Source organism: Glycine max, chromosome 18 (genome assembly GCF_000004515.6).
Source record: "Glycine max cultivar Williams 82 chromosome 18, Glycine_max_v4.0, whole genome shotgun sequence".
Classification (NCBI taxonomy): domain Eukaryota; kingdom Viridiplantae; phylum Streptophyta; class Magnoliopsida; order Fabales; family Fabaceae; genus Glycine; species Glycine max.
The window spans coordinates 9,750,696-9,859,584 of record NC_038254.2 but is presented as its reverse complement, the minus strand read 5'-3'; the positions used below and the strand labels follow the sequence as shown (position 1 = coordinate 9,859,584).

The window sequence follows — 108,889 nt, the reverse complement described above, 5'->3', positions numbered from 1 at the left end:
CTATAAATATCAATCAATGCATAATTTTTTTTCTCACAAGAGTTTAATACCTATACTTGTATATTGTTATTTTGGGCCAAAAAATTGCTCCAACAACCCTTTTTTAAGTTCTTTTAAAATAAAGATGTGTGATTAATATTCTAATAAAAATTAACTAAAAGTGGATAAATTAACAAGCCTTACCACGTTGAAGCTTGCACAGGATAGAAATCATATTGACTAAACAAATTCATTTATAAATAACACAACATACAATTAATATTATTCTTTTCCTGAATAAATTCAATAATATTGGACCTTGCATTTGTGTGGTTTGGAATGGCTAATTCAACTATCAATATTTTCAACATAATTGTGTTCTTGTCCTCATTTCTCAAGGTGATGTTTTCTCCTAATGTATGAAACATGAAATTTTTATAATTATTTGTTGTTCATAACTTCTCATGCTTCATGATGATGTTAGGATGCTTCCAATGCTCCTTGAAGGATCTTCATGTAGGCCAATTTTCATCGGGATAATAGTAAATGGAAAGCAAGAATGGACTATGCTCATCTTCAATTGGTGTCGATGTGTTCAAATGAATGTAATGTTGAATTACCGGATTTCAATCCATCGAACCAATAAATCCAACACTTTTGAAGTTTCAACAATTGCAAGGTGTTTGTCTTGTTAATGCTGGAAAATCTATTGGAGAAGATGTTTTGGTATGTTTTGGTATTCTACTATGCTTGATACAATCCATTTCCATTTAGTCTCATTTCCTCGAATATTTCTTGTTCTTAAACGTAAAACCAATGGATTTTTGCTATAGCTACTAGGTCGACAAAGCTTGGTAATTCTTCAATAAAACATTATTTTAAGTACGTTGAGTTTGCTTCTCAATTCATTTATGTTATTTTAAATAGGTTAAAATATATTTTTCGTCACATAAATATAAAAATGTTCAAATTTAATCTATGTAAAATTTCTAATAGACTTGTTGTCTTTCTAAAATTAAAATATATTATTATTTGGCTTAGATACTGTAGGTTCGGAGGATTAAAAGACTAAGCGGTCAATTTAAAAAATTAAAATTCACTTAATAAACATATAAATCTTAAATTTTACATAAATATTTATAGTTGTGTGTGTGTTTTTTAAAATCAAGAGCATATAATGAGAATATATTGACATAAAAGATAAGCTAAACATCTTTTTATGAAAGACTAAAAATTTCCAATGTCAATTGTGAATTTCGCATGTCATTAATAACTATTAATTCATAATAAAAATTGATATATATGCTAATAATAAATTTTAACAAAAATATCCTATTTATTATGTTATAAAACATTTGAACTAAAATGAATTATGTTACTCACCTTATTACTTTTAAAATAATATTAGTTTTTTTATAGCTAAAATAATAATAGTTACCTATTAAAAAAGAATTTGATATCAAATTGAAGTAAGAAAAAAAATAATGTTTTGTTATGATAATGGCCATTATGCTGAGAGAAAGAAGCTCTTCAGAAATCAGAGCCTATAAAACAATGACAATAAATAAAGATGAGAGAAAAAAAGAACAAAAGGAGATTATAAGAATAATAATAACACAAAGAGATAATATTTGTTGACATGCATCAAAGTTAATTAAGTTGCCGATCTCTTGTATAACGTTGGTAAGTTTGCCTCATTTGCAAATGTTAATAATAAATAATTTTTTAATTCTCAAATAATTGTAACTAATTTTTTTAGGTGAGTATAATTGCAATGAAATTAATATAAAGGAAAAACTAATAAAGTCTTTTGATTACAAATGTAATTATTCATAAACTTTATTTTGGTACATAATCTTAACTATATTTTTGTTCATATAATTTAGTGTTTTTTTTTTCATTTTCATCCCTATAAATTTTTTTCTTCATTTTAGTTTTTACAAAACATGTTTATTTTTTATTTTTCGTCCTTAAAACACTTTAAATAGTAAAAAAAAAGTATTTTGAATAGGAAATTTTTTTTATCTAAAGATAAAAAATAAAAAACACATTTTACAAAGTCTAAAATAGAAAAAAATTACAAGGAAAAAATGAAAAAAATACTAAATTACAGGAACGAAAAATGATTTTAAATCTTATTTTAAACCTTTAAAATTACAACAAATAATTATAAAAGAAAAAATATAAAAAATAAATAGATTATACTTAAATATTTTATCTAATAAAAGAGATGCAATTATCTCCATAATAAAGATCATAAAAGAGGAAATAAATATTTATATTAAAAAACAAATATCAATATCTCCATAATAAATATTATAAATAAGAAGAAAATATTTTATCAAAAAATTTAAATAAAGACAAATATAACTTAAAAGTTTTACAGTAAAAATGTCGAATATAAATAATTATCCTAATTACTTTAATACTAAAATTATAATATTCATTAGAAAAAAATTAATTACAAAAACGCTTAAGGTAGTTCCGCCCCCGGCTAAATCCAAAACTATATTTTTAATTTAAATTTTAAAAAAAATGATTTTGGAGATTAAAAATTATCACTAATTTTCAAACCCCACTTCTTCAGCTTCTTTCAAACTCCATTAAACCACATCCCTAACAAACTCCAAAAATGAAATCACAAATCCATTACCAGATTTAAACCATGACAAGTGTCACGTCCTATGAAATATAGGTTTGAAATATAGTTTTTTTAGTCAGTTTTCTTATTATATTTTCTTTTTTTACATCTGAAATAAAAATAAATTTTAATTTTAAGTATTAAACTAGTAATTTTTGTGGAAATTATTATTTATTAAATATTTCTAAAATAAATATTTAAATAATTTTTTTTTAAAAAATAGTTCCCTTCAATAGATTTCCGGATCTGTCCCAAATTAAAATTACAATTATCATCGGACACAAAGAATACATGTGATCTCTAATATAAAAATGGGGTTTTGAAATACTTATTCATTCTTTTGTTTCCAACATTTGGAGAATAAGAAACGCATTAACGTTATTTGATGGTATTTTGGAACAGAATAACTAGAAAAAATTAATTTATTATTTTAAGCTTTAAGTAAAGTACTTGAAATATTTATTACACCCTTCTATTTATGTTTACGTACATTTGGAGAATGAAGAAAAATACATATCAATACTAAGTTCATTAATAAATTAAACTTCAAAAAGAGTTCAATAAATATGCAATGCAAATTTTTATAAACTGAAAATCAAATTAAAAATTATTTTTATAAATTTTTAAATAATTGTTATAAAAATCAATAACTTTATCGCAAAGAGGGGTAATTTGAGATTGTGTGATAATATAAAAATTTGGTAACATTGTCAAATGCATATATGATTTATTATTTATATTTATTCTTTTAAAAATATCACATGACAATTTATTTCAAAACTATATTATATAATAGATAACAGAAAAAAAGAGATTATTAACAAAGAATAACCCTAGAATAGTAGGTTATTATATGCGCAATTTTTTCTTTGAAAATGTAAACCGATATCTCCGACTACAATTCAACTGCAAACTCATAAATCTGGAACATAAATTCTACACATGGGGCATGATCTTCGTTGGACTAGCCATTTGTCTATGCAGACTAAGTGAAAAAAGTGGCCACATTTTGGAAGTGTCCTCACAAATTCTTCATCCTCAAAATCCTGCAGAATATAATTTTAAGACAATGGGGTTAATGTCATTGTGTATGGCAAGGTAATGATAAACTAATGAACAGAAATACCTGACCTTAAAATGAAGGAAGATTATACACTATATATGTGGGCATCTGTATGTTAAATTCAGAGTCTAGTAACATTTTGATTTTTTTAACTGCTTTTGGTTCTTGAACTCATGAATTTTTCACAGGCTCAGAAAAAAAAATCCTCACCTGGAAGCATATTGAGCAGCAAGAGTCATTGTATAATTTGAACATTTTACTGGAATTGAATTGTTGAACAGGAGGCTTTTGAATGATATTCCAAGCCACCCCTTCGACTGTGATTTCCCTGACAATATTGTCATTGTAAATATCTGATTCTTCTCTGTAAGTTGTTGCATGTGCACTGATCTGAAAAAGTAATTTCATCAAAGATTTGATATCATATCGAGAACTCTAATGGGGGCTACTGATTTGACATTTATATAAGTTTTGTATACTTATCCTTACATGACAATGATAGGCTTGTGCAACAGCTGGACATATCCATTCCATAAATAGCTTTCCATTTAATAAACTCCTCAATAGGGCTACCTGCATATCAACATCAAATTTAAGAGTTCAGAAATGGGAGAATGTTATTGCTAGTTGGCTTAAGCCTAAAACATTGATTCTATCATACATATTTTTAGGACTTTTTTGTAAGTTGTTATTTTTAGAATTGGGAGAAAACCTTTTTTATTATCTTCATTTCATGTTTCACTGTACACTAAAATGCTACTTTTTATAAAAGAAATTACACAATTATTGTGATATTTAAAACATATCTTCAAATCAAATATTTGCTTAAACAAACAAAATATGTAACTGTAACTTTACCTCAGACCTAACTATTGAATCAGTAATATGTAGAAAGTAGAACCAACAAGAAAAGGAACTCAGAGAGCCCTTGGACTTAGACTAGTGAGTGACCAACAGCACAAATTTAAAGTGTGTCTAGCTACTAGCCATTGATGAAATAATATGATTATATGAATCTATCCAATTGCCAAACCATGGAACTTGAAGTATTACACCTTAGACAGTGGCTCATCATAAGCAGCAATATTTAGCAATTCTAGTGCTGCAATGGCCCCTGTGACAGCTCCTTTGCAAGCTCCATCAAGAAAACCAGCTCCTCTGGTATGGCCTTTGATAGCTCCAGCAATTATCCCCACTATGGACCCTCCTGTACCAAAGATCAAATATTACTTATAATACCATAAAAGGGATTATTTTCTGATGTTTCTATGTTAAAGGTTGCATGGAGTTGGAGGAGATCAGGAATGACATTAGAGGAAATCAGTTAAGGAGAATCTCACGATAAATAATATCTCTGACGATTTAGTCTTTAATCGAGTCCAATAACGTTGTGTGGTTCATATAACCGACTTTCACTTAATGAGATAAGACATTTTGTTGTTGTTGTTTTAATAAAGGATGCAAGGTTTAATGCTTAGCACTAATTATTATCTTAACATTGGCTGGCCGATAAAAGAAAAACCTTATAAAGCAAGGCTGTAAGAATGATATACTGAATGCTTGATTTAGACCTCAACTTATGCCTAATTGATGAAATGTGCAACATAATATAACAATGTGTTTGTTAGCCACTGTGCTCTGAATCAGTAATTTCTCAGGAGTCAGGACAAAGGCAACGGTAGCTAGCAATTCAACAATTACCTAGTGCCAGAATGCAAGTAAATTCAGCAATGACAACTTTTATGAAAAGATCAACTGCATAACCGCCACTGCCAGCCAAAACCCTCATAGAAAAAACTTCCTTACACCATGTTGTTGCTCCCATTATCCCATAAAACCACTTGGTCATAGTTGAAGAAAGGATGAGATTGAGAATACACACTTCAAATAGAAAAGATAAGAGCATGCTAGAGGTATTGCCTTAAAAATAATGAAGCTACACGGTGGCATTTAAAGGGTGAGAGAAGCCACGTTGATTAGCTTTCTAAAAGTACATATTTGCTGCCAGGATCTGAGGACTATATATATAGTATGTAACGGCAAAGTATTGATTACATTTATGCCCCTTAATGAGTAGATGGAACATCCACATGGTTTTTGAGAAAAAGAAAAAAGTTTCTGCAGGGAGCACTACAAAGTGATCTAGTTGAGCTTTTGTATTCAAAGGCCCACATGCTCCTCAGTGAATAGGGTGAGAATGTTAGTCCGATGAGTTGGTGAAAATGGTGATATTTATAAAGACACTCCAAAAGCAATATATGCAAAAAGTTTGAGATAATGTGCAAGTGTCTTCTTTCTTGCATGGCTCAAATGAGAGAGAGTAACAGTCTTGACACCAACCATGCAATAGTCTCTGTGTGGATGAGTTTAAATATTCTAGAACTCATGTGAGATTAGTGAGTTAATGACTTAAGCTATGTTTTTGTTTTTCTAATTGTGGCAGCATGAATTCCCATGTGTTTCACAGCATAAGTAACACATGAGATGCTTCCCAAAACGATGGTGGGAGCCAACACATCTGTGAAACAAACATGCACTTAGATTTTCTACTTTTTTTGGGTACAGGAAATCTTGTGTGCATGGTGCAAAGATCTAGTGATGTATTAGATTTCCTACGTGTTTGAATTTCCATTGGATTATCTAAAATTAGGTACGTGATTTAAAATAAACATGTTTATGTGTTTGGTTTTATTTTGAAAAATTAATTCTCACTCCAAAAATTAATTTTGAGTTAAAAATTATTGAAAATATTTCAAGTCCCACGTTAAAAGTAATCTCATATTAGAATATATAAGTGAGGGATAACCCTCACCCCTTAAACTAATTTTTTGGGTTGAGTTAGACTTCTCACATTATATATTCTAAGATGGTATCGGAGTTCTGATCCGTTATTAACACATTAAAGCCCTAAAATATATACAAAGAAAAATTAGTATTGATAAAACAACTTGAGAACAAGTCAAAAGAATAAGGTGAATCCAAGTCTAAAAAGATCAAGTTAACAAGATCAAGTCAAAATAAAATATCTATTCTTTTATAAGCTCTATATTAATTTAAAACAACTTTTATATTTAATTAAATAGAAATATTAAGCTTATAAAATATTCACTTAAAATATACAACAATTCCCTATATATTTTATACCAATGAACCAAACTTACACTAATAGGACATAACACATAATTAGTCCCTCAACTCAAATAGGAAACTGGGCCGTTTGAACTTTCTTGGGCTTGCCAAGTTGTGGGCTTGCTGGGTGCTGGCCTGAACACAGAAAGATAAGGGATCTCTATATAATAATTGTTTTTCACTATTAACATGAATTCTAAGTCACTATGTGGAATGAAGTTTTGTCAATTAAACCATGTGTTACTTCAGTGGACTCCCCAATTTCTCAGTGGACTAATCGGGATTCAAAGTTCAAACCTGCTACATTGATTTTGGCGTGATTCTGTTGTTGTCAATCAATACCAGTTCTAGCTTATCAAGTGTCATCACATGGAGAAATTCAGCAATGCCTGGTTGGAATTGGCTCATTTACTTTTTCCAAGTGACATTTTATTGTCATTCCTTGTAATATTGGAAACTATGGATGGATTTTCAATGGCTTATTAATTAGTCAGTTTCAACACTTAGGACACTAAAGAGAAACAGGATGACAAAACAAGGTGCTGGAAAGGTGGTTCCTGTAGATCAATAAAGGATGAGTGATTAAATTGCATTAAATGATGGGTAGATCCGTAGATATATATAGCTTTATACTTTTTAGCCTAATAACGTGTGTTTCATTCAACTGTAATTTGTCTCGGTTTATCTACTCTCAATTTATTTGATTTGCTAAAAATATCTTCTCTCAGTTTACCTACTCTCAATTTATTTGATTTGCAAAAAATACCAATGCAGACAAGTGTTAGGTCTAAGGCTATTTTTTTCTTACCAAAATGGATTAAAAAAAATTAATTGTCATGAATGGTTAGGCAATAAAGTATTTATCAAAATAAGTAATTTTTATCACGTTGGAATGTAAGAAGCATCACCCTAAACAACATTTTATACTCTTTATTGGTCTTGTAGTGAGAGACATCACCCAATTATGTTTCATTTATTTAGTGTCTTTATATTATTGGATTTTATGCACATTTTTACATAATTTAATGTCAAGCTGACGCAAAGTACAAGAAAATTAAAATATTAATTATATATAGCAGTGCTTTAATTATTGTTTAACCTTTCACTATATAATTGTATTTCATTGTAAATTTTATAATTATAATATATTCTTATTTTTTTACTTATATTTTATAATTTTAACTAAAAATTAACAAAGTACATAGAAATGAAAACATAAGGGTAAGTTTATTTAAACTTATTAAAAAATTATTATTTTTAATAAAATATGCAGTTTTCTATTTTTCTAATTTATAATTTAAAATAGGTATTTTGGATCGGCTTGATCAATGTTAAATTGAGTAAAAATACGTCATGGAATCTATACATTAAACGAGTATTTAAAGTGATTGACGTTAAATAGGATGAAACATATCAGAATGACATCTCTTGTTACAAGACAAACAAAAAATATAAGGTGTCACTTAAGATGTCTCCTACATTCTTATATGATAAAGATTACTCATTCTAATAAATACTTTATTGACTAATTCATTATGGTAATTAGTTTTAATTTTTAATCCATTTTAATAAAAAAAAACATCAAATGTCAATAAATGAAACAACACTTTTTAGTTTTTACTCCCTCTAATTTGAATAGTGTGTGAGATTTTGACATCTCAAAGTTTATTTACACAAACTAGAAAAATTTAATAAATAAAAGATTATAATAATTTTATGAAATTAAACTTATTATTGATCCTCTTGCCTAGAAAGTAGAAATAATGCAACACCACAATAGTATTTTAAAAATTATTACAAGGAATATAAATAAAAATAATAATTAATATTACATTAAAAAATTAAAACTTTACATTTTTTCTTTTAACATAACAATTATAATGGATAAAGGAATTATTATGAAAGTGACATTTAAAATGTTTTTTAATTGATTAATAATTTTAGAATATTTACATTGACAAAATATTAAAATTAAACTTTTTTTGAAAGCTACCTTAGTTAACTCCATTATTTCATTAACAATGTGTTGGGTTCGGTGCATCATGAGAGCAAGGAACCATAAAAGTTAGAAAACAAATACCGCTATTTCAAATTCTTTTCATATGTTTGGTTTATTGAATAAAGTGAGAGGATGAACGACAAAGAGTGAGACTACATCCAATTCGTCCAAAAGTAGATGGAAAAGTAAAGGAATAGAAGGTGTTTTGATTTTTGTAAAAAGATCAAATCTTTAATTTTTCATACTTCTTTTCTTTCTCGGGGTTTTTAAATCATTATCCATCTTATATATTAGTACATGCTTTTTCTTTTGTTTTACTTTTTTTATAAAATCAAACAAAATAAAATAAATTTTTTAATCTTCATTCTTTTCATTTTTTCTATTAAATAACTTAAAAAATCATTTCACTTTTTTTTTTTTTATTTCTTACTCGCTCATTTCCTACTACTTCGTCTTTAAACCAAACATATCCTAAGTCAACACAATATTTTTACTACTTATATCTATGCTTTAACATACTTTTTTTGGTTTTAAAACTATTGATATTTTACTTGTAAAAGAAACAATTGATATTTTATAAATCTATTTTTCTTTTACTTATATCCATTTTTAACAATTACTTTATAATAGTAATTGATCACAAGTAACGAGATGTTAAATAAGGGTGTTTTAGTCAAAAACAACATCAACATGTCACTGGTTAGTGGTGGATCCATAGTTTTTTTTAGTGGGAGGAAAAAATAGCCTATAATATTTTTCCATAACAAAAATATTATAAACTTTTAGAGAAATCAGGAGTGGTTAAAATAAAAAAGGTAAAATCGATAAATTAGTATCAATTTATTTTTTCGTGGGTGAAGTTAGTATCAATTTATTTTTTCTGTGAGTTAAATTAGTACTAACTTATTTTATCTTTTATAATTTCTTACATTCATTTTTTAAAATAATTATCTTATGGGACATATTTTTTTTATGGGGTAAAAAAATATACTTGGCATATTAAGTAAAAAAAAAAAAAAATACCTTGTACGGACAATGGCCTCCATTTCCCTCATCGTGGATTTGTTACTGTCACTGGTATAAGTGTTTGAGCAGCCTTTTAGGTTCAAGTGGATGGAAAAATATTACTAGAAGAGGAGATCAAACTAAAGATGCTCAGATAGATTTTTGGATAGAAATGAGTAATTAATAATGTCAATAAATAATTTACAACTATAATGTGGTTTGAAGAAAAAGGTCCAAAAATAATAATATATTACTTTCCTTAAATATTTCTTATTATATGTACACATGATTCTTAAATTTGAATAAATATGGAATGAAGGTAGTATTAGGGGTATAAGAGGTTCAGGTTGGGTTGGGTTTTTTTTTTCAACCCAATCAAATTTTAATTGAATTAGGTTGAACTAAGTCATCCGGTTGAATCATTAAAAAATTATCACCTCTTTTATTCTATTTTCTTTTTACAAAATATCTCAAACTCAAAAACAATCAAGGATATTTTCAAAATCAGTATTTTCAAGAATTTGTTTTTATAACTATCCTTTGAAATGAGAGACTTTTTTATTTACTAAACAAAGTGATTTCGTAAAATTATATACCGAAGTAAATGGTTTTGATAAGTGCTTACCAAATATAGATGATTTTGATTTTTAACATTGATTGTAATTATAATCAATGTAAAAAAAATAGCTTTCTGAATCGATTGTCACTTTTCTACATCAATTATAATTACAACTTATATCAAAAGTCAAAATCGCATATGTTTGATTAATAATTTTTAAAATCACTTAATTTGATATATAAACAATGTCAAGAGAGGAAGTCAAACCCAATCTCCTGCTAGGACATTGACATTTACTGGTATTAACATTTGTGGTAAAATATATACTTACAATATTCACAAAATATTATGTATTTATAAGATGGATTATAAAGTTGTTTGAGTAATTCATTCATAATGATAAAACATATATAGATATGTAACCAGCTTAATCACTCACATTATTCATAAAATCACATATTGGTATTTTTTTATATGTTTAGGGTAGATTTGGGTGAATTCAGTTAGATCCTTAATTCTAAACTCCTTATCTAATCCAATTTTAATTATTTGTTAAAATAAATTCAACCCAATCCAATTACCCAACTCAATTCATAAAAATGTAATTAGATTGTGTTAGGTTAGACAAATTTGCGGGTTGGAGATGACCTGTTTATACCGCTAGGTAGTATTACTTAAGAATAACATCGTTACAAATTAAAAAATGGATTATACAATAAACTTAGAAGACAAATTAAAAACTAAAAAAATAAAATAAGTTAGAGGAATTACTTTATAAGGAATTACTAACCAAAATATTATGGGATATTATGGGTTTTGATTAGAACGTCATAAAAAATTTATTATAAAAATATAATTATTTTTACCAATTTCATAAAAGGATTTTTTTTAAAAAAAAATTATTTGACTTAAATATATATTTTCTCTTTAATAAACAATTGAATTTTTGTTTTGGTCCCAATAAATTTTATTGGTTCTAATAAATTTTTCTTTTTTAATTCCAAATTTATTTAAATAGCACTTAAAAAAGTAATTTAGATAACACTTTGAGGACAGAAAAATAAAATAATTTTTTATTATGGGCCAAAAATTTATTAGGAATTAAAATAAAAATCCAATCCTATATAAGAGACAAAAGTATATTTTAATGTAATTATTTCTAAAAACAAATGTTTACCAAACATACACTGAGCTCTTAATAATACATTCCCTTGTAATAATATCTACACCTCTATATGTGGGTTCACTCTTAGATAGGCAAACTTAAATGTGAGACTGAATCATAGCTTAAAAAAACAAAAAAAGCTTTTATCATTGATTGCACAATGACAGACAGAAAATATCAATCAATTATGGCAATGAAAGTGAATACTATCAGAAATTTGATTCGAGAGAAGAACCTGAAGACTAATTATAGTCTTTTTCTTCACATTTGTTACAAAGTGTTACTATCTGACAGCTCCAATATCTCCTTTAACAATTGGAGCCAACGATGAAAACATGATGGATGAAGAGGGCACGTTCTCATATATATGCAGTGTTTTGAAGAAGGGAAAGAATTTTAAAGGAGATGTAGGAAAGACGACTATGTTTGGTAGGAGAAGAGAAAAAGTAAAATACTACAAATTATTACTAGGTCATTAGTTATTAAGGTGGACCACCTTGATAGTGTAAGTCATAATTTATGATCATTAGATTAATCTTAGTATTGTAAGTCATCTCACACCAAATTCCTCACCTCCCACCAGCAAGCACCATTTGCTGTCGCAAAAAATTACTTCTAATGACGATATTTTTTATTTGCCACCTCTATCTTCTTCTTTGATGACACATAGAGTAAGAGAACAACTTCTTCTTCATTGACAATGTAATGATTAGGTCAATATGATTAATGTCATCCTCAATATGTAAGCTTTAATATGAAATTGATAAAAATATCATTTCATATTAATTTTAGTTTTATTTTTATTATAATTTTAATTTTTATTATGTTTCTTCAATATGTTGATATATCACAGAATTGAAAATTTAATCAATATGAATCTATAATTGTAAAACATTAGGAAAATTTATTAAAAGAGTGACACTTTTTAATAGCATGAGACATTTTAATTTGAATAAAAAAGGAGGCCTAAAATAAATAATAACTTTGATTTATTTATAAAAACAATATAGAATAATATAAAAAATATTACAAAGTTATAATTTTTTTTAAAAAAAAATTAGATCCCTTTTAGTTATGAACCCAGTGTCATGGCACTCAGGCTGGCCTTGCCACCATGAGCCGCAGCCGGAAGAAATTTTCAACGGCGACATTTCATTTTTTCCCCCTCTTTTCTTCTCCACTAACCACAATATAACCAAGTGACCCATCCATCTTTGTAGCAAGATACAGGAACCCACCGCTACAGAAAATCCCATCCTTCTTCTGAACTCGTCCTTTAAAAAAAACTATGAAGGTCGTTCGATTCAATGAGATACAATGAATAAAATCCAATAAAAAACATTTTTTCGTTGGTTTGCTTCAAAGAGAGATACATGATTTGTAGATCGGTCCCCAAGTTGGCTCCATAAACTTTTTTTTTTTTTTCTTTCCAAAAAGTAATAATAATAACAAGAACATAGCATTGTGTGGTGTATTTTGGGACGCTTAAAAAGCTCCATCCTTTTATGATTGCAAGCACCAAGGCTACGACGAACGACGATTACTAAGAAGAGTGGGGGTTTGGGATGAGATGATCTACAATACTAAAATTGATTTAATGGTCAAGAATTATGATTCATAATAAACCATCTATCAAGGTGGTCCATCCTAAAATTGGCTTCATTACTATATATGTTTTAGAATATACAAATTTAATTACGTTAATAACAGTTTAGTCTAAGTAATATAAAAAATCAACTTGTACATGTTAACAGTGTAATTTCTTTATTATATAATATAATACCACTATTTTAGTAAGTTTATTGATTTTTATAATAGTTATCTTAAAACATACACTAAAATTGATTCTTATTGGTTGTTTGTGAAAAAAATTACACTAATTATATATATAACAATTAAATTCTAAAAAAAAAAAACTCTTGTATCATTTATATCTCTCAATTTTAGGCGAAATATAATTAAATGAGGATAAATATTAGTTTTCTCCATTCCAAAATTTTAAACTAATTTGATACACTAAAAAGTTCTACATTGCATAGAAATCAAGACCAACAATATACTTTACAAATACCTTATTTCTTTAACCCACTAAAGCACATTTTAAGGACAAAACCATGAGGTGTACATAATGTCAAAACAGACTATATTTTTATAATTTGAGTTTGGACTTAATTCAATTTCATAAGTTATCTCAAGAAGTAAGGGTTGTCTCTCACTTACACTATTTTGATTATATCTCTAGTCAATATGGGATTTCTAGCACATCCCTTCCGAAGATTGAACATCTCAAGTGTAAAGTTTATAAAACTAAACATTTATAAGTGGTTTGATAACAACTCGATAACTAGTAATCCAAATTATTATAATAGGCTCTAAGTAATATCATTTTAGAATTTGAATTTGGAGTACCTAACTCTACTCCAAAAGCAAACTCAAGAGATGAGGATTGCCTGATAACTTACATCATTTTGGTCATTTCTCTAGCCAATTCATGTGGGATCTCAAACAAGTAGCATGTGATAATCTTAACTAAGGGTGACAAAATGGGTTAGACTTGTGAGGTCGACTAGTTTAATTAACCTATCATTTCTTGGGAGTTGGATTTAAGATTTTTGTGTATTTTGCATTGATGTTGTGGTGACTTAACTAAAGATGACAAAATGGACTAAATATGTAAGGCCAACCTATTTAACTCATAATTGTTTTGTGGGCTGGGTATAAAGAATCCAACCCACTAACGTGTCCCATTGTAGCCCCTCTTTAAATGAGTTAATGGCAAGACAAACTAGCTCATCAAGCTAAGATAACATTTTATTTTTTTTATTTATAATTCATGTTTAAGATTTCACATCATCAAAGAGTCTTTTGAGCAACCATTTATATTTTTTGTATATTGGTAAACTATATTTTTCATCCATCATTTGTTTAGACCAATTGACATGTGTCTACCATAATATCAGTTAAGATCAATGTTACTTGATAATAAACACTAAAAATTAATTAAAACAAAGATTAGGGACCAAAAGATTAAATCCTATTATATATTAGATTTAAATATATTTTTGGGCTCTTAAATTTGAGTCACTTTTATTTATGTTTCTTCAAATTAAATTTTTTTCTTTCAATTTTAAAAAACAGTCTTTTTAATTTCTCTCCATAAAAAAAATATTGATTTTGGGGTGTTTGAGATTATTTATTTTGTATAAAGGAACTAAAAATATCATTTTTAAAATTGTGGCACTAAAATATGTAAATTTAAATTTGGTGGACCAAAAATAGAAGTGATATAAATTTGAGTTACCAAAAATATATGTAAACCTATATATTAATTGTGTATTTAATATACTTAATGTTAATATTATGCATGCACTCACAAATTGTGTATAATGGTTTAATTTTATATGAGGAGGAATATTCATGAAGTTACTCCATGAGTAACTTTGAAATAGTTATTCATCTTGATTTATTTTTTTATCTAATTATTCTAACAAGTAACACACCTTTCACATGAAAAAAAGTATATGATGGAGAATAATTTTTTTAAAGTTATTCTTGAAACAACTTCATCTTTCTTATTTTATATTACATATTATATACTTAATATAGTTAACAAAAATTTACTATAGATAAGAACGAATGATTTTATATATATATATATATATATATATAATTTCCCTTTATTCATTTTTTTTCAGGTCAATGCTCATACATTTAAAGCATATTAGCTCGTTTTGACCCATTTTTAGTGGGCTGATCCATAGGATAGCAAGGTGGACTACAACAAGCTAAACTACCCGTTTTGTCATCCTAACCTTAATAATGCAATGAATTAGTGATTTTGGGGTAGGAACATTGGTGCTAGAAGGAGGAGGTCACACATGCATATGGGCTGCAACACCCTCTAGTCCCTTAGCCTTATTAAGTAGTTATTATTTTGATGAATAAAAAAGTTTCAGATTATAGAAATCGAGACCAAAGATAATTACGAATATTTTTATTCTTTTAATCTATCAGTTAAGACGTCTTTTAATGCTAAAATTGTGAAACTCACATGAGTATTAAAGTTTAAAGCGAACAATATTAGAATGCTAATGAAGCCCGTAAACTTGAGGCTGGATAGGAAGATAAACGAAGCTAATAAGTTTAGGAGGTCTTCCCCTTCTCACCTTTCTTACATCTTCATCCAACTATTCAGTATGTTAGCAAGCTTTGTCTTGTGAAATTTACTACTGGGCTTTCAGAGCTAATTGTGTATATTGGGGCGTATCCTGTCACGGATGGTCCAGTTTGGTGTTGTTTTTAATTTTATGATATAGTTATTCAAATGTTCCTATCATCATATTTTTCCTTGTCGTTGTGTTTTTTTTTTGGTCAACTATGACGAGATCACGTCGCACCATCATGTCACCGTTATCATTGTCGTGATTCTGTGGTGGCCTCACACCTGGTGGTGTCAGGGGTCGCCCCTCCTCTATGGAGGTGTCTCCCGTCAAAGTACTGTTAATGCACGTAGGATTTTATAATAAAATTTAATTATATTATTTTATTCATACATAAATATATCAAATAAAATATAACACAATTATTTATATTATGTATCGACCATCAAACAACATATAATATAAAAAATTGTCATGTGATTCAGTTATTTGTCTAGTAATATTCTGCATATGTTAATGTAAGTCATACCAACCATTGGAACTATTAGAACAGTTTCACTATCTCATTTCTGCTAATTTGTTTGTTGGTAATTGGATCTCACTGTATGAATCTATTCTTATATATGCACAATAAGTCCCAATGACGACATGGACACATTAATTAATTGAATATGGCATATATTCATGCTTGACTAGTATATATGAATGCACCACTTCCCACACTATGAGGTCCGGTTCGTGGGTTATGGTGTTACACTATGTGGGAGCATCAAGTTAGGTATAGTCAAGATTCATCATTAATATATATGAGATAGACCCTTTATCTATGCATAAGATTAGACCACTTTGGTGTACATGTTTTAGCATGTAGTAGTAGTAGTTGATCAGCAGAAAGTGATTTAGGGGAGCGCTGGTGAATTATTAGCAGCTACAAATAAAGTAGTTGCATTGGCAAGGGCATTAATTGATTGTTTTGGATCATCCCTTCTGAACAAAAATCATTAATGTTGCTATTATTTTAAGAACATATGTAACCACGGCACTAACAAGGGATATAATATAGTAATATGCATAATAGCATGCATCATATCACATGGTAGATGAAATGCACTTGGACTAAATTAATAAGTTGAAAAATTATATTATCCTAAAAACCTATCTAGCTACTTAATTTGGGTGTACATAATGAAAGTTAGGGAATTATAGGTATAAATTAAGCTAGCTGATTGAACATTTGTTTATGTTGATAACTGTAAAACTGTGATATGGAGACTTTCTACAACTTACCAAAATGGAAATGCATGTTATATCATCAAGCATAGCATGTGCAAGTGTGTATGGCTATAAATAACATAATGAAATAATATAAAGAAATGTAGAAGATTTTCAAACGACACTAAGGTCAACGGGAATGCAGGTAGACAATTTAGTCAGATTTCCACTCCTAATTAATTAACAAACATGCTCATCTGGGTTTTGGAATAAATAATTAAAATAACAAATAAATTCATGTATTTATTAACATTCCTGGTTAGGCCGCGTTACTTTTTGCCTGATTTATTTTTTTGGTATAAAGTTTTTGCCTGATTGTAATTAAGTAAGTACAACACAACAATCACTTGTGTGAAAAAAAAAAACGTACAACAACCAGTTTTGCTAATTCATTTTCAAACATTCAATTAACCCTCCAAAAAAATAGACACCATACAAAAATGCCGTCTTCACAAAAGGATAATATACAAAGTTGCTTTAGAACCTTAGTGGAGTCGAAAAAGTTCATCATGACTTGAAAGGGTAAATTTTCTCCTTTGGGGCACTTTTACAAATAATTTTTCAAAATGGGTTATTTTGTAAGTAATTCTGGCATGGGTCTGTTTTACACGTAAAGCGCATTAGCAAACCGTCAGTGGAATTGACGAGTTTGTTGTCCGTGATGGACTCGCCATCCCCATTGACAATTTTGCCATGCATGGGGAACCGCCAGTCAAACTGGTGAGTTCCAGCACAGGAGGCACATGAGGTGTAGGCTCAACTTTTTCAGTTGGTAGGTGCTTTGGCAGGCTAAAGGGAAGTCGCCACTGCCATTGGCGAGTTAGCCTAAACTGGAAGGGTATATTATTTTGAATTTATTATGATTAATTATTTAAAATATTGTTTTTGTGGGTACATCATGAATTCGGTTATAACTGTGTTATATTTCAATGGAAGGGTATATGAAGAGAATGATGGTGTAATATTTGAAGGCAGTAAAAAAACGATTCAGATTAAACGTGAAATTAGTTTCAATGCTTTGAAGAAAAAAATTGGAGATAAGGTAAAGTTAGAAAATAATGAAATTATTTGTGCTATCAGTTGTAGATTTTTAGTGTCTGGAAAATATGTTGCGTTACAAATTTGTGATGACGAAGATGTTGAAACCATTCTCGAAAGTTTTCAACAACAAGATCAAATGTCAGTTCTGGAATTGTACATAAAAAAGGATGTGGCTGGTGGTTCTATGTTATATTCTGCAAATTCTCTTACATCATGTGGAAATAATTTATCTAATAATGAGGCGCAACCACCAAGAAATGTGAGCAATTTACATGGTGGTGATGATGATGATGATGATGATGATGATGATGATGATTATCTTGTGTCTAACTCATACGTGGAAGAGTCTTTAGACGAAGGCGATAGTATTAACAATATATTTGCTACAGACAATGAAGTCATCGACATGATTCAACTAGTAAGAATTGTTCACCCAACAAAATGTATAATTTCCTTTAAAAAAAAGTAGGTGAATACATTTATCATTTGATGACAATTGTATTTAATGCTAAATAAGTATGATTTGAATTTTTTTTTGGACTATTAGGTGTACAAGGAATTCAAAATCCATTTTGGAATGATGCTTTGCATTATAATAATATCAGCTGGAGTCATCTTGATGAGGAGGACATTTGTGGTTGCCATCGAGTTTTAATGTTGACCAAGAATTATATGTTGGCATGGATTTTGATAGTAAAGATGCGGTCAAGAATGCAGTCAAACAATATGTTATGAAGGTGCATCAAAGTTTCAAAGTTGTTGAAAGCAAATCAAACAAGTATGTCGTTTGCTGCTTGAATAAAAGCGCAGAGTGTCCTTGCCCTTTCTATATGAGGGCAATTTTATCTAAAAAAATTGATTCATGGAAAGTCACACAATGGGGTGGACCACACACATGTCTCAATATGACCATGACACAAGATCACGAGAAGCTTGATTCAGATTTAATTGCCACTTGCGTAGTAGGTACGTATTTTATGTTCATATTATGTTATTGTTGTGTTAATTGTCATTTAAATTTTGATATTGTATTGACAGACATGATCAGAGAAAATCCATCAATAAAAGTTTCTTTGATTCAAGAGAGGATTAATAGTGAATTTGCCTACAAGGTGTCGTACAAGAAAGCTTGGTTGGCGAAACAAAAAGCCATTGCAATAGAATATGGCTATTGGGAACAGTCATATGCGAAACTGTCGTCGTGGCTAACACACATGCAAAATCATTCTCTTGGATCATATTTTCAAATACTACATGACGATTTTATTATTGGGAATACGGTTAGTCGCGAACACCGTCAGTTTCATAGAGTGTTTTGGACTTTTGGTCAATGTAAAGAGGCTTTCAAGTATCGTAAGCCAATCATACAAGTTGACGGCACACATTTGTACGGCAAATATCGAGGGACCCTGTTAATGGCCACATCACAAGATGGAAATGGTGGTGTCCTTCCTTTAGTGTTCGTCGTGGTCGAAGATGAGACGTTAACAGCATGGTCATGATTTTTGGCACACTTGCGTGAACACGTCACAGATAAAAATGGTATTTGTCTCATATTTGATCGTCACGCGAGTATAAAGTCTGCTGTGGCTAACGAAGCACTTGGTAGGCAACCTCCCCACGGTTATCATGTTTACTGCGTCTGACACATAGCAAACAATTTCAATCGCAAATTCAATAATGCCAAACAAAAAGAAATACTGAAGAAATTGGGTAAGATTTCATTTATGATGGTCACGTTAATTTAAGTTTCATATATACTTAAAATTGTTGTTCCTAACTAATTTTATGCAGGCTACACTCCTTGCAAGCACATTTTTTTTTATCAAAATTTAGAAAAATCTCGTCAACTGAGTCCAGCAACAACAACATGGATTGATCGCATTTCAAAGAAAAAATGGACGATGTCTTATGATAGAGAAGGACGTCGATATGGTCACATGACAACCAACCTCTCAGAATGTATCAATAAGGTTTTGAAGGATTGTTGCAACATACCCATAACAGCGTTGGTCAAATCAACATACAGTAGATGTCGAAAGTACTTTGTTGGTCATGGCCGCCAAGCCTGTTGGACCTTGTGGCCTCAATAATCTTAAGAGGGACAGGCTTAGAATACAGAAGAAGCAACAACAATCAATTTAACAATGTTCTTTAAACATGCAAGACATAATTGATTGCAACAAAATAAATAAGATAAGGGAAGAGAGAATGCAAACACAGTTTTATACTGGTTCGGCCACAACCCGTGCCTATGTCCAGTACTCAAGCAACCCACTTGAGATTTGCACTATCTTTGTAAAATCCTTTACAAAGTCTGAACCACACAGGGACAACCCATCCCTTGTGTTCAGATGCTTTACAACAAGAGACTCACAGTCTCTTAACCAATCTCATTGAATAAGAAGAATGAAAGAAGAATTTTCTCTTTAAGAGAAGAATATTACAATGAAGATCATGTAAGAATCCTTATAGATTTTGCAAGTGTTTGATCAAGGATTTCTTGAGAGAGCATTTGACAATAAAGTTCTTTTGGAATCTCTCCATTGTCTTTTGAGAGGATAAGACATTTTTGCCAAGCAAAACTCTCTGCATAAAATTCGTGCCCAAGTCACCTATTTATAAGCCTTTGATGGCCATTCACAAATCTAATGAAAAGATGTGACTGTTGGCAAATTTTCTGAAAACTTTCCACTGGTAATCGATTACAATGTTTGTGTAATCGATTACACAGTTATAATTTGAAGGGTTATGACTTTTGAATTTGAATTTCCCAAGTTCCGTTGCTGGTAATCGATTACAAACATATGGTAATCGATTACATGTTGAAAATTCAAATTCAAAACCTTTTTCAACAGCTATTTCTCAACCCTGTCTTCTGGTAATCGATTACACTTCCTGGTAATCGATTACCAGAGCCTTGCATGTCTTGAAAGCACTTTGTTTTAAGGCAAGGCTTGGTCTTTAGTGAATCTTGAAACAAGGCTTTGTTTGTTGAAGCAATCTTCAATTATTCTTGAAGCAAATGCTTATCATTTGAAGCAGCCTTGTTAGATTCTTCTTTGACATCATCAAAATCATGTATACATACATTCACAAAGCCCAAAGACAGTTAAATGAAGGACAAGTATATTGTTCTAAGCTTGTTAAAAAAATTATAAAAATCAAGAACAAGCTTGTTCGCACATCGTTCGCGTGTATGATATACACTCCACAAGGTTTGAAGTAGAGGAAACCTTCAACCCTATAAGGCAACGTGGCGGACAAAAGTGGGCAGTTAACTTGAATGGTCATCATTGTCAATGTAGAAGGTATTCTGCGCTTCACTATCCATGTTCACACATTATTACAGCTTGTGGTTACGTGAGCATGAACTACTACCAATATATAGATGTTGTTTACACAAATGAGCACATCTTAAAAGCTTACTCCGCAAAATGGTGGCCTCTAGGGAATGAAGCGGCTATTCCTCCTTCTGATGACGCATGGACACTTATCCCTGACCCAACTACAATTCGTGCGAAAGGTAGGCCAAAATCAACAAGGATAAGGAATGAGATAGATTGGCTTGAACCATCTGAGCACCGACAAAAATGTAGTAGATGTGGAGCAAAAGGGCATAACAGGCGTTGATGCCCAATGCAATTTGAGTGTGGGAGTTGTTCATTTAATTGATTTATGTATGCTACACGAGTGACTTGTATTGGTTTAAGTTGTCTTGAATGTATTTACTTTGTGGTCTTCAATGAAATCGTTAGTTAGAAATATTACTTATTTTGGTTTGTGTAGTTTAGTTATTTCTTTAACATTACTTATTTTGGAATGTACTAGTCTCCTAATAGCTTCTGTAGTTCAACCCTAAGCCCTACGCAGAAAACACTAAACACCAACCCTAAACACTAAATGATAACTCATAAACCCTAAATCCTAAACCATGAACCCTAAACCCTTACATTAACCTCTAAACCCTAAACCCTTACATAACCCCTAAACCCCTAACCCTAACCCTCACACTAAACCCTAAATCATAAACCATAAACTCCAAACCCTAAATCCCAAACCCATACACTAAACCCTAACCCCTAAATCCTACCCCTAACCCTTACACTAAATCCTAAACCCTAACCCTTACAGTAGACCCTAAACCCTAAACCCTAAACCCCAAACCCTAAACCCTTACACTAAACCATAAGCCTAACCCCTAAACCATAACCCTTACACTAAACCCAACCCCTAACCCTAAACCCTAACCTTTACACTAAACCCTAACCCTAATCCTTACACTAAACCCTAAACCCTATCCCTTAAACCCTAAACATGTAACCCCTAAATTGTAAACGATAACCCTTGAAATCTATGCAGCTTCTGATGATGAACCTTATAATTTGAGCAAATAGGTAGGTGGAAAAAGTCCAGACTGATGCATGTAATGAAATAAAATTACATTTAGAAGTTGAAATTGGTTTTCATCGTTAGTTAGTACCATTACTTATTTTTGTTTGTCTACTTTAGTTTTTTTTAAACTTTATTTATTATTCTAGTTTGATGCGCGACATGAACTATATCCATTAGTAAGGCTTAATAAATGAGATACGATAAATTAAGTGTCAAATTCAAATTACAAACATACAACAACAAATTTAAACAGAGACATCAAAATCATTCATTATGGTGACTCGTGACACAAATCAACACCTAATTAGTCACCCATATCAGGTATTGCTCCAGGTACATTCCATTGCGGAGCTAATGAGGCGTTAGGTGTTGCCATTGGGGCATCATGTTGCTGTGAATGGATCATAGTCAGCCATGAAAAATGAGGATGTGTTTCCGCAACACCACCAAACAAATGTTCGCTTGTAGACATATCAGTGTCATGACCTTCGAAAGGATACTGAGAAAATGTTGGTGGTGTGTAATACATTCCATGGCCACGCTGCTCCATTTGTTGGGAAAATTATTCTGCTTCAACAACCTCCCTTCGTCTTCCAAAACCCCGAGTTTCAACACTTGACTGAAGCATGTAAAACTCTTGTGGTGGAAATCGACGCTCTAATACTGGACCATGTGCCACAGGCTCAGTGATCTTTTCTTGCTCTTTGGATAAAATCATTATCTTCTCCACATAAGGCACGAGATCATCAGCTGTCCATGTGTTCCTCCCTTGTGGTGACACCATATACTGTAATGTCTCCGCAACTCCAGCCTGCAATTATTGGGGTCAGGAAATTAATGCTGATGCTTTAAAAAATAAATTGAAGTTAAATATTAAAAAAGAAATAAATACCAATGTAGCTGTGTTTGCATTCTTTGGGTCGTCAAACATCTTTGTTTTTCACCTATACCAAACCATGTAGTCAGAGTTAAAACTCAATAGGCCCTCCTGTCGAGGATAAACGTCGACCCTAAACTCAGGTCGATTGTTCCATTGACTGATCATTGGGGCCAATAACTGGAACCAATTTTCATCTTGTTTGCCTTTCAGTGTTAGGCCATGGATATTCAATGGTTGCAAAGGACACTCGGGAATAGGTTGTTGCATTCCAAATTGTCGTAACACTCTATCGGATTGGTGCCGCTCAACAACATGGAAACAAATGAGTGGCACCACCGCACACCATGCTACACTACCAACCAAACAAATTGGAGGTAACACTGACATAACAGTTGCTGTGTAAGGCTCTTACAGAAACTGCATACAATAATACAGTTGTTAATTTTCACTTAAGCAGGACATTTTATTTATTATTTAACGAATACATTACGATCTTCTTACCTCATGTCATTTCATGATATCCAATTTGTGACGAAAAACTATCAGATCATCATTGTCAATATGTTGATTTCCACATCGCAGTCACCTACAAAAAAATATGAAATCATCAGTGGCGACGCGTTACATTATTAATTATTTTCAAATGAAATCTTATTTTTTAAACAACTAATCTGTGTCCGAGAGATTTATTTTCTATTACAGGAGGAGTCCTCTTTGGAGCCAAAGTCGTGCATCGTTCCCATGCCCACATTTGGATTAAGATGCACATACCTCCGATCGATTTTATTTTGTAATCGGTGGCGCTGCACATCGCTCTATATAAAAAAGCAAACACGGCAGGTCCCCATGCATACGTGCTGCACTGTTCAAAGTCACGTAAAAATTGCAGGTACCTTAGGGATACTTTGCTGCTGCTTTTATCAACAAATAGGACGCCTCCTATGAATCTAAGGATCCATGCACGTGTAAACCTTTGTAGTTGTACTACGTTACCGTCATGGTTATTTATTTGTGAAAAATGGTGAGTCAACCAACTTAATTTAACCATACTGCCTTGAAGTTCACCTTCCCGTGGTCTGACTCCCAATAATTCTTCACATAATTCAGCCCAATCAAGATTAGTTTGACCAATTAATGGTGCTCCATCAACATGCAGACCTAATAATACAGAGACATCTTGAAGAGTAATCGTACACTCTCTGCATCTCATGTGAAACGTATGTGTTTTGAGCCTCCATCTTTCAATCAAGACAGCAATTAATGACGAATTTATTTTTAGGTAGGTCATCTTCATTATCCAATAAAAACTAGATTGTCGAAGCAGAGGAATAATTTCCTCTAGTATTTCTTCTTGACCTTGATAAATGAGGACAACTTGTCTGATGTGTAATTTTATGTATGCTTCCCCATTCCAAACATGTTCTGAAACATGTTTAGGTTGCATCCATAAAACGTCTTCATCTATTGGACCAGACTTAATTTGTATACTTGATGAACAGGACGACGAAGATACCATTGATACTGTAAAATAAAATATAATACAACAAAATTGACAACAAAAATTTAACATTAAAAAAATTAAGTACACTTACAACAAATTAATTAAAATATGAATAAATAACAAAATACATAAATTTGAACAACAAAATATATGATACAAATAATAAAATTTAAATATACTATCCTAATAAATTAAAATACATGCTAAACTTAAAATACTAACTAAAATACTATACAAATAAAAAAATTAAAAATTAAAATACATACATAAATTTAAATAAATTACCAATTTTTTTTCCAATCAATAAAATTTAAATTAAATAACATATATTATACAAATAAATTAAAATAAATCAAAAAATTACTATGGAAACACAAATTTAAACAATATATATATATATATATATATATATATATATATATATATATATATATATATATATATAATTAACAACATATCATATATTCCAATAAAAAATTAAAATAAGTAAACTAAATAATATTAACATTCTAACTAAACCTAACATACCATATATATAACATAAATAATACCATACAAACCTTAAAAATCTAAACCAAATAATAATAACATACCAACTAAAATTATCGTAAACATATATATAACACAAATAACAACATACAAATTTGAAAAACCTCAAAAAATCATATTAACAAATCAACTAAAACTAACATACCGTATAGCACAAATAATTAGATACCAACTAAAATTATAACATATATATATATATATAACACAAATAATTTTAATATTTTAAGTTACTACTTAAAATTTAAAATTACCACCTAAGCTAAACAAACGTAACATATGTAAAACAAATAATACCATACTAATTTACAAAATCTAAACCAAATAATATTATCAAAAACTAACTGAAAGCACAACTAATACTAACTTAACATATGTATGCTAACCTAACTAATATTCTAAAATAATATTTACAAATCAACTAAAACTAACCTAACATATGTATATAACACAACTAATAACTTACAACTTACAAAAACTAACCTAAATAATATTAATTTAACAAATATATATATATATATATATATATATATATATATATATATATATATATATATATATATATATATATATAACACAAAAAAAATTTAAAGTTACTTAGTTAAGAAAATACTTACCAAGAACACAAAACCCGTAGTAGGAAGAGAAGGAATGCACTGCAAAGAGGGATAAAAAGAGGAATGCACTGCAAAGAGGGATCAAAAGGAATGCACAAGAGGGAGTAAGGGAGCATCTCCCTGTGGTCGTGCTTTATAAGGGTAATTTTTTTTCAACAGGCAAATCGCCAATGGTAATGGCGAGTTCCTCCTGCAACCCGCCAGCGCGAATGGTGCTTCCCTGTGTGCAGACTGCCCCTGCACCCTGCCCCTGTGAAGCCTGCCAACCCCTACTGCAACCTAGCCCTAGCCTCTGCACCCTTCTGCTTCGAACTCGCCAGTTTGACTGGCGGTTCCCCATGCATGGCAAAATCGCCAATGGGGATGGCGAGTCCATCATTGACAGCAAACTCGCCAGTTCCACTGGCGGTTTGCTTTGTGCATGCATGCGTTTTACGTGTAAAATAGACCCATGCTGAAATTACTTACAAAACAACCCCATTTCGGGAAATTGTTTGTAAAAGTGCCCCAAAGGGGGCAATTTACCACTTGAAAGCTATGTTCTTCTATAGTCTCTAAGGTATAAGCATTTCATAGACGCAAAAAGAGTTTGACAAAGCAAGAACTTTTGTCTAATTAAGCCAGTAAAGAGACCAATTCACCCAAACCACAAGCGAGAGAGGATTGAGTAACAAACACTATCATCCCAGATCCCAATAGATTTGTCCTAATATGTTATATGTTACATGAATATTAATATAAATTAACACAACATAAATAAAATATATAATAATTTAATAAATGTAATTTTTATACTTTTATTTTTTTAAAACATGAATATTTTGATGTAAAAAAAATATAAGTATCATTTATAAAAAAAATTATACACATTAAATTTAAATATAAATATTTAAGAGTTCTTTGATGTAAAAAAACAATTATTTTTGAAGAACAATTCTCATAAATGTGTTTGTACTATTATAAATACATATTCAATGAATAAATATAAATATAAATTAATGTATAAATAGAATATATAATAATAGTTTTTTATACATATTTTTATATACACATACGATGGATGAATATAAAGATATCTTCTATTATATTTTCAAATAGTTTAGAAAAACACATTGTAACACTCAATTGTTTTTACTTGAAATATAAATTTAAAATCATTTATATAGTAAATATTGTAAAATACGGGTCATTAAATTTTTAGTTTCTATTTTTTAGTTGACAAAACATCTTAATATTTTTTCTTTTGAAAAAAAGAAAAAACACGTATATCTATATATTTATTGTACTTGATTAAAACACATTTATATAATTAAATGTTCATGAAGAAAAGATACCATCAAAATGCAAAGTAATAAACATTTTGAAAGTATCTTTTATTCCTAAACATTTAATTATATGTATACGTTTTAATCAAGTGTAGTAAATATATAAATATATGTGTTTCTTTTTTTTCCAAAAGAAAAAAATATTGAGATGTTTTGTCAACTTTAAAATAGAAACTAAAAAAATTAATAACACGTATTCTGCAATATTTATTATATAAACGATTTTAAAGCTATATTTCAAGTAAAAGAAATTGAGGTGTTATAATAGTGATATCAGAGTCGTTTGTCCTATCGACTTGTCCATTGTTTGTGTTGTGTGCTCTTGTATTCTTGTGAAAGCTAGGATACAATGAGATGAATGCTTGTTTGTGTGACTTGGTATTCCAAGTAGGGATTGTGTGAATTGATTGTTTTGTGATGTGTATGTTTGAAACTAATAGGAGTAGTTGCACGCGCAAGGCTATGATTCTTTGAAAAACTAACACAAGGACTCCAGGGAATCATGGGTGGGAGACCTAACAACACTATTGGTCAACTTCTAACTCGTACGACCCAAGTGTTAGAGACCTTAGTGCAAGATTGTAATATTGTGTGATGTTTTTTTTTTTTTTTGGGGGGGGGGGGGGGGGGAAGGGGGGGATGATTATCTATTTCTTGTTACAGTTGTAATAATTTCAGTACACTTATGTTAAAACCTTAAGGTTGACTGAGACTGATGTTTATTATTTCTTCCAATTCTTTTCATCATTTAATTTTGTACAAGTTCTTTCCTTATACTTTGTGCTAAATTATAACTTTATGCGTTACATAAGGACAGAAGAAAAATCACAACTTTCAAAATGTTTATTTTTTTCTTGCACATTTTGATAGTACCTTTTATTATTCATGAGCATTTAATTATATGTATACTTTTTAATCAAGTACAATATATATACGTGTTCCTTCGTTTAAAAAAAATATATTAAAATATTTTGTCAACTTAAAAATATTTATTATATAAACAATTTTAAAACTATATTTCAAGAAAAAAAAGACGTTACACACATAATTATAAATATTAATATAAAATTGAAACTTACGCATCTATATAAATTCTTATAAATGAGAAGCCGTTGGAAATGACTATTATGCCCATGTTCCATTTGTTGACACTTGTCCCATTTATTTGTTTTTCAGGCATTTCCGTGTGAGATTTTGTGCCTCTATTGGTTGCTCCACCTGTCTTCTTCTAAAGCTTGATGTGGTCATTTTCTCACCAACTGCAGACCTACTTTCTCATCAGCACCTCTGTTGGTTGCTCCACCTGTCTTCTTCTAAAGTCTCATGTGGTCATTTTCTCACCAACTTCAAACCTGCTTTCTCATCAACATGGTGCTATTGTGTGATTTCCTCACCGGTTTCCTTCCTCTGTTTGCTTTCTTTCTTTTTTGTTCCTGCGTGAGGTTTTGTTTTTGTTTCCGGTTGAGGGTTTGCCATATGAGGTTTTGCTTTTGTTTCCTTCATGCTTAAATACTTAAAGTTTTCTTGCTTCTTACATTTCCCATTTGTGTTTCGTTACTATTTTTATGCATTTTACTTAGAGTTTTTCAGTCTTTGTTTCTTTCTGTTGATTTCTTCAGCTGCAGAGGAGTTTTTGTTTCATACATGGTTACTTTGGTTCACAACAAATGTTGTTTCGTTTTGGAAACCTGGAATATTGTTTGATTTTCTGCATGTTTGGTTGCTTATGGATGCTTTTTGGTGGTGTTGTTCATTTGTTGTTCACAGTAAGCTATAATGACCATGCGTGTTATGTTTTGTAATATCTACGCATTTTTGGTTGTTAACTATTTTTTTCCATCCCTGTGTTGCCTAATGTTATTTGGTGTATGTCTGGTGTATTTGTTGTTCACAATAAGCTATAATGACCATGTGTGTTATGTTTTGTAATATCTACGCATTTTTGGTTGTTAACTATTGTTTTCTTATATCTATGCATGTTTGGTTGTTAACTATTTTTCTCCCTCCCTGCCTTGCCTAATGTTATTTCATGTATGTGTTGGTTGCCATTTAAACAGGGCCAAGAAAATCGCAAAATAGACAAGTTATGGCCATGCCTGGAATGTTTTGTAACATCTATACATGTTTGGTTGTTAACTATTATTTTGCCTCCCTGGCTTGCCTAATGTTATTTGGTGTATGTGTTGGTTGTCATTTAAGCAGGGTCAAGAAAATCGCAAAATAGGTAAGCAAGGTCAAGAAAATTGCAAAATAGGTAAGGTGTGGCCATTCCTAGGATTTGGGATTTTTCTAATATTTGTGCATGTTTGGTTGTTAACTATTTTTTTACCTCCCTGGATTGCCTAATGTTATTTGGTGTATGTGTTGGTTGTCATTTAAGCAGGGTCAAGAAAATTGAAAATAGGTAAGGTGTTATTCCCACACTTAAATTTTACTTCATATTTATGCATGTTTGGTTATTGACTGTTTTTTTTCATTCTTGATTTGTCTAATGTTATTCAGCTTGGCTGAAATGTTTTGTGCCTGATGAATACCATATATTATTCTTCCTTTTCGGTGTTGGTGTTGGTTGTGATTTAGTCAGGGCCAAAAAAAGTTAGAATCAAGTCAGCTAAACTGTTGTTTGTACCTCAGTCATCTTATTTTTTGTTTTCTAATATAAATTATCATTGGTTTTTTTCATAATTAACATGGTGTTTGTTGTTGTTGTCATATTATGTAGTTGTTTTGTGGTTTCAATGTTGTGTTGTTGTTAAAGTTTTTGTTCACACTAATGGAACGTATTCCTGACAAGATCAAGACCATTGATGGATTAAAAGAAACTCTTAAACTTGCTATCAGGATTAAGGAAGGGCAGGGTATACCGTCATATAGAGTTTTTTGGTTTTTCTGTTTATCACATCCAGCTGATGATTCTGTTTCTGACTGGTGTAGGATCCTATCCATCATCAGTTAGCAATTCTTTCAAGTCAATTATCGTCAAAGGATGCATTTTTTTCAAAAGCTGAGTCCAAGACCATTTCTGACATTAACTACATTTCTGAGGTAAACATGTTGTTTATGTTTCTTATTTGTTTAGTGCAATGGAAAATCCAATCAAAACTGTTGGCAACTAAACTCTATTAAGTCTAATCAAAGTGCTGTTATTTATTGAATTCCTCCACTAGTTGGCCTGAAATATGATCCCTATGTTTTTGGCCAGGAAATAGTTTGTGTTACTATTGAAACCATTGATAAAATTCTTATGGATACCCATTCATTGTGTTATCCAGGTTGCATTCAATGCCAGAAAAAAACTGATGTTGAGACAGCCGCATTCACATGCGCATGTGGCAAATGTAATTATCAACCTGGGCTGTGGTTATTGCACTCCTGCTCAATTGCTGTGCCTTTCATTTATCACTCTTTCTTACACTCTTATATACATTTTCAGGTATAGACTTGAAGTGATGGTCAACCACAACGAGGAAAACACTTAATTTTTAATCTTTTAATAATATTTTATTAGTTTGTTATCCAATCTGACTACAGATATTAATTATTAAATCTTTTTTCTTTGCGCAAGGATGGTGATGTTGATTTAAATGTTTCTCCTTAAGCACTTGATAAGTTGCTGGGTTATTTCCTTGCACTTAAAGTCAAGGTTCAACCAAATTTCAAGAATGTTGTTGTTCTTAGATGCTCAAATGACTTACATTTGATCAGTGTTGTGATGGACATGTTGCCTGATGCTGAGGTGATGTTTTGTAAAGTATGTTGAAGCTGTTATTATGATATCTGTTACTCACAACTTATATCTCATGCAGGCATATTCCGAGATCCATATTCCTATGCTTGAATCCAATGATTCTTCCCAAGTTGAATCTGTAAGTTGACATTGTGATAGTGTTTTCCAAATCTAATATGTATTGCGAGAATCTCATTGAAAAGTTGCACTAATTATAATTTTAAATTTATGCAGCAATCTGTGTCTGTGACAACTGATCATGATCCACTTCCGGGTCTTCCATTAACACCAACAAAGTGGATGACATCTGATGAATGTGAAATATTATTAAAAGTAGGGTGGATCTGTTCAAACATCTACAAGTTGTGGAATTGTTCAAACATTCAATTTCTTTTCCTATATTGTCCCTATCTAACATTTTGTCGGCATAGACATATGCTATGCATTCTAATCTGGAAACAAAAGTTAACTTTTTGTTGTTCAAACACATTGTGTCTTACTATTGTGCAATTTCAATTATATTTACAATCAGTTCAAAAACCAATTACAAAACCATTATTACTGAACTACAATTTATCTCATCATAACCAAAATTCAAAATAACTAACACAATTCAATCAGACAAATTAATTAATACACGTTTTCCTTTAAATAATGGACCTTTTGCCTAATATGGTAGCCTCTTAGCAGTGAAATCTTTCATGTGTTTGTAGGGTCAACTCAAATGTTTTTTTCCAACATTATTTTATGTACTGATATTGTACAACTTAAACTACATTTTCAATCACCTATAAAAGAAATAAGACCACCTATTGGAGCAATACCACATGATACCATAAAACCAGAATGACCACAATTAAATCAGCTGGATCAATTCAGAAATCTAATTGTTTCAATAAATTAACAAAGTATACAGATACAGAATCAATACTAAGGAGTAGATACAAATTATGAAGGTTTGTTAAACACATTAACAGACTAATTATGAATTTCATCTGTTTAATTTGTTTTAAATATACAAATTGGACTACTACTTTATTCATTATCATATTATTAATGCAATTACAAATTAACCGATAAATAACCAATACTACTGCCAATATTTCAACCTTTTGAATGGTGTCTGCTTGATTAAGTCACATAAACTTTATACATGTCTAACACTGGCAATACTTTAAATTGTTAAGCTTTAGCTAATTCAACTTTTTTTTAAATCAAATATGTATTTTCTCTAATCGAAAAATATCAGATATGCATTTCCTTTCATATGTTATTAAATTTTGTTCCATGCTTTATACAAATTTGCTTCTATTTAACATATGCTTTTTACAAAAACATTAAGCTTTCAATCAATAACTTTTGAATTTTCGGTTTGCCTTTCTATCAATATGAATTAACCACAACAATCCAGCATGCATTTCAATTTATTCAAATTAACATCTTCTGCTACTGCTATAATGCCAATCATTCACGCCTGCATGACACTGGCCTTGAATATACCAAGCCATGTCCATTAGTATTACCGATTCTGATTTTTTATGCTTTTCTGTATCTTTTTTTCCTTTTTGAATTTTTTTTCCTATTCAATGGTCATGGTTATTGACAAAAAAACTTATTGAACCCATTGTTGGCCAAATAGTCACTACAAAGTCTATCCTGCTGCTCAGCCTAGACCCTGCTTCATTGCAACTGTATGAGTAACACATTAGATTCTAGATAGAATTGCCATAATCCTGCTTGGTGATAATATCTGATCTAATCTATATATATATATATGTGCTCTACATCCATCTCTGGCAAAACTTAAAATTAGTTTTAAAAAAATTGACTTCAAATATCATATGATTTTTATCCAATGATCATGCATGAGTTCAAACTCCAATTACATTTCTTCCTATGCAAAATTTAAAATTATCTTATCCTCTATTATGCATTTAAAAAAAAAATACTCAATATAAGGCCAACTTCATTAAATTAGAAGTCAAGTCACAAACCTTAATCTGCATTGTTTAATCATGTTCCTGGCCCAATTGTCAAATCCAATTGATACACAACAACTCCAACATTAAAAGCATTCATGATATAATAATTCACTACATTTTATTATTAGTTTGATATTCCACAGTGCAACTTATAAAAAGAGTTAAAACATTCCACGTGCACAAATAACCCTTCAGTTGCTTGCACAATTATGTACCTTGGCAATCATTCAAACTCCCCTGCAACATTAACTCTTCAGAAGCACCAATTAAGACTGCACAATTGCCAAACAACTCAATCTGTCGTTAGTTACAACTTTGGGAAAATGCAACAATTTAATGCCTGCAATATGCTACTTCAGCTTCTTGCAACACACTAAAGGAGAGCTTATCTTGCAAATTTCATTTCAGTTTTTCTGCAAAGAACCATCAACTTCACGCCATCCTTAAAATGAACATAACATCGTCAACAACGTCAAGTAGGGTAAGCCACCTAAATACCTTTCATTTACTTAGCTTTTGTTTTCAATAAACTGTTTCTCTTCACACCAAATCTTATTTTTCTCCAAACACTTCTACGCCTGAAATTATCATGCCCGCGTTATTGCAGATAAGTAATCCAATTATGAAGCGACCCTTCATCCTACAATTTATTGCCGCCTTCCACAACAATAGAGTGATATTAAAAAACTCTTTAATTCACATTGTTTCTTTGACTCATTCTTCTCATCCAATATATAACACCTAACTTTAACACATTTTTTGGCAGGATTATATACTAATATCAGCCTTCTACCATGAACAGTGGGCACCAGACTACCCGGACTTTGCCTTCTTTAGCTATGACGGAGCGATGTACAAAATACAAATTAGACAACACCAAGGGAAATTCTTCTTTGTTGATGGCTTGAAAACCTTCAGAAAAGACTTAGGGATCTACAAGTCCACCACCATCAATTTTTGGGCTTGTGAACAAAAATGGATATTCAACCTCCACTTCACTCCTACACTGGACCAGCAATCATGCGGCAGACCCCTACTAACATCCAGAATGCATGTCTGGATTGTTGAACTCACCCAAGGCCTGCTTGGTGCCCCTGATCCCCTGGTAACTGACATTAACTACATTTATGTTATTATACAAATTCTTTCCAAACATTAATTTCAATTTACTTTTATGTGTAGAGACTTCCACCTATTGCAACAATACATCTTCCTTCCTACGGTCTCCATATGATGATTTTAAGGAGGTTCGACCCTCCATTGCAATGGACTGTCGTCACGCTTGATGTTGGCATTGGTGACAAGTACGTCGTCCAACCATGGTACCAATTTCTCGCAGAAGTTGATTTTAGTCATGAAAACGAACTCTCATTCTACCACAGTCCTCATGACAAAATTTGGGAAATTGTTATTAGAAGACAAAAAAATTGGGGCGACAACGATAGTGACTGAATTTTAATTTGTATTTTCTGGGTTTTAAAATGATGGTTTGTTAATTTACATGTTGAACAATCATTTAGTTTTAAATATTCAGCCTTTTAGCTTCGCTAATTTTGTTGTTTTCACCATTATTTAGTTATTAACATCCAGTTTTTTATGCTTCAACATTGAATTGCATTTTATAACTATATTGGAAATTCAAAATAACTCATGGAATCGCTTAACAAATAACCTGTGCATACACACAAGCTTCTGGAACCCTTGCCTATCCGAAAAATCAAACCATAGAAAAGCAGACCAAGACAAAAAAAAAGAACACTAACCAAAATTGCAAACAAATAGGATGAATATGACAAGATGACCATATAAAAAACAGAAAATGCAACACGGGGACAGACTTCTGAAACCTTTGAGATGAGGCGAGAGGAAAAATCTCGTTCTCTGGCTGCCACGTGTCAACAAATCTGCCATGTGTCAACAAAGTAAGCAAGAACAAAATTACCAAAAAAACCTTAAAAAATGCCACATGTCAAACTCTCAAGCATGGACATTTTAAGGATTTAATAAGGCTTTTCATTTATAGGACTTTATTATATTATATTATTATATTATATAGATCATTATTATTATTATTATTATTATCACCATCATTATTATTATTTATTATTATTATTTAGGTTCTAGTTGAATGTCCCTTTTTATGTTATGATGACAACAATTAACGTCGATATTTCCTATCTGTATTTTTTTTTTGCTGTCATGCATGTTTGCTTCGGTCCTAATTGTTTTCATTTGCAAGACATGTATATTTTTTCCTGAGACTGATGTTGACGGAAATGGGTCAATTGACTGTCTTGAATTCATTCCGGCTACAATGCATAGGCACAGGTTTGAACATGATAACCATCTTTGCAAAACATTACAATATTTTGATAAGCATAACAGTGGTCAAGTTTTACAAAACTGGTATTTTGGTGTCAATAATAGAAGTGCAGACAAAAAATAATAATAAAGTTTTATATTTTATAGTAATCAATTACTGTCAGATATTTACTTCAAGGGAAACAAAAGTGCACTAAAAAGAAAAATAAAAAAATGAATTATCTGAAAGTTGCTCTACGTGGAGACACTTTCCTTTCTAAAAGGTAATTTATAGTAACTAAGGTTATTTTAATTTATAGTAAACCACCTTTTTGAGAGGTAATTTGATATGAAGGAAAGAATCCAAAAAATATTTTCTGGGCTTCAAACTGCAAATGATTTCAAGTTACCCAAATAATAATAATAATAATAATAATAATAATAATAATAATAAATATAATAAAAATTATAATGATAATAATAATAAAAACAACAAGAAAACACACATTACCAATTATCATAGTCATATGTATAAACACACCTATGCTGCAAACCTTTCAAAATAATTATAATTACAAACCCCTTTACATTAAGCTATAGACATTGACAACCACTTCATTCACTACGAAGAATAAAACCAAAAACATATCTATCCAAGGCTATGCATAGCTGACGAGGTTTAACCAAAATATTATTATAAATATTCAATTCTCTTATCCGTGGGTATGCATAGCTAACGACTTTGAACATCAAACTTATCATCAATATTAAATCTATTTTAAGTTTCACACTACCTCCATTTTTCTTCTGCCTTGCAAAATAAATAAGCATGCATGCTAAACAAATTGTGAACGACCCGTGCGTAGGCACAGGTTATAGACTAGTTTATAAATGAACTTTAATTTTTATAGTTGATCCCTCCTGTCATTTAGGTCTAACTTTGATCGTCCCTAGTTTGTATCATTAGTTCTTCACAAACAAATTTGAAACTTACTTTAATTTATATATAAAAAAGTATCAAACAAAATTGCATCAATCATTCATCACATTATTATACAGTAAAAAGTGAAAAAAAATTCCTTTCACTTTTTGAGAAATAACAATTATTATTATCACAATTATTGTTTTTTTATATTAATAATAATATTGAAACTAAGAGGATAAACATTAAAGAGATTTATTGTCACACACCACCTTTTCATGGCCACGGGACACACTACCTGACAGTTATGCATGGACTCACCCGCCAAAAAGACTTTCAATACAAGGGATTCACATCTTCATGGATCCACCGCCAATCTATCTTACTAGTCTGAGTCAGTCCGATGGGGGTAATCATCAGTGATATTTTACACCAATGGACCATAAACAACCATATAAGTGAATTTAACACAACATCTCAATCCAAAACCTCAAAACTCATGTTTATGGGTTTTTTCCTCACTTATATAGTACTCAACCTTCTCATTCTTACTTGGCCTCCATGCATGGACTCACCTACCAAGTAAATTGAGCACCATATTATTAAGAAAAAGACCCATAAACTTGAGTCTTGAGATTTTGGATTAAAATGTAGTGTCAAATTCAATTGTGTTGTTTGCTCTTGACCATTTGTGAAATTTTCTGAAGTGTTTATCCCCTCAAATTGTATAATTGGTATTAGAGCTGATGATTCAAAATGATGATCAGCTCGGGCGAGTAAAATGGAGTTGACGATGGATCCATGGATATGGAGATCCCTTAAATCAAAAGTCTTCTCGGCGAATGAGTCCATGCATAGAAGTCAAATAGCATGTGTCATGACCGTGGAACGGTGGAGCACGGTAGTGCAAAGTACTAGAGCATGTTGACAACAATGGCTAGACAAGTTAGTGCAACCACACTCAAACTCTAAGGACCACCATTGGATACTCATGGATTGAAAATGACTTTTGTTCAAAGGGAAACTCTCATGTAGAAGAGACTCACACATAAGGAAGAGATTATTGAAGTACAAATGTAAGGTGAAGTCTCACATATAAGTGACGAAAAAACCCATAAACCTAAGTCTTAAAGTTTTTGGTTGAAGTATAGTGTCCAATTCACTTATGTGATTACTCATGACCTATTGTTGTAAAATCTCTTCGGTGTATATCTCCCTTGAACGGACTCGGACGAATAAGATAGACTAGATCTTTCTTTGATGTTTATTCTCTCGACTTCACAACCATTATTATTATTAAGGAAAGAGAGACACTTCGTGCCTCTCTAAATTCTTTAAATAAAAAAAATAGAAGTTAAATACAACTAATAAAAAATGATAGAATTAAAAAAATCAATAATAAAATAGTGGAAAGTTAATGTAAATTAAAAGAAAATTTTAAAATTAAAGAAATGGTTTAAAGGTAAAATTCTCTAATAAAATTGAAGATTGGTTACTTAATTTTGATTAATGGATTAGTTTTAATCTATGTAATTATTATTAATTGTTGTTATTTTAATATTATTAAGAATAAAGATAAAATCATCTAAAATTTACGAAGAACAAAAACACAAGGTAATATCTCCTCTATATTAATAAGTATTATTTTGAATAACAAATTATAATTATTTACATGCTATGTAAGCCTCGGGTGCACGTACAGTTTTCCCAAAAGAAAATGTGATTGTTTATTTCAGGTATTTGAACACAAAATTTAAGGAGAAAAATAACAAAAAATGGCCGGCGTATAGTTCAATACAAAAGAATGAAATTCCAACGAAAAGCGCGTAAATGCCCATTGTTGTTTGTTGATGTTAAAGAGCACAGACAACACTTGTTGAACAAACGAGGTGCTCGTGTACACGCTTTCTCTTTGGGTCCCACATTTTTTATCCTATTCCTATGGCTCTCTGAACGCACACTTCACATTTCGGTTTGATGATCCAAATTTAACTTCATCTTAACAATTTTTGTTTTGACCACTCCGTCACATGTTTTTCCCTGTGCCCTGACATGGCGATGATCAAGCAAATCTTGATTTGTTTCTGAGTGAATCAATTACACTCATAAACAATTGACTTGTTCAAGTTACGACGAGTACTCAGAATTCTCAAATAAAATTATTTATTGATATTTTATAATTTTCTTTTATAAACTGGGTAAGTAGGAAAAAATTGCTCACGACTTTTTGAAATTGAGAAAGTTTAACTGATATTATGCTGAATACATTTTGCGTGATAATTAATATGTAGGGTATATATGCCTTATCCATGATCCATTCCCTCTGGCATTGAATAATTTCTTTTTCTCAAATTTATCATATATAGAAAAGAAATTTTCTCAAATTTTAAATGCCTGACTGTTTGTTCCCGTTGGGCTAAGCCTAAATTAATAGGCATTATATTTATTCTTCAGTTCCAGAATATACGACGGTTTAAAGTTTTTCATAAGTATTAAGAAATGTAATTAATTTATTAAATTTAAAAAAAAAATAACTTTTTAATATATTCTTTATCTTTTCAATTAATGACTTATTTACTCTTTTTATATGTTACTTTCATTAAATATTTATTAAGAATAGTATTTGTAAAATATATTTAATATAACATTGATTTTTGTAAAATGAAATATATTTTAAAATATTTTTTTTAAAACATCATATATTTTAGAATGAAAAGGGTATCATTCAATAGATATAAGGGGGAAGGGATCTAACTCAGATAATAAAAGTAGCGTACATAAGCAACAGTAAACTCTCTTATCTTTGATTTCTACTAATAAAAAAATCATCCATGACAAAAATAACTATTTGATTTATACAATATGTACAAAAATTTAGTATGAAAATCAAATGATCCCAAAATTAAAACCTTGCTTATGGAAAAGGCTAAAATCTAAATGCTCATCATTTCTTTATTAAAATTGTTCATGTTTTTCTCTTTGCTCAAACTTAATTATGAGTGGGGGTGAAGATCTGATCTAACTTGGAAAAATATGACAATCTTATTACTACTTTTTCTGATTGTTTTTCTTGTTTAAATGTATTTTATGCATTAATTAGCTGCATGGGTTAAGCAAGAGAATAGTGTGTCATTGATGCATCTCTATTTTTTTTAGTTTGATATATATATATATATATATATATATATATATATATATATATATATATATATATATATATATATATATATATATATATTCTTTTGGAAGCAATCCTAATTGAGATTAGTCAAACATTAAATATGAATATCTCTCACATTAATTCAAATATTAATTCATCATATTACCAAAGATTAATCACTTCTAAACTTATAAAGTTGATCTAGTAACATAAGATGTTATTATATTTACATGTGAAAAATAATTTATTTATTGAGAGAATATATATTTGATTTTTTTTAATAAAATTAATCTTTGATTCAATGAGAGATACTTGAACCCTGTTGGTAATATTTGAATATGATGCTGTCTTTCATTCACTCATTAGCAGCTGCCTAGGAAATTTCTCTATCTCTCTTGTGACCAGCGGCTTCCTTGTGAAACCAAAGACTTCCAACTTTTCGGTCATTAACATATATGAAACAGTTGACCAATTATATACCTTTTTTGTTGTTTATTTCCACTAAAATTTTTGTCACATTTATTTTCCATTAATATATCTTACCAATAAAGTTTCTCCAAAATAGGTATAGGTATCATCTCAAACGTCATCATTCAGTTTATTTTTCTTTTATATTTACCAACATTAATCTTCCACAATCATCCTTGCATATAAACTATGTGAATGAACTCCACCTTATGTACAACTAGCATTTATCCCATTTTTTTAATACATTCTTTCTCTTTCACCCTCTTTCAAGGCTCCACTTTTATAATTCCTTGTACATTTCTTCATCAAAGTATCAAACTTGTCTTGTATCTCTCTTTTCACTCCCTCTGCATATATGATATATTCTTCCATAATTCTCATGTAAGGGTTAATTTTGTTCCTAGCAAGTTTTGTTATTATTATTATTTTTTAAAATTTCAGAATGATTTACTTACAGGTTTCTGATCCAAGGTTTAAGACGTTATAGTTTCCTTGAATTCTCGTCTGGGTTCAACCTGTTTGATGTTTAGACTGAATCAGTTTGAATTAGTGGAGAATATCTGATACCGAAAAAAAGATTCAGCTCTTTTTCTTGTTTCTTTGTCACAATACTTGGATTTTTGAGAATCTGGAGACATGGGTTGTTGTGTAAGTAAAGATTCAGAGCCACAACACAATGGTTACAGACATGGTGGAACTGGTGGAGTGCACAACCAGAAGACTCATGAACCTTTAGTCAACCAATCAAGAGCACCTGCAAATCAACCTTATCATTTACCTGAAAAGCATGCTGCATCCACTGCTCAGACAGTGCCTCAGAATATGCCATGGAAGCCTTCTGGTCCGGCCCTTAGTCCTAAACCTGTTGTTAGTGTTAGGCAAGACACAATTCTTGGGAAGCAGTTTGAGGATGTGAAGCAGTTCTACACACTCGGGAAGGAATTGGGTAGAGGGCAATTTGGGGTGACATATCTTTGCACTGAGAATTCAACTGGGTTGCAGTATGCCTGCAAGTCCATTTCCAAGAGGAAACTTGTGAAGAAATCTGATAAGGAGGACATAAAGAGGGAGATTCAGATTATGCAGCATTTGAGTGGTCAACCCAACATTGTTGAGTTCAAAGGGGCTTATGAGGATAGGAACTCAGTTCATGTTGTGATGGAGCTGTGTGCAGGTGGGGAACTTTTTGATAGGATTATTGCCAAGGGGCATTACAGTGAGAGGGCAGCTGCTTCAATATGCAGACAAATTGTAAATGTTGTTCATATCTGCCATTTCATGGGTGTGATGCATAGGGATCTGAAGCCAGAGAATTTCTTGTTGTCTAGTAGGGATGAAAGTGCACTTCTCAAGGCAACTGATTTTGGCCTGTCGGTCTTCATTGAAGAAGGTAAAATTTGATTCATTCAATGGTCATTAGTTCTAATTCCTCCTGCATCTTAATGTTGTGGGATTCCAGTTTAACCAATAGATGGAGTCTTTGTTGGAAATATGCTAGTTTTATTTTTTAGGATTGAAATATTAATGAATATGCTGCTAAGTTTTAGTGAAGTTTTAAACGTTTCTATCTCAAACTTTATCTTTGGAATATGCTTTTTAGAAGTGTTTTCGCAAATTCATGAAATTTTCAAATCAGAATTTTAGCTGTATTGGTTCCAGTGTTTTACATACAACAACTAATAGGTAGGGGGGTAGGTGAGGGAGCCTTAGTACAAAGAATCTTTATTGTCGTTGCTGTTGGCAGCCCTGTTTTGTCAAAACCTGGGCTAGAAAGTTTGAGAACCATAGCATTTGCTTTACAGAACAATTTTCTTAAAAGATGTAGGTTGGAATTAACTTCCATCGTTTAATTTAACTAAAGCTTCGTATCGCTGTTCTTTTTTCTCCATTTGTATGTAGTTATGCATTTGGTTTATAGCATTTCATCACTATGCTTGTTTGTGGTGTCTTTGATATCCAGTTTGGTCCATGATCCATCAGATAACTTTGTTTATACCCAAAATTTACAAGCATGCAGACTTTGTATTTGCAGACAGAGATTTTCATTTCATATTTCACTTAATTTGTGTTTCTGAAAACTCCTTGTGACTCTTTGTTTGTTTGTTGTAATCCCATGAATATCTTTTGCTAGCCTCCAAACCCATATAAAGAAATATAAAGTTTGACAGACAGAAAATCACTTACACTGTTCATCCTAATTATTCAGCCTTCAAAAGCAGTGAGCTAACATGTTTGATCAGCGGTCAAGAATCTAGCAATTTCATTTACTTCGCTCATTACACTTCTTGAGTTCTTGTGTTTCATGAAAGTCCTGAACTCTGAGTAGTGATGAAATGTTAATGACTGAAAGTTTTATTCATTCCTCAATTTGAGATGTTATGTCAAACTTTAGGAAAAAAAGTTATTGCTTGTTAATAAATTTTACTTCCGTCATTAGCTTTGAAGGGCTTCATACATGCATAAAGGCACACACATTTGTAATCACATCATTCATGGGCAATAATATGTGCACTTTAATATCTATGGAAACTACTTATCATTCAATCAGATGATTCATCGAAATAAAATAAAAGCAAGATCATCTTCCTTTTGGAATGTGTACTTAAATTTCTCTGATTAATTCTTTCCAGGAAAGTTATATCGGGATATAGTTGGCAGTGCTTACTATGTTGCTCCTGAAGTTCTGCGGCGCAGATGTGGGAAGGAAATAGATATATGGAGTGCAGGAGTCATATTGTATATCTTACTGAGTGGAGTCCCTCCATTTTGGGCCGGTAAACACGGAGACTTTGATCTTCTAATAGAATGGAGGAATTATCAACTTATACTAAAAACTTAAAACATACATTTTCTTTTTGTTTTCTATTCCCTTTTACTTGTTAGACATGTCTAACTTGTTTTTTCAAATATGTTCTGTAGAGACTGAGAAGGGAATATTTGATGCCATATTGGAAGGTCACATTGATTTTGAAAGTCAACCATGGCCTAACATTTCAAACAATGCCAAGGATCTTGTTCGTAAGATGCTTATACAGGATCCAAAGAAACGCATTACCTCTGCTCAAGTTCTTGGTATATAACTTTTCATGTGTTTTCTCCTTAATCTTATTCAATACTTAAAGTTTATTAAACTGTGTCCCGAACCCCTATAGTATCTAAATGCTAACATGGTCAATTTCATGTTGTACTGGTAGTGTAAGATTGAGAAGATAAATTATTAGAGTTTATGAGCTATTGTAATAAGTACAAATAATTATGGCTAATTGTAATGCATGAAAAAACTGAACTCAATAGCTTGTAGATTTCAAAGGCTACTTTCATATCTGTATACTATTCTATATCTATACAGCTATGACAACATACCCTGCAAGTGAACATACTAGTTGTTAAGACTGGAGATTTGTCGGACAAGATATATTACATTACAAAACTGTATTCTCAGTTTATCACAAATGTACAAGTCCTTCTGTTATCTTGAAGGATGTAAATTATTTATTGGGTATTTGTTTGATGAATGATAATATGTGTGCGTATGCTTGTGGGAACATAATAACAATGTTAAGATGTAATCAGCATATGCTTCTCTTTGCAACTGTATCCGACTTATCACCTGGGTTGAGCATCCTTATGAATTTTCTTGGTTCATGGATTTTATTCTCTCTTGTAACTGATTTTTATATTGTATGAATGATTAGAGCACCCATGGATTAAAGATGGAAATGCTTCAGACAGGCCAATAGACAGTGCAGTCCTTTCCAGAATGAAGCAATTTAGAGCAATGAACAAGCTAAAGAAACTTGCCTTGAAGGTAGGTCCATCCACAATCTGCATGAAGAGATACCAAAGTGCTCTTTAATGCTTGTTTCCCTAGATAGAATATTCGGTACCTCTGTCTATGGATTTCTAAAAATTATCGAAGGTTAATTTTAAACCATGACTTCTTTAAAATGTCTATTAAGGTAGTTACAACATTGAGATGTGGAAAATTTCATTCTAGTGTTCTTGTTATGACTGAATTAGACCAATCTATGTAACTTTATAGTGAAGGCTTATCTAGGTCTTGCAATCCAAAAAACTGACTGGATTTTGAGCATTCTTTTAGGTCATTGCTGAGAATATGTCTGCAGAAGAGATCCAAGGTTTGAAGGCAATGTTTACAAACATGGACACTGACAAGAGTGGTGCAATCACCTATGAAGAACTAAAGGCAGGATTGCATAGACTTGGCTCAAAGCTTACAGAGGCTGAAGTGAAGCAGCTTATGGAAGCTGTAAGCTGTTCTTTTGTCCTCTATATATATTTTGTTTGGGGAGAAATAAAATGGATTGGGAGGAAATAAGGAGGGAGATAAGTAGAAATATTAAATTTTCAGTTTGTTTGAGAGGGGAAATAGGAACTAGGAACTAGGAAGGAGGGGGGGAATTATTTCTGTGAGATGCACTATAAAACACCCCCCCAAAAAAGGAATGAAATGGGAGGAAAATGATCTCTCTCTTCCATTTTTATGGTTTAATTTTTTTTTAAAATAGTATAATTTAAAAAAAAATAAGAAATAATGTTAAGAAAAAACAAGTATATTAAAATTAATTTTTTTATATAATTCATTTACATCCTTCCACTCTCTTTTTAACCCATCCAAATAAACAGATAAATTTTTCCGCTTCCTTCCTATTTCTATTTATCCAAACAATTTATCTCTGTTATTCTATTATTCCTCTATTTCTATCATTCTTCTTTCTTTTCTCTCTATTTCACCCAAACAAAGCATAAGGTTTTCCAAACTCATATTTCTCGGCTCAAAATTATAGGCTGATGTAGATGGAAATGGCTCAATTGACTACATAGAATTCATCACTGCTACAATGCATAGACACAAATTAGAAAGAGATGACCAACTTTTCAAGGCCTTCCAATATTTTGATAAAGACAACAGTGGGTAAGTCCTTCATCATCATGATTTCTTGTGTCTTTTCCTCCAATTGCATTCGACTTTGCATTATTGCATTCATATGAATCGTTAAACTATTGAGTTCGATGTCTTAAGTTCCTTGTCAATGTCATGCTTAGTGTCATGCATATTGTTTGAGTTTTTTATAATAAAAAAACACTGGTGAGTAACATCATTAAGCGTGTGGTTTGGTAACATCGGCAAATTGATTTTTTAAATGAAATTGATTTTTCAAAATTGATTATACTTAAAATTGTTTCAACTCAAAAATCAATTATGGACCTAAAATTAATTCCTCAACGTGCAAGCAAGCCTGTGAACATTTATCTAAAATCAAGTTAACTAGTTTTTCAATGTGATTCTCAAAAACTCGACATAAAACCAAACATGCACTTAAAAAATCATCAATTGATAAATAGCATTACTTGGATAGGGAAGTCAGGAGCAATGACATATCTTCTCTGGTTTTCTTTGATTTCATTACAGGTTTATTACAAGAGATGAACTAGAAACAGCCATGAAAGAATATGGTATGGGTGATGATGCCACAATCAAGGAAATCATATCTGAAGTTGATACAATTATATCTGAAGTGGACACAGATCATGTAAGCCGATTTTGTATTATGTGATTTGCTACAAGTTTCTATTCTAGTTCCATAGTTAAATACTCAATGTTGTGGTTTCACAGGATGGTAGAATCAACTATGAAGAATTCTCTGCGATGATGAAGAGTGGAAACCAACAACAAGGCAAGTTATTCTAAATCACACCATCTAACCAGTCTGAGTGTCTGGCATCCAAGACCCCCCTAGGGAAAAGGTTTATACCTCTGAGAAGTACTTCCAAAAAGTTTGTACCACTCATAGGCATGTAAAGCTTCTGTTTAGAATGTGAGTTACTATGCTCCACATGACTGTTAGTCAACTTTCTTGTTTCATTTTTGGTTTCCTTTTTAGCTTTTCACTGAGAATCTATTTCTGAGTCCTCTTTGAATTTGTTTTGGACACTAAAATATAAAATCACATAGAAAAAGGTGATATCTCAATAAGATTATACAAGTTTGTTTTTGCACTTGAAATTTGTTTAAGGTTTACATGCTACAGGGAGAGTGGTTTGGTGGTCAAACCAAACCTTGTTTAGTTCAACCACGTTAGCTGATGACAACCACATTTATGCCACAGCAAGACTGGTTGATTGGATTCTGGCAATGTCAATGCCATTCATTTTCATTGTATGAAACATTGTAAGTGAGATTGTGCTTGCATAATGCATAGTACATCTAAGTGACAATAAACCTGGAAAAGACAACAGTAGGCCAATATAACCAATACCTATTCAATCCGTAGTGATTCAGCAAGAAAGAAAACAATTTTTTTCATGTACATCCATGTCAAATTGTCAATTTAGATAGTTTTGTCCTTTTTTTCTTAATTTATTTAATTGAAGATATCTTTTCCTTTACGGAATATTTCAAAGTCATATTTTAAAAATAATCGAACGTTTGAGCTGAATTGTTCTTTTAAATTATAAATTTCTATTCTTAATTCAGGTTTTAAAATTTGGACCAGTATCTCTCTTCAATTTGAATTTTCATTTTATTTAATGGGTTTTGGTTTAAATGATTCTAGGTTGGGCATGGCAGAATACGTCTATCAGCCTTCATAAGATTTATTTTCCATGATTAAATCAAATTCAAATCACTCGAATTCTTTTGTTCTAGTCATGGGTGGGGTTGAAAATTTTTCGAGTCTAATTTTTCACACAAATTATATGAAAAAAAGAAGTAAAAGAAACAAAGTCAAATAGTTGAATCAATGTAACTAAAATGCATTAATATGAATGTTGTTATTATACTATCATCCAATAACATATTATACCATTGTTGAATTTTGTAATAATTAGTTTACAAATCATATCTAGAATGATTTATAATGGATTAAAAGCAGCATAATCCTATCACGTATCAAATTTAATCTATAGCTCAATTACGACAGCCATGAATTTCACGTTTCTTTCTCATCTAAAACATCATGAATTTGGTTCATGATCTTCTCAAACTGTAATTCCCGAACTGAATTAAAAAAGAACTAAAGAAGCAATAAAATGTCAACGGGCTTGAAAAACATCCCTTCAGTGGAAAACCTTGCATCGTATGCGAATCTAATTTAATTCATCCACCCCATCTATAATTTGCAAAAGTTTTACTCCACACACTACTCTTGTTTTATATGTTATGCTATTTAAGCAACTCTTCACTTCATTTGTACAACTCTAAAATCAAAGTCTACTAAATGATTATATATATATATATATATATATATATATATAGTTTACCAAATGAGTCCACGAATATTTTACATCTTCATGTCATTAATATTTTGTTTTTATTTCAACTTGAAAATATTATCTCCTTTATATTAAATTTTATTGCAACAAAAGCATAATATATTAAAATATAAAAATATTTTAACTAAGTTTTTCATGAAATGTATTTTAAGAAATAGAAAGAAATAAAAACATCAGACTCGAGCTATAGTAATAGGTGAAGTAAACATGGGTTGGTCAATGCAAGTTGAGATAAAAATCAGCCCCAAACGTTTATTGTCGCAAACTATACAGTTGAGCCTATTTCACTTGGTTAGCAACATTGCCTAAATAAGAAGAAATTAATGATTCCTGGACAAAAATAAAAAATAAAAATGAAATGGTTCTTGAAATTTGGCTGGCACGTCACACTATTCCAATGGTGATACTTCAATGTGGTACTGTTAAAAAGAACAATGACATATAAATTTTAGAGAGAATGCTCTTTTTCTTAATCTTCAAAAATACAACTACTGCAGTTACAAAGTTACAATATATAGACTACTGCAGTTACAATATATTTAAAATGACTCCACATAACTACTCCATATAACTACTTCACATAACTCCTATTTACAAGAAACTACCACTAACTTCTTAACTTTTATTAACTTCTATTCACATCAACATTCTCTCCCTTAAACTAAAAAGAAAAACAAACATTTAGTTTATAACTGACGCATCAACCATTCCCAGCATACTCCGTAATTTCAAGAATTGTTCTAACTTGAGAGGTTTTGTCATTATGTCTGCAACTTGTTCTTGAGAATTACAGTAACTCAACTCCACAATTTTGTCTCTGGTCAAATCTTTAAGAAAATGAAACCTTATATCAATATGTTTGCTTCTGCCATGAAAAACAGAATTCTTTGATAGCTGTATAGTAGAATTATTGTCACATTGAATCAAAGTACTATTTTCCTCCTTATGACCAAGTTTCTCTAAAACTCTTCTCAACCAAATACATTGACTGGCACAAAACGCAGCAGCTATGTACTCAGCCTCAGTAGTAGACAATGTCACTATAGGCTGTTTTTTAGAAGACCATGAAACTGCTCCAGAACCAAGTAAGAATGCAAAGCCAGAAGTGCTCCTACGATCATCTAAATCACCAGCAAAATCACTGTCGGTGTAAGCCACCAAATTTGTGTAACCATTCTTTTTGTAGAAAATTCCAAGCTCAGTTGTACCTTTCAAATACCTTAATATTCTTTTTGCTGCAAGCCAATGAGATTCAGTTGGGCAAGACATGAATCTACTAATAAGACTCACTCCATACATCAAATCAGGTCGAGTTGCAGTCAAGTACATCAGACTGCCAACCACCTGTTTGAACAAAGTTTCATCAACTTTGGTTCCTGCTTCATCCTTTGACAATTTCGTGCCTGGAACAATAGGATTCTTCACTGGATTGCTTTTATCCATTCCAAACCTTCCTAGAATTTCATGAGCATACTTTCTTTGACACACAAAAATCCCATCTAAACTTTGTATTACTTCAATCCCGAGAAAATATCTCATCCTCCCCAAATCAGTCATGTCAAATTCCAACATCATGGAATTCTTAAAATCATCATACATACTTTTATCATTTCCAGTATATATTAAATCATCAACATAAAGACTTACTATTAAAATTTTACCTACTTCCTTCGACTTTGTGAACAGTGTGTGTTCACATAAACACCTTTCAAAGCCTTCTCGAACAAAGTAAGCCTCTATCTTGCTATACCACGCCCTTGGTGCTTGCTTCAAGCCATACAATGCCTTTCTTAGCTTGTAAACTTTGCCTTCTTCACCTTTCTTCTCATATCCCAATGGTTGTTGCACAAATATTTCTTCATTGAGTTCACCGTGAAGAAATGCACTCTTTACATCTAGTTGAAAAACATCCCAATTGTTTTGTGCTGCCAAAGCAAGTATTAATCGAATGGTGTCAAGTCTAGCAACTGGAGCAAAAACTTCAGTATAATTAACTCCATATTGTTGTGCATACCCCTTCGCCACTAGCCTTGCTTTGTACTTGTCTACCTCTCCTTTCTCATTAAGTTTGGTTTTGAAAACCCACTTAACTCCAATTGGCTTCACCCCTTTCGGTAGAATAGTTAACTCCCAAGTCTTGTTCTTTTCTATTGACTCTATCTCTGCCATCATTGCATCCCTCCACTTCTTACTCTTGACAGTTTGTTCAAATGTAAGTGGGTCATCTTCAGTGAGCATTATCATAGCATTCAGACCATCTTCATCTGACAAACCTTCACCTGTTACATAGTCTATTGCCCAAGATGGTGGTCCTCTTACCCTCCCTTCATTCAAAATTGGTGAATCATTTTCAGATGATTCACTAGAAGAAACACCAGTTTCACTTGAGTTTCTTGTATCAACATCACTGCCTTCTCCTTCAATGTTACCTTCTTCTTCATTGTTTTCTATTCCTTCTTCCATGTTATTCTCATCACCATCATCGTTCCACTTTACAACATCTGATCTGCATTCTTCATTGCTTTTGCCCCAATTCCAGCATTCATCTTCTTGAAAAATCACATCCTTGCTAATGATGATTTTCTTGGAAACTGTATCATATAATCTGTATGCCTTTGATTCATCACTTACTCCCAAGAAAACACACTTCTTACTTTTTTCATCTAATTTACTTCTTTTCTGGTCTGGGACATGTGCATGAGCTACACACCCAAAAACTCGAAAATAATCAACCATTGGCTTCACATTGCTCCATGCCTCTTCTGGAGTTTTGTTCTGCACAGCCACAGTAGGACATCTATTGAGGATATGCACACTCCATTTTACAGCTTCGGGCCAAAACATTTTAGGAACCTGCTTCTCCGCTAACATAGAACGCACCATGTTCATTATCGTTCTATTTTTCCTCTTTGCAACTCCGTTTTGTTGAGGAGTATAGGCTGCAGTCAATTGTCTACTAATGCCTTGATTTTTGCAAAATTCTACAAACTCATTTGAGGTAAATTCACCACCTCTATCTGTTCTCAAAGAAGCAATATATGCACCAATCTCCTTTTCAACATGAGCTTTAAAATTTCTAAACATGGAAAAAGCTTCTGATTTTTCATGTAAGAAATAAATCCAAGTTTTATGAGTGAAATCATCAATAAAACTTAGGATGTACCTCTTGTTGCTATTTGATTCTGGTTTAATAGGCCCGCATATGTCTGCATGCACAAGTTGTAACTTGTTTGATGCTCTCCATAAACTCTTCTTAGGCATAGAGTTTCTGTGTTGCTTTCCAGTTAAACATTCTATGCATATCTTCTTTGGAATCTTGACTGAAGGCAACCCAATTACCATCTTCTTATCAAAAAGTGTCCTCAATCCGTTATAGCCTAAGTGACCAAAGCGGCAATGCCAAAGATGAGATTCATTTTCTGATACAATTTGGAAACACGAGGAAGCTTTTGGTATCATGGTAGCCAACACAGAAAACATTCTATTTCCACTCATATCTGACTGCATAATTAATCCTTTCTCAGAATGATATACCCTACACTTCCCATGTTGAATCAAAATAGTTAAGCCTTTTTCTTGAAGTTGCCCTATGCTCAATAGATTATTCTTAAGTTCAGGAACATAATAGACACCAGAAATTGCCTGAGTAAATCCATTCACTTGCATACGAATGATACCTTTTCCCACAACAGCCATTCTGGTATTATTGCCAAGTTTTACAGTTTGGCTAAAGCTTTCATCCAGTTCTGAGAACCACTCCTTGTTTCCAGTCATATGATTGCTGCAACCGGAGTCAAGGAACCACATTTCTTCCATTTTGTCTTGCTCCAATTCAACATAAGACATTAATAACAATTCTTCATCTTTTTCCTTCTCTAATTCAACATAATTGGCATTTTTCTCCCAATCAAGACATTCATATTGATAGTGTCCTAACTTGTGACATTTGAAACATTCAATAACAGCTTTATTGAATGATTGTCTTCCCCTTCCTCGACCTCCTCTGAATGAACCATTACCTCTACCTCTACCTCTACTTGCTTTGTCTTCATGGGAGATCTTCAGAACCTGCTCTTCTTCTCCACGACTTCTCATCCTCTGCTCATGAACAAGAAGACTACTTTGCAACTCATCAATAGTCATCACGTCTAAGTTGTTGGATTCTTCAATTGAGCATACCACATAATCAAATTTTGAGATCATTGATCTCAAAATCTTTGCAGTAATGACTGTTTCACTCATACTTTCACCATGAGCCTTCATTTTGTTGGCTATGGTTAAAGTACGAGAAAAATATGCATTCACTGTTTCTCCTTCCTTCATTTGAAGAATCTCAAAATCTTTGCGTAAAGCTTGCAGTTGAGCCCTTTTGACCCTGGTTGAACCTTGGAATTTTTGCTTCATTGAATCCCATATATTTTTTGCCGTGTCCCTCTTGAGGATTGTTTCAAGGACTTCACGATCTATTGCCTGGAAAAGGTAATTCTTTACCTTTAAGTCCTTTAACTTCTGCTCCTCGATCAATTTGCATTGTGCCTCCGTAGGCTCTATTCCATCTGCCACCATCAATATCCCATTCTCAATGAGATCCCAATATTCTTTGGAGAGGAGAAAATTCTCCATCAACATTGCCCAATGATCATAATGACCATTAAACCTTGGAATTGCAGGCTGCACGAAACTGCTACTCCCACCTTCTGCCATTCTTCTCAACTTGTTCTACTCGAAAGAAAGAAAAACTGCAGTTTCTTTCTTGACTCACACTCACTGTTTTCCTCACACACTCACTGTTTTCCTCACATGCACTCAATATCAGGCCCCTACAATGGAGCTCTGATACCAATTGTTAAAAAGAACAATGACATATAAGTTTTAGAGAGAATGCTCTTTTTCTTAATCTTCAAAAATACAACTACTGCAGTTACAAAGTTACAATATATAGACTACTGCAGTTACAATATATTTAAAATGACTCCACATAACTACTCCATATAACTACTTCACATAACTCCTATTTACAAGAAACTACCACTAACTTCTTAACTTCTATTAACTTCTATTCACATCAACAAGTACTACACTATTTGGCAAATTCCCCAAACTGGGGTTCTTTTAAAAACTTATTCCCCAAATGGGGTTGTTTCTAAAGATATTCCTGAGGGGTGCTCCTTTTCGACGTAACCTCCATGTATGGCGCCACCACCAGTGACGCTTTCGCTAGGGACGTGCCACGTGGCGCTAGTGTCGCCATTCCCACCAGCGTTGTGCCTTTTGTCTACGTGGCGTTGGAAACGCCAACACTAATGGCGAGTTGGTCATGGCTCAGTCAAATGCGAGGCCCTAGGGTTGCAGCGTTGCAGAGAGCAGCAGGTCAGGGTTGCAGCGACGCAGGGGCAGTAGGTCAGGGGTGAGGGACGCGCCATTGGGTATTGCGAGTTGCATGAAGGAGGTGCCATTCCCTCCAACGATTTGCTTTAAAAAAATTTGCTTTAAATTTGCTTCTCCTCTCCATGCTCCGTCACTCCTCACCCCTCATACTTCCACTCTCATCTTCTTATTCAGAAAGCTTGGTTCGTTTGGTTCGTAGTGCTTCCTTGGTTCATTGTTGTTACTTGGATTTCTTGGTAAGTATTTTTTAACTGATAATAAATTTTAGGTGTGTTTAGATTAGGTGTTATATGTTACGTATGTTTAGGTTAGATTTTGTTTTATATGTTATATCTTATGTATGTTTAGGTGGTAGTTATAAATTTTAAGTAGTAATTTGAAATATTAATATTATTTGTGTTATATGTATATGTTATAATTTTAGTTAGTATGTTATTATTTGTACTATAGGATATATTAGATTTAGTTGATTTGTTAATATTATTAGTTTGAGTTCTTAATTTTATATAGTAGATTAGATTTAGTTTAAATTTTTTATATGGTAGATTAGGAATAGTTTTAGATAATGTAAGTTATTAATGTTATATGGTAGATTAGGAATAGTTTAAATTTTTATATGGTAGATTAGGTTTAGTTAAAAAAATTTATATAGTAGATTAAAAATAGTTTTAGGTTCCGTAACTTATTAATTTTAGATTAGGTTTAGTTTAAATTTTTTATATGGTACATTACATTTAGTTTAAATATTTGATATGATAAATTATAAATAATTTAAATTTTTAAATGGTAGATTATGTTTAGTTAAAAAAATTTATATAGAAGATTAAAAATAGTTTTAGGTTTCGAACTTATTAATTTTAGATTAGGTTTAGTTTAAATTTTTTATATGGTACATTACATTTACTTTAAATATTTGATATGATAAATTAGGAATAGTTTAAATTTTTATATGGTAGATTATGTTTAGTTAAAAAAATTTATATAGTAGATTAAAAATAGTTTTAGGTTCCGTAACTTATTAATTTTAGATTAGGTTTAGTTTAAATCTTTTATATGATACATTACATTTAGTTTAAATATTTGATATGATAAATTAGGAATAGTTTTAGGCATTGTAAATTATAAATTTTAAATTAGGTAACAATTAAATTATTTATATTACGTTAGTTTTAGTTATTATTAGTTTCATATAGTATGTTTAAATTAGAATAGTTTAACGTAATTTAAATAATTAATTTTGTATGCTAAATTATTTTACTCGTAAGTATTTTAAGTTATTAATTTTGTGTGTATATATATATATATATTGTTTTAATTTTGTTACAAATATAAAAATTATGTTATATATTTAAATTTATATTTGTATGTAATTTAATTTATTTGTAGAATATATATGAATTAGGTTATTTGTATAATATATTTTGTTATTAAAATTTTAAAAAATAATTTGTTATTTATGTAAAGTTGTGTTTGGATGTGATTTAATTTGGAGAGTAGGTTTAAATTTTATCATTCATTTTATTGTATTATATTTTATTTTGCAGGATCAATGACATCTTCATCGTCATGCTCATCAAGTATACAAACTAGGTCTGGTCCAATTGATGGTGACGTTTTGTGGATGCAACCCAAGCATGTTTCAAAACATGTTTAGAATGGGGAACCAGACTGAAAATTACACATCAGACGAGCACTCCCGACGTATCAAGGTGAAGAACAAATACCAGAGGAAATTGTTCCTCTGCTTCGAAAATCTGGGTTTTATTGGATAATGAAGATGGGATACCTAAAGATAAATGCGGTCTTAATTAGTGTGTTCATTGAAAGATGGAGGCCGGAAACACACACGTTTCACTTGAGATGCGGAGAGGCTACCATTACTCTTCAAGATGTGTCAGTTTTATTAGGTCTTCGTATTGACGGGACACCATTAATTGGTTTAACAAATCTTGATTGGACCGATATATGTGAAGAATTATTAGGAGTCAGACCACAGGAAGGCGAACTTGAAGGCAGTGTGGTAAAATTAAGTTGGCTGGCTCACCATTTTTCTCACATAAATATTGATGACGGTAACGTTGAACAATTACAAAGGTTTACCCGTGCATGGATCATTCGATTCATAAGAGGTGTCCTCTTTGTTAACAAAAGCAGTAGCAGAGTTTCCTTAAGGTACCTATAATTTTTACGTGACTTTGAACAGTGCAGCATGTATGCGTGGGACCTGTTGTGCTTGCGTATTTACATAGAGAGATGTGCAGCGCCATCGATTACAAAGTTAAATCAATCGGAGGTATGTGCATCTTAATCCAAATGTGGGCATAGGAACGATGCACGACTTTGGCTCCAAAGAGGACGCCTCCCGTAATAGAAAATAAATCACTCGGACACAGGTTTGTCGTTTAAAAAATTAGATTTGAATTGAAAATAATTAATGATGGAACGTGTTGACAATGATGATTTCATTATTTTTGTAGGTGGCTGCGACGTGGAAATCAACATATTGGCAATGATGATCTTAGAGTTTTTCGTCGCAAATTGGATCTCATGAAACAACATGAGGTAAGAAGATCGTAATATGTTATAACCAAATTCATCGTGTACCTACAAAAACAATATTTTAACACGTCAAATAAATTATAAAATGGGTATCACAAAAAGTCATTACTGGAACTTCAAAATAAAACTTTATTTTAAAAAAAATTAACTTCAAATCAATTTCACATTAAGACACTTTAAAAAAAATAACGATTTCAATGTAGTAATTTTAAACTAATCAAGATGTAATCAAAATTATTAACTTTAAATAAATTTCACATCAACACACTTAAATAACACGAACGATTTTATTAAACTTTAAATCCAAACTAATAAAATGTAATCACAAAAGGTTCCTTTATTGGAACTTCACATTCAATTTCTCTTTTAAAAAAATTTAATTAACTTCAAATTAATTTCATGGGACACACTTAAAAAAAAATGAACAATTTCAAGATAGTCATTTTTAACACAAAATAAAATAATTCATGAATGAAGTTAGTAGTATAAATAATTAATCTTAACATTAATAACTTTAAAATGGAAAAAGGTAATTACAAAATTACTACTAGTAAAATATTTGTAGTACGAGAAAAAACAAAGCATCAAATAACACTTTCAAGTTCAACGTTTATAAATTTTTAACACACCAACAAACCAACCTAATCTAATTAAAAAAATACTACAACTTCATATTAAAAAAAAATCGTACTCAAAATACTTACTTCAAATAAATATGATCTACAAATTTTTTTTGTTCAAACGTTCATCAATTTTTAACATACTAATAAATCATCAACACCAACCTAATTTAATTAAAAAAAATAATACAAATTTCATATTTAAAATATTTTATTTTGACTGAAAATATTTTCTTCAAATAAACATTCTTACACAATTTTTCTTTTATTTTTGACATTTAAACACACATTAACAAGCCTATCAAACATAAAAGCTAATTTAATTTTTTAAAAAATAAATACTTCATACCACAGAAATTTCCAAAGCCACGAAAACGAAAGCAAAAATCAAGTTGAAAGGGAAAGCGCTAAAAAAATGAAGAAGGGGATGGGGTATTTAAACACCCTAAAACTCCAATGCGGGTGACGTTTTCAGGTATTCTCGTGGAAACTACACCTACGTAAGCCGCAGAAACGAATGGCGCCTCCCTCTTGTAAATCGCAACCCCCAATGGCACGTCCCTGATCACTCTGCAATGCTGCCCCTGTCCAACACTGCAACCTAGGGCTTTGCGTTTAACTGCCCATGCTCAACTCGCCATTGTTGTTGGCGCTTCCAAAGCCACGTCAACAAAAGGGGAGGCGCTGATGGGAATGGCGACACCAGCACCATGTGCCACGTCCCTTCGAAGGCGCTAGTGATGGTAGCGCCATGCATGACATCTACATAAAAAACAACACCTTAGGGAATAAGTTTAAAAACAGTCCTAGATTGGGAAATACTTTGTAAAAGAGCCCCAAACTGAAAAATTTGGCACACTATTGCCTAATTGAACAAGAGTGTTCGATTTTTCTTTGACTATGTAAACAAAAATAATAATTACTTTTTTTTAGTAGAAGTATATCCTAACCTACAACCAAACTGACAAATTTAATTGATCTTCATCGAGTTAGTTGGAAAAAATATGATGAAATACAGAGAACATTTTCTTCTCTAACACTAATGGGGGTTGCAAATTGCAATACGTGCTATTTCATCAGACATGAGTCATGTAAGGACTATGTGATTACTCGTTAACTTGGTTGGCGTCAAGCTGCACGAGATTGATCCTACAATATATTCTTGAAAAGAAATTATAAGTTTTAAATATGACTTGAATTTCAAATTAAAAATTATCAAACTAAAAAATAATCTCATAGTAACCAAAATTTATAGAAATACCTTAAAAAAATCAAAATTCCAAAATTTATAAAAATACCTTCTAAATAAATCAGAAGTCCTAATTAGGACGTAGTTAAAATAAAAAGAGCCAGGAAGAATTTGTACTAGATAATCTCACGAAAGTATATTTATTTGCTACAAATTGTTAACAACTTGCGGACACAATAAGGAATAATTTATGAGTTTAATTTGTACGTATTGTCGTTATTATGATCAACCAATCAAAATCTATTAATATAATTTGTAGGATAATTATTATAAAAGTCTATCATATTAGCATACATGACGGTTTACTATTGTATAATGTTAAAAAAAATACTTATTTTGAAGGTGATAAAATATTTTAGTCAACTACTAGCCGAGATAACCGAACTAATTTTGTAGTATGACCAGTGGGTTTAAAAATAACTCAAAAGGTTTTGTTATACTTTCACGCCAAGAGACAATTACAATATATACAAAAAAGAAAGTATAAACTTCTACCTCAAGTTAACTTTAGAACCAAAACGAACACATCTCTAATCCAGTTATCATTTTTTTGAAGTATTTAAAATTCCCCTTATCTTAATTCCAAAGTATTTTCAAGGTATGCATATGAGAATGTGAATTGTTATATAAAAAGAATGTGCATACAAAAATAAAAATATATACAAGAATATCTAATACAGTATTCAACATCTATGAAACCCAATCATTAAAAATTGGAACACCAAACCAAACCGAATTCCAAACACCATTCATCAAACAGAAAAATCAAAACTTCAGGACTCACCCCAGATACAACATAAAAAAGATCGGTGAGTTGTTTTCTATTGTAGTTACCGTTTTGATGGTTGATTGGTTATCTACTCTAGCCTCTCACAATGCCAACCATTGAGAAATTGAATTTGAAACTTATGCAGCAAAATCAGCTAAAGTAAAAAACATTGTAGACACTGTAGAATCCACCATCTTCTGAAAACCGAATTATCATTTATTAACTGTAACTTGCTTTGGAACAATTCAAGTTCACTAACAACATCCATGAAATCCAATCATTAAAAATTGGAAAACCAAACCAAACCAAACCAAACCAAACTTATTGCAACACCACTCATCAAACAGAAAAACAATCCAAACTTTCAAAACTCACAAACTCAAGAACAACTTGAAATTACTACTAACAAAAACAAGACCAATTGGTCAAAAACCATGAATCTTGATCTGGTCCTTCCTGACAAGGCCAGCCTGAACGAGGAAGTGGGAGACGTTCTTACGCTGGTCGCCTTGGAGTTGGATGATCTTGCCAAGCTCCTTGTCCTGCACCACGGTTCCGTTGCAGCAGAACTCCTTCTTGAGGTCCTTGAGGATCTTCTCGTAGCTGAACTCCTTCTTCAGCCCTTGCACTGTGGTCAGACTCTTCTTCCCATTCCTCTGCTGAATTCGAATATGCACATACTCCTTTGCTCCGGGGGCATCCGATTCTCTCGCCTCGGCAAACGGGTCGAATGGGGTGGGGACCTGGATTTCCAAATCAACCATGTACTTTGCTTGTTGGAGACTTAGTAACACCAAACACAGATAGCTTCTGCAAAGGAACAAACCACCAAAATTCCATGTCAATTTTACAATACAAGAAGAAATCAAGAGTTCATAAATTGGCTATAGTCATCCACCATATTGGGGAACCAATGAATCATGCATCAAACTTGAAACACATGAACAAAACTAAGAAACAATTCTTCAAGTATTGTTCTCTGATCAGAATTAGAGTTTCAACTCGGTATCAAAATTAATTTTGCAACCCTAATTATCTAGATTACCAGTGTGTGAACACCAATTATGATTGAAAAAACAGTACCAAAAAAGCACCTAAGAATATAAACGGTATCTAAGTTCATCATATTTATAATCAAATCCACAAATTATAATACCTAATGAAGGCCAATCATCAAACTCCCGGAATCAGGAATCAATAGGAAGGTGCTAAACAAAAAATCATAACAAAACAGAACAAAAGTTACAAAAAAAGCCAATTTCATTCAAGAAAAGAGAAAGCTTTTATTTTATCATGATAAAATCCCCAACAAAACCCCATAATTTTTTATATCTAAGAAATAAATCATAAGCAAATTCACGATCTACGAACTTACAAGACTATGATTTAAAATAAACAAGACACAACAACGTAGTAAAACATCGTTCGTCAAACGTGTTTCAAGCTACTCAAAACACACGACCACCGTTATACACAAACACACACATAAAATCACCGAAGAAACAAGAACGAGGAGGAGAGAGAAACGAACCTAGAAGAGAGAGAAAGAGGCTTCGAGAGACTTGAGAAGCAAACAAAGAATGATATGTTTGAAGAACGTGAAAGAGGATTTACTCATATATATAGTAGTGCGTGGGGAGAGGCGGTGCAAGTGTGTGAGGGCCACAAGTTTTTGAACGGCCGAGATGGCTTGGCGAGCACACGTGGAAGGCGATTAAGTGGTTTGCGGTGACGTGCGGAAAATCAGGAGGTGCTTTTGACTGAGAAGATAAGAGGATCCTGTTCTTATTCCGGATAAGAATAAGACACCTGCAAGTGTGCGTACATTGAACGCGGAGCATGGTGGAGCCAACTTGAAAGAGTGAGTGGGTGATTCGGTGAATTATAAGGGAAAGTGCATCCAAACAGGTAATAATATTTCCAGGGCGGAAAGTGGGGCCCACGGAGCGAAGGGGAATGCAAGATAAAGATACGGAAGAATCCAGAACGTGAAAAATGACATCATCTATAGTTTGTTGAACGGGCTGGTTAGGGCAAAATTCTAAGTCTATAAGACGTGTTTGGAGTCCGTGCCTGTGTGTTCGGTTGATGTGAATGAAAAAGCAATGAAAATGAATAATAAGAGTGAAAAATGCATTTGTTGGATAGAAATAAAAAAACATGAAAATAAATAAAAAGTTTGAATTACGGTGATTTAGTAAATAATAAAATAAAAAATAAAACTTAAGTACTTTTATAATTTCAATTTTATTTATGTATTTATTCTTTTTAGATTTTTTTTATTTTTTTTACTTTTACGATTATATGCTAGTCTTCGATTCTAAATAAAGGAATGTATATAATCAGTTATGTGAAAATGCATGCATAATTGAGTATGTCCTTGCAAGATGCCATAGGTGTTGTGTTATAGAGGAGAAAAAAAAGGTATTCAATCATGCTTTGAGTAGCATATTCAATTATATGGAAGAAAGAATATTTGATTATACTTAGCGTAATTAAATATACATGCAGCATAATTGATTTTTTATTTTCTAAGGTGGCTGCAAAACAGGTTTTCATTGGCATTGGTTAGGATACATCAATCAATTTCATGTCAGGAGATAAAAGGGTAATTTTAAAAACAGATGAAATCACAAGATTCATGTTGGCTTTCATTGTATTTCATGTTATATTTAGAGTGCAATTAAAATGTGTGGGCCCTCCTTTTTTCGAGAACTGATTCGCTCATTTCACTCATATTGAATGTATGACAGTCTGACTTCCTACTTATTTCTTTGCGTTACACCCCTCACTTTCATCTTCTATTTTCACTTGTAGCAAACATAGCGTTAATATAATTAAATCGTTAAAATATTCAATTAAAAGTTATGGAATACTACATTGTTTTTTAACAAAATTATATTAATGTTTTCTTTATAGGAAAAGTAATACATCAATTAAAATATACGAGTATCCAATTCTACAACAGTATGCTAACAAAAAAAAGAGAGAGAGAATAGGAAATGTGTTTGAAATTTCTATCACTACCAACAATTTCTAAGCTAACTAACTTAGCTAATCTATCTATAACCCCATCAGCTTCTCTAAAGATATGTCTTTGAATTAGTTGTTTTCCTTTATTATTTAGTCATGCATTCTTTCTCATTTCTCTTCTTAAATCATCCAATCCAAACCTAATGTAAAAATTATTTAATATTATTTGGATTTACACATATAGAACAAATATTGCAATATTATATATATTTGTTATAGCTTCTTTCTTTTTTGGATTTCTTGTTTAATGTTTTCTGTAAAATATACATATATATAATAGAAGTGGTGAAAGTAGATATATTACAAATTGTTTTTTTTCTAAATAGAGTCTAAATACTTTATTTTATTGTTTCAATCAAGCCAACCATAAATTATGCATAATTTCGAGTAATAATCTGGATACCCCTCTAAAAATCAAAAAATCTATAGAATTGTACTTTATTATACTTCATGCTTCAAATTTTTTTATGAATCAACCATTCTTCTTTTGGGGTGAAAGAGAGGATATCTCAATTAGGGGACAAAAAATATCTTGAAATTCAAATCAAATTTTTCAATTCATTTTCATTTTTAGATAAGAATTCAGATTCTATTTGTTTGTTTTGTTGCAAATTCATTCCTTTGAAATTGAGTATAAAATTTTATTTTATTTATTCCTCTTTTTATAATAGGTATTTCATACATCGGATTTGGTAAAATTTCATGTAATTCAGTATTAAAGAACAAAATTCCAGTATTGCTAAATTAATTCATGTGATTTGATGAAGAATGACAATAAATTAGTGGAATATTTTTTAATAAAATTCACGAGAAAATTAAAAATACTTGGGAATGGAGATGAAGTAATATCTACACTACCTGGATTGAATCAAATACAATTGGAAGGGTTTTGTAGGTTCGTTGATCAGGGCTTACCAGAATGGCTTTTTAAGTTTCCAAACATTGAGGATATAGATCAAGAAATTGAATTTCAATTATTTGTAGAAACATATCAATTATTAGAATCCTTGATAAATGAAAAAAAAAATCCTTGATAAACTAAAAAGATGTTTTACATGAATTGCTTACATATTTTGCTGAATTATATGTATCTCAGGAATAATTTGAAAAAGTAGTAGGAACATGCAATATAAACAAATTTTATACTAAAAATATATCACAAATAAACTCATAAAAAATTGCATTATTAATTGATTAAATAATACTTCGGGTATGAATTATTAAAAAGGTTGTGTTAATATTATAAATTTATAAATATTATATATTTATTTAATATTTCTTAATATATTACATTAAAAGTTAATTATTTTATTAAATTATTACTATTTCAATTACAATTAAACTACTTAATCTTGAATCATTGTCTTCAGAGTTTAATCGCCGACCAATTTTAAAACCCTTTTTTCTATATAAAGGGGGAGGGCAACTAGCGTGGGACACATTCTAATTCATTTTGTTCTCATATCGACATTTCTTTGTAAGATAGTATTAAGTCACAAATTAAATTAATTGAATAAGATAAATATTATATAATTAATAGAAATTAAAAATCCTTTTTAAAAAATGGCCAATTAATATTTTGCTCTTTCTCTCAAAATTATTAATATAAATATAAAAAAAAGAATATCTTTTGACCATTTACTAAAGTTAGTCAATCTAACTTTCTAAAACTCCTCAATCATGAAGTAGGCATCCCACCACACAACATGCATCTTCGATGACACATCGCCAAAGGTAATAATCAAAAAGCTTCTCATGTAATTTATTAAATAATTAACTTTAAAATTTGAAGCATCAAGCGCAGTTTCCATCTTCAAAATTCAATAATTCATTTTGTTTCCTTCAATTTGTCTTCATCTTCTATTATATTCTCACAGTTTCCTCCACCTCTCTTTTTAAACTCCTCTCACTTTCTCATCTTAAATCAGCTTTCACCTAAACCACTTTACACAATAATGAAGGACAAAGGTGACAAACACAAACTATAACTACAACAAACAAACATGCAACAACTACGAACAAACTTCAACAGCTCTAAACTGATGATGAATAAGGAAGCGACAGATATTTCATTCTACAGTTTTCTCTCTCTCACACACAAAGAAAATAAAGTGATTCTCTTAGTGCATGTTTACTTGTACATTCATCCACCGTATTTGCGTCATTCAGAAATTGAGTATTAGAACCTACGCATACAAAAATACTTTGATTAAATACAAAAGAATAAAGACCCCAATACTATTTGAGATCTTAAACTAGCAGAAATAGCTGACTTTGAAGTTTCCTTTTTCTCCTCTATCAGGTATGGTAATGCAAAGTAGTCCAAAATATTTAAAAAAGATCACAGATTGAAGGTTACATGTCTTTATCAGTCATTAGGGACATGATGAATGTTAGGTTAAGAGAAGGGTGATGCCTTTAATACCATTTACAAAAAGAATTCAAACCAAGATAAGGAGACAAAGCATAAAACTTCTATGTGTTGGGTTTATCTGGCAAACGTTTCAAATCCATTTCAACTTGGTGGATTGTCCACTGCATGTTCTCCAATTTCTGCACAATATCAACATATAAAACTTGAAAAAGATAAACACACGTCGGAAATTGAAATGATAAATATGTGCCTTTTCCTTGAAGTTCAAAGAGTTTCACATTTATTAAACTAGTATATTTTTTATATCCTCAAATTCCTTCATCATTTTTGTCATCCCAAATGAAGAAAGTTTCAGGGCAAACAGAATAGAAATATTTGAGAACGGATGTTGATATCTTTATATAAAAATATTTGGTACGAAAGAGGTAAATATATTTTTGCAAAACTGGTGTCACCTGCACAATGTCATGGTACTGCCTTGCAATGTTGTCAAAGTGAGGATCAACACCCTGGTACTCACGCAAGCGGGTAACCTGGCACAAGGGTCAAAATATAACTAACACAAACATGATGAATGATTGAAGTAATGGAGGAAAGGACATCATAATGAGAACAATCATAAATTTAAGCTCTATTTGGATAAATTTCTCCACAAGTACAACCATCAAGAGTATATTTGGATAAATATTTATTATTCAATCAAAACAGTAACAATAATGTAGGGACTTGGAGAATATGTCAATAAAAAACAATAAGATATTTAAGATATGAATTTGAAGAAATGTGCTATTATGAGTTCATTAAAAGTTCTATGATCATCCATATCTATTGAGGTGGGGGAACACTAGAAAAGAAAATGACTATGCATCAATCCATTATCTTCAATGCATAAGAAATGACACAATGCTCTCAAAAGGGATGGCATATTCCGAATCTGAGCTAATGTAAGAAAGTGGGTTTGAGCTTAACTCAACCCTATAAAATCGATTTGTAAGGTGAGGATTGGTCCCTACTTATATACTCTATCTCGACACTATCTTTAGTCAATGTGGGACTTCAACATGTCCCCCTTTTGCCCACAGCTCCAACACTTTCCCTCACGCTCAAGGCTATCCGCTTGTAGCGTGAGAAACATAGGAGGCCAATCAATTGGTCTAGAATAGGCTCTGATACCGGGTTAGAAAGTGATTTTGGCCTAACTCAATCCTACAAAACTGACTTGTAAGGTGAGGATTGTTCTCTACTTATATACTCTATCTCAGTACTATCTTTAGTCAATGTAAGACTTCAACATGTTCCTCTTTTGCCCACGGCTACCCACCACAATGTGGGACTTTAGCACACCCCTTTACCTTGGGGTGACCACAACTAAGGTGGTTTTCCAACAGCTAATTTCACAAAGTTACCTCTTGTTTCATAACATTAACATTTTTTTTCTGGTGAAGAACTCAAACCATGGAGAAAAACAACATAGAACTAAAGTCAAAGACCACTAAATTTCTTAAGTACTAAAACATGCATGAGGACACAGGAACGTACCGCTTTGTTATATGCAATAGAAGCTTCTTCTGTTGCCTCAACAAGATATTTCCTAAAATTAAAAACAGAAAAATGGTTTATTAACACTAAAGAAGAAAGTGCTTACAGACTTACAAAGGTTTTGTCATTCATACCTTATCTTATGAAGGGCAGGTATAGAGTCCTTAGTGTAAGTTTCTAGCAAGAGAACGTGTTCTAGAACACTGGCATGCAATGGAAAATATCACAATTATAATAGAACCTGGAAAAATTAACAAGTTGTGGCGAATATAGCAGAAAATAAATGCCATGTAACTATGTATGAGTTAAACCAGCTAATATCTAGACTTATAATCTGAGTATCTGACTACCGTTTTGGACAACAAATCATGCTTCCGTCTGCTTCAAGGTGGAGGTACAAAAATGTTGCAAATCATAAATGAAAACAGTTGACAATAAAAGAAACTTAGGGTTAGAAACTTAGAATATAAATCCTGCCTTCTTAATTTAGGACAAATTAGTTTCAAGAATTATGCCCTGAGTTTCAGATTCAACCCCCTCTGTTTAGGCTCAACACCACCCAATTCTTTTGGCACTTCCCCCTTTGTCCTCAATAAAATATAACGAAGGTCCATTTGGATCAATGATTCTATTGTAGAATGTAGACTGTCTCTCACTCTCTCAGGGATTCTAGAAACTGGTCTCTCCCTACCACTCATTAACCAACTAATTGCCTCACCCCACCTCCTCCGCCTTTATTTATAACAACGTAACTAAATAACTACTCTATCAAATCACAAGGCCTACCCTCCGCTGACAAGGCTAACTAACAGTGGCTGCCTACATGATTTCTAGGGCCAATCCTCAGGTCTCCTGCTGTAAACCTTCCTAACTAGGTAGGGGTTGGGTGCTAACAATGTGTCACAACAACAAAACTATGCTCAAGCCAGTCTTACATCGTCTAGATGTTATATAATACAAAATTTAATTTAATTTTATCTATTATCTTAACCCATAGGTAGAAGCAATGTTTTGTATCCAACATGTGTACAAGAAAACATCTATTTTGAAATTTAAAACACAACCTATTAAAAAAGAAAAGCAAAGTTCATTTGAGATTTTCTATTCTCAGTTATTCAATTTATCATCTCATCTCTTATTATTTCAAATTTCAAAACCTCTACAGTGTATTTATAGTGAAGCACAATGAAAGTATATAGCAGATAAGAAACAAACCTCAATTTCGCACTCATGGTCTCACACCTTTTACAGAGCCAAGTCTTCTGCGTCTCATCCTACAAATACATGGGCTAAGTGAAGGTATGTCCTTAGCTATCAACATAGTGGAAATTATTAAATAATAAATACTGACATATTTATGTTGATGCTCCAACTTCAAATCTTTGACAAGTTTAATAAGCACTGCAAGTATCTGCTCCAAGACCTATTTAAACATCACGACATTCAGTATCTACATGCCACCATGTGAACATGTTACCAAAACAGAAATACAACTTGTAATGCATGATACATCACACATGCAAACTCTCTCTCTCTCACAGACACACACACACACACACAACACACAGATTCAGCGTTTGGAAATTGGAATAGCTTCACGGTGAGAAAAAATAAATTAGTGGTGAAGCAACAAATAGTTGCTTCTACTTTTTCATGATATCATGATTTTGTAGGGCTGAAATCAATTGTGTTATCCAAACACACTATCAGTGTGGGAGTTTCAGAAAATGTCTGTGTCCATAAGAAAGATGGTTATTGTACTAAATGCTTGTCAAATACATTGTAATATTCAGCAAACTTTCTATCTGCAGAATAAAGGTCATCCCGCAGTGCTGTTTCTTCCCTTTCAATCTCCTCAATCAGCAATTTCACCCTGGTAAAGTAACAGTATGAAAAGTAAGTAACTTTAGTCTACAGATATATTTCCAAGTGCAATTTTTTTTTTATCATAGGATAAAAGCAATGCAAAATATAAGATAGGACCTCACCTAGAATTCAAAATAAAAAGATATTACTTTTGAAAGTAAAAATTTCCTCCATCTTGTGGATCTAAAGAAACCAGAAATCAAATAAACCTTGACCCATGTTACTCAGATCACCAAAAATAAAAGCAAACTTTTAGCCTATTAGTCATATCAGTAACATTTGTCATTTTCATCATTACATTGATCTAAAATTGTACAAATACAGATCTGACTCATCCAAGAACTTTCACAAAAAATATAGACGTGATTTTGAGGGTCATTAAATTTTAGTAGTTTACTATATGTACAAAAATTCACATGCCTCATCTCCTGAGAGTTGAGACAAAAAATTGAAACTGGGTATTAGCCTTTTTGGCCTTAACCTCTCATGTAGAAGTCTAGGTTGCATACTTCAACACAAACACAATCTCGAGGATTATTATGTTATAACTTACAAGTGAATATATTGCCAAAAACTTAAAAGAATTAGGCTACCCAAATGAACATAAACCTTTCTGGAAACCGAGAACTTGAACTATGACTTCCAGATGATGAAGAATCTGAAACAAGAAACAAAGGAAATGAGAAATCAGCTAGCGCATAACATCGAAATGGTAACCAAAGAAAATCAACAATTCTCCATCACAATGCCATATTATATAAGTAATAAGCAGTTCACACTTACCATTGTCATCCAATACAAAGGCTTCTGATAATTTTTCACATTTCATTTTCAAGCGAGCCTCTACCTCCCGTGAAACAGCCAAGCGATATTCAGTCATATCCTAAAGATATTGTTAATGTGTCAATAATTAAAAAACATAACAGTTAATCACATAACAAAAATCCACCACAGAAAAAGCATTCTTAGAAGCCGACTTTCATATGTTGTTACACATAGTATACCACGGATAATGGTGCTTTTTGATGCTGAGTTTGCCACAAATAAGAAGGAGTAATTCCCAAAAAACGATTGGGAACACCACCAACTCCGAGTTCCACTGGATCTGAAGCAGCAAGAGCAGAATTAGCCCCACTAACAGAGCTGTTCGGAGTGTTATAGTTAGAAGAATTAGCCCCACTAACAGTACTGTCAAGGGAGCTTCGAGACACTACACTTAGCTTTTCAATGTCTTCATCATGAACTTCCCCGTCTTTGGAGATAAGAGGTAGCCTCAATCGTTGAGCTGCTTCAGCAACAACCATTTGATGCTCTAAAGTCTGATAAACCTGACATTATGTATACATGTAAGTTTTGTATAAATCAGCGTAGACCAATGTGCCAAAGAAAAAAGCATATGAGCACATAATGTGCAGACTCAAATTTTCTAAGACCAAAATCAACAGAATTTTCAGTCATATCTGTTCATTAATCAAACTAACTTTCCACTTTCCAGTAATAATAATTCAAAACCTGAGGAGAGGTCCTCAACCCAAGCTGTGGATAAAGATTGCCAGTATCTCTGATTCCACCGAGGTTGGACACAGAAATGGCTTGCTGATACTCTTCCACCATTGCAATAGCCTCAGAATATATAGCCTGCAACCATACCCCAATATGAGAAATACAAATCACTAAGTACAAAGAAAGTCACTCAAAACACCAGTAAGGAGAATAGATCACATGATTTTTAATCCTATGAAAAGTGGAAGAGGGAGACCAAGAAAGACAGCAGAGGAAGTTGTTAAGAGGAATCTTATAGTAGTAAACAATATGTCAAGGGGGTTTAACTCAGTTGGTTAAACAGGGCGAGTGAGTTATTGTAAATCCCCAGACACTGTCTTTGATTCTCACAGATAAAAAAAAAATAATAGTAAACAATATTTCTGAAGTTTTGGTCTTTAACTGAGCCAAATGATAGCATATGATCCATGTAACAAACCTCACCTAGTAGGACATAGTATTTTTTTTTGTCATTGTTGTTGTTATAAGCAAACAATTACACTAACTTAACCTACACATAGGACACATAAGGTTGGTTGGATGGTTAAAAAGGAGGGGAAGGAGGGAAAGATGCTGAGTTCGATCCCTCCTGCTAACATAAACTAACAAACTAACAATTAACATTTGTCCAGAAAAAAAAAAAAAAAAAACTTAAACCAACACATTCCAGCAATACCAAAAACTAAACACTCACTCCCAGATCACAATTCTCAATCCAAATATCACACGACATAAAAAAAAATTCTATTTCTACAAACACTTATTATTGTATAGATATAAGCCTTTACCATGGCTTCCAGGTAACGCAGTCTTTCCCTGCACATTTCCTCTCTGGCCTGCAAACCAACACACGAAATCAACACCCAACTCGTTTTTATTCAATTTTTTGGGAATTTGCCAAAATGGGTCAGAGAAAGTTCAAATTTTTAAAACAAAACGGAGGACCCATTTGAAAATTGTGGTGGAAAATTTCACAAACACATTGGAATCAAAATGGTGCGTGTGAGAGAGAGAAAGAGACAAGCTGGAGATCGTTGAAGAGAGGCCTGGAGATGAGAGATCCATCGGGAGCGAAGCAGTGGCGCTCCAGCTGATCAACCACCTGCGCCACGTCGGCAGGGAGGTTCTGCCCGTGCAACCCCTTCACCATCGGTCAAAACGGTGTCGTTTCGGTGACTGTTGTTGTGTGTGTATGTGTTTGTTGCCTTCGACTTGAAGAAGCGGCAAGTTCAAGTGGAAGTTGAACATCTCAATTTCTCAAACCATCCAATCCAATCATACAAATTTGAAAAGCAAGATAATCACAACCGTTGGATCCACACTCAATGATGGTTAATATAAATTTGAATGGGATACTTTAAACTTTAAAGTGTTTTAATTAATGTTGGAATTTTATTTAGTAATTTTTGATATAAAGTTTTAATTTAACTGTTGTAATTTATTTTATATAATTGAAATTTATAATAAATAATTTTTTAATATATAAGTTTTGTTGTGATTAAAATTCATAATAAATAAATATCTTTAAATGCATAATTATGTTTAGGATTTATGATGAATAATTTAAATCATGATATAAAATTGTTTAGTTAATGACAAGTTTTAAAAAATAATGTTGAAGTTCAATTTAGATATGAAACTAAAAGAATGTTAACATTTTAAATAGATCTTTATATTACATGAGATTTGTCCTTAATACTTATATTTGATGGAATTTCTTAGAATAAGATGCATTTTTAAAGCAAAACCAAACAAACCTAATAGGTGCAGCCCAATTAACAGTACATGCTGAATTTGTGTAAAAGGATCTAAATTTAATTCCCATAGAATACATTTTAGAAAAAGATGCGAGAAGTTTTTAAGTGTGAATATGAGATTAATCTAAACTTCGAATTGAAAATTAATTTTATAGCTGACTAAAATGATCGAAATTTATGGAAATACCTCATATCCCACTAGAAAATTAAAGACCCAAATTATATTTTTTACCATAAAAAAACAAAATCAAACACATTGTAACTTCTTAAGTCATTTTCATAATTTTTACAAGAACATTTATTTTATCCCCCAAGTAGGTTAATTACATGGATTAGGCCACACCATTCAATTTGATTAAAAACTAAATTTTTAAATATATTATTTAACATTACATCACCATCGACTATTTCCAATATGATTCTTGGTCTCTTTCTCTCCCTTTTCACATAATAAAAAACCATATAATTTACTCTTCTTAATAATTGGATAACCTACTTTGATCATCATTGTAAATTGTCGCCACTACATTAAATTTTGTATGAGTGGATTCTTGCTACCCAAGATGTATACTAGATATAAGTTCATGTTGTATCTTTGATTGAAAGAATGAAAATAGAAAAAATTTCTTAAAATTAAAGTTGAATGTAGAAGGTATATAATCCACACAATTTATTTTCTATTTCTTTCCTCCTCCACTACGGAGCCACAATATGAAGCACCACACAAAAATGTAAACAACTTAATTTTAGTGTTTAAGAATTCATATCTTTGCCACATGCGGCACCATCTTTATCAAATTCAAAGATCATGTGTACTTGTCTATAGCAACATTTAATCTGCAACAAATAGACATTGATGAATTTTAAAAGAATTTTCTAATGGTGAAAATGAAGTTCATTTGATAAATGACATCGTCAACGACCCCTATTTACAGTAGGCGACTATCAAAGTTAAACCATGTCATTAAGCATTTATGTTTTTGCCAACAAAAGCACCACATTTTGGTATGTAGATTAGTACTATGTAAGTACCGCATTAGCACTTAACATACCACACCAAAAAACTTCGTTATAGATATTTGACACACACGAACACTAAGAACCAAATTAAATATCGATTGACAAATAGATAATATTAAGGACTAAATTTACTTTTTGTAATGTCAGGACCAACTTGATAAATGATGCTGATTTCAGAAATCAAATTGATATTTTACTCTTTTAAAATCTATTTAATTAATTCCACTGCAAGACTATCTTGTGTCCCCCATCAAGTGAATGTGCAATGACAAACAATAAATAGACAATACATGCAGCAGAAAATGGTTCAAGCAACGAATATCACTAGCATCATTCACGTGTCAAGAATCAAAATCCTACTATAAATCTGAAATACATTGCTTCCCATTTTCATCACAATCAGAACTTTCTACCACCATCCAGAAACATTAACACAAAAAGGCTTCCATTTAACTGAATAGTTAAATGCATGTCTATTATTACTCTTGAATCTGAACAAAAAAATATTAGATCTCTTTTCATGTACAAACAGCACAGAGACTGGTCCCATCTCAATGACTAGGTGAAGAATACTAAGATAAAGAGGAAGATGAACAGGGCCAACAAACCCAATATCATCATGATCTGACCCTTTGCACTAGCCTTTTTCATAACCATCGCCACTTTTTTCTGCAAGCATAACATAAGAGCAACATTTAACCTCTTCAAGATTTAGTATCACAATCATTACACTATTTTTTCCTTTAAATATTATTAATCAATAACAGCAATCCTAGAGGTAAATTTTTTGTCTTTCAAATAATAAAATTTTCTAAAGATAAAATCAAACTAGAAGATTTGAAGGAGAAATGAAAAATAGACGCAGAAACTTACTTGGACAAAATCAAGACGATTTGTTGTACTGTCCATCTCGGAACCAAGTTCATCTAGAATCTTTTCCTGAAGCATCAAGATTTTGACAATGTAAGAATCACAAATTTCAGACAAATAAAATTGATCAAGTTAGAGGCAAATAAAAAAACAGAAAATGAAAAATACTGTTATTCAAGAAAATTGAAGGAAACACATAAAAAACCGAAGTGCTACCCAGTCATCAACGTTTTGAAGCAAAATAGCAAGAATCATGGAGGTAAAACCTCTCAAACCATTACCTGTGCAGTGAGTTCATCATGTATTGTAAGTCCAACACCTCCGATTCTTCGTACACTTTCACTAAGCTCATCCAATTCCTCATCCTGTCTCCTATCACCACAATAGATATAATATTAAATCAAACAAAAATAGCAACCAGAGGCAGATTGTATTTCCAGAAAGGATAACCATGGGAATAAGGTTTTCTAATTTCTTGAGCATTTCATGATTTTGCCTTTGTTAAGAAAGAAAAAAGAAATCAACCTTTATTCCTTTGTTTCTGTTTTCTTTTTTGTTCCACAAGAAAGAAAAAAGAAACCAACCATTTCAGTAATGAATTAGTCTAAGTAAATACCAAGAGTAGATCCAAACATCACTCTAGTTATAAAAAATGATAATTAGAAAATTTCTTCACAAAAGAAAAATCACAATGATGACTGATGAGAGTAGAAAATTTGCATGCAATCACACAGACACAGAATAATCACTTAAATTTAACATCACAGTTTATTCTATAGGGGTAGCCCAAAAAAAGAAATACTTCTGTACAAGTTTCATGCAAATAGAAAGCAATTCACTCATGTCTTAGAAAGCATGTGGGAGGACTGACAAATATAACTCAATCCACTTAAGAGGTCTCAACCAAACAAACTAGATATTCTTTTCCACCAAATATTGAAGAAAAATGGCTATGATTAGAGCATAATCTCACAAAGATATGCGAAAGTCAATTAAAAAACATAGTGTTCTGCCATAGTGGAACAAAAGACATGCAAAATCCAGCTCTAAAAGCATGAGAGAGAGAGGGAGAGGAGGGAAAGTACTTTATAAGAAGTGTTTGTCTATCTGATTCTGATAGTATGAAATCATCATTATCTCGGGCAGCATACTGGTTAGAGCTATCAGTTTGATGAGAATTTGGTAGCCTCATTAGTTCTCGGCGCATCCCATTAACACTAGCATGGCTTGTGGTACTTGAGCCCTTGCCAGATTCCACTGCTTTCTTCATTGTGCCAACCTAATAATGCAACAAAGGAATCTTTTACACATGATGTTAATAAGGAAATGATAATAACAGCAGCTGTATGTTTGGATTCAAAAAAATCACTGTCTTCCCTACTTAAAACTTTTGGATACCTGAGAACGAGTGTTACTTGTCCATCTCCTTCGGCTTTCGACCTCAGCTTCATCTATCCCATACCAAGAAGGATCTCTAGATGCTATAGCAATTGCCTTATCCAATTCATCCACCTTTCTATCAAAAAATCAGACTTCAGCAATTGTATATAGGTTAGGTTGCAGAAGAAAAGACCATAAACAACATGTTTTTTTTACTTAAAACAGTTTTTTTAATGAGGAATAATAGACTAAGTCACTAAGAGTATTTTTGCTGAGCTGAAACAAAGCAGGTAAAATTTGGATTAAAAATCCCTTTAAACCAGCTTAGTACTACAAAAAAAAAAAAAAAAATAGTTGAAAAATCATTTTTGCTCCACTCTCACAATTATGGGACTTTTGTATAGCATAAAAAATGCTGAACGTGACTTTTTATCCATTTTCCACTCCTTACCAAGCATAAATGTGTGAAAATCAAAATCTTCCCATCCAACTCTATTTAAGGGGATTTCTTTTTGCACCCCTTTTTTTTCTATTCATACCCTTAATCTTTTTGTATTTTCCCCAATAATTCCCTTTATTGGCAGGTGTAGTTTCATTGTTCTAGAATTTAAATTCCAGAACACTAAAAAAATGACTACCGGAATTTAAATTCTGGAACTAAGTAAAAAAAATCATAGTTCCAGAATTTAAATTTTGGAAGTTAATATTTTTATACATTCTGAAAATAAGTTTCTGGAACACAATTTGTTCTCTCCGGCATGGATTATGCTCTCCACCTCAATACAATCTGTTCTCTCTCCCGCATTTATTGTTTATAAAGGCCAAGGAAAAGAAGACTTAAATGAAATTAATTTATTAATTAATTACAATAAACTTTTACAAACTTAATATTCATTAACAGTCAAATATATTAACCTTATAAGATTATAGTATTCAAAAAATGATAATTAGATTAAATCTAGAAACATTTCCAAGTACATGCATATTCATTAACAAGATATTGGTGCACCAAAAGCCACCTAAAAGCATGTCTAAAGTCTAATAATTCTGAATTCATGCAACTTATGGCAAGAAAATGTTCGAAGAATGAAAAAGCTCATGCAATAATCCCAAAAAAACATCCATTCTGTCATTGATTCTTTATATGCATGCAATAGATCTACCTGCCACTCTATGCTTTCGCATCCAGCAAGAACCTCCTTTGTAAGATGTCCTTGTTCCGCAGCACCGGACTTGCTTTCCCATTGGTGAAAAGTAGATTGCAGCTTATCAATCTTCAAGAAATTAACAAATAATCAGACAATCAAATAAACACATTCCCACTTTAAAAAAACAACTGAATACTGATCCCATCAAAACACAAATCCTAACACCATAACAATTCATCAATTCACATTTCTGTTTAGCATAATATCCTGTTTCAGTTACAGATCCGACTTTAAATTTTAATCAAAATCCCAAATCCACACATAGTAATTTTTTTTTCAGTGCTCTCAGCTCCAATCACATATACGCCCACAAGAAATCGTGCCAGTGTATACACTACAAAGCCACAGATCGCAATTGGGTTTCCTTCAAAACTAACAAATTTACGTAGGAAAAAGTCTAATCAGATTAATAACCTAAGATAGAAGAAAATGAAATCAAAACAACTATAAGACCATTAAATCAAAAAATAAAAATAATAACATTCAATCACTCGAATATACAGCACAAATTATTCAAGGAAAAATGGAAGTTCTTATCCGAATTAGGCTGAGAGTGAACCCCAGGTAAATTGAGAGAGCAAAAAATAAGAAAAAGAAAGTTACAGAATCTTGAATCTCGGCCTTGACAACGTAAAATGGATCCTGGGCAGAGGGCATGTTATGAGAGAGAAGAACAGTTCCACGGTGAACACACTACTGCCTTTGGTTTTGCTTCTTCTTTTTGCCTTTGATTATTCAACTCATCAGTTCTGCATGCTAAGAACATAGATAGATTTTATAAAATACAAAAATATAATAAAAATATTATATTATATCAATAGTTTTAAAATTAGCGATTAATTTTGATTTACTGAAATTAAAAAAAAAATCATAAATTTAAAAATAATTATTAAAAAATCTATTTAAACAGTTTAAATTGTAATATAAGTTTTTTAAAGTTAAATTAATTTACAACTCTTAAATATTTGATAATTCTTAGTTTAGTTTTTATATTTTTTTCAATTAAATCCTTAAATTTCTATTTATTTTTTAATTTGGTCTTTATTGTCAAACGACATATACCTAATTAAAAAATAAATACAGATTTAATAAGCTAATTAAAAATATTATTTAAGAACTTAATTATTATTTTTTAAATTGTTCAAGACCCTGCAAATTATTTTAAGCTTTTTTTTAACTAAATATATTTTTTATCACCCATATATATTTGACTTTTATATTTGATCCTTAATAAATTTTTCATTTTATTGATATTTTAAAAAATTTATTTTAGATCTTTGTCGTCAATTAAGCAATAACGTGTCTATTAAATAATGTTTGATGATGTAATTTGTGATAACTCAAAAATAATATATATTTATTTTAAAATCAAATTTAAATTTTTTGGGAATTAAAAATTACAAGAATCAATTAAAGTAAAAAATTTAAATTTAACTATCAACATTTGATTAGCTAAATTTAATATTCCAAAGGTGAGCAAACAGCATTGTTTGTTCTATTGACAACAGAATTTGAAGCTTAGACTTCATGCAAACCAAGCTTTGTTTGTGATTTAGTTCAACACGGAAATCAAATAAACCAAACTATTTTTTTAGTTTGGTATATGATATTCTAAAATTTAAATTAGACTCATTTAAGACTACTAAACTAAAATATTTCTTTGTTCTGAACTCAAAATCATTGTTCTGACTGAAACCGAACCGAATTATTTATAAAATATCTTTAAATTCACTAGAAAAACAAAATGTGCAACATTATTATAAACTAGTCTGCAACCCGTGCACGGGTCGCTTGGTTAGTAAAATTGCAATAGTATAATTGAAGATTAGATAGATATATATTTATAATGTTGATAAAAAGAAGATTGTTCAGAGGAAATAAAGAAAATATAATTAAAATGTTGGAACTAATAAATGTCCCAATAAACATGATCAGAAAATGCATAACTTGTAACCAATAAATATCCTAATGAACATGATTAGAAAATACATAATTGTGAGCACCAAAAATTCATAAATTCATATATAAATTCACAATGGGAAAACATATGTCAAAAGAGGATTTCATATATAAATTCATAGTGCTCGAATATCAGTGTTATTTAAAAAAGAAACTATACACATACAAATAAACAATTCTAAATACAAATCTATTAAAATGCTGGAATGAAAATATATCTCATATCAAAAATAAATAATTTTTAAAGTGCCACAAATTTAAAATTACTCATTATTAATTTTTAAAGTGTCAAATAGATAATTTTTTATATAATTACTCACTATTGTATATGTCTGATTTAAAAAATAAAACATCAAAAAGGATATATAATAAGTTGAAAACACACTTGCTAAAGTTAAATCAACAACACATAATAATAATAATAATAATAATAATAATAATAATAATAATAATAATAATAAAATAAAATAATTAATTGAATACAAAAAGAGAAAGTAAGGAAAATTTTTAATTTTCATTGACGTGATTTGTCTCCCGTGTGAATCTCAACATTAAAGTTGATAGAGTATTTTTAAGTACAATAAATAAGAAATTCAGAATATAATTTGTTTTCACTCATAGATATAAAGAGAAATAATTAAAATACACAGAAAATCAGAAATATATTATGTAAATAAAAATGCAGGATTCAATCAGCAAGATGAAAATAGAAACATTATTAATTAACTGAAAAAGAAAAAGGTGATTTAAAAAATAAAACATCAAAAAGGATATATAATAAGTTGAAAAATTAATAAGATAAAAAATAAACACACTTGCTAAAGTTAAATCAACAACACATAATAATAATAATAATAATTTTTAGAGAATGGCAAATATATATATATATATATATAAATTGTCCCACAACAACACCTTTTTTTTCCACTTTTTCCTTTTGTTTTTCTTTTCTCACTTTAAATTTTGTAAAAATCGTGCAAAGCATAGGTCCCACACCTAATTTTTTATTATAAAATTAACAAAAATAGAAATAATGATATTTTCTTATACGTATATTTTTGGATTCTAATGATATTGTGTATTTAATTATATAAATAAAATAAAGAAGACATGCACAATTCTTTTAATGTAACAGGAATTACTGATTTATCAAGTCTATTTTTGTTATGTTTAGTCTGTTAACAATTACCATAAGCAATTACTGATTTTACTCCTTATGATATTGTGTGTATATGTAAATTTGTTTGGGCCCCTTGGGTGGAGTATCCTCAGGTATAGTTATGAATAATCTTATGACAGAAACTTGATGTAATGTGTAGGATCCAAGTGCCACAAATACAAAGAAATTTCTAGTCATTTCCCGAAAGTTGATGTCCAATTCCAAGCTCTGGATTTAATAGTAACTATAATAGAATCCAGATTACATCTCTCGTGATTGAAAATAGTTGCATTTTTATCCATTTCCAATCAACTTGTTGGTTACTCATGTTTAAAGATAGAAATAAAGAGAAGTAACCCCGCAAAGTAAATAATTCTGCTATAAGATTATATAGTTTTTTTATCAGCGCTATAGGATTATATATAATTTGTAGTATAATCAAATTTTAGTGTTAATTTCATTGCCATAACAGATTTGTAATTCCTTTTGGGCTATTGAATAACTATTCAAAGGTGTAGTATAAGATACTAGCAAAATGTGTTTCAACCATAAAGTTAAAATAACAATCACATTTCAGATCATGCTTCTATTGAGAAAATAATCAAGATATTTCAATTCTGATCATAAGGTTCAAATGACATGTTCATGTTCAATTATTCCCTAATAAGTCCCCTGGCTAGCAGCAAATAACTCCAAAAATTAAAATTATATAGCAGTTAATTAGTTAGAATCAACTAAGCAAATGCCTCTTTAACATGATCTCATTCTAATTCTTGCTTAATGGAATAGGTGTGGTAGTCCTCTGCGGGGTCAAACCAAAGCATGTGCCTCATCTTACGCCCACGAGTTCCATTCTTGTATACATTAGTCTGAATCAAATAAGGCTCTCCTGTTTTGTTCCCCAAAAACTCAAAATCAAGTTCATATCTTTCTGGCCCCGCACCATTTTCTGAGCACATCTGCAACAATTCCCCACTCATCACAATGGAATCATAGAAACATAGAGGGAAACTCATAAAAAAATAAACAATGTATAAGTGGACAAAACATAGAAGCATTCTCAAAAAAGAAAAAGGCCCTAAATAATAAATAAATTGAAGCAAGCAGTTTATCCTTGTACCATGTAAATATACTAATCATTCAAAATTAATATACATTCTCAAAGTTAATAGCAACACACAAAATAGTAAAAAGTTATTCATATTCACAAAACTTATCCATAAAACTCGAGCCCTAAAGACAAAAATGATCATTTTTTCAAGAACATTACACATATCACAACCAATATCAGTAATCTTGTTACTAAAAAATGTGTTCCACCACAAACGTTCGAGACAAAAATGATGCAGAAGAAAGCCACAGTAAAGAAGCGGAATCACACAGAAGAAAGACAAATAATAATAATAATAATAATAATAATAATAATAATAATAGAGAAAAGGCATCATGAACCTGAAAGAGGGATTCTGCATAATCATTGATATTGTTCATTGCTCTGTGTTTCGCTTGCACCCTTCTAAACCTTCTCGAGGTATGGTTGCTCCCTCTCTACAATTAAACCATTCTCAGCAATAAAACATGTAAACAACACTTTTCACGTAACCAAATTACATCGAACCCCCACATCTTCTCATTAATTCAATAAAAATAATATTGTTGGGTTACACAAAAATGATGCAGAAGAAAGCCATAGCAAAGAAGCGGAATCGCAGAGAAGAAAGACAAATAATAATAATAATAATAGTAATAATAATAATTAATAATTAATCAAAACAAAAAATAACAAAAATTAAGAAAGAGTACAAAGAAGACAGGTGTTTGTCCTAAACTTCATTTTTTTTGCCCCACTAAACAAAGATAAAAGAAAATACAACAATAAAGCTACCATTAAAAAATAGAACAGTAAAAGTACCATGAACAGAGAAAAACGATAAGCTAACATGCATGTAAGAAAGGATGCATGAAAACAGCACCGGAAGAGAAGCCAAACCTCGTCCAACACAAACAAAATGAAAACTAACATGCATGTAAGAACGCATGCATGAAAACAACACTACTCTTGCTTTAAAAAAAATGAGATTTAAGGGTAAAAATGTTGAATCTCAAGTATACATGAATTTATTTGCAGTTTTTTTTTGCTTGTCGCAAAAAAATTGAAACTTTAGGGGTAAAAATGTTGAATCTCAAGGACCAAAAGAAAAAAGGTTTTCTAATATAAAATCTTAAATATAAGATTATATACTTTTTCCTCTTAAATTAGGCATGACTCAATGTTAGGTTATTCTTTCTACAATAAATAGGAAAATTCTCATAAGAGAACGAATGAATTGTGGCTTTTCAACCTTAGAAGAGAACCAATGGAATGCACAAACTTGTTTACCCCAAAAAAAGTCATGTCCTTTGAAGTTGCAGAAAATCTGATATGCATATGTATGAGGCATCACATTCCTATTTTCCTTTGTTAACTAATTGTTCACTTTGTTTCTCAACTTTTGACTAAGAGAACAAAAAGAGCCTAATTATTAAATGCTGAAAAGAGACAAAATCAGATAGTGCATCAACAAAGGCAAAAAAACAAAAATGCACATGGCAAAACAATTTATGAGTAGCTTGATATGGCATTTAAAGGAAAGGAATGTAACTTAAAATGCATGCCCCTTGCTGCATGCTTTAGGGGAGTACCCAAAATAAATATAAATTGCAGAAGATTGAAAGATGTCGCAAGCCATGAAGGACCAAAAAGAGAAGGCGAATACAATTTGCAACTCACATGTCATCTCCAAGTATGCCTCCATGATCGTTGTTGAGAAAACCATGTCAAAACCTCACTCCCTCTCTTTGATCATCAAGCAGTCTATAGTTTATAGATATAGGAACCTGAAACAGCGCATAATGATTCACAACAACATTCAATCTTGTTTCCAATGAAACTGGATCATCAATTATTATGGTTATTAATAAATATCCTATAAAAACTGCTTCATTGTGCACAAAACTTATGCCGTCAAGTAATTTTGATAGCCTATCCATCCTATCCTGTACATCAGTAGCATTTTCAGTATGATTAGGAAAACCTTCAAGGCCTGGAAACATTTTCTTTGTCCTGTGTTTTAAAGACAATATATTAGAAGAGAGTGGTAACCAATGTCATTGATACCTAAAGTTTCATGCGGTAAATCTTAAAATACTCTTGCATTTTCGATTTCTAGGTAATGGAAGTTTCCAAAGCCAGGAAATTCCCTTCATGTATTGCCACTGCAGAAGAAACTCCACCTTAAACCAATATACATGTGGTTCCCTCCTCTCCAAATGCCAAACCTATCAACATGTGGACACATTGCAATGGGCTTAATTTTTAACAATTGAAAATAAAAGCCTCCGAGAAATATTTTTTGGAAAAATGTAACATTTTGAAACAATAATGCACGGTAACCTGAAGTGTCTTCTCCACGATTTCTAAGTGCTTAATGAATTGCACCACACAAAATTATTTAAAAAAATAGTTGATTACACGAATGCTCATTGGTAAACCCAGAAAGAAAACAAACCAACACAATACAAATAGAAAACACTCACCAATAGTCGTTTCTCTCGCTAAACCCCCTATGAATATTTTTCTGCAATCAATGGGTCCAAGGTAATTAGATAGAAACAAATCTAAGAAATTTGGAGAAAGGGAGCGAAAACAAAGTTGAAAAATCAGTAAGAAAAAATAACTATTATTAAGATAAAAACATGCATAACAACAAACAAAATTAAAACCTTGCAAATAGAAACAAATAGTAATGAAACAAACATGCATAACAGCAAAAGGGAAAAAAGTTGTCTGGTGGATGCTTCTTCGCGATAGCCCGGGAAAATAAAAAGGAACAAAAAACAGAGTTGTAAAAATCAGTAAGAAAAAATAACTATTATTAAGAAGGAAACATGCATAACAACAAACAAAATTAAAACATTGCAAATAGAGACAAATAGTACCAAAACAAACATGCATAACAACAAAAGGGAAAAAAACTTGTCTGGATGATGCTTTTTTGTTGATAGCCCCGGAAAATAAAAAGAAACAAAAAACAGAGTTATAAAATCAGTAAGAAAAAATAACTATTATTAAGAAAAAAAATGCATAACAACAAACAAAATTAAAACCTTCCAAATAGAAACAACTTGCCTGCTGAATGCTTCTTCGTCGATAGCCCAAGACAATAAAAAGAACCAAAAACACAGTTGAAAAATCAGTAACTATTATTAAGAAGGAAACATGCATAACAACAAACAAAATTAAAACATTGCAAATAGAGACAAATAGTACCAAAACAAACATGCATAACAACAAAAGGAAAAAAACTTGTCTGCATGATGCTTTTTCGTCGATAGCCCGAGAAAATAAAAAGAAACCAAAAACAGAGTTATACAATCAGTAAGAAAAAATAATTATTATTAAGAAAAAAACATGCATAACAACAAACAAAATTAAAACCTTCCAAATAGAAACAACTTGCCTGCTGAATGCTTCTTCGTCGATAGCCCGGGAAAATAAAAAGGAACCAAAAACACAGTTGAAAAATCAGTAACAAAAAATAAATAGAGACAAATAACAACCCCAAAAAAGGGGGAAAATAGTTCAAAATGACACCTTTATTATTCAACATTGTCCTGACCTTCAGCACCACCGTTGTTATTGTAGTCTGTCCCAAAAATCAAACCACAAAAAATCAGACCAAAGAATAAAATGAAGATGAGAAGAGAATCATATTAAAAACAGAAAATGCAACATGCACAACACAAAGAAAATGACTTTCTTGCGGCTGGTTGTGTTCGAATCGGAAGAGAAAAGAAGAAAATAGAAGAAGAAAGAAAGGAAGGAAGGAAGAGAAAGAAAGGAGGGAAGAGACAACCAACTCTACGGGAGAAATAGAGAGAGAAATGCAATTGGGCTAAAAAAAATAGAATGAAGATGAGAAGAGAAGCAAAAACAGAAAATGCTCTAACTTTGTGTAAAGAAGAAAAGAGATGAAGAGAGAAGAAACATCTCAGCGTGGCAGAAAAAAGGCAACACAACAGGCAGGTGGCATAAAACAAAGCAACAGGTGGCACAAAACCAAAGCAAAGCTGGAGGGCTATAAAATGATCAAAAAAACAAAAAATTAGACAGGTGTCAAGCTCTCAGCTATGGGTATTTTGACCAAAAAACCAAAATTTTGGACAACTGTCAACCTCTCAGCCATGGGTATTTCAGTATTTTCAATTTCCTTCTCTTTTATTATATAGATATTGATGACTACCCGAACCCCCCACTACCAGTGGATAATTTACAACCCCCCCCCCCAACAACTTCAGCCTCCTCGTTGGTCCGCCTCGAACACAACCGCAGCTTCCAGCAACGCCGCCACAAGCCCTTTCGTACCGAACATCGAAGAGCACGGTTTGGTCGAGTCCATCATCGGCGACACGCTCCACAGCGAATTCTTGAAACCGCCACCCCTCAAGGCCTACTGTGGCTTCGACCCCACCACAGAGTCCCTTCACCTCGGCAACCTCCTCGGCCTCTTCGTTCTCTCTTGGTTCTGCCATTGTGCTATTGTGCTCATATGTGGTGCCACTGCGCGTTGGCGACCCCTCTAGGAAATCCCTCGAAAGACTCAAACTTAATGCCAAAACCTTGGGGAGGAACCAATTGGGTATCTCAAACACCATTCATTAGATTCTGGGTCGCGCTCAAAATTCAAACTTGGTCGGTCCTAATTCTAATTCTAATTCCTTTGTTGTGATTTTCAACAACTATGATTGGTGGAAGGGGTTGGGTGGGGTGTTGGTGTTTTGCTTAGATCTGGACTTGTAGGTGCTATTTAGGTGGGTTAAGGTGGTGGCGATGGGGTTATGAAGGTCGGAGGTGTTGCGGATCAGATCTGGTCGCTTATGGTGGTTTGGTGGTGGTGGAGGGTCGACACACAGTGGGTCTTGATTGGAGGTTGCGCGCACGGGGAAGACAAGGAAGTCGACATGTTTTTTTTTTTATTCTGGATGTTTTTTTTAATTTTTTAATATATTTTTTAAATCAAACATTAAAGACTGGCGAAGCGAAAAAAAATTTAGAGATTTAAAATAAAACATTTTAAATATCAGGAAAGAAAAATTTATCAGCAATTAAATATATATAAATATATATGAAGATAAAAAATAGACAATAAAAATTTGCATATCCATCCATATGCTAGTTTTATACAGGGACTACAAAATTTCTAGCTAAATATTAGTAATACTAATCTTTAATTCATCCATTAACTTTTTTTTACTGATATATCTAATGGTTAGGAATGGTGGTCCACCCATGGACCACTTCATGATCCATAGTATAAATACCTCATAAAACATATTTAATCTTAAAAGTTATTAAAATTCAATTAAAAAATACAGATAAAGACAATAGATTAATATAGATAGAATATTAAAAGTATGGATATGCATATTCTGATTACAATAAGACTTACCAAAATGCATTTGGGTTTGAGAAAAGAATCTCTCAAATTTGGATAGTTGTTGTTAGATCTAAAAAAATATTATATAAAATTGGCAAAAAAAATAATACAAAAAGGACTATAATAGCAGCATATAAAATGTCAGAAAACAAAAAATCAAAAATTGCTTGATTTTTATTTCTCTAAAATGATCAATTTTATAAGATTGAATCGACTTATACAAACTCAATTCATTATCTCGAGATAATGATTCAAATCAAAGGAAGAAGATCTACAAGATTTGTAGATTTTTTTTACACTTTTTTTTTCACTCCAGAAGGAAAAAATGATATGCTTCAACCTCAAATCTATTTAAATGCTGTTAATAACATTGGAGTACATGAACTAATGTGTATTTAAATTCTACGATTAGTAATTTACAATATCTTTATAATGATAGCGTCGTTGTCTTTTTAACATGATTTTAAATTATAAAATGAGATGTTAACACAAGGTGGAAATAAATTTAGATTGACATTCTATATAAATGTATTATGTTGTCTCCCTCACTTAGGTTTGAACCCTAGCACCTCTCTATGGATGCACAAGACATTAAGCGAGAGACATGGACATGGATACTAAGTGATGAAGGGAAAAGGTATGCTAGTGTAGGATTCCCTTAATAAGAATTTTAGCTGTTGGAGAAACTTATATCATTTTTTCTCCTCTAAGTACTTATTGAGAAATTTATCCAAATAGACTCTAGTAATTAGTGCATAGTAGAGGATGAAGCGTGAAGAAACGGCCTGAACCCAACCACTTCAATCCCAAAGTTAAAAACTAATCCATGAAATACCCAATCAAGATACAGAATTCATAGACATTGCAGGAATTTCCACTGCGTCATGCTACACATCCTCAAAAGAAACATCTTAATAAAAACCTTAATGTCTTAAAATCCTAGGATTCAATTGACAGAACAAATAGATGAAGACCCTTTACCAGCCTTGTCTCTCAAAAGACTGAAGCAAGAGTCAAGTACACACCAGCACAAAAGCAACAAGCTGCTCTCTATATACATCATTCACACATACTGTACCCATAAAGAAACTAGGGACAATGATCGAACATGTAGGATCATCCTCAATATTCATATCTTCATTTGTTGATTGTAACAAAAATTTATTTTATTAGTCAAAATCACAATAGACCATTTCCCATGGATAGGATTAGTGACGTTGACCACTTGTTGAGCTTGTGATGAGATGCTAAGCAACTAACATAAATGGCTCGTTTATGTACTCCATTGGTGTGCTCAACCCAATTGCAACCAAATATAGGCACTCAAAAATGTTATATATGCATATATGTGAGGATTCTTTCTGTCTTTGGTACTTGAGATATCCATATTGATATGATCCAACAAAGATCCAATCACTTTAAATATCTTTTACAATGGATGAAAGATCCAATAACTAAAGTAAGATAAAAAAGAATTAAGAAGTCTTTTCAAAGCTTAGTCATGCAAGTATCCAAACTAACAATTGTCTTATTTTTACAACTTGAAAATAAATTTAACAAATTTAAAGATAATAATCTATACAATGAACCCAAGAGTTTATACTCAAGATGCAACTATGGACTGGATTTTATTTGGATGGGTTACATAATTTTTTACCTAAGAACTAATTAAGACCCATTTTCTAATTTTCCTTTAATTTTCATGTAATAAGTTCAGATGGTTGTTGACATCTTCTAAGTTAGTTTTTATGTTTTTAAGCTTCCCAAGTTATTATAGTGGTTAATGAAATTTTATTGGTAGTAGATATTTAATGTTAGTGGGAATTTAATTCTAAATCAGAATTAATTTCTAGTGAGATGTTTAAAAGGAAGCCTAACTTATAAATAGTAAAATTTTGTAGCTTTGAGGAGATTTGACTCTTGGACAAAGAACTGAATTTGATCTTATGAAGGAAATTTATGATAATCAAATCTATAATTTATCACTCACTTTTTTACGTATTTCTTGAGTGTGAGATCAATATTTTTCTCTAAAAAAAAACTAAATCAATACTTAAATTATAGGATGGTGAAAGAGAGAGGGTGAATTTGGTTGAGGAGCGTGAATTTAAGATGAACCACTGCAGTTTTATAATTGAGAATAAATATTGGTTCTTTTGTTGGAGATTAAGTGAGAGGGTATTTTTGGTTTCACTCAAAAACAATAAGACAGTTTGGTCTTTCAACATTAAATTAAAACCATTACTTGACGAAGTTAATGAAAGAGGTGCTAAAATAATGTTAAAAATCAAAGGGGTTCGTAATATGAGTAAAACATAGAATGTAAGTATAATTTGATCTAATAAATATAATAACAAAACACCTTTATCTTAATGAGCTGAAAGGTTAACAAAACTGATATTTGAGGGCATGCCACACAATAGATTCATAATGCATCCAAACCCAGAGATTATTTGGGAAGAACTAAGTTACTCAGTACAACAAGCAGACGCATTGCAAATGCATAAAGCAGGATGTCTTATTGGCCATATTCTTTAAGCAAAGGTTTATCAATGAATTAAAATTTCTAGAAACTTGATAACACATGAATTATATCAAAATTCTTGAGGGAGAAATATATCTCAGATGGATTTTCGAAACAGCGCATGGCTAATACAAGCTCGGCAAGGCCCTTGGTTGTAATGAAAGATCAAGTTGGAGGTTGCCAAGTTCCTGGTCTAAAAGATGCACCAGATCCAGTTGGCTCTGAAGACCTGAAAACAAAATTATATGAACAGATATCAGGGTTGAAAACTAGGGGAATGGTATTTCTGATAAAACCATTTAACAATTTTGAAACAATTGTAATTTACCTCCAGGTTTATGGGTAAGAACATAGATTTTGTTTCATCAACTAAAATTAAGATTAATAGAAGCTTTGCTCAATTATAATGTTCATTGACTGAAGAGTATACACATTTGGACTTACTCAGACTCATCTTTTTCTTTCTCAGCTAAGCTCTCCTGAGGATTCCTGCAGAAAGATCACATAACTACTGTTAAGTTGAATAACTACACCTAAACAAGTTTTTGCAAAAGAAAAAAAATATGGTTTCACTGCAAATAGAAGATATTAACAACAGTTGCAGGTTAAGGAACATCTAAACAGGACAGGGCAAAAAATATGGACTTCAAGACCATGACAATGAAGATCAAAATCGTTCAATCAAAGGAAGTCATTTCCAGCGTACACAATCAGAAATGAATTGTTTTTACTGTATATCCTAAGAGTTCGTATATAGTCTCACTGGATCTACTCTCTAATTAGATTTTATTCCTTAAGTTATGTTTGGAAGTTTGTTAAAAAATACGTCATCGTGAATAATATAGCCTTGAGAATTTGGTTTTTAACTGAGTCCAATGGCCTAATACAATTCATGTAGCTGACTTCACCTAGTGAGATAAGACTACCAAAATGTTGTGACAGGAATAAACAGAAGACAGCCAAACAACTTCCTAACAATATTTTAATAAAAGGATGAGAAGAAAAAGATAAAAACTAAATCACCATCAAATTCTGGTAACTGAATTAGACATAAGAAAAGAATGAAAATTATTATGCAGGCCAGAGACAGTAACACAGTAAGGGCCACAAAGGCCATGCATTAAAAACAATATATTTAGGTAAAAAGAACAGTCAATTTCAAAAGACTCACCTTAAGCCACCCATTGCGCTAGGTGGTTCTTCAACCTCTTTACCTTGAGTAGAGAAAATGTCAAAAACTTTATTCAAAGGATAGGTAATATATAGATGTATAGCAAGAATCCCCTGTTTCTGGAAGGCATTATCTCTTCTTTTACAAGGGCTAGGATAAAAAATCTCAGAATGCTATTTATGAACAAGCAAAAGTAAACATAATCATTTTCATGGAATAATAAAAATTCTATTTGTTTTATTTTGCTTAGAGGAGTAGGGGAACATTTTACTCCCTCAAAATCAAGATAACCTCTTTATATGCTTAATTTCAGTTTATCCAAATATTTTTTGTTTCAAAAAGAAAACAAAAAGAACTCAATATTTCTGTCAAAAAGAACATAATAGTAAGATGACCTTCTGAAGAAACTGGGAGTTGCTGAATAAAACTTTTCAAGTCTGGACCACTGACTTTTCCTGCAGGGAAATTATAAACTAATCAATAACTCCCAAGAGTAAGTGACGAAGAACATTGCAAAACAATAAAATTTTATGCATCTGACCAGTGCTGACACGTTTGCCTTTGCTTCCTTCTTTGGTTATTCTTTCTTCTTCTTCTTTCTTGAGAACTTTGGGAAAAAAAAAAGTTTGTGTTAAGATCTCTGTATAGAACTAAACTTGGCCAATAATGTTGTTTCATTATATTTAGAACTATCACATGAAATGCTGAGGACAAGGTTAAGTGAGGAATACAATTAAATCAGAGCAAAGTATTCAGTTCAAATTCAAACAAACTGATTTGTAAAGGTGGAAGTATAATTGGCACATACGAGCAACATTCTGTCTAACACGTTCACGTCTTGCTTCCAATTCCATCATTTCCTGAAGGGGAAAGTATTGTCAAGTAATACTGAAATAGCATACTTAATTTGTAAAAGTGCCTCTTTACAAAAAAAATCACTTTGCAGGAAAAACATCCATAAAACATTACAACTTACAACGGTTAGGCTAATAGTTTGGTATCCCATTGCAAATAGGGGTTAACAATCCTTGAATATGTTTTGCATATAAGAATTGATGCAAAACTAATCAATTAAATAACTAAATTTAAATATAACCCAATTTACCCCCCACCCCACCAGCACCAAAAAGTAACCCAAATCAAGAATAGTGGGGAAAATATGACAGGATGCAAAGACAGTTCAGCAGAAGAAGGGCAAGGGATAATTCAACTACTACAATAAATTAATCAGAGCTAGATTCACTTCAAAGTTCAAAGAAATGAAATATTATAATATTCCCAAATGATTATAAAGAGAAAGAAAAAACAATATAACAGTCACTAAATAACAGAGGTCTTTAAGTTTAAACTACCTTTTTCTACATTCAATGTCCACGAGGCACCATTTTCAGAACTCTTCATAGCAGAGTAAGTTAATTTGTTTACAATAATTAAGGTGAAGAAGTTAGTTTAGGGTCACCGGTGCTATACAAATATTATTATCTTAGAAGCAATTTGATAAACAATGGACATATAGTTTAAATCAACTTGCCTATGTTGTTTTTAAAGTGACAGCACTGAATGTAAGGAATTTACAATAACGGAATGTTTTGAGTGCATTGTCTTATCTGATTACCTTATTCTTGCGACCTTGCCCTATTAAGGAAAACTTCATCGCAGAACTACAAAACCTGCGATGTTGTATGGGACTAAGATTTGGGCAGTGAAAAGCCAATGAGAGAATAAACTCAATGTTGCAGAGATGAAATGTTGCATTAGATGAGTGGACATATAAGACAAAATAGGATTAGGAATGAATCCATTATTCTATATTTGTATTAGAGAGAAAGCTACAATAGCACCTACTACAGAAAAAAAATGGTACAATCTAACCTTTTGTTTTTTTTAAAGGCATAAACTCTCACCTTTTGTGATTTGGGTATGTGTGGAAAAAACCTATAGAAGCCCATGTAAGGAGAATAAACTACAGGAGGATATCTCTATTGATAGAGGGAGGCTGAAAAAAAATATAGGTGAAACCATTAAGAAGGATTTAGAGGTCAATGGTTTGTTTATAGACATGATTCACAGTAGAACATTATGGCCTCTTTTGATTCATGTAACTATCCCTGCCTAGTGAGAAAGGGTTTGGTTGGTTGTTGTTGAAAGAAGAGTCAGAGAGTTTTGACAATAGATGGATAGATAACAGAATACTTAATCATTGCAAATCAATCCTTGAAGATAAACAAAAACTTTAAATGAAAACCATTGTAGGCATCATCATGTTATCTAGCCTAGCCATGAACTGAAAACGTAAAGAAACATCAATAGCTTTGTCAGTGGATAACTTTATGGTAATAGCAAGAGGATATACATAGATGTATTGCAATTTACCTCTGGAGTTGGAGCCTTTTTACGCTGCCCATTCAGCCAACATATCCATTCAACTAAAATAATCAAACAGTAATTATCTATTAAGAAATAAGAATGGGAAATAGGATAAAGAATCATACATTTTTTCTGAATAAATTCAATGTATAAAATAATTGGATTCATGCCTGAATCAAAATGTAATAATAGACATACTAATTTAGCAGTTGAATGATGGCCAATGTAAAATATATACCTGGGATAGAGGTAGGATCCTCCTCTCCTTTAAATATCACCCATCTTTTCTCTTTCACTAGTAAACCAAAACAAAATAGCAGAATCAGACAGATTCATTGTAAAATGAACTACAAAGCAAAAACACACCCAGAAAAAAAAAATAAAGAACCGGAGTTTTGTTATTCCATATTCACACTCACACACCAAAATGATACCAATTCTTAACTTAAGCGATTCAATCTGGCCGAAGAAAATAGTGTCAAAACTTAGTTGCCAATAAATCAATTTTATTTATTTAATTATTTTACTTTTTAAAACCAGATCAGTCTCAACCTTGTTGAAAGTTTTCACCAAATTCTACGGTAGGCTGTAGAATGTAGACCTCAAACAAGAATTAATGACCTTAAAAAACCTATGGCAATTGCACACTTAACCTTTCTTTTTAAGTATAATCCACAGGTTTCCTTCTTCGGAGGTATTCCGGAGGGGGTTTGTACCAATTCACCCCCTCCCCAAGGATTTGTCTTCGAACCAAAGACTTCCCACTTGAGAATATTCCTAAACACATTCTTATCCAAACATTCCCTAGCTTGGTGACCACTAGATCAACCCCCTTGACTAACACTTAACCTTTTTGGTTCATAACCACATCAACAACAATAAAAAAAAATGGGAATATCAGGTATATGGTATGAGTAAAGTATTGACAGTGAGCTGATCATTGCAATGCAAAACTAAACAACCCTTTTTCCTTATATGGCACCAAAAGTTCATACAAGGCAAACTACACACACATGTACAAACTCAGAATCTCAAAACACAATAAAACCCATTAAACACAGAATCACAGTGATAACGATAATAACAACATAAAATGATAGAGAGAGAATGGAAAGAAAGGCACTTACCGATACCATCAACCTCTTCATTTCTGGTGAAGTATTTGTTCCCTGTTTTGTCCACTCCCACCATAGTTCGATTGCTCAAGAACCCAGAAATCTTCCCGAGCAGCCTTCGCATTTTTTTAAAAAAAATTGCGTAGAATTCAAATGTGTTAAAGGGACAGCATCGTCGTTGGAACAAACAATCCAAAGTTGGAGATTGGAACTAAAGAAACTTAGAACATGATTTTGTTCTATTCAACGTTTATTCTAAAGAGGGAGTGTGGGAGCGACGGAAAATGTTGAGTTAATGAGTTTGGTATTGCTTTGCTCGCTTGGGGTGTTGATTCCTGCACTTCTAGTTTTGCTTCCCGAACCCCATGAAAATGAAACAGACAAAAATGCCCCTCACCTCTTAGTGTGTGTTTGGTTTCACGTGGAAAATTTATTCTCTGTCTAGAATTGATTTTAGATCAATTTTTGCATTTTTGGTTTCATGTTCCAAGAGATTTCAAAATTGATTGAGTCCAAAATTGATTTTGAGTAGCTTTTGCATTAAATAAGAAAATTTATATGAATTTTACTTCTAACTGGATTCTATAATAAAAACATTCAAGCATAAATTATATCACTTTGAAATACCAAAAAAGATCATGTCATTTCAAAATAAACTTTATGAACATTCATCCAATCATGAACTGAATACACTAGACACCCATAACCCTTACCTATTTTGAGAGAAGGGAGAAAGAAACATAGAAGAAAACAAAACAAATAGGTGAAGATAAAGAAGGTGAGGTTGATGAACTGGTGGTGGTGAAGCTCGAGGCGTGAGGGGTTCTGACGGGAGAGGATCGAGAGATAGAGTTGGATCTACTTCAGACCGCCCATGATCCATTTTGTTTGGGATTTGAATCCTGCACTCCCATATGTGTATCATGCACTCTTTATTTCTGTTTGAAAATATCAAACTACCCTTTTATTGTTATGGAACACCTATTTTGAAAGTTATTTTTTATTATTATGGAACACCTATTTTGGAAACTATTCTTTTATTGTTATGGACCACTTATTTAAGAAAAGACAAAGTTATTTTTTACTATTATGAAACATCTATTCCGAAAGCTATTTTATTTTTTTTATAGAACACTTATTCTAGAAGGTAAAGCTATTTTATAATGTTATGAAACACATATTCTGGAAGCTATTTTTTATATTATGGAACCCCTATCCTGAAAACTATTGTTTTACTGTTACGAAACACCTGTTCTCAAAAGCTATTTTTTATTGTTATGGAATGTTTATTTCGAAGGCTATTTTTCACTATTATGGAACAACTATTCTGGATGACAAAACTATTTTTTACTATTATGAAACACCTATTCTCGAAGCTATTTTTACTATTATGTAACGCCTATTCCAAAAGCTATTTTTTCCTGTTGTGAAACAGTTAGTCTGGAACCTAAAACTATTTTTTACTGTTATAAAATACCTATTTCAAAAGCTATTTTTAATGCTATGAAATGCCTATTCTGGAATGGTATAATATGAAAGGATAATTTGAGATTTTGGAAAATTTGGGAGATGTAGTATTCAATAAGGGAGGTGCAAGATTCAAATTCCATTTTGTTTTTGCCATGGTGCCCATCATGTTTTCATTTTTTACTTTTTATTTTTTAATTTGTTTGCTTTTCAAAAAATTGTACAAGAAACACTAATAACAATTTTTTTTTGCTTATTGGACAAATACTTGAAAATAGAAAACAAATTAAAAATAAGATGACAATCTTGTAAAAAAATAATTACCTACATGTTCAAAAAATAATTATTTACTATGAATTTTAATTATAATATAATTTATAAATTCAAAAAATATTCATTATAAATTTTACTTATATAAAAATAAGACTTAAATGTAATTTTGATCCTCCCATTTTAGTTAATATGTCATTTTAGTTTATCTGTATTAAAATAGAGACATTTAGTTTCCATATTTTTAAAAAATCTATAATTTTGGTTTCCATATTTAAAAAAAATCACAATTTTGGTCTAGTCTTTAATTTTTTCTATATTTATTTTTTTATTTCTTACTTTGTAATTAATTAAATCATTTTTTTAAGCTATTTTAAATTAATATGTTAAGTCTAACATTGGCAAAATTGAAAATTCGACCAAAATAGAGAATTTTCTAAATTAGTAGAACTAAATATTTTTATTTTAAAATAAGGAAACTATAATAATGAATTTTTTTAAAATAGGAAAACCACGGGTCTCAATTTTAAAATAGAGAAACTAAAATTTGTAGAACAAATAAAATAAAAGAATTATAAATTGCATTTGTTTAAAAATAAGTATTTATCATATGCATTTCGTAGACTAAAATATTAGTTTTAGTTCATTCGTTGATTTGATATTTATTTTAATATTTAAAGGAAATGTTGATGTGTCACTCACTCTATCGTACTGTCATTAATTGGTCTAATCACATTTAATTAGAAAATAAATTTGGAGTATCACCTGATATCTTGTATTTATATAAAACATTCTTTTATATATTTTAATTTTTAAATTTATTTAATATATTCTAAAAACTAATTTTTGACACATTTACTCGTTATCAAAATAAAATTTTAAAACTTAGATAGTGTTTGATTTAAACAGTTGAAATATCAAAGAAAGTGAAATGTGCTCCAAAGGAGTGAAAGTGGAGTTAGATGTTTGTTAAATATAAATGCAACTGAAAGATTTGAAAAAAAAAAAATAGGACTCACATGCTTTAGTTTTCATTGCAAATTGTGAAGAAATGGAGGGAAAGTGAGAAGTCTAAGGACAACACAGTACATTATTTGTTTTGTTGCGAAAATTGTCCCTTTTACTCAAGTGGTCTTTCGCACTCTTGCACGCAGGAAAGGCTTTTTTTTTTTTTTTTTTTTTCCTATCATTACACCTGATAATCAATTATGCAACTATCATATTCGATTAAGTGATAAAAAAAAGGCATCGGGTTGCAACTGTCAACAATAATCAATTATGTGCAACCGTATAGTCAATTATGTCTTGGTAACTATGATTTTTTTTCCATCTCATCTAATCAGAAAATATGTTTTTTTTATGGGGATAAAATCAACATTTGTTCAATCTTTATTTTTATTTTTTTACTTTTTTCATTTCTTATTTATTTTCTACTTTAATTCAAATCTTTCATCTTTTTTTCATTCTTGTTTATCTCAATCAAACAACCTAACTTTTTACTCTCTTTCACCTCTTTTCATTCCTCACACTTTCATCCTTCCTTAACAAAAATAACCTTCGTTTATGAAAAGGAAGTGCAAAAGATAATTCTTTCTTGGGAGTAGTTTGGGGCATTTTGTTAGAGCACCCAATGACTTTCCAAAATATCAAAAATACCCTTGTGGTATTTTCGAATACAAATAGCAGCTGCATTTTTCATTTCTGCAGCATCATTTTTTCTCACAAATTTTCCGTAATTTAGTGTAAGTTGCTTCCAATAAGGACGGTTTGAAAGCGTATTTAGTCTCCGGTGGTGTACGTGAATTTTTAGGAGTATACGATAATTTTTGGTCGGTTTTCGTTGTCAGAAAAAGAGAGGAGCTAAAAAAAAATGACGTACGTACGGATTGACAATCCGTATGATTTATACGGATCAACAATTCATATGAACCATACGGATTGCCAATCCGTAAGATGAATAAATATGTTGTTTAGCTTGGGACTAGGGCTTGTGATCCTTCTCTTAATGGTAGAACAAAAATAACAAAGGAGTTCTCCTATCCTATCCTAAGCAAGCAGCAGAGTCATAGACCATTGTTTTAATGAAAGAAGGGATGGGTTCCTTCTGATCCTAAGCTGTGAACTCATGGTCAAATTCCGAGGTGGGCTTTCCTTTCTCTAGTGAAAAACCTCTTGCCAAAGTATCAAAAGCATATGCATGCCCAATACCTACCCGATTGGCAATCCGTATGGTTTATACGGATTGCTAATCTGTATAAACAATCCGTATGACCATACAGATTGTTGATCCGTATGTACGTCAATTTTTTTTAGATACCAACCTTTTTTTATACGAATTAGAATTTTTTTTAATAAAAAACCATAAATAATTTTAATGATTAATTTTATTTTAGTTATTGCTTAAATTTAGTTATTAATTTTAATTTAGTAATTGGTTAAATTTAGCAATGATAAAAAATTTAATTTAGTCATTAATTAAAAATAATTTATTTCAAAAACAATGGGATAATATTAGACATGACAAAACAACTATTATATATAAGAACATGGTTGAAACAAATTTAGAATCAACACATGATAAAACAATTATTATAAGACAACTATTATATAAATATATTGTTCAAAAGTAATTAAAATATTCATAATAATTAAAATGTTCATAGTAATTGAAATGTTCGAAATCCTAAAATGTTCATAAACATGGCCAATAAAGCACACGGTTAAGGGTGAGATCAATGAATTCAAAAACGATTTCCATGTCAGCTATTAAGGACAAGGTTTCGCATAAATGTTTCCATCCAACTCTAATTTTAAGTGTCTTCCTCCAATGATTGAATACAAGCCGGTATTCTGCAACGTTCTCCAAGTGCAAATGAGTCCAGCCTTTGTCTTTAAGAAAATAATACATGCTGCTTGGAATGTTCTGATATTAAGAATAGTGTTATGTTAGCAATTTATGTTATGAAATTTAAAACTTGAAAAATAAAGAAATACTGACAACTAAATTAGAAAGTTGCTTACCAGATTGCTACAGGTAACTTTCTAATGAGTGAGATAAACCTTGAAGGTGACAAAATTTAGCACTTGATGGTATAAAGAGTGTCATCTTGGGAATGATCTGGGTAGACAATTGGTCTTGAATATGGTAAGAAAAATGCACTTTTACCATAATGAGTTAAGGATACTAGATGATCTCCGGTCAGTTGGTAAAAATCTCATAGTGCTGTCCACCCTGCTACAATGGCTAGTTGGTCCAAATCTATGTTGTAGACAATGTTATGATAATTTCCGTCTTTGTCAACCAAATGTCATATGCCGTCAAGTACGTCCTTCCACCTGACAGCATATACCTTACTAACTTCACCAAAAATCTACATTTGATATCACAAAATAAGGTTAGTTAGTTACACAAATAACAAAAAAATCATATGTTAATTAAATTAAAATGAACATGACCTGGCCTCTAGCATGAACGGTCTGTAAAATAGTCTCTGGTGGAACCGTGACATTTTGCATCATGTTTTCCATTTCCCTCCATTCTCCGTGCTCTTCAATTATTAATTCTGACATAATTAACATTCATTCAATTAACAGGTATTCAAGCAAGAAGCTGCTTCAATTCCTCATTGAGGCTGGTCCAATGTGATGACGACGGAACGAGATCATGACATTCTGAAATATATTTGACAAAATAATATTTTAGTATTTTTTTTCTACTAACATTTTCATGTTTCTAATCTAATTATTCTTTCTCAGATCTAATGTTTGTTTTAAAAATCTAATCTAATCTAAAATGTAATCTAATCCTACTAACATTTCTTAGATAAACTGAGTAATAAATAAATCATTCATAAAATCAATAATAAACAAATTAATGATACATAAATCAATAATCAACAAATTAGTCACAAACTAATAAAATAAATACTAAACAATTTATAAAATGATTAACATATAAATATTTTTCATTTTTCCTACTTTCTTTCTAATAAAAATCATTTTTTTAAAAAAAAAAACCATACGGATTGGTAATCTATATAAGCCATACGGATTACTGATCCGTATGGGTTTTTTCAAAGACTAAATGCACATGTAGAGGAAGATAAAACACAACGAAGAAGAAGATTAACACAATAAAAAAGGATAACCGCAGTAAACACCAACAAAAACACAATAAAGAAGTAGAATAAGCAGCACCAATGGCATCATCCAAGCAGCAACAATCACCAATAAACATCGAAAGAAGGATAACTTACCTTGAAGGAGAAACCAAGTAGAAGAAGACGAAGCAGCAACGCACAGGAACAACAACAAGCCGAAGGAAAAAGAAGGAAGACAAAGCAGCAACGCACACGTCTTCACGTCACCGTAGGAAAGAGAAGGAAGAAGATGCACCAAGCCGAAGACGAAACAAGAAGCAGGAAGCCAAAGAGGAAGGGAGGAAGAATAAGCATTTGCGGGGGAGGGGAATAGTGACTCGTACGGACGAGTCACTATTTGATTATATACCAAAGGGTGAAGGGCATTTTAGCCTTTTCACACGAGTTGTTGGGTGCCCCAAGCAACTCCCTTCTTTCTTCAAAATCGAGTTACCCCATTTGTAAAGCAAGAAGCCCAATTTTCAAAACCCAATCACCAACAATATCACCACATACACCTCTTCACATTTCCCTTTCCTAAAACACTAAAATTTTCCTCTAACTCAGACACTAAGTCACACAACCATCACTACGTTGACTTTTTTCAACTCAGATAAACAAAACAACAATGATGAAAAAGGATCACCCAACATCACTATCACCTCTTTGAAAAAAAAAACAAAATAACCCAACCTAATCCTAAACCCCATTCCCTAATTCAATGTTTTCCTTGTCAAAATCCAGCTTCTCTCTGATTCGCTACAGGAATGAATCTAGACTGTCCAAACCATGCAAAAGATCACCGAAGTCATGAAACTCAAAGAGTTAAAAAAACTCAAATTGGGGTGCGTTGTAATCAACGTTGACAAAAAGGGTAAATCGTTTTTCACTCACAGCAACAAAAAGAAACACCTTTTTGTAAAGTTGATAACTTTATCGAAATCGGTGGATTTCCCACCGCAAATGAGGCTTAGGTTATTGCTGATGATGTTTTTTTGGTTGTTTGTGAGTGAGGAGGTTGATCAGGTTGAGCTTGTGTACACTAAGTTTGTTTCGTTGGTTAGGTTTGAGCCTGTGATTCAGAATTTGTTGCCTTTGGGAGAGGTTTGTGATGTGAAAGATGAGATTTTTAGGTTGAGTAGTAAAGAATGGAAGTTGGCTGTGGAGAAGGATGTTGTGAAGTTGGAAAAAAAAGGGTGAGGTGTGTTTTCCTCTTATGGAGTTTGAGCAGGATCCTGTTATGGTTTTGCTTACCGTTATTGTGTTTAGAATTAGCTTGGATACTCTTTGGATGGATTTCGCTCAATCGTGATCTGAGTTGTTGAATTGGTCATTGCACAACAATGTGAAACTATTTTGGTTGGAGAGAAATCTTGCAGGAGAGGCATGAGAGAAATCATGCTATGTGAACATAAGAAACACTAATTATGACTTGTCGGTATTTTCAACTGAGTTTGGATCCTACCATGCTTGCCCTATAAGATTTCTCTCTATTTTAAATCTTGATCGTGCATCACCTTTTCTCTCCTCTATGATTGAATGACAAATTTAACAACTTGGATCTTGGTTGGACAAAATATAGTTGGACGGGGAGAACCTGAGCTCAAGTGTTATTAACTTTATGAAACTTTTACTTTAGTCTTAAAATTTGTAAAATGTTGTGAATTATTATTCACTTTAGTCCTCATGCCAATGAAAAGTTGAAAACTAGTGAAAAAGGACTAGAGGAATGACAATTTGCAACATTTGCAAAATCAGTGATTGAAATGAGAGTTCTGTAAAGTTAGGACTAAAGTGAATGATGCTTTAAATTTTGGATATCAAAGTGAGGGTTTCCACAATAAGGGTTGATGAGTTTCCCAACTTTACTTATAGTCGTAAAAGTTGATTGAGAAATACATATGAGGAGTTTTGACCTGTTTTCAAGAAAGTGCATTGCTTTTCTTTAACATCTTATCAATGCTAATGCATCATAGATGCATGATTATTGTTTTTTAGTAATTGAATTATAGGTTTGTTGGCGGAGTTAAAACTTTGGTTTAAAGAAAACTTACAGGATCCAAGCAAAACCTTTGCTTCTGATATGTCATATGTGTTTTCAAGAAAACTTGTAGATCATAGCAAAACTTAGACCCCTTAACTGTCTATGTTTATTGCGATGCATTAACACCAACATAAAATATGACATTGATTCAAAAGAAAACTCACTATAAAGTTACTTTTATGTTTGAATTGTTGAAGGAATTAAAGTACGTGAATGAAATTGGTTCATGCATCAAAGTGCAGTTGATTGGAAAAGCGAAAAATTTCCAATGAAGTAAAGTGTATTTGGTGTGACACTCTTTACCCCGACTTACATATAATTAAGAAAACATATAAATATCTAAAATTTAATTAAATCAATTTTATTAAAATCACTTAAATAAATTCACGTGGGTAAAAGGGTCACATTCCCTTCACAGTTACCAAATAAAACTTATTAAAAACATCTCCGACTCAAAATAAGGCCGTCCAAGTTTACAAAAGAACTCAAGTTATACAACGGAATAAAATTAAGTAAAATAACATGTTTGGAGCATCATGCAATTAAAACAGAAACTCATGTCCTAATGTCACATTCTATTAGAGCATTGTGTCCTACCGTCCTCTAATACAAGGTTTTTAAAGCCATCCACCTAGTCATTTGCTTCCACGAGCACAAGATTTGAGATCATCACATGATCCAAACATAAACAACACATAAGGAGTGAGTTATTACATTTCTAAATAAAATACAAATAAAGAAGGACATAAGCAAAATACATTATAGAAATATTTATAACATAACTCAACTTAATATAATTCACGTCACTTCACCACTTTATCATTTAAAATTTAATTTTCAATCACCAATTATATTTCACATGAATCACACACTCAACTCAAGACGTAACAACACTCACCAATTTCATAATAAACAATTCACAAAAGTTATGCAACAATTATACTAAGACTTAAACCTATATGCAATGTGGTACCATGTCAGTGAAAAACAATACTAGGACGCTTAGGAGTACATAACAAGACACACCACACAATGAGTATGTTAGTTCACTCCCACTAAGTAAAATTATAAGGTTACCAATCAAGGTCGCTCTGTTTTGTGAGAATGCTCCAACCATATGGGACCAACATAGGCTTAAAGGAGCACTCAAACCGAGTGTACTTACCCCTAAGACCTAGACTTCGAAGAATTTGTTAGAGTCTTACCTTCCTAATTCAGGTCCAACCCCTAAAATAACTTTTACACATAGACATTACTCATGAATTACACAATACCCACGATCTCACACTTATTTTCAAACACGTTTAACACATTACGTTACAATTTAACACTTAAGGTTCCTAACTTGGAATCCTACACTTTCGTTTTATCACATCGCGCATAAACACTTTTCTCAAGGTAAACACCAGTCAGGTTATTGTATAATTCATAACTCAAAACACAAGTATTATCACATCAATTATTAACCACACACTTTTACAATCATATCCCATGTCCATAATTTAACATCTCACAACGTCATAATCCACCATCACATGTTCACATGTATCCCATAGATTAATGCATGTTCGACTTGCCACTTATACTCAATCTCAATCACAATTTCATAATCTCAAAATGATATGTCATTGCACCTCATGTTTATTTATACATCTTCATACCATTCATAACAATATTCATAAGTTACAACATATACATGTACATCAAATCTAACCATAATATTCATAAGTTACACACACACCCACCCCCCCCCCCCCCCCCCACACACACACAAACAATATGATATTATTAACATTAGTAAATCTCAAATATTTTTAAAACACATATATATGTATATATAAATGTAAAAATAAATGTACATGAATTCATATATATTATCTAAGAATACACCACATAATCTAAAAGGAATCTTCGGTCAATTTCAAATATAATAATAATTTCAAACTAAAAAAACCCAAAAAAGCAAGAAAAATGGGAAAATACAAAATCAATATCTCATTCCCTCTTACAGTAAATCTCTCCTTCCTTAATCTCATCAATCCACACTAATTAGAAAATGCCTCAATTTTTAGGGTTCACATTCAACACAAGAACATATCAATTTCACAACAATTTCATATAGGGACATCAATTGGTCCGTCAAACATATATAATTCACAGTTTTAGTTGTAAAGATAGAATCAAAATTATAGAACCACCCCAAAACCTATCTCAATTGTTCCTCTAAGGATCCCTATACATGTTCTCACTATTCCTCAACTGTGAATAACTCATTCCTTATCTCTAAGCGAGCTCACGTGTGTAGTTTGACAATGATAACAGTGTATCTAGTGGTTCCCTAAGATTTCACAAGCTTTTCTTCAGGTTGTTCTGTTAGGTTTTCCAAACATTAAAGAAAAGGATAAGAGATTGGAGCCTCAACTTTACTGTCTTTGTGCGAGGGATACACTACTAAAAAAAGCATATTTTACGACACACATTCTAAGATGGTTATGTGGAACCATCTTAGAATGTGACACGGTGACAATGATGTAAATAAATACAACCATTCTAAGACGGTTTTTACAAAACTATCTTAGTTTTTGCCATTTTAAGACGCCTTTATACAAAACCTGTCTTAGAATACTTTTTGTTGTTATTAATATTTAATCTCGCTCTCTATTTGTCGCTCTTTGATTCTCCCTCTTCGACTCTTCAGCTCCTCTAGGGTTTCCGAAATGGAGCAATCGCAGGCACCACCACTTCCACCTGACGACGGCGATGGCGAATGACATTAGCCAGTGCCTCCTCAAGTACATCCTCAACGGAAGAACGAATCGAAAAAAGAAAGATCATGGCGATGACAAACTTGGCTCGACGGAAGGGTTATGCCGTCATTTTGTCGTTGAGGTCGTCGCTTTGTCTGACAAGGTGGAGGGAGTTCGCGTCCGGATCTGACGAAAATGATGTCGTGGTCATTGGCGGCGGTCCCAACAGCTACGTGGCGGCCATTAAAGCGGCGTAGTTGGGTTTGAAAACCACTTGCATCGAAAAGCGTGGCACTCTCGGCGGTACCTACCTCAACGTCGGATGCATCCCTTCCAAGGTTCATTTTCTTCAAACCGCTTTTCCTTTTCCCCTTTTTTTGTTTCTACATGTCTGGGATTCAAAATTCATTTTCTAGTTCGTTTAAATTTGTGTTGTTTTATTTTTTTGGAGTTGTTTTGTATGATAAGGCGGTGGTAGGAGAAAGTGATTGAGATATAGTTAAGTTGGTGAAGTATGAGCATGGCTTATCATTTGGATATTGTGTTTTATCAACACTCTTGTATGTAGGAATTGAGTGCAAGTATTGGCTGATTTTATGTTTCTCCTGCACTATTTTTTGGTGTGAATTAACAACATCAATATTAAGGTCTCAAATGGAATATTATTGGCCGGAAGAGCGACATTATTGTTTAGCTTGCCTTTTCTTACTATATATATAGAGAGAGAGAGTGAGAGAGAGAGAGAGAGAGAGCTTTTTTCCCTTTTAAGATTTCGTATCATGTACTTGGCTTAGAATATCTTCTTGATATTTTGATCAAGTAAATCAATATTAGATTTCATTGATGGCTGAATTACCAATATACATGTGAAGCTGAATGCTAATACCTACAGTATGCTCAGCATAGACTCTACAATTTATGTCACTGGAGCTATGCTATTGCTATAAAGTTTTTTAAGTCCTAATATTAATAATTTTCTTTAGATAAATACGACAATGGTTGTTTACATGAATTTTTTAATATAACTTTCTCCATGTGACTGAAGTAGTTTTACACTTTTTTGCCTTACAAAGCATACTCCAGCACCATATAAATGCTGACTGGTTACAACATTCTTATCCCTCTTGGGCTGAAAGATGTCAGAGTGCAAATAGTGTTGAATCAGTGGAGCTTGTAAAGGAGGTACAATGTAATTTTGACTACCAATTCATTACAACTAGCATATTTTTGCTCACAAAGATGATAACAGTATAAAAGAATAGAAAATGAAAATCTTAAAATTTGAGTAGGCAGAGTAGCTAAATGATGTCTCAGATTTTTTTGCTTGTGTTATCTTGCTCTCTTTCTTTCATTAAGTGCTTTTGATGAAATGACATTCAAGCTCAGCTGATTGCCCAGTCCATAACCCATAATGGAGTTAACAGAAATAGACCTAGAAATTTGGCATTAAAAGGTTTTGATCATAGCCAAAAAAAGGTTTTTATGATTATTTGTTTTTGTTGACATTTTGAATTTGGTAGTATTTTGACCTCCCCTTACTGCCACTATAAACCAAAATGAGGCTTTTTTTTATCAAATAAGGATCCATTGTGATTGGTTGTAGGTCCCACTAATTATATTTGTTTTTGCTGTTTCTTTTTTAAGAAAATAAAGTTTGACAGAAGATTATAATTGTGAATTGGTTCACTGGTTGCAATTGTTTGGGTGATTATCATGTTTGTACAAATATTTTATAAGTAACTCCCTTAGTTAGTTAGTAGAATGATTAAAGAGGGAGTAGTTAGTTAGTTGGGGGTTGGGATGATTTAGAGAAATAAAGCATGTTGCCTATAAATAAAAGGGAAGGGAAGAGAGAAATCATCTCATCATTTGTTAGAGGAATGTGGCCTTTGGGCATTGGGAGATGCAGATCCTCGAAGTTCTGCATGGTAATCATTTTTCTTTCTGTAATTCTGATACAATTTCTATCAGTTTTGTATTTTTTCTTTGAGCACTGAAGATCTGATAGATTTGTAAGCTCTAATATTGAGACTAGTGTGGAGAGTAGCCAGAAAATTGTTGAGTGTGTATAGAGAGCTAGGCTCAGGACTGGTGTCAGCTTTTTTCCTTGTAAGAGCTATGAGCTCCTCATAGTGGAATAACACTCGATTTCCAGAATTGTTTCTTGGGTTCCTATCAAAGCTTAGATTGAAAAGTTTATAATATTTAGCTATGTTCGAGTAATGTGCTCTCTAATTTGTAATGCTTCTATCACGAGGAGTTGATTGTATTGCTTAACTATCATTGGGTCCATTCTCAGATGAATTACCATGGTTTTATAATTCTGCATTTTTATCATGAGGATTGCATTAATTATCATGTTGAAACTTCAGATTTCTGAATTCTGCATTATTTTGATTTGCAGGGCTTCATACGAAATGATATGTTCAATACATTTTTAATTATTAATATTAATTCAAATCTTGGTTGGTGTTAGTTATGGCTCTAGACACACTCAACATTAATTATCATGTTGAAACTTCAGATTTCTGAATTCTGCATTATTTTGATTTGCAGGGCTTCATACGAAATGATATGTTCAATACATTTTTAATTATTAATATTAATTCAAATCTTGGTTGGTGTTAGTTATGGCTCTAGACACACTCAAGTGTTCAATATTCAGTTGTTGCTTTGTTTTGCTGTAGTGGAAGTTATGGGGTGATATATGATAAGGCAAGATCTATTAATTAATATGATATGTTATAGTTAATAAATAATTTTTTTTAAACTGTGACTTAGAATTTTTAACTTTTTATATATATAGTGTTTAACTTTTTAAATGATTTTTAGTACGTATCTATATCAAAATATAGATTCACAAAAAGGTTAAGCAAAAGGAAATATAGTCACCTTTAAACTAGGAAAATTTCATTAATATAAAAAATTGGAATTTTAATTTTTAAATTTATTATTTTGGGATGTTGTGTGCAGTCACTAATACTCACAGCAGTTCCAAATATATTCGGATGGCTAGCCATTTCTATAGCGAAAGTAAGTATTAACATGTGTAGTTAATTTGTTACCATGAATTAATTACATGTTTCTTAATTACTTTCACACAAGTTTCTTAATTACTTTTTAATTAATTAATGAGATGTTAATTACATTGTTTCCTTTTGTTTTCTTGTTTTGAATCGACTTTGTTTACTCCTTTTCTAGGACACATCGCTTCTATTTATGGGAAGATGGTTGAAAGGTTTTGGCGTGCGAATAATCTCTTATGTGGTAATCTTGGCTTCCAGATTGCTTTTTATTAATTCCTTAATTAATAAATATAGGAATAGGCATTGGTTAAAGATATTGGCTAGTTTGTGTTGGAGCTAGTATTAAGGATATATTGTTATAATATTAGGATTTTGATTTTCCAATTAACACCCACTTATTTCTCATTCCTTACATAATTATTCTATGAGGAGAAGATATTGATTTTCTTTGATGGTATATACACATTATTCTATTTTGGTGTTCTTCTTGTCATTTATCTACTTTCCTCACACCATTGTTTTTCTGTCACTTGTTTAGTTTGATAAATTTAGGATTTGTTTGGATATTTTTTTCAAAAGAATTTTTAGAAGGAAATAAATAAAAATAAAACAATTTTTTATAAGCTAAAATTAATTTGTGTAAAAGTTAATTTACAGAACCTCTCTTATAGAACTAATTTAAAAGATGAGAGTTTTTACAAATTAGTTTCTACATTAATTTTAACTAATAGAGAATTTATTTCATTTTTTTACTCTTAAAAGTTCTTTGGGATAAGCTAAACCAAACAAAATTGGTCTCAATAAAAACAAATGAGATTAAAAAAAAACAAAATTAAAAAAAAATAACTACATTCTAAGGTGGTTATTCGTACAATCGTCTTAGAATGTAGTACATTCTAAGATGGTTCTCTTACGGGGATCGTCTTAGAATATATTACATTACATTCTAAGACGACTGTATAGATAACCGTCTTAGAATGCATAGTACATTCTAAGACGGTCGTGCTTAACCGTTGTTGTAGATGCATTAGTTTTTTACGACATAAGCTACAACGATGTCGCGTAACCGACGTAATATGTTTAAAATAACCGATGTAGATTGTGCTTTTTGTAGTAGTGATATTTCTTTCTCTACATACATTTTTTTTGCAAATTCCAACGGTGTGAATGTGCGAAATTGAGTTGTGAAGGTTGTGTCCAAATTTAACGATGATCCAACGGTTAACGAGTTCGGGTTGTAGTTTTACTGAGACAGATTTGGATGTATGCGAAAAAAGAGAGGATTTCGGGAGAGGAAGAAAGAAAAAACGAATTAAAAAAAAGCGTAGAAACGTAGTGTAGAATGTAAAAATTGACATAATATGTCTCTATTTATAATTAGGATAATCTCAGTCCATTATTTACTTTATTTTTTTATTTTATTATTTTATAAAAATGAACTCTATTTTACTCTATCAAATGAATAAATAAAATATTTTTTTTATCTTATTTTCTAAAAACACATATTTATTTTATTTACCTTAAAAATATTATTTTAATTGATAAAATTATTTCTCCTTATTTATTTACTTAAAAAATTCATTATTTTTTAAAACTTTATTTATTTTAAAATAAAATTATTTTTAATTTATTTTAGGAAGAATGAAATGTTACATTTGGGACTATTATTATTGATGAATAGAAAATATAGGGTTCCTTGAGATGACAAGATCTTCGCGCGTGCTTTGGTAATGTCTATATCAACCTATACATGACCCACATTCCTTGGTTTTGGTTGGCAACTTGGCAGTTTGGGTAGAGATAGCTCTTCAACTATAATTTGACCTTGGAGGTACAACTTAGGTTTAGAGGGGTTAAAGGCCACGTGCTGAGGAACTAATTGCACTTGCAAGGTTGAAAAAAATAAGAAAAATACTAGTAATACACTTTCTTAATACATTTTATTTTCCCCTTCAAAAAGAAAATACATTTTATTGTCAGTGTTGTTAAATGGCACACTACGGTGGAATGACATGGTGGATTTTTTTCCAACCGCCATAAGCAATTTGAAAAGGGAATTTATCATGACAATGTCATAGGCCACAATGGCGTGATTATATGACGAAATTGTAGCCTTTTGTTGTATTTGTCATCGGTCATTGATTATTATTGATTGATTTTTTTAAATTATAAAGTTCACTTAATTATTGAGTAAGTTTTTAATAGTATTTTACTAATAAAAGAGTGTTAAAATGAGTATATTAGAAAATATGTTGTTAGCATTCTTTAAAAGTTGAAAGATTTGGTTTTTATTTTTCTAATGTGAGTAACTCACTTTAGAAAGTAGAGTAACAAACCTTAATTATTGTTGAGAAATCAATGGCTAATTTTTTTAATATATCCATGATTTATTATGGACATGCATGTAATATTGACAATTAAAATATCTTATTTAGTTATTGTCATGAAATTCAAATTTGAAAGAAAGTTCCAGCCTCGAGACGTGCACTTTGGGTGCATTTGAGTGAACTCAAGTTCTTATTCAATAAGGTTTTACCAAATGAATGTTTATTCATAAATTGGAGTATGAATTAATTAAAAAAATTATTTTGATAAACTTTTCGGTAAAACTTAATGAAATAAGTAAAAAGAATTTATCAAAAAAGTTACAAGTTAACTGAACATCTTATTATCCGTCAAAAAATAAAAAACGTACTGAACATCTTATTAGCCGTCAAAAAATAAAAAACGTACTGAACATCTTATATTCTTCAGTATCTATATAGCTAGTAATGGATTTTCCCTTCTTGGATAAGTCCCAGGACCACAAGGAGTATAATTTTACACGACTTCTGAACTATATATAACCTTGTAACCTTCTTGGATCTTCAATGAGGACAAGTGAGAAGCACAATCCAGGTTTCACAACAGATAAATATTCTTTAGTTGTATTAGAATTAGAATAATGTTGACTTTTCTTCATGATTTCTCACCCACTCTTGTACAGATAATACATAAACCGCTAATGGTTGAAAAAAAAGGGTGAAAAATAAAATTGGTTCACTGCACATGGATTATAATACAACATATATCAGCCTCCGCCAAAATTGACTCAGTTGATAATGGTCCAGCGTGAAACAAATCAATCTTTCTCGATTCATGTGGTCTGGTGATATATTCTCATCATCAAAATGTGAAGTTTTGGCTCAATGTGGAAATGGCTTCCATCAGTAACTAATTATACTTGGCAGCTATCTTGTCATATGCATGAACCCGATATTTAATGAACATTCCAGGAAAACGGTATTTTGTTTTCAATTCATAGGGTATTATTAGTAGAGTTTAATTTTATTACATGGTTAGTATAAAGATTTGAAAAAATAATTAATCTATTTGATAGTATAAAACTATTTTATATTACATTTAATTATAAACTATTATTCATGTGCTACTATGTTAATTTTTATGATAATCGTCTTTAAAGTCATATAAGTAATGTTTTTAAAGTCATATAAATAATATTTTTTTATTGTTTGACATTGTATTGATAATGTAAAAAAATTAAAATCACCCGAAATATTATTTTTAAATTAAGTAATCATTGCAAGAATTTAATTAAAATATGATGAGAAAGTAAAAATTTTATATTTTTATTCATCAAATTTTATGATGATAATTAGTTTAAAAGTCAAAGTTATGCTTAGAATAACTTTTAATTATACGAGCATTCTATGATGTACCATGTATGTGTATATTTTAATTAAATTCAATATTAATAAGTAATAACTCTTGGGGAAGAATAAAAAGATAAACATACACATGGTTGAAATGTCTGTATATATATCTCATTCCGTATAGGCCATTTCTTGTCGTGTAAAGAAAAATTGTACACTTCAAGTATAGTAGGCCATAATTCAGAGGGGAGGCTCCAGAAATCAGGCTGTGATGTCTGTATCCCATTCTATAATGCACATCTTTTAATGATGGCTAGCCAGATTGCAGTCACAATGCCCTATAATTCACATTAAGTTTAAACCAACTTGCAAAAAAGGTGAGAATAATATAACCCCATATGTGTCAAATTTTCTAATCTTTGTTATAAAGTTCAATTAAGGTCACAAAAGAAAAAAGTTTTCCAC

General features: G+C 31.5%; 6 protein-coding genes and 2 long non-coding RNA genes across 13 annotated transcripts; 2 read left to right on the top strand and 6 right to left on the bottom strand.

The window, feature by feature from the left end:
* Positions 1 to 3,450: 3,450 nt before the first annotated feature.
* Positions 3,451 to 5,679, bottom strand: LOC100799697 (NEP1-interacting protein-like 2). Its single transcript, XM_006603130.3, has 5 exons — positions 5,385 to 5,679; positions 4,739 to 4,890; positions 4,173 to 4,256; positions 3,894 to 4,073; positions 3,451 to 3,666 (listed from the first exon to the last, which is right to left on the bottom strand). Exons 1-5 carry the CDS (start codon positions 5,587 to 5,589, stop codon positions 3,535 to 3,537), a joined length of 753 nt encoding a protein of 250 aa, XP_006603193.2. The 5' UTR covers positions 5,590 to 5,679; the 3' UTR covers positions 3,451 to 3,534.
* Positions 5,680 to 40,010: 34,331 nt separating this feature from the next.
* Positions 40,011 to 45,858, top strand: LOC100798651 (calcium-dependent protein kinase 2). Of its 3 annotated transcripts, none has more exons than XM_014771090.3 (9): positions 40,011 to 40,218; positions 40,309 to 41,227; positions 42,468 to 42,611; positions 42,757 to 42,909; positions 43,533 to 43,645; positions 43,940 to 44,107; positions 44,646 to 44,773; positions 45,272 to 45,392; positions 45,476 to 45,858. In XM_014771090.3, exons 2-9 carry the CDS (start codon positions 40,474 to 40,476, stop codon positions 45,548 to 45,550), a joined length of 1,656 nt encoding a protein of 551 aa, XP_014626576.1. In that variant the 5' UTR covers positions 40,011 to 40,218; positions 40,309 to 40,473; the 3' UTR covers positions 45,551 to 45,858. The 3 variants fall into 3 exon arrangements, with proteins under 3 accessions (XP_014626576.1, XP_014626574.1, XP_014626575.1); XM_014771088.3 differs by having other exon boundaries at positions 40,295 to 41,227; XM_014771089.3 differs by having other exon boundaries at positions 40,279 to 41,227.
* A 12,055-nt stretch (positions 45,859 to 57,913) lies between these two features.
* LOC100791423 (protein translation factor SUI1 homolog 2) lies at positions 57,914 to 59,405 on the bottom strand. 2 transcript variants are annotated; one of them, XM_006602139.4, is made up of 2 exons: positions 59,250 to 59,405; positions 57,914 to 58,528 (listed from the first exon to the last, which is right to left on the bottom strand). In XM_006602139.4, the coding sequence occupies exon 2, from the start codon at positions 58,480 to 58,482 to the stop codon at positions 58,144 to 58,146; it is 339 nt and encodes a 112-aa protein (XP_006602202.1). In that variant the 5' UTR covers positions 58,483 to 58,528; positions 59,250 to 59,405; the 3' UTR covers positions 57,914 to 58,143. The 2 variants fall into 2 exon arrangements, with proteins under 2 accessions (XP_006602202.1, XP_014626545.1); XM_014771059.3 differs by having other exon boundaries at positions 58,875 to 59,308.
* A 3,392-nt stretch (positions 59,406 to 62,797) lies between these two features.
* LOC100790889 (AUGMIN subunit 4) lies at positions 62,798 to 69,377 on the bottom strand. Of its 2 annotated transcripts, XR_001386295.3 has the most exons (14): positions 69,094 to 69,340; positions 68,861 to 68,908; positions 68,043 to 68,168; positions 67,535 to 67,858; positions 67,314 to 67,413; positions 67,140 to 67,188; positions 66,444 to 66,537; positions 66,016 to 66,087; positions 65,880 to 65,938; positions 64,799 to 64,867; positions 64,665 to 64,716; positions 63,581 to 63,658; positions 63,177 to 63,304; positions 62,798 to 62,937 (listed from the first exon to the last, which is right to left on the bottom strand). XR_001386295.3 is itself a non-coding variant. In XM_003551833.5 (13 exons), exons 1-13 carry the CDS (start codon positions 69,220 to 69,222, stop codon positions 63,227 to 63,229), a joined length of 1,278 nt encoding a protein of 425 aa, XP_003551881.1. In that variant the 5' UTR covers positions 69,223 to 69,377; the 3' UTR covers positions 62,798 to 63,226. The 2 variants fall into 2 exon arrangements, 1 of the variants encoding a protein (XP_003551881.1); XM_003551833.5 differs by having other exon boundaries at positions 62,798 to 63,304; positions 69,094 to 69,377.
* Positions 69,378 to 71,152: 1,775 nt separating this feature from the next.
* LOC100790368 (syntaxin-61) lies at positions 71,153 to 75,056 on the bottom strand. The gene is made up of 7 exons (XM_003551832.4): positions 74,911 to 75,056; positions 74,263 to 74,373; positions 73,118 to 73,231; positions 72,805 to 72,998; positions 72,001 to 72,091; positions 71,723 to 71,788; positions 71,153 to 71,518 (listed from the first exon to the last, which is right to left on the bottom strand). Exons 1-7 carry the CDS (start codon positions 74,962 to 74,964, stop codon positions 71,408 to 71,410), a joined length of 741 nt encoding a protein of 246 aa, XP_003551880.1. The 5' UTR covers positions 74,965 to 75,056; the 3' UTR covers positions 71,153 to 71,407.
* A 2,972-nt stretch (positions 75,057 to 78,028) lies between these two features.
* LOC102659848 (uncharacterized) lies at positions 78,029 to 81,241 on the bottom strand. The gene is made up of 5 exons (XR_001386044.3): positions 81,002 to 81,241; positions 80,583 to 80,743; positions 80,196 to 80,302; positions 78,878 to 78,973; positions 78,029 to 78,384 (listed from the first exon to the last, which is right to left on the bottom strand). It is a non-coding gene; the product is annotated as an uncharacterized lncRNA (long non-coding RNA).
* Positions 81,242 to 86,253: 5,012 nt separating this feature from the next.
* Positions 86,254 to 91,408, bottom strand: LOC100789832 (NADH dehydrogenase [ubiquinone] 1 alpha subcomplex assembly factor 2). Of its 2 annotated transcripts, none has more exons than XM_006602138.4 (9): positions 91,091 to 91,408; positions 90,202 to 90,258; positions 89,970 to 90,022; positions 88,405 to 88,456; positions 88,138 to 88,203; positions 87,992 to 88,051; positions 87,597 to 87,633; positions 86,870 to 86,914; positions 86,254 to 86,654 (listed from the first exon to the last, which is right to left on the bottom strand). In XM_006602138.4, exons 1-9 carry the CDS (start codon positions 91,200 to 91,202, stop codon positions 86,591 to 86,593), a joined length of 546 nt encoding a protein of 181 aa, XP_006602201.1. In that variant the 5' UTR covers positions 91,203 to 91,408; the 3' UTR covers positions 86,254 to 86,590. The 2 variants fall into 2 exon arrangements, with proteins under 2 accessions (XP_006602201.1, XP_003551879.1); XM_003551831.5 differs by having other exon boundaries at positions 87,597 to 87,639; positions 91,091 to 91,405.
* Positions 91,409 to 103,536: 12,128 nt separating this feature from the next.
* On the top strand, positions 103,537 to 105,177 carry LOC106797079 (uncharacterized). Its single transcript, XR_001386105.3, has 3 exons — positions 103,537 to 103,673; positions 104,719 to 104,778; positions 104,947 to 105,177. It is a non-coding gene; the product is annotated as an uncharacterized lncRNA (long non-coding RNA).
* Positions 105,178 to 108,889: the final 3,712 nt, after the last annotated feature.

Coding starts and splice junctions, on each gene's coding strand:
- LOC100799697 (XM_006603130.3), bottom strand. CDS start 5,589: ATGCTCTTATCTTTTCTATTTGAAGTGTGTATTCTCAATCTCATCCTT. Junction 4,257..4,738: donor ATGATGAGCCACTGTCTAAG/GTGTAATACTTC, acceptor GTTGATATGCAG/GTAGCCCTATTGAGGAGTTT. Junction 4,074..4,172: donor CACAAGCCTATCATTGTCAT/GTAAGGATAAGT, acceptor TTACTTTTTCAG/ATCAGTGCACATGCAACAAC.
- LOC100798651 (XM_014771090.3), top strand. CDS start 40,474: ATGGGTTGTTGTGTAAGTAAAGATTCAGAGCCACAACACAATGGTTAC. Junction 41,228..42,467: donor GTCGGTCTTCATTGAAGAAG/GTAAAATTTGAT, acceptor AATTCTTTCCAG/GAAAGTTATATCGGGATATA. Junction 42,910..43,532: donor TACCTCTGCTCAAGTTCTTG/GTATATAACTTT, acceptor ATGAATGATTAG/AGCACCCATGGATTAAAGAT.
- LOC100791423 (XM_006602139.4), bottom strand. CDS start 58,482: ATGGTTGATTTGGAAATCCAGGTCCCCACCCCATTCGACCCGTTTGCC.
- LOC100790889 (XM_003551833.5), bottom strand. CDS start 69,222: ATGGTGAAGGGGTTGCACGGGCAGAACCTCCCTGCCGACGTGGCGCAG. Junction 66,538..67,139: donor AGTTCTCGGTTTCCAGAAAG/GTTTATGTTCAT, acceptor TTACTTTACCAG/GGTGAAATTGCTGATTGAGG. Junction 63,305..63,580: donor AGTACCATGACATTGTGCAG/GTGACACCAGTT, acceptor GATATTGTGCAG/AAATTGGAGAACATGCAGTG.
- LOC100790368 (XM_003551832.4), bottom strand. CDS start 74,964: ATGCCCTCTGCCCAGGATCCATTTTACGTTGTCAAGGCCGAGATTCAA. Junction 72,092..72,804: donor AGACAAACACTTCTTATAAA/GTACTTTCCCTC, acceptor TTGTGGTGATAG/GAGACAGGATGAGGAATTGG. Junction 71,519..71,722: donor ATCGTCTTGATTTTGTCCAA/GTAAGTTTCTGC, acceptor TTATGCTTGCAG/AAAAAAGTGGCGATGGTTAT.
- LOC100789832 (XM_003551831.5), bottom strand. CDS start 91,202: ATGCGAAGGCTGCTCGGGAAGATTTCTGGGTTCTTGAGCAATCGAACT. Junction 88,457..89,969: donor AAAAGGCTCCAACTCCAGAG/GTAAATTGCAAT, acceptor TTTCCCCTTCAG/GAAATGATGGAATTGGAAGC. Junction 87,640..87,991: donor ACTCCCAGTTTCTTCAGAAG/GTCATCTTACTA, acceptor TCTCTACTCAAG/GTAAAGAGGTTGAAGAACCA.